This window comes from Lampetra planeri, chromosome 5 (assembly GCF_965212315.1).
Source record: "Lampetra planeri chromosome 5, kcLamPlan1.2.h2, whole genome shotgun sequence".
NCBI classification, from domain to species: domain Eukaryota; kingdom Metazoa; phylum Chordata; class Hyperoartia; order Petromyzontiformes; family Petromyzontidae; genus Lampetra; species Lampetra planeri.
In genome coordinates, this window is record NC_136111.1 from 20,917,950 (window position 1) to 21,045,709 (window position 127,760).

The 127,760-nt window shown below is 46.9% G+C and overlaps 5 protein-coding genes across 6 annotated transcripts; 2 read left to right on the top strand and 3 right to left on the bottom strand.

The window, feature by feature from the left end:
• Positions 1–6,365: 6,365 nt before the first annotated feature.
• LOC144718591 (ectonucleotide pyrophosphatase/phosphodiesterase family member 7-like) lies at positions 6,366–10,307 on the bottom strand. The gene is given in 3 exon segments (XM_078593964.1): positions 6,366–7,804; positions 9,671–9,994; positions 9,996–10,307. Coding segments are annotated over 3 exon segments (846 nt in total). The 5' UTR covers positions 10,263–10,307; the 3' UTR covers positions 6,366–7,549.
• Positions 10,308–16,824: 6,517 nt separating this feature from the next.
• LOC144719125 (ectonucleotide pyrophosphatase/phosphodiesterase family member 7-like) lies at positions 16,825–31,219 on the bottom strand. Of its 2 annotated transcripts, XM_078594982.1 has the most exons (9): positions 31,157–31,219; positions 30,583–30,887; positions 29,333–29,475; positions 27,756–28,001; positions 26,539–26,919; positions 25,747–26,068; positions 18,796–18,922; positions 17,503–17,597; positions 16,825–17,416 (listed from the first exon to the last, which is right to left on the bottom strand). In XM_078594982.1, exons 2-8 carry the CDS (start codon positions 30,851–30,853, stop codon positions 17,552–17,554), a joined length of 1,536 nt encoding a protein of 511 aa, XP_078451108.1. In that variant the 5' UTR covers positions 30,854–30,887; positions 31,157–31,219; the 3' UTR covers positions 16,825–17,416; positions 17,503–17,551. The 2 variants fall into 2 exon arrangements, with proteins under 2 accessions (XP_078451108.1, XP_078451107.1); XM_078594981.1 differs by having other exon boundaries at positions 16,825–17,597.
• Positions 31,220–31,470: 251 nt separating this feature from the next.
• LOC144719126 (rab11 family-interacting protein 4-like) lies at positions 31,471–64,873 on the bottom strand. The gene is made up of 13 exons (XM_078594983.1): positions 64,792–64,873; positions 57,312–57,555; positions 48,905–49,096; positions 44,913–45,047; positions 44,086–44,121; positions 43,375–43,474; positions 42,219–42,322; positions 41,602–41,742; positions 40,372–40,453; positions 36,024–36,161; positions 35,283–35,420; positions 33,461–33,604; positions 31,471–33,049 (listed from the first exon to the last, which is right to left on the bottom strand). The coding sequence occupies exons 2-13, from the start codon at positions 57,488–57,490 to the stop codon at positions 32,933–32,935; spliced, it is 1,506 nt and encodes a 501-aa protein (XP_078451109.1). The 5' UTR covers positions 57,491–57,555; positions 64,792–64,873; the 3' UTR covers positions 31,471–32,932.
• Positions 64,874–71,404: 6,531 nt separating this feature from the next.
• On the top strand, positions 71,405–77,723 carry LOC144719129 (uncharacterized). The gene is made up of 7 exons (XM_078594985.1): positions 71,405–71,492; positions 73,518–73,699; positions 74,562–74,784; positions 75,730–75,810; positions 76,256–76,333; positions 77,066–77,172; positions 77,425–77,723. The coding sequence occupies exons 1-7, from the start codon at positions 71,450–71,452 to the stop codon at positions 77,503–77,505; spliced, it is 795 nt and encodes a 264-aa protein (XP_078451111.1). The 5' UTR covers positions 71,405–71,449; the 3' UTR covers positions 77,506–77,723.
• A 4,878-nt stretch (positions 77,724–82,601) lies between these two features.
• Positions 82,602–87,133, top strand: EIF3F (eukaryotic translation initiation factor 3 subunit F). Its single transcript, XM_078594984.1, has 8 exons — positions 82,602–82,776; positions 84,163–84,233; positions 85,013–85,092; positions 85,193–85,330; positions 85,417–85,508; positions 85,849–85,985; positions 86,124–86,237; positions 86,783–87,133. Exons 1-8 carry the CDS (start codon positions 82,665–82,667, stop codon positions 86,861–86,863), a joined length of 825 nt encoding a protein of 274 aa, XP_078451110.1. The 5' UTR covers positions 82,602–82,664; the 3' UTR covers positions 86,864–87,133.
• Positions 87,134–127,760: the final 40,627 nt, after the last annotated feature.

Consider the following 127,760-nt stretch of genomic DNA (forward strand, 5'->3'; position numbering starts at 1 on the left):
ACTCACTACACCTGACCTCCCATTGTGCTCAATTCACTAAATCTAAGCTCCCATTGAGCTCGTCAACTCACTGAGAACCTGTTTAATCTGGTGGCTGCCAGGATCTTATCGGTTGCCAGACCAACGTTCGTGGCTTTTGAGACACCCGCGCAATCGCAACTGAATGTGTTTCTTTCAAGCGCCGTGTAATTTGCTGTACCTTGCTCTCAATGCTGTACCCTGCTCTATATCAAACAAGTCGACGTTTTGTGACAAGGAAGTGCAGATAACGAGCAACGGAGACGTTGTAACCGTAGCACTGTTTATCGGAATAGACTTTATGGCAAAGTAATACCATTATAGATATTAATGCTAATTGTTTACAATATTAATTACACACAATTGGGACTCATTTTCAGGCGGGTGGTGCGTTGAGAAGTTTGGCAAACAACATTAATGAGCAATTGGCACATGAGCAGGAAACGGCTGTAACCTTAGAAACCCCACGCACAGCTCTCGCACACAGCTTCAATCCACAAGCAGACTTTGATCCAGTGAGTGGACCAAATCTGTGTAGTGGATTAACGCGCGCCAAGAGGGGAAATTAGAAGCACGTGTGGGTTATGGACAGTGGGGTCGCATCAGGGCAAGCAGGTGTTGCGGGGGGATAACGGCCAGAGAGAGACGGCTCGTTAGGTGGTTATGGGATGCAGGGCAGTGATTGGCCGGTTGTTGTTGTCAGGGACAAGGTGGCACCAGCAAGTCTGGGGATGGGAGCAGGTGGCGGAGGGGGCCGCGGGCACGGGGCGTCGGTGGGAACGCCGGTTAATGAATTGGTAATTAATGAGGACGGGGATAAATACAGGAGCGTGAGAGTGAGACGGGGAGTTGTGCTGGGTGCTGGGCGTAGACAGACGGGGAGAAGAAGATATGAGAAAATAGGTTAGCAGTGGAGCAGGAGAAGAAGAAGATATGATAAATGGAATAGGTTAGCAGTGGAGCAGGAGAAGAAGAAGATATGATAAATGGAATAGGTTAGCAGTGGAGCAGGAGAAGAAGATGAGATGAGAGATAGGATAGGCTAGCAGTGAAACGGGAACAGAGAATACACGATGGAGGGAGAGAGACAGTCGGAGTGAGACGGAGAGGCCGAGAGGGAGTGACAGCTGTAGTGAAACAGAGACGAGAGGGAGAGAGACAGCCGGAGTGAGATGGAGACAAGAGGGAGAGAGACAGTCGGAGTGAGACGGAGACGAGAGGGAGAGAGACAGTGGGAGTGAGACGGAGAAGCCGAGAGAGAGTAGTGAGACAGTCGAAGCCGAGACAGGCGAAGCAGAGAGGAGAGTCGGGGAGAGAGAGACGGAGAGAGAGAGGGAGGGAATGGAGCGAGCGAGGCCAGCAGAGCGCGGCGAGCGAGCAGACAACGCGCCGAAGTCTCGGTTGTGGAATGTGAAGAGTTTTGTAAAATAAAGTGACGACGGAAAAAGAATAAGTTGTCTGCGTAAAGATCAGCACTACAACTGTACTGCCACTTGCTGCTGGCAACTCGTGGGCCTTGCAAGCGTCATGCCTACAACACGTGTCAGGCAAGGTGGTCACCCATCCAAGCTCGAACCGGACTCAACTCTGCTTGGCTTGCTAGATCTGATGAGGTCTGGAGCACTTGGTGGGTGCCACAGTGGCGAGATGTTAACTATCTCACCTGGTACGCAGGAAGTCGTGGATTCGATCACGACCCTGACGCCTGTATATTTGGAGTTTGCATGTTGTTGTCATGGTCACGTGGATTTTTCTACGGGTCCTCCAGATTTTCCCTCCACATATAGAAACGTGCGTTTACAATATTTGGCTGTTATAAATATCCACATCATAAGCCACTACATTGAACTAGCTATCAATTGTGGAAAAAATTGCTATATCGCTCAGTGGGCCTTACATGGTAAAAAAACATAAGGGTAATTTGGTTGTATTGTGCATTCATGATGCTGCGCAGTGGTGCCTTGTGATTGGTGCAGCTTTTCTCGTCACATTCTTTCACTGGAGCCAATCAGGAGGCTCGGTGGAAGAGTGAGCGACTCGCAATTGGAAGGTTGTGAGTGAAAATCCCGGCCGGTAGTCGACTCAATCCATCTTTTCGGGGGTCGGTAAAATTAGGACCACTTTGTGGGGAAGTCAATAGTGGTTGTTCTATGGCTCGACTCATCCCGGTAATAGGAATGTGGATTTCCATCACTGGCTCAGGGCTGTGAACTGTAGATGAGCACCACCTAAATGCTTATTTGAACCTAATATAAATTGGACCTGACTATTCTCACATCAAGTGCAAAAAAGCAAAGCGCATGCAAATGTCTCGCCGAACGTTGAAGACATTCCGCAGTATTTATTCCCATCGTGGAGCAACGTACACTTGACTAAATTGCGTACAAAATGTGGTTGCAGAGAGAATTATTGTGCAGCGCGGTGAGCCATTTAAGCTGCAGTGTTTGTGCAGAAGAGGTGTGCCATTCAAGAGATGCGATTCAAGTGGCCGGCAAGACGCTTCTTCACTGTCTAACGTCGCTAGCTGCGCTTGTTTTACTGCAAAACTCGGTCGCTGCGGATGGACACGTTGAATTGATGAGGGCTTACAAAGAGTGCCGTGTGCATATCCACTATTAAAATAGATCCCACTCATTACTGCCAACAGCCCAGCTTCACTGACTAGCACATTGTTTTATGCAGGGGAAAGGGGGGGGGTCGAATCAATATTAAGATATGCTGAACATTTGATCCAGCAAAGACTTAACCCTAGATCAAATTCATTAGTTGGAGACGATTGTAGGAAAATGAGCGGTCATTCTGCGCCAAGGTCACTTTGTTCAATTCGGCTCGAAGCTAGAATCTGGAGAGAAGCTGCCACAGACTAACGACCGACTGTAAATGTGTACTTGAGCCCACAAAATCAGGTACCTGCCTACCCAGGGGAGAATGTTAACGTATCGAATAGGAGGCTACGGTTTTGAACACCTAATGCGTGCGCAGGTCATTGAATTTGTTTCACGCGATACGTGTGAGTCATGCGTGTGCCATCAGGTTCTTAAGCGGCCTCTGAAGGAACACATAAACATGTATAGTTTTAGTAAAATTAATCAGTTACAATTTGCATCTTCATCATTATCAGCAGCATCGAATATTCACCACATTGCATTGGAGACCCACTTTGGGAACTCGAGTGGAAACGGCAGCTCCTATGGGGGCCAAGACATTTCAAAAGTAAAAATAAAAATGTCCTACTCAATTTAGCATTGAGGCGGTGCTCATCTCCTCATTAGAGCGATAAGACAGTGGTGGAAATTCAAGATTCCCATGGTGAGGTCAAGTGTATCTCACAGGAGCACTGTTAACGTCCCCATAAATGTTCTCTTGTTTTATCGACCCTGGAGAAAGGATGAGCCGTGTCAACCCCACAACAAGGATTTGAACCCGAACCTTCCGATTGTGAGCCACACGCTCTACCGCCGAGCCACCCGGCTGGATCACGAACAGTTTAACACGTGACCAAAATTATCCATAATAAAGTTTTTTTTTTACTGAGATCGCGTTTGTTTCACACACGAAATGAAGGACGTGGGCAGGTGCTCCAAATCGACGGCAAACACATTTATTGTGGGAGATCTGTAGGATGGAACAACACGTGGTGTCACACACTGTAATCCTCAACCGAGTCGCCATTAACCACGTGACTGGTGTACAAGTCCGATTCATCAATAACAGTTTATCTTAAACCCAATTCTACTACTGATAAACCATCTTTGTCTTTGACAATAACCTTTGCACTTCACTATTCGAATATTACTTTAATCCTAAGCTGTATGTCCATCTATACCATCCACTTATATCGGTATCTTACACCCATTATCTGTACTGTATGCGTACAGTATACGTACTGTACTAGTCACCATTGTACAACTTACTACTGTACATGTGTTCTATTCTCAATAGCATTGCAAGTAGTCATATTCTGGGGGCATGGTTATAGAATTAACAGTATTAGGGTTAGTGAATTACAAGTATTAAATACAGTACGTCATCCTTTACAGTGGATGACGTCCTAAAACCCCTCCTATTGAATGTATCACAAACTAACAATTCAAAGCCAAGCCTTTGGGTTATTTACCTGGGAGATGCAACAGCACGTGTGTCACACATGTCGTCAGTTATCGCATGCTGGTGTACACACGTGCACACCAGCAAAACCACACTTTACTCCCTTTACTCCATTCCTAATGTTCCACACGTAAATATAAATATGTTGTTAACCCACCACCACCCGACACAGCCAATGAATAAGGTTTGTCACGTAAATAAAACGTGCTAATAATTAGTTACTACTTCAGCACACCAGTGTGTTCGAGAGTAAATCCACAACATTTACAATCGTATGATGAAACTGGTTGTAATTGCCAGCGAAACATCGCACTCAAGTGTAATTTACGTTATCGAACCCAAAAAAAAACCTTTATTATGGGTTATAAAAATTTCAGCAATTAAAATATAGTTCGACTAGATACGTGAAAATGTAACTAATTCTCAAAACATTTTGGCTTTCACTGCCCGTATATCCTTGCATGCACTGCAATATAAATATGCAGCGTACACTTACATTGTGGTGGTGGCTCTTTTGAGGGTTGCATGAGCTGCTGCCACAGTTATAGTGAGGATAAAAGCGTGGTCATTACAAGCAGGGCATTTAATCCTTTTGTCAAGCCAGAGATTAGTCGATTGGAGGATCCGGGAAGTGTTATTTCTGTCGGAGAGCATCCAGAGCAACAAAACAACTTAATATTTGTAATGAGTCCTGACTTAACAAACGTCTCATAGCGTGTTCCTTATATAGAGGCGTATTGGCATGTTCTGTTTACGTGACAACCCTTACTAGTTGGCTGTGTCGGGTGGTGGTGGGTTTAACGACACATCATTTATATATTTACGCGATCTAACCCAAAAAAAACCTCTATTGTGAATATTAGTCGTGAAACCTACGTGTTCAATTTCTCCCCGTTGTCGCGTTGATTTTTCTCCGGGTCCTCAGGGTTTTCCCTCCACATTTAGAATCGTTATTCCCTGTGAAAGTCAACACGAGGTGATCACCCCAACGTGTCCCTACACGACCCTTACACTTGCACCAGGGCCCCATGCCAACCACGCTTCGCCATTTCTGCAGCATTAAACATCACCCCGGGTTTTCTTATTTGCTGCACTCTAATTAATCACCAATCACCTGCTCATGTCACTATTACCCAAGTGGACTTTGCCCTCCACTTGACCTGGAGTCACGTGGCATTCATATACATTCTCTATTTGAACCTTATGGCGGGACCCCGGGGTCCCATAAGCCCCCGGCTCTCGCATAAACTGCGTTGCGACGTCATTTTATGTCTGTTGAAGGCGAACGACACGGCGATCTAATCCTCTCGACGAGCTCTACACGATGTGCTAATCAAAGTTTAAAAGTTGTGTTTATGACTACGTCAATTTTAGCAACGACGGGTGCTTGGTGAAGAACGAGAGGATTGATTTCTGGTGGGTCGCGGCGTTTATGTGCGCGGTGAGACGGAGTTGCCAAAAATAAATTAATCAATTACCATTTTGACTTCCGTTTATTCGGGACCCCGTGATCCCGCCATAAGATTCATTTACAAACTAGTGCATCACCAATCTCCCCGAAGCAATAAATCTGGTTTTTCTGTAACTTAATTTTGACTATGAATGTTTTTTTAAATGAATTTATCCGATCCAAACTTTTGTTATAGGACATGTATTTTCCATAATGTTGATGTATGTGTGTGCGTGTTCACCGTGATTCATGTTTGTTGTAATACGGTTGATTTTGGTCTGATTTCCATGAATAATAATATCAACATGTAACGCACATCATACCCTATCTTATTCTCGTCGAGGGAAAATGACTCCAACGAAGTGGCTTATCATCATCATCATCACGTGCCAATTGATAGCAGCCAATCGCTCTATAAACGCTTGACGTTCATTCTAAACGTGAAGGGAAAAACCGGAGAGAAACATCCACGCGACCACGGGGAGAGAGCGAGAGACACGCAAACTCCAAATCTACAGCAGGCGTCGGTGTCGGGATGGAATCCTGACTCAGTGGACCCTACCTATAAAAAAAAATGAAACCCCACCTGGTAGTAGATCAATATCCGGCAAGCTGGTGGTAGCAGCAGTAGAGTGCATGTGTCATGCCGCCGCCACGAAGCCGTTAAGCAGGCGCCCCACCTACGACCTCGCCACCACCAAGCGACGGAGCCGATCCCGCGTCCCCCTCACCTCACCTCACATGAACACACCCGCACGCATTCCCCCCCCCCCCCCCCATAGAGCTGGAAGGGAAGGTCACCTGATCGACCGGTTTTTATCCGAGAAACCCTTATCGGGATTAACTCTCACGGTTTCCGGCGATCAGGGAATTGGATGACCTCCCCCGTGCTACGTGGCACCGCGGCGCTGCGACCGGCCTTAATATGGTGTGGTCGCGGCGTGGGGCATTCGGCCACCGCGGTTGAGGCGCATTTCCCCCCACACACGCAAGTATCGACGGGGCAGGCAGAGGGAATAAGCATTGTGATGGAGGAGCATCATTAGAAAACACGCAGCGCATCTGAACTGCAATAATAGCGAAGGCGCACGGTGCGTGAGAAAGGGATTGATTGGAATTTGTGCCGTGCAGGTCGCTTATTGATTAGCGGAACAAAGGCACCGCGGAGCCGCCTGGCCCGGGCGAGGGGGGCGCGTGCCATTGTTTGGAGTTTACGGACAGAGGATTAATTAGCATAGCGAAGGCGCACGGTGCGTGGGAAGGGGGTAGGGGCCCGAGTCCGGGAATGAGGATAAATGGAGAGCGCAAAGGGGAAATCGCTCTCTTACTCCAGCGCCAGGCGACCAGACGCAGCTCCAGCCAGCGACCCGGACGTCCGTGCGACGCACCGAGGTACGCTGTTAGCACAAGGATCAGCGGACCGCCGTGGAGACTTAACAGTGAGTAAGAAGGTGAATTAGAATCATAGCAGATAAATCGGGAATAGGTATAGAGGTATCAGCGTAGGCCAGCCTCGTCGACTCACTGATTTAACACCAGTCCCAGGTAGCAGACAATAAATCATTAATAGCTGATCGTGGCCTCGTGTGATCTCGTGTTATAAGTGTGAACGCGTGTGGTACTGTGTATGCGTAAGCTCGCGGCGTGCGTAATCGGCGTACCCCAGGTGCGCGATCATAACGTGAGCAGCGAGCGCGGCGCAAGAGTGGGTATCGCGTGTGGAGCTGTATGTGTGTGTGCGCGCACGTTCACGACGTGTATAATACAGGTGCGCGATCCTAACGTGAGTGGTCAGGGTTGATTGAGTGCCGCGCAGAGCTGTGTGTGGGTGTGCGCGTACGTAATTAACCATGCCTACTACGCGGACCCGCGGGGGAGGGGAATCCTCGAGCGACGGCTCTCACCCCATGGGTGAAGAACCCAGCAGCGGTTCGCCTAGCAGCGAGGGGGCGAGTAATGAGGTTAACCCGGCCATTAGAGGTACCGAGGGAGGGATCTCGGGGGCCAGCGACCCTCACACATGTCCCGGGTGAAGGCGAGGGAGCCGTAGTGCGGCTCCGGCTGCACCCCGAGCAGGTCGCACATGAGCGCGTACACGTGCACGCTGTCGAACGGCTCTGCCACGTAGCCCCCGCGGAAGCGAGGTCCGAAGGCGCGGAAGATGGTCCACATGTCCGCCTCCGCGTTGTCGTAGCCGTGGTCGCCCTTGCTGAACTGGAATACGATCCTCTGTTGGGAGAGCGGGCGGATTTCGAGCGATCAAAACGATGCACTTTGTAAGTGGCGCCCCCCCCCCCCCCATTGGGGCAAAGAGGAGGCGTTTGGACCCCCCCCCCCCCGCCGCGCCTTATCCGCCCTCTCCAAATATTTAGATGGCCCATTGTATGTCGGAGACCAATTGTGAGAATTTTTCATGAACGTAAAATTGATTATACTTTACGCGTATATAAACTAATATTTCATTCTCGATAAGTTACAATTATATAAATGAAAACGTTATTTTCCACATTTAATTTAGTTTCGCAAAATTAGCCATTTAAAAAAAAAATATTATTCCTTATTAAACTGGAAACAATTTGCCCGCTCCAAAATATTTAGCTGGATGCACCACTGATGCCGAGCGATTGCGGGATAAAATGGTTGTGCAGACCACATGGGTGGATTTCAAACCACTACATTTGACACGTACTGTCCTGCCGTTTCAAAATTGTATCAGAATTATACCACGTCCAATACAGGGAAGATGATTGTGACTGTCTGAGCAACTGATGTGCATTCTTATGGTGTTCTAGAAGGGCTAGAAATCTGGAAATTGGCTTTCATTCATAGGGGACTGCATTGCTTTAAGTATCATTTTAAACACTTTAACAACATGAGATCCCCACCCGTTAGTGAACCAATTTATTTGCGTCCCATTGAGTGTGATGCTGATACCAATAGAAACCAGGCGAATCCTGCTGCAGCTTACGAGAACAGGATATAGGCACACCACTTTTATGCATGAACAGCTGTGCTTATATCAGAAGTAACCCATTTCCTTCCCCCCACCATTGTAATTTAAGCATATCAAGCATACATCAGAACTGCTTGTAAAAGGTGTGCTTATATACTTATATAATATAATATTTGTTTATTTATTACTAGGTTGTTGGGGGGCGCCCCCGAACAACCACAGCCTACGGCGGCCCCCAACAGACTGGTCAAGTAAATCCTTACGATCCACTCGCACAGCATGCGGTGGGCCTTCATCCAGCAGTGGATTTAAGCACCAAAAAAACTGCAGTACTAATGTAATGAGAAACGTGTGTATATGTCCGTACGTAATAGATGTGTGTGTAGTGCACGTGTGTTTTACCGTCAAAAGTATTATTGAAAAGTATTATTGGAAAGTGCTGTAAAAATAACGCGAACGGCTTTGCTGTACTTGAGGACTTTCAATAAGTCGAATAAGAGCGGTTTTACGCGGCTTTGACTTAAAACTTTCACTCTAAAAAACCTTTTTTGACGATGTAACTTTAATGTGAATGAATGAAAATATATTTAAACTTTAGTTGTGCTATTTACATTAACTTCTAAGAGCTATGACGTATTAATCACTGAAAGAACTGTTAGGATTATTTTCAAGGTGTTATCTTAAGGGGTCTTTGGAAATGTTGGGGGGGGGGGGGGTCGCCCTCGCCCTAAGCCCCCACCCCTGGGGGCTCTGGGGTGTCAACCTCCGGTCACGGGGGGGGGGGGGGGGGGGTGGAAGGCTCTTATCTTAAGGGGTCTTATGGAGGGGGGGGGGTCCCCTCCCCCTCAGCCCCCACCCCTGTCGGCCCGTGAGCGTGGTGGCAGATCAGCTGCCCACAGCGCCGTACTACGGTGCAACATCACCTGGGGGGCGTACATGTTTGTGAGGGGCGCCCCTCTAGTTGGCTGCTTGCTCTCGGTCACGTGACGCACTTCAACCAATCCATGCCGCGTTAATTACACAATGACAGAGTCACAGAATGACAGAGTGACAGAATGACAGACCTGGATGTTTCTATATATTTATACGGATAACTATGCTGGCGGTTGCGTAAGATGTCGCGTTTGGTGCGAATACTCAACCTTGACCACGTAGCCAGGGTCTCTGTACATCAAGATGGGCAGGATGCGCTCATTGTTGCGGTAGTGAAAGCGCTCTGGGAACTCTTCCTTCTTATAAACATGCAGGTGCGGGTGGGCACCCTTCAGGTTCTGGTACACCGTCTCCTCCTTCCCTTCCTTGGGCAGAAGCATGCCGGACGGTCCGTAGTCCACCAGGTCAAACTTGAGGTCCATTGTGAAGTTGATGTAATTTGACAGCTTTACATTGAGAGTGTCCTTCAGTCCGCTCCTCTCGATGGCCTCCACCAGGAAGCCGATGGTCTCGTCCACCTCTTTTACAATCGCCGCGCCGCTCTTCCGTCTCTGGTCCATACTTGTGGCCCGTAGAGTCCGGCTCGCCGTAGTACAGACCCACGAAGTCGAGGCCGTCCTTGACGAACCAGTCCATGACGATGTCAATGTTGAGGAGCCACTCGGTCACGTTGCTGTTCGGATGATCGTCCACTTCCGCCACGGCCTTGGACGGAGTCTGCCCGGAGTACGTGGCAGCTCCGCCGGGGAAGTGGAACGAGCCGGTCTTCAGGCCTTGCAGGAAGACAACAGAGAGATCCATTACTAACGCGTGGCCTCTAGTTGTGTGTACCGCGGTGAACCTCTGACGAGATTACCTGGAATGTGCCGAACAGAGTTGAGTTTGGATTGTTGTCCACAATGCATAGGCTATTGTGGGGCTAGAGGGCAGCGTAAAAAAAGAAAATCAATTGCCGCGTTGTACGGCATTGGATTATGTAGCACTGAACCCTATGGCGTGCAAGGCCTGGGAAGGCCCTCACCCAGCACTAGATTGAAAAAAAGGCCGTAATTATAATGTACTAAAGCGGGCCCACGTCGCGACGAGGAATGTGGGCCGATGGTGAAGACTAATGATGGGAGTAGCAGCTAAAGGAGATAACCCGCTCAAGTGGTGGAAGTCCACGGCAGGGATGGAATGAGGAATGATTATATCAGCTCGTGCGTAGGTGCTAGCGGGATCGTTCCATCGCAGCCCGGTGAGAGATAGTGACGGCTTAAGGAAGGCCTTCATCCAGCAGTGGATTGATCATGGCCGATGATGATGATGATGAAGAAAACATTCAAGAATCCACATCGGTGTCCGATATATATATATAACTATATAGCTCTTTCTCAGAAGTGACCTGGCCACAAATGATAGCTCAACGAAGTGGCTTGTCACATGGAAATTTATAACAGCAGCCAAATGCTCTAAACGCGTGTTTATTATAAATGTGCAGGGAAAAAACCGGAGGAACTGGAGAAAAATCAATGCGACCACGTGGAGATAGACATACAAACTACAAATATACAGCAGCAGGCGTCACGGTCGGGATCGATCCCACGACCTCAAGTACACCAGGCGAGGTAATTAACATCTCCGAGCCACCGCGGTACCCCTACTACAAACACGCGTGCCCACGGCGTCCAAAGAGGCCTGCTTCTGCGCCGTGATCCAGATGGGGAGGTTCCACCATGGGTGGAAAAAACCCGATTTTTCCAGCGGCAGGCATTGGGTTTTTTCTTTAATACAATTAAACCCGATTTCGGGGAATTAAAACCTGGTTTAATGAATACGAAACTCTGATCCAAGGCTTAGGCTGCTTCCTCGTCGGTGCTGCTATCGTACTCGGGGCCGTCGGGCACGGGGTAGTCGTAGAATGCGGGCAGGTTGGTCTTGATGAACACGAGCTTCTCCACAATCGTGGGCGCCAGTGAGTTCCTTAGCTTGGAATGGATGAAGCCCATCGTTGAGAAGTTGGCGAAGTGCGGTTCTGCAATTAGAACCAATTAAACCGGATTTCTCCCAATCTCAGATGATCGGGTTTAATATAAAAAGACAATTAAACCCGATTGTAAAAACCCGACTGTGCCACCCTTGGGTTCCACCACTCAGAGCGCAGCTGCGTCGCCTGGATGCTGCGTTTTTCTCAGGTTCAACGGATCGAGCAGCAAATTGTGAACGACGCCGTGAGACTCCGGGTGTCTCCATGTACGCGCGGCGCACACAGACAAAGATAAAGCTCCCCCGCATAGCCTGAAAAGATTGTCGGGGCAAGTGCTGTTTTTGCAAGCACCTACGAAGGCCGGCACGGCATACGAAGTGGGTGGGTGGCCAGCACCACGCCGGGCCGCCTTTGTCTCCCCAGTGGCGATATTTACACACCGCACCAGGTACTCATTTGAGGCTGAGTTGACCTAGGGGAGGTCGATGACCGGTTCAGATAATCGTCACTGGCGTTGGCCGTGAGCGGGAATCGAACTCGGGTCTCCAGGTTTACTAGTTCAGCGCGCTAACCGCTACACTACCGTTCCCCAGGCACACACACGTACATGCACGCACACACACACGCATACGTCAACCAGTCATATTCGCGTACTGACGCTTGATAGCGGGAGCATCGTTTACGACAACAGCATCAATTCTTCAGGAACGCGACATCCCGACTTTACATATATAATGCTGTCAGTTCTGCTGCAACGCCGCGTGTTTTCGTGACGCGAACTGGATATAACGCGCTGCATGTATTTGGGAACGAATTTTTTTATAACGCGGATGCGAGCTGGATAGAAGGCGATTGAGTGAACGCAACTACGAGAAGGAACAAGCGGCCGTACAGCTGAATCGGCGTAGCATCACACAAGGCACTGGGATGCTGCTGGATTCTTCTAAAAGTTGTCCATGCGCCTCAGTCTTTGTTCAGCCTGCGTACGCATCTCACGTGTTATCGCCGACTTGCTTTACCCTATATTATACATTTTTTAAAAATATTAACGTGATTTTTCAATAATGCGGTGTTTTTCAGGAACGCAACTACCGCGTTAAAGGACAGACTCTAATAATGGTAATAAAACGTGTTTCTGCGTAACTAGCAAGCACATTGCCCATATATTCGTGGCTCGGAAAGCCAACTAATTCACAGACCAGTATTTATCGAGAGTGCGTTGTTGTGGGTAGTTTTAAAATTGGACTAATTAGAAACGTAAACCTTATCACATATTTGTGTTGCTATGATGAAGAGGAGGATGCTAAATCTTAGTCGGACACGAAGAGTGACAAACGTAGACGTGAGAAAGAGGCTGAACATAGCAGACGACTTGATGCAAGTGGTAATGAGAAGGAAACTGAGCTTAATCTTGATTCGAAGCTTTCGTGACTGCAGGAATCCATACTCTTTGATTCTTTCGGTAAAGTGACGTGGGAAGAATAAATATTAAATACAAATAAAATAAAAATAAATAAAATAATTCTACCTACGTGACTTAACCGAAAGAACCAAAGAGTATGAAACTGAGCGTGTTTAGGCACGTACAATATGCAGGATGGAGAACGATAGGAACACCAACATTGTAATGATGGGAATAATGGTGGGAACTGGAAGAAGAGGAGGAAGAGCCTGGAGCGAATGGCTGGATGGCGTAAGAGATTGGTGCCAGAGAGATGCGGCATAGCCTCAGCATGTTGGCACGGGATAAAGGGGAAGTGGAAACAACTGACACACGTTGCGGTGGACACCTACGGGATTTCTGCCCACGGAGTTTGATGGTGATGATGATGGTGAAGAGCCGTTGGCTAAAAAAAAAAGCCAGCTCGTAATGTTGCCTCGCTCAGGGCAGTGTTATCGACAAAAGTGACGTCTCCATCGCGCCGCGACCCCGATGGTGCGCAGGTGGTCCAGGTTCGGGGTGTCCACGTCCGTGTCGTAGTCCCAGCGGAATCCGTCGAACGAGACGAGCAGCAGCTTCTGCCGCTGCTCTCTGTGCGACGGCAGCGCGCTCGATCCCGACCACGCGACGCAGAGCGCGAGTGCCAGGAGCCAGCGCCCCGATCCCCGCTCTGCTCCCAGCGCCAGCATCGCCCTCGCCCATACCCAACAACTTCTACCTTGCACTGCATGGGAGGAAATCTGCCCTCACTTTTCCCAATAAACGTTTTAGGTGTTTTTGCGGGAACGGCACGGAATATAATATTTTGGTGAACGGGGGAAGTTATAAGCGTCAGTTAGCAAGGTTAGGTCCAAAGTAGTGTTGGAGATAAGATATTTGCATAGAATTTCACTATCGCTGGAATTGGCCTTGAGATTATACTTGGATTGCACAGGAGGTCGTTCCAGATTTCCAATCGCTGTATTTGTGATGCCGATGTACAAAGTCTCGTGCGTGCGTTCGTGTACGTTTTATCTTCCATCTGATATCACCAGACTTTGTGAAAAAAATAACAGAGCTTGTTTAGTCGTTGAGTTAACGGCTATTCCAAAGGGTATTGACCTATGGGACACCACATAACACCTAACTTTTTGGCTACATTGCCTCCTGTCAGACATCGCGTGACAACTTTGACGCAGTCGATGTTACGGCGAAGAACGTGAGAGAAAAGTGAGAGTGCAATGATGAGCGCAGATATCAAGGGAGCTAAAGGAAGTTGAGTTTGTCAAGAATAAGAGGCGGTGATGTCGCCGTTGAGTGAGGAGGCAGTTCAACTAAACTAAACTTTATTTTTTTTTTTTATTTTACCAGGTAAGGCCCACTACCTATTTTGCAGAAGCTACATGGCCACAAATGATAGGTCAACAAAGTTGCTTCTCATCACGTGCAAATTTACAGCAGCCAAATACTCTCAACGCCGTGATGTTGATTGTAAATGTGGCGGAAAAACCCGAAGGACCCGGAGGAAAATCCACGCAAACTTCAAATATACAGCAGTCGTCGTGGTCGGGATCGAATCCACGACCTCCTGTATACCAGGCGAGGTAGTTAACATCTCGCCACTGCAAAGCCTTCAATAGGGCTTTGCAGTGGCGACCCCAAGATACGAAGGGTTGGGGTGGGGGGGAGCGTGAAAAATTTTACGTGTGGCCCCCATTTAAAAATCTTTATTCGAATATTTATTTTAGACTGGAGGAATCCGATGAGCTATGAAGCTATTTTTCACAGATGTCCATGGCTCATGTCAAACATGCCAAAGCCACTGCCAAGCGACTTTGGTTTTCATTTTGTCAGAGGGACACGAATGCAGTTGGCCTCACCGATTACCGCACGGCCCCGATGATGAAGCGTCCACGTAGTTACAGTGACCGGCGAATGGCTTTGGGAGGAGGTGCATGAGCCACTGGCTCAACGTGGCATGTTTTAACTCGCGCGTAGTTTCAAACATCCTCTGGCAACGACGTGATATCTCATAAAGTAATTGTTATATCATGAATCTCATTTGTTTTTAACATTTGTGGAAGAACCACTCTACCCAAGGTGTCTTAGAATAAGCCTATGAATCATTCATCATACCGCACTGGAAATATGATTCAAGGTGCATTCGACCATTTATCGCGTGTCCCCTTCTCATAAGCCTTACAAAAAAATAATCTCCGTCATACATCATCGTGCCAAACTCAAATATCACATGTGGAGCATGATACTGCCTATCACAAATTTTGAGTTAAACCACCTTCCTCGCTTAAAAAAGAGTTATGTTTTTGAGGCCTCTCAACCCAAAGAATGAAATCACCAAAGTTTGTAGCGGGAGTTGGTTGCACGATGTCAGAGCTCATTTGATACAATCTCTCTCCGGGGCTCCAGCGAGACAGCTTGGCGGGACCACCAGGAGGTTGCAGTCTGCGGATCGTCGTGTTGGTGATGACCTGTATGGTATAATGAGCTCCATGAGACAAGCGAGGTGCAAGTTCATCGTCTTAAACATCAGTGTCAAGGTTTTGAAATGGATAGCGTTCTTTCACTGGACGTCTCCCGATATGTGCTACACCATTTAGAAACACGCGTTTAGATTATTTAGATTATTTGGCTGCTATAAATGTCCACATGATAAGCCACTTCGTTGAGCTATCATTTGTGACCAGGTCGCATCTGAAAAAGACGCTAATAGCTTAGTGGGCTTTACCTGCTAAAATTAATGAATTTCGTTTGACTTGCATATTCTTTGAGTGATTTGCCTACCCCTCCTATACTTTGCACTCCTATCGTGTTATGTATTGTTTGTTCTTATAACGCTCTGACCCGCCCCTACTGAACATCTATGAAAGATCGCTTCATAGCTCATCGGATTCCTGCAGTTATAAATGAACATTCTGTGTCTGATAACACGAGCGATCGCCTCGTATTTCCTTTACTCGGCAGATTGGCCGAGGGACTGCTACTCGAACCCCACCCGCAAATGCATGCCGGCCTGAGTGAGGAATGGCATTGCCAGAGTCCAAAATGACCCATTGTTACGACGACGTCTTGACGAACAAAGGAAGCTTTGAGTCGAGCTGCATACTCCCCAGATATTCCTTCAAACGCCGCGTGCACCCTCCACGGTCCACGCAGCCCGCCAACGAGTCGATTGTCGTAAAAACAAGACTGCTTTGAGCCGTTCTCCAAAGGGAAGCGGTGTTAGACAGCGAGCGGGCCTGGGAGATGCAGCCCGATGGCTCGGCGCAATACATCTGGCTTTATTGCCAGCAAACACTGGGAAATAGGAGTCGTTCGTGTTGATATGGAGCCCCCCTGATGCCATCAGCGAACGACTGCTCAGGGCCTCCCCCCCCCCCACCAAAAGCCGTGCTTCTTTCTGCATGCAAATCAGCCCCCGTCTCGCCGCGGGTGGAACGCGTGTGTGCAACGCGTGTGTGTGTGGAACACGCGTGTGGAACACGCGTGTGGAACACGCGTGTGTGTGGAACACGCGTGTGTGTGGAACACGCGTGTGTGTGGAACACGCGTGTGTGTGGAACACGCGTGTGTGTGGAACACGCGTGTGTGTGGAACACTTGCGTGTGGAACACTTGCGTGTGTGTGGAACACTTGCGTGTGTGTGGAACACTTGCGTGTGTGTGGAACACTTGCGTGTGTGTGGAACACTTGCGTGTGTGTGGAACACTTGCGTGTGTGTGGAACACTTGCGTGTGTGTGTGGAACACGTGGACCCCCCTACGCGGCCGCGCGCCCTCCCTCGCAGCGAACAAATCGAGGAGTCTGTGCAACCACGGGTGCTCATTCGTGGCTACATTCGCGGGGGAGATCTCGTGATTTGTTCTCAGGCGTATACCGCCGATGAGCGCCGTTGGCTACGTACGGCGCGAAAGAAGTTCAGCATGCATACATGCGCACGAACGTACCGACATACACACTTATTCATAATCAGTCTTTATTCATCCTGGAGAAATCTGACGAGCTGTGCAGCTCTTTTTCACAGATGACCAATGGTATTAAAACTATACATCAGGTCGTTGCTGCTGCACAAGCAAAATCATGGCACGTCTGTTTTTATTATGCGCTCCGGAGGAAGTACATTTTATTTGCAGAACGAAAAAAAATGCAAATGCTGCATATTTGTACTTTTGTGCAGATAGTAAACTGCTTACAGATGTATTCATACATTTTTAACAAACTGTAACACAAATATTAGCGTTGAATCCGAATCGTTGAATCTCACAACGTGCACGTTTATTTTTTTCCCGTTAGCATATTACTCTTTTATTTGAAAGGCGTGAGCTTAAAGAAAATTGGTCGTTCACATCAGGGCAGAAGCAAGGAAGTGATGGCGAGTTGTGGTGGCAATCGTGGCCTCTGCTGACGTCTTCCAAACATTTCATGAAGCGGGCGTGCGGAGAATAAAGCATCAAGCTTGGTATAGAATTATCCTTATGGGTAATTTCCTAAATCATCGGGGACATCATGTAAATATATATTTACGAACATTTTGACTGTTGAGAGCAGATCCTAAAAAAAAACAAAAAAATCACTGGCAATCGTTCCAATCGAAAACACTTCGTCATGTAAGTGTGCATGATGAACTTCTTTCGCACCATACGTTGCCGACCGTGCTAATCGGAGGTTCGGGGGAATGGCATCCTCCTAGAGTGACACCTCATGTACCGTCTTGGTTGTGTTGTTTTTACTCCTGCCAAGAGAGGGCATAGAGCAAATGTTATTTTATTACAGTAATAGGACAAATGCACATTTCATTGCATCGCAGAGTTGAGAGATGGCAACAGATTGGGGAGGGCTTCATCCAGCAGTGGATGGATCACGGCTGGTGATGTATGTTACATGTTGAACTTCTTTATACCCAATCGTGCTAATCGATGATCAATGGATATTGCTTCCACTGTTTGCTCCACATTTAACATATTTAAAGAGCAGCATTTGCAACCAAAGTTCATCGTGATCATCGTCGTCATTGGCCATGGTCAATCCACTGCCGGATGAAGGCCTCCCAAATTCTGCAGTCATCTCTCACGTTGCAAGGGCCAAGAACATTTACGTGGCGATGACAGTTCTGGATTTCACGAGAAATATCTTACCGAGGTGACACCAGCCGCAGAACCCATTCAAGATGCGGGTATGTGTGAACAATCATCTGTGAGAATGGAGCTCCAGAATGTGTCGGGGTGGAAAACGAGAACAAGCAAGTTCAACGCGTAGGGGGCTTTCGCGATCAATATTATCCATAATTAATTGAGGGGTTTTTTCCATAAATATGTTTCGTTAAACCTGTAATTAAATCCGCCACCACCACTCGACACGGCCGATTAGTAAGGTTTGTCACGTGACCAAAACGTGCCAATTAGTTGCTAGTTCGGCACACCTTTCGTGTCGGAGAGTAAACCCACAACATTTACAAATTCGAGTACTGTGACGTTTTTACCAGTGATTACAACCAGCCTCATCAGGCGGCATTCAAGAATTATGGATAAATCCTCCTGTTTCGGTTCCTAAATAGAGAGGGGGGGGCTGTAAATGTGATGCCATAACTGTTAGCCAAGTTACGAGTTCAGTACACCGGTGTGTTGGAGAGTAAACTCATAAGATTTACAATTCAGATAATTTGCCGGAAATTACAACTAGCCAGTGATTACAGCTAGCATCATCAGGGGTCCGAATTGTAAATGTTGTGAGTTTACTCTCCAACATACTGGTGTGCTGTACTAGTAACGAATTGGCATGTTTTATTTACGTAACAAACCTTTCTAATTATCTGTGTCAGGTGGTGGCGGGTTTAACGACACATTTATATTTACGCGATCTAACCCAAAAAAAAACTCGATTGTGGAGAATAAGCAATATTTTTCTGTTTTCATAAAAAAAAATCATTTTACCTTTTCCCAGCCCGTTTCGACATCGTGAAGACCGTTGCCACGATGAAGGCCAGGAAGAGACATGCGGCGATCGCTGTGAGAGCAATGAGACCTTCCCTGAGCCCAGACCTGGTGGGAGCTTGAGGGTCTGCGTTGGCAGAGTGCAGAAAACGTAACAAACGGAAACGACTTCAATGAGTGTCTCAACGGGACTTGTCAAAGGTAAAGCTGCATATCAGAATAGGCTTCACCCTTTCTGGCAATCAAACAGAAGGTGTCAAGATGTTCAAACACCAATTACAGACCTTTTGCAAGGCGCCAAGTCTGCATTAACCACACGTGCATGTGGCCAAACGTGCAATCAAACATGCTCTGATAATATACGCATTGTGTTTGAAACTTATTGGCCTACACCAGAGACAGCCTTTTTCATGGTTTCGTTTCACCAGTGTTAGACCAGAGTGCCAAAAAACGAACAGTACTAAAGGAAATGCAAGTGTAATAAATCCGCTCCGGACGATATCGTGTCTTTTGTCTTTTCTTTATTCGTTCTTCATTCCACAGCTTCCTCACACGCTGGGTTCCTTTCCCCCCCGTTACTCTCGTTCCCCGAGCGTGGCGTTCGCTCGCTGCCTCGCTCCCTCACACCGCTGGTTGACGGCGTGTGGGAGACAGCCTCCGGCCTGCCACGTGGCCGCTGGCGTGCCCGTGGCACAGACGTGGTCCCTCTTCAGCCCCTCTCCACACTGACCCCGAGCTATCTCTCTCCACCCCTTATTGCGGTTGCACCCGATTCAAGAGCTGACTGGCTCACAGGGCTATACCTAATAAATGAACTTGAACTTGAATAACACCTGGCCCACGTGATACCACGCAGCCAATCATCAGCCTCACCCCCTGGAACCTTCCAGATGTTGCTATGCAGCCACAGGGCTACGCCCTGGCTCGACGTCCCATTGACTGTGGGCTGAGGCCGGCAGAGCCCATCACCATGGCTCAGTTACCCCCCGGGTGCATCCTCATATTACACAAGTGTAATAAAGGATGTTGACGACACACAGCTTGGTCTCCGTCTCTGTCTTTATTCTTGTTATGCCGCTCACATTCCGCCGATCCCGACAGTGGACTGGCTGTTCCGCTTGCGCGCCCCGCGCGCTCTTCCCATCAGTCGCATTCCCCTCTGCTCCCGCACACCGTTGGCTGACGGTGTGCTTGGAGTCGTCTCTAGCCACGTGGCTGATGGCGCAGGAGGTGTCCCACGACCCAACGTGGTCCCACTCCGAGACTACGCCAACTGACCCCGAGTCTCTTCCGGATCCCCCTTATATCCCCCTCACACGTCATCCTGTCCACCATGCCCTTTCCGAACCTTCCAGATTACGCCCTTCGCTTCGCGCCCCTCCGGCTCCGCCCTTAGACTCCGCCCCTGATCTTCCGGGCATCCGATTGGACCGGAGGTGGGCGGCGGACCTTCCCATACGCCCATATTACTGGGCCCCGCCCCCAATACTCCGGGCCGTCTGATTGGCCCAGAGCTGAGCGGCGAAACCTCACTTACGCTCGCATTACACAAGTATCAGAGCATCGGTAGCTCGGGTTGAGCAGTTATATTGTGGTGCCACGACCGCAAGCGCCGTGATTCCCCCCCCCCCCCCTGAGCACTCACACACACGTAGTGTCTCGGTGGGGAATCACCTGGCACAACGGGGTTTCATCCAAAGGGCCCCTAGGTGGGAAGTCCCATGGTTTCCTGGTGCCAGGAGATTGGCCGACCCTCCCAGGACAAATCACATCATTGCAGTGCCCCTAAATTGGCTTAAAATTGTATGGGCGCACAAAGGTTCACCGGTGCCAGTCGCAATGAGTCGCGCGTGACATTGGGGAGAGGGCTGGGGTGAAATATTAAGCGAGCAGGGCAGACGATGAGGGCGGGGGGATCCTAGCGCCACCGACCAAGTACACACTAGCCGGGTGTGTATTCGCCAGCCGGATGCCCTCCCAGATTAAACAGGGTGAGTCAGGGATTAATGAGTACGGGGTAGAGACTATGGGCCGAAAAATAACGTAGAGTAACGCTCCGTGTAAGGGCAGAAAAACGTTTGAAAATCACAGGTAGGCGCACGATTGGTTGCGCAGGATAACGTAACCCCGGATGGTTTTTTTTTAATCAAGGGGATAAAAAGGGGAGCCAGAAACGATTCAAGTGAGATCTCCTCTTCAACAGTTTGGTCGTCAAGGCCCACTCCCTGCCGTCCTGCCTCCTCGAGCTGCTCGCAGCATCCGTGTGATGCCAGCGAGTGCTGCTGCGAGGCAGTGGTAGGCGAGGTTTTTTCATCATCCTCCGACTCTCACAGCGTCCGTGCGACGCTGTGAGTACGGCCGCGAGGTACGTGGTAAGGCGTGCAAGTGTTTGGGGACTTGGGTAGCAGTAGGCGAGGCTCTGCTCGCAGAATATTCCCTCCGGGCAGTGCAGGGTTTGCGCCTTGAATAAACGTTAGCACAGAGCATCGGTGTGGCACGAATGATTTGTGTGCAGAGCGGCTGCGTGGGCGGACGCGCGGTGAGAGTGAAGGCAGAGACGCAGCACGGAACGCTCGTTGAGATAATCGCCTGCAGGTTCATGCAGCCGCTTGGCTGCATGAACGTGCAGTAGCGTATAGCCGCCCGCAGAAGCGCGCGTGTTCACGCCGCCGCTGTAGCGCTAATCCTGGTGCGGACGCGGATTTGGATATTAACTGCCGGCAGGCGTGCATGTTCGCGCAGCCGCTAGCGTTAGCTGCAGTGTGTGTTAAAAGGAAACCGCTCGAAGGTGTGGGTGCGGTCGTACAGCTGTGCGCCGCGTTGGCGTAAGAGTTGGCGTGTGCGCGTGTGTGGATTAACCCCGTGCGGCGGTGAGCCAGCGATTTAACTATGTCCCTCAGAGGGGGCGCTAACGGGGGGGGAGGGGGGTGGCGATTACCCGGTCGGCGGGGGCCTGGTGGGGGGGCCGATCGACGTGGTGGAGGAGGGAGTGGTAGGGGCGGACGTTGCGCCCCACCTGCCCCGCGAGAGCGGTGGGGTGGACGCCGGCCCCCACAATATCTATGCCGCTCATTCTCAAGGAAACGGTGCATGTGTGCAAGCACGTACGTATGTGGGGAGCGGTCGTGTAGAGGTTCGCGCACTACGCTACGAACAGGGCAACCAAAGTTCTATTCCGGCTCATGACCAATAACAGTGGTGAATATTTCAACCGGTCCCGGGCATCCCAAAGGTCGACTCAGCCTTAAATGAGTAGCAGGTATTGTGGTGAAACATCGGCACGTGAGAGCCAAAGGCGGCCAGGCGAGGTATTGACCACCCACCCCCTCGTGTGTGCCGCGCCGGCCTTCAGAGGTGGTCGTTAAGAGGACTTGCCCCAGCAGTATGTTCGAGGCTGTAGGGGGGATTCTTTGTCTTTGTACGTATAAACTATCCCAGGCTGTGGGGTGCAACAAGCGTGACACATGCCCCATAGTGACATCTCCGCCAGGCCATCGTTAACAGTCGACCCAGGAGGCTTGCAAATTAGACGAACAGCGATGGATCAATTCCTTTAATTTGAATAAATTACCCCCCCCCCCCACCAACAACGCATGCATCGTGCGAGATTCGATCGGTTTAAGATTTGTGCAAATTATAGGCAAACGAGACCATTGGTAAGCAATACTTGCACCCAATCACCACCCCGAATCGTGACAATTCATCGGGAAGCTGGGGGTGGGGTGGGGTGAATCAATACATGCTGACTGCATGAAGTAGAAAAAAAATATATAAAGCAAGAATAATATCCATACTCTTCGGTTCTTTCGGTAAAATAAAATAAAAATAAAAAATAAAAATAAAAATATTTTTTCTTTATAATCTAGAAAGAAGAATAAGATCCGTTTACTTAGATGTTCTCAGTTTGCACCGACACTGCCAACATGAAGTCGTTGACTGTGTCAGCACTTTTTCCCCCTGACTTCGTCGCCAGCCCACACCTCCGATTGGCATGGTCGGCGACGTACTGGTGCGAAAGAAGTTCAATGTACATAGATACCCAACTCATGACGAGATTCTACATTGTCACCCTTTTACCATCCCATTGGAAAACTCACTTTGCTCAGAGCTTCAGGCATCTGATGATATTCACTGCTGCGCATAACATTTTAAATATATGTACAGGGTGGCAAATACATTTAAGATACATCGGGTTATTTAAATTATTTGAACACTGGCATGAACATTTATTATTGTTTATTCTTCAAGTTATTATCTATTTGTCTTCTTCCTATGGGGGTCACCTCAAATCCAAAGTTTAAGAAATTCGACCAAAAACCCTGAATTAATTGCGGCAAACAAAACATCATTTGTAGATTTACACTATGATACCACCTATTACTAAAATATAGTAATAGGTTTTTACCCTTTCAAAGGTTAAAAAACCTATTACTATATTTTTCCACTGGTAAAGGAGGTCTCATAGTGTAAATGCTTACCCCGGGCTCTCAATACTCTGATAGTGCGCTGTTTTTGAGTTTTACGCCTTTTGGCGTCTTCTGGTCCAACACCAATGGAGACTAGGCTCGAAGAAAAGCTGTCTCGGGTCTGGACCAATCAACTTCAAGGACAGTGCATATCATTATCATTATCAGAGTTGTTTCGTTTTGTTTGCATTTTGACTGCTTGTGTTGTGGTTATTGCAAACATGATCCCTTGTATAAAGGTGTCAGTTTTTGTACCAGTTGAAAGGGTAAAACCCTATTACTATTATCATATGTAGATGTTGGTGGTTTACTCTACAACACACGGGTGTGCTGAACTAGTAACGAATTGGCACGTCTTGTTTACCGCGACAAACCTTACTCATTGGCTGTGTTAGGTGGTGGCAGGTTTAACTACACATTTATAATTAACATTTATATCTAACCCAAAACATATATTATGGAAAACATAATTGACGAATGTTCAAAGATCACATAGATGTAATCTTACGGAAGTCAGTTTGAACAATTGTTAAGATAAATTAAATAGCCCTACGTGACTTGTTACATTAAATGTAAAAACCGAATGTGACCGTTATAAGGCCAAAGGCAATGTGTTTCTAAATAATGTAATGAGTTACTCGACTAAATAACAACAAACTTAACGCATTCATCAATAGCAACGTTGCCTTAAAAGAAAAACATGTACAGTGTATAAGAGGCCACGCTTTGGGGCAATTATCCTTCTAGAGGCCAGAGAGAAAGAGATCAGAGTGGGTAATACTCTTTGGTACTTTCGGTAAAGTCACGTAGGTAGAAAAATTAAATTAAATTAAAAATAATATATCCCGACGTTTCGATCGCAACACAAGCGGTCGTCCTCAGGCGGAAAAAATAATCCAGCAGTGCAACTGCTGAACCAGCGAGAGAGCTGTTACAACAAGAGGTTATTTATGTGGCGAAGGGCAAGCAAGCGGGGTCTGAGCTGGAAAGGAATTCCATCCCCGCACGCAAGCACGGCAGTTGTGTTAATGAGGACGACCGCTTGTGTTGCGATCGAAACGTCGTGACATTTTTAATTTTGATTTATTTTTCTACCTACGTGACTTTATCGAAAGAACCAAAGAGTATGGATTCCTACAGTCACGAAAGCTTAAAATCAAGATGGGAGTGGGTAATATAAATTGAAGACAGCACCTTACACAATGGGGCCTGATAAGAGTTAAATGAATAAATGCTATTGACGAAGCTGCTTATTGTTTTTTTGTTTGTTGTGCTTGTGCCCCAATGCGACTGAAGCAGCAGTAGCAGCACCACCACCAAATAATTATTATAATCGGTCAATTAAATACATTCGTGCAATCCACAATACAGTCCTGAAAATAACTTAACAGGAAGTGGGAATTACTCAAATAATTGACAATCTAAAAATATCTCCAGAAGATATTGTAATACTTGACAGTCGATGTTCTGTAATTATGTTACGCTGCTTTGTGCTGTAAAATTATTGAATATATGTTTTTTTTGGTCCGTACAAGTTAGGCCTCAAGATTTAAATAGGCACAACGCCCCCTGATGGACAACCCCAGCGTGCACGAGGCCCAACGTGTCAAATTAAAGGATTGTTGAAACAATAACAATAGGTTTTAACCCAATCAAATGATTGTACTGCTCCCATCAGCCACCCATCTATGAATTGGCGTCCGTGTAGCAAGAAATGGATTTGTACCGATATCTGGTTCCGCTATCGCCGTGTTGATCTTCATCACAGGGGACCGCAGAGTTTCGATAACACACTGGCACGGTTGGCTACATACGGTGTGAAAGAAGTTCAACGTACATACATACATACACGCGCGCACACACACACAGGTGCTGCCTGAGACATACCGTAAGTCGGGTTGTTGGTGTCTGCAGTGGACAAGGTGATGAGCCAAACCGTAACTTTACAGAGTTTCAACAAATGTTATTTTTTTTTTGCCGAGCAGCCTTCCCCCCTGCGCTCTTATCATTCCGGCTTTAAATTGCAGTCGTAAACAATGGCTCGCTATCCTCTACCGATGAGTGGACCTTACCTGGTAAAAGAAAATAGTTTGGTTTAGTTTTAGAGTCTTAATAAGGCTGAAATTCGTATACAGTTGCATTAGTGTCATAGTGTTGCCTAAAGAGGTCACGGGGGCATGGCTCTTTCGAGCTCTTGGCCACCGCGGGCTGTGTGCAGGATTTACGCGGGGACGGTGCTGTCATCTTGACATGCAAATCGTGCCGAAACATCCCATTATGCTTTTCGGTCTTGAGAGCACCTTTGCTGTGTACCACCAGGGAACCTTGAGAAAAAAAAATCCATGTGACCACAGGGAGAGAGCGAGAGACACCGCAAATTCCAAATATACAGGAAGGCGTCAAGCCCTGGGATCAAACCCATGACCTCCAGGCGAGGGAGTTAACATCTCCTAGCCACCGTGGGGGGGGGGGGGGGGGAGCGTACCCTCCGCGCCATCTCCGCCGTCGCCGACCGAGTCGGCTTTTGTAGTAGTAGTAGCCGGAGAAGAAGCCCAAGTAGTAACATTAGCAGGAGTCGCGCTCTGCGAATCGACGAGCATGTCCCGGGTGACGTCGAGGGAGCCGTTGTGCGGCTCGGGCTGCACCCCGAGCAGCTCGCACATGAGCGCGTACACGTGCACGCTGGCGAACGGCTCCGCCACGTAGCCCCGACGGAAGCGAGGTCCGAAGGCGCGGAAGATGGTCCACATGTCCGACTCCGCGTTGTCGAAGCCGTGTTCGCCCTTGTTAGGCTGGAATATCATCCTCTGTCCGGAGTGGGGGGGGGGGGTACAGAATTCCCACGGAGCGTTTTCGGTTAATTAACCTCGTCAAGGCGCCCCTCTCCAACACCCACACACCACGTCAATGTCATCGCTGGGCAGAGCTCATCTCTGTTGGCTGCCCTAGGCCGGTGGTGGAGATTGAATACTCCTCAAAGTGGCAACCGCTCGCACGACAGCACGGGCGCTGTCGACGTTCCACCAAGCGGTCCTCATTTTATTGACCTCGAAGGGTTTTTTAACGTAAAACCCGACGATTGCGAGCGTGGCCGCGGCGAGAACTGCTCTCAAAATACATCGAACCAAATATCGTCACGAGATAGTTTTGTTGTTGTTGCCATCTCCAGTTTCACGGCGGTGTCATCAAGGACCGCATGTGCACCACGAGGAGCCCGTGATTACGGCGACGCTCAAATTGATGTCGTTTGGTCTTTTCCGTTGTTGTTGTGGCTTACCCCATTGACCACGTAGCCGAGGTCCCCGTACATCATGATGGGCAGCAGTCGCCTGTGCTCCCGGTAGCGAAAACGTTCCGGGAACTCATCCTTCCTGTAGACGTTCAGCTTCGGGTGGGCGCCCTTCAGGGCCTGGTACACGGCCTCCTCCCTGCCCTGCTTGGGCTGAATCATGGCGAACGGCCCGTAGTCCACTATGGCCAACTTGACGTCCTTCTTGAAGTTGATGAACTTCGACAGCACGATCTCCTCCACGGCCGGCGCCTTCTGCGTGGGCGTCATGCCGTGGTCCGAAGTGATGATGACGTTCATGTTGCCCGTGAGGCCTCTCTCCTCCATGCTGCGCAGCAGGTAGCCCACCGTGCGGTCCACCTGCCTCACCTGCGTCACAATTAAAGGGGCCGTCCATAAATGACGTCACGCGATTTTGGACGATTTTTTTACCTCCCCCAATCCGCCCTTCGTCACACGGCGTCACAAAAAGTCAGACCCCCCCCCCCCTCAAATATGACGTCACAAAGCTCTGCCCCCCCCCCCCCCCAAAAAAAATATAAAACATGCTTCAAATCGCTTAAACTACTGTCATTCTAGTGCGTATTTAATGTGGCACTGGACTTTGATATTGTAGGAGAAAACATTTATTTAAAAAGTCGATTTAATTAAGTAGAACGTGTTGTCTATATTTATTTAAAGTGGCGCATTTTGATGTGACGTTATATTTCTCAAACCCCACCCCCCATCGTCACACATCGTCACAAATGTCTGACCCCCCCCCCCCGCAGGTGCGTGACGTCATTTAAGGACGGCCCCATAGGGGAGGGGGGGGGTTAAGATGGATCACGAGTAACGACATCACATTTACCCCCCCTTCCCCCGCTCTCTATTTAAAAACGGAAAAAGGAAGATTTCGGCACTATTTTGGAATATCGCCTGATGAGGCTGGTTGCAATTACCGGGCGAAACGTCACAGTACTCTAATTGGTAAATGTTGTGGGTTTACTCTCCGAACACAACCGGTGTGCCGAACTAGTATCTAATTAGCGCGTGTTGTTTACGGAACAAACCCTACCAATCGGCCGCGTCGGATGGTGGCGGCGGGTTTATATCGACGGCGATCAAACCCAAACAAACAAAAAACGACCCTCCTCAATGATGGATTAAAATCGGTCGCGAAAGCACCCCGCAAAACTCCTCCTTGCGTGTTAAACTGCCTCAACCTTCTCCTGTCGCTCCTCCGAATCCGGCCCAAACTTGTGGCCCGCCGAGTCGGGCTCGCCGAAGTAGAGCGCTACGAAGTCCAGCTGGTCCAGGACGAACCAGTCCACGACGGTGTCCACGTTGAGCCTCCACTCTGTCTCGTTGCTGTAGTTGTAGCTGGACTCTTCCAGCAGCGACCTGTACACGGTCTGACCCTCGTACGTGGCCGCACCGCCGGGGAAGTGTAGAGAGCCGGTCTTCAAGCCCTGGGTGTTCGGTGTCGGAGGTGGTGGTGGGGGGTGGCGGAGAAGGGATCATTGGGAGTTTCGTGGGAGAAGACACAATGAAGAACAAGGCAAGGTATAGATATTGACTAAAAACTTTCGTGACTACAGGAATTCAAATTCGTTGGTTCTTTCGGTAAAGTCACGTAGATAGAAGAATACAAATAACAATAAAAAATAAAGAGAATTAAAATAAAAGTAATAAAAATAAAATTATAATAAAACACTAATGTAGACTGTAGCCTGGTTCTTAACCTCGGTGAGTGTACTGGGAGTCTATAATGTAGACTGTAGCCTGGTTTTTAAGCTTCGTGAGCGTATTGGCAGTCTACATTCGTTTATTTTTTATGCACTTTATTTTTATTATTATTTTTATATCTACGTGCCTTTACCGAAAGAACCAAAGAATAAGCCGATGTATAAACATTGGCTTAGGGGTAGGTGTAACCGCAGCCAGAACACCGCACTGGGCTTAAAGATCCTGTCTGGAAGTGTCACAAAATTTGTACAAGAAATGCTCCAAACATAAATAAATCAATGGACGTTAACTAAAGCCCCGTTTTGAATGGGGATTTAACAATTTCTAGAATTGTGACATTGTTTGTTGGTTGTGGCCAACGATGCAAGTGTAGGATGACTATGAATCAGCCAGCATTGTTGCTCAACCTCATCAGATCTCGTAAGCTAAGCAGGTTGGAGCCTGGATGACGCTTCCACGGGAGACGATCATGTACACCCCGGCTTGTCACGAGTTCTATCCCCCCACACCTGCCTGCATATCTATACTGCACACCTTCACGAACTAGCGTAGCATGGGTCAAATGTAACTCCCAGGACACGCACAGCTGTGAAGTGGACAAAAGGGCAGTACACGCACACGTTGTTCGCGACGTCTGATGTGGTGCGACCCTTGCACCTGTGCACGGTCAACGCCGATAAACTTCGTTTTACTTTACCAGCTAAGGCCCACCGAGCCGTGTAGCTCTTTCTTTCAGAAGTGACCTGGCTATCACAAATTATAGCTCGACGAAGTGGCTTATTATCACGTGGAAATGTCTCGCAGCAGCCAAACATACTCAAAACGCAGGTTCATTCGAAATGTGTAGGGGGAAAAAAACCAGAGGACCCGGACAAAAATCCACGTGACCGCGGGGAGAGAGAGAGAGAGACATGCAAACTCCAGATATGCAACAGGCGTCAAGGGTCGGGGTCGGGATGGAACCCCACAACCTCCTGTATAGCGGGCAAGGTAGTTAACATCTCGCCACCGCGGCGCCCCTCCAACCACGAGTGCCTTCGGCGTCCACGGAGACCTGTTTCTGAGCGCTGATCCAGATGGGGAGGGTCTCGTTCCACCACTCGGAGCGCTTCTGTGCCTCGTGATAGCCCTGCTTTGCCCAGGGATCCACGTTGTAGAACTGGTTGTGAACCGCGCCGTGCGACTCGATGTGTTTACCTGCGAAAGATCAAAAGCGCGATCGCGTCACGGCCAAAATAGCCGTTGTTGGTGCCACCACAACCTCCACAATGCTTTCCACCCCTCTGCCATCGCCTGCGCAGCTGCTGCACTGGGGGAGCAACGGCAACCACCCAGACCTATCTACCCCCACGGTCTCCCACCACGTGGTCTTTGGTTTCCTCTGGGTCACCGGACCCGTGTAGACCGCTCCAATACCTGCCCGGAATCGCTCCTCCGGTTTGCATGTTCTCTCCGTGGCGGCGTGGATTTTTTTTTCTTTCTCCGGGTCCTCCGTTGTTTTTTTTGTTTGTTACACTACACGTTTAGAAACACGCAAATGATGGGCCCACTTTGTTGAGTTATCATTTGTGGCCAGGTCGCTTCGGAAAAATAAGCTAATACATCAGTGGCATTTGCCTGGTAGGATTGGGGTTGGTTTAGTTGCATTTGTATGCGTTTGGGCGATTTGTTTACCTTTCTTATACTTTGCACGACTATCATGTTTTGTCCTGTTTGCTGTAACCTTCTTAACCGCCCCTACTCGACATCTGCAAAAAATAACTTTATTGCTCAACGGATTCCTCCAGTATACTGTATTCTGATGCTGCACCAAACAAGCATTTTTTTTTGCCGAATCACAACTGCAGTACTTACAGCATTTAACCTAAACTGTTTTTATTTTGCCAGGTAAGGCTCACTGAGATATATAGCTCCTTTTCAGAAGCGACCTGGCAATCACAAATGATATCTCAAGGAAGTGGCTTATAACGTGGAAATTGATAGCAGCCAAATACTCTATGAGCGCACTTTGATTCTAAATGTGGAGGGAAAAACTGGAGATCCCGGAGAAAATTTCACGCGACCACAGGGAGGAACATGTAACCTTAAAATATACAGGCGTCAGGGTTGTAGTTGAATCCACGACCTCCTGCATACCAGGCGTGGCATTTAACATCTCGCCACCGCGCCACGTTCTCTTCTTGACTTCTGCATTGCTTAGTTTAACGGAAACCCAAGTGACAGTCGACACCTAGAAATCAAGGTCAGTCTGTGGGGTCAGCACTGTAACTATCACCTGTAGCGCAAACCGTAAGGTCGCCGTACCAGTGACGAGGGTGTAGTGCGACGGAGAGGTTATCGTGACGAAAGGCGGCACCATGTGTCGAGCCGCGACCCCGATGGTGCGCAGGTGGTCCAGGTTCGGGGTGTCCACGTCCTGGTCGTAGTTCCAGCGGAATCCGTCGAACGAGACGAGCAGCAGCTTCTGCCGCTGCTCTCTGTGCGACGGCAGCGCGCTCGATCCCGCGCATGCGACCCAGAGCACGAGCGCCAGGATCCAGCGCCCCGATCCCCGCTCTCCTCCCAGCACCAGCATCGCCCTCGCCGGTACCCAACAACGTCTCCTAGAACTGCAAGGGAGGAAAGCTTGTTTTTTTTATCGATGTCATAGTCCGCGTGGATATATATTCGAGCAATAGACTGGCGCAAAGTCTTACGGAAGGAAGATAAGGGACACGACGCACTTAATGAGCTGCCGGTCATTGATAATGTCAAGGACATACTGCATTTTACCTACGTGACTTTACCGAAAAAACCAGTCACGAAAACTTCAAATCTAGATTGTGAAGGACGTGAGCATAAAGATCCCGCTCTTTCTCTGCGGCATCATCCCCCTCACCGTCGTTCCCAGGAAGGGCTGTGATGTTCGACTTCTTCTTCCGAGACGGCGCAGAATGGAATGTTTGGTGCGCAGGGATTTTAAGTGGCTGAAAGTGGTACAGAGAAAATCGCACTCTGGGGTGCAAAGTCTTCAGTTTCAGAGATGAGATAAGATAAGTACAGCTTAGAACAAAAAGAAAGTGGCAATAATTGTTTATCACTGTGGAATATAACCCGTTGTCCTCTGCAGTCGTTTCATCACCACAAAGATGAACCATTGCAACGTCAACATTTTCAACACGACTCCAAGACAGTTATAACCAGACACCACTGGAAGTTTGCAATGTTTTATTTTTGTTTCTATAATCAAAAACTCTTAAAACATGATAAAAACCAGCATTTCTTTTTGACTACAAAGAATGAGATGTGCATGATATGCAGTTCGTAGTTGACTAAATTTACAAGGCAGGGCCACAAAAGAAACATTTTTCCTTTTTGTGTATTACTTTTAGAGCCCTTAAAAACACACACATTCTCACCAAATCACCCATTGCATGTGTTCTATGTACATTGCACGTGTAAAAACTTTAAAATCCACCTGCTTTGCTTTTACATTTCATCATGTATCTTGTTTGCCAGTTACGCAGGCAACACGATACCCATTATCGCATACCGAGGCACGACGCGTCCTATTAGTTAAATTCTTAAAAGTAGCCTTCAGTGCATTCATGCAATTCAGCATGATTTCAGTAGCACTTTTTTTCAACAGTCACGAATAAAGAGTTACAGAGCATAGCCAAACGGGCCCGAAATTTGTCGCGCGCGTTAATGCCACCCCCTGTCGCCAAGTGAAACCGGTTTCCGATATATTTCAGATGAACATACCACGTTCAAAACAAGGCAAACTGTTTACAGATTTAAATAAACTGTATTATATGTAAACACAACTGCGACATTGTTGACGGGTTGCGCCGTCTTGAATAGTTTACGCCTCGCAAACTTTTCCTCGTAACTGCGAGCACGCCATAAAAGCTGCTTTTATATTTTACAACACCTACGCTCGTAATATTAAAGTTGACAGAAACTGGAGTTCTTCGTGAGCCAAGCACACTCATGGTTTCCTAAAATTTAGAGTACTTAGTTTTTCATCGCAGAATATTCAATTAGGCAAGAATTTCCTTTAAAAAAAAGACTTTTATAATTTGTAAATGTCTGGATTTGGGAGTTTCCATTCACCAGCCAGGGAGGTAGCTATCTTTTCCAGTATAATAACATCCAAAGCCAGATGGGTGTTGATCCAAAAACAATTGCATCAGTGTAACTCGTTACAAAATCATAAATAGGTGTAACAGTCCATCTCACTTAAAAGATTATCTACGTGAGAATTCCTTGCTGCAAGGCGTCTCCTGGTGGCCTTTAGTGCGGTCCCCCCCCACAATACACAAATTGTGAAACCATCCCCCTCGCCCCCCCATCATCATCATCGTTCTGCTGTCAAGCATACAATGGTTTCAAAAGTGTGGCAGCCCTCACACTGATGATGTCTTATTGGCAAAAAGTGCCCCCCCTCTGAAAATTAAGGGAATAACACTGATCCACGTGATAACCCTGTTGATTTTCTTATTCATTTACAATCCAAAATGTACCAACACTTGGTTTCTCTAAGAAAATATGAAGCGTGTGGAGCGGGTGGGGGTGGTTTTGTGAGGAGTGTGACGCCAGTGAATGTTCTCTCTCATGCGGGGAAAAATCTTCCTTGTTCACAGGCGTAGGGGAGATGAGGGGCCTCTCTTGCTCACGTCTTGATCTCCAGGATGGAAGGGTTTGTGTCGAGGATGGCCAGGATTATCTTGTCCATGTACTGCCTCAACCGGAAGTTGATCTCTTCCTGCTCACGTAGCGCCTCCATGACCTGCAACAGTCGACCCACCAAATAAATAAATAACCAAAGAAAGAGGAAAATGGCTAAAAAATATATAGAGAACGCATGAACAGTGTCAGATAAAAAAAAGGACACATGCGCACGCACACGTTTACGAATTAGTAAATCCACAATAGCAAGGTCCCCCCCACCCTTCTCGAATGTAGACTTATTCAATCACTTTACAAAAATATCGGTCACTTAAAAAAAGTTCCCAAAACATCCCCTGCTCTACACGTTTTCTGTTTGAAGGTATTGTTGACAAATGTGCAGTCTTTGTTTTATTGTATGTGCATTATATGTGCTCGTGCACCACCCGCAATGCAGCATGACCAAAATCGTTTGTTTAAATTTTTCAAATCAGCGTACATCGATCTTAAACTCGGCGTAACCATGCGGTACCTCGTCTTTACTGGCAGAGTCAATCTCAGCCGCCAGCGACTGAAACTTGGGTGTAGCCAGGCAGAGGTTTTTGGCTTCTTGAATGCTCAAGCTGATTATCTGGGCATTGAGATCCTCATTCTGCTCCTTGAGCCTTTGAACGTCCTGCAAAACAAGTGTAGTGCGCACGACGTAAGCACATTGATATCTGTGCCAAGGTCTGATGATGAGTCCGATGGTTTCGTATGTATAGGCTGCTTTGAGGCATGCGCACATGAGCAGTAGGGTAACACAGGAGTGGGGAAGTTGACAATTATTTTATGTACAAACAAGTCACAGGCTTCTGATACGTGCATTACTTACTCACGTTACTGACACAAGAAACAACAGCAAAATGCTAGACCTTAATTTGAAGACCCTGCTCTTACAAACGTATGATAGAGGGCAGAGCAAGGGCAAAGTAGTTGTCATGCCGTGCTATGAATCTGGCAACCCCGAGTCCAATTCCTGGCCAAGGCTGTACCGTCAGTGGTGGGCGACATCCGAAGCAATCCTAGTTCACCCCACTGGGTGCCACTTTTATGAGATGTTAACTCCCTCGCCTGGCATGCAGGAGTTCGTGGGTTCGATGCAAACCCTGATGCCTGTATATTTGGAGTTTGCATGTTCTTCCCGTGGTTCGTGTATTTTTTTTCTCCGGGTGCTCCGGTTTTTCCTACCAGATTTAGAATCAACATATGTTTAAAAGTATTTGGCTGCTATACATTTCCACGCGATAATACGCCACTTAGTTGAGCTATCATTTGTGGCCAGATGAAGTATGAAAAAGAGCCAGCTATATACCTCAGTTGGCTTCACCAGCTAAAATAAAAAATAGTAATAGAACTAGTGTCACCCAGCACGGTCAAAATTACGGTAATAAACAACCCCCCATGGGCGGCACAACATGGGCAGAGCCCTCATCCAGCAGTGACTGTAAGTGTTTGCGACTGTAAAACTCGTATCATTCATATAACATAACCAGTACATTTATATTGGTGGCAATAATATGTCGCGATAAAGTACAAAGTGTAGATATGGATACCTTCTCCCCCATCACGACTTGCTAACTTCTCATAGGGTTAGCACATTTTTTTCCGCCATGCTATTTATTATTAAAATAATTATTGAGATTTTGGTAAAGAATTGGGATGGGTTGAATTAGTTGCAAAGCTTTTCAAATAGTTTTCGTGTGGTCATTGGTGAGAAGGCTGAGACCACGATGATTGTCAACGTTAGAGGGTGATTTTTTTTTTTATCCATCTCCTGCAGAAACCTGGGGCCAGTAGCATAACATTCTTCGGTTATATTCTTTGAGTCCACACGGACTCAACGTTCCAAACAAAGGAATAATATTTCCTTAAGATATGTTACGTAACGGACCACTGGTGTCTTGATAGAGGGAGGAGTTCAATCATGAAACGCACGGGGGCACATGTGGACAAATTGACATGACAGTTGCATGCATGTGCTAAATAAATCCGAATTGCATTGTTAGACAAAGCAGTGGTGGAAGGAGAATGTGATTTACACGCAAGATAGGTGGAGTGGATGGAAAGAGCAACTGGGTCTGGGCCACCCCGAGGTCGACTCAGCCTTAAAATTAGTATGTGGTGTGATGTGTAAACATCACCACTGGGGAGACAAAGGCAGTCAGGCGTCGAGCTGGCCACCCACCCCATTGTGTACCGTGCCGGCCTTCACAGGTGCGACTTCGCTAACAAGCACTTGTCCCAACAGTCTGTGCCGGCTATACAGGAGATCTTTGTCTTTGTGTGCGTGCGTGCGCGTAACCGCCGCGCACCTGGCGCAGGCGTCGTGCCTCCTGCTCCATGTCGCTGCTGATGGTGCTGACGCTGGGTGTGCGGCGGCGCCCCCCGCGGTCTGCGTCCAGCTTGTATACCTGCAGCACCTCCAGCTCGCGACGGAGACCCTCGATCATCTGCTCCGACGAGCGGGCAGCAACAACAGCGGCAACAACGATGACGACGACGCCGTGCAACGCGGCGAACGTTGCGGCATCCAAGCGCGTGACGGGAGGGGGACCCCGGTCACGGTTGAGAAATCTAAACTAACACGGGGTTTAAACTTGTCATGTGCCACACAGTGGTCCGCTCGCTTCTTGAAGACTCGGAAGGTGCGAGGGGACCACAGATGAGCGAGAAAGCAGCTACGCGGTGAGCCGGTACCAACAATCAGCGATCATGATTATAACATAACTGGTGTAGCGGTCAGCGAGCTGCGCTACGAACCCATAGTCCCGAGTAGCGATTCTCAATCATGGCCAACACCTGTGACGATTATCTGAACCAGTCCAAGGTCTCCCCTAGGTCGACTCGGCCTTAAATGAATACCTGGCATGATGTGGGGAGACACAGGCGGCCGGGGCATGGTGCTGACCACCCATCCCTCGTGTGCCACAGTGCCGGCGTTCATAGGCGCTCCTCGCTAACGGCACTTGCCCCAACAGTCTGTTACAGGTTATACTGGGGATCTTTGTTTGCATTATTATTATTATCATCAGTACTACCACTACGAGCCATACCTCCTGTGTGGTGTCTCGCTCGACGTTGTGTTCCTGCTGGGTTCGGTGAAGCCGGTCTGCCAGCTCCTTGCTGTGGCGAGCCTCCTCGCGCAGTCGCATGCTGCCATCATCCAGGCCCTCAGTCAGCTCCCGGTTCGTCTGAAGAGGAGAAAAAAAGGAAAAAATAAAATGCGAGAGCGGCTCTCTTAGGGGCGGCGACCAAACCCGGCTCAGCACGCCTCCCGGGGTTCTCGATGGAACGCGGCGGCCGATTCGCGAAATGTGTGCGTGCGCGCGTTTATTAATTGTCCTCGTTATTAAACTTGTGTCGCCAGACATTAAAGCTCTGCCTTATAACAGGGAAATGTACTCAGCCGGCTGATGTTTTTATAACCACTCTCTTCCCCTACCACTGCACTAAGTGGCCAAAATAGATAAAAGTTTCCCCCCCCCACTGCCAATGCAAGACCAACACTTTTTTGATGAATTTGTTGTGCAACAGCTAAGTTGCATGGCCTGAAGACACACCAATATTACTACTGACAATAGATACAGCAGCTCTTTTTACAAGTGCAATCGATCGATGGGTTGAGTGAATCTGGCCGGTTAAGCTTGTGGCTACATTTCGTATCTGCCTGCCGCTTGTCCGCAAACAAAAGTTAAGAGCCACATGAATATTAGAAAGCTTGGCCGATGAACGCAACTAAAATCACGCAGATAAAACAATCTTATCTGTGCCTCAATGATGATTTGTTCAGTTAAACTAATACGAGGCCTGAAACTAATCTGTTATTATTGTCGAGGTCCAAGCCAATCACTCTCAGTGTTAATGTAAACAATTACACCTGCAAATCTGTAGTTTTCTGGGATAAAATATTAACGATTACAAATAGAATCCATTGCATTCCAATAAGCTAATGAGTAGATTTGACTGTTTTGTGTAATCTAGCGTTGAAAAAAAATCTATGGCCATTTTATAAAAAAAAAATTACTCTTTGAAAAACTAATCAGCAGTCAACAAACAAAACGTACACTTTGCAGCCTTGGTTATCCAACCGTTATTATTTTCTTGACAAAAAAGCCACCCTCCAATAAAAACCACGAGGTTGGCACTGCCATGACGAGGGCACGCGGTCCAACGAGCGCATAAACCTTACGTCAACAGATCCGCAACACCCACCACCATCCCAAGCTCACCCACCACCACCACGCCGCCGCCGCCGGCAAGCAGATGCGTGAATGAAAGAGGCTTTAAAACAGTGCAGCGTAATTGAACGCAAGCCGAGAGAGGTCCGGGGGCAAGCCTTACAAAAAGGGGCCAACGGTGTGGAGTGGCTGGCACACTTGATCTAATGATTGATGGCATCCCATGCAAATTCACGTTAAATCGTTTGACTTCTCGCGGCCTCCCTGGAAGCCGCAAGAATATGGATTGGCTTTCATTAACCTTCCAGGCTTCTTCCAGTCTCAGCACACACACACACAATCGATGCTGCGTGGAGGGTGTGGAGGGTGTGGTGGGTTGGGGTGTGGAGGTTTTATAAAAAAAAAAGTAGGGCGGTCCAGGAGAATATTAATAGAGCTATTAAATTAGTGCCGGCGCTTGGCAATAAGAAGTGGGCTGTGAGAAAGCTGATGCTCAGCGTGCGAGGTTCCGCAAAACGGACGAGCCGCGGGGCCAAGCAGGGAAAGTTTGGTTGCCGGGCTTGCAGCAAGAGGCTGTGTGGGGGGGAAGAGGAAATACGGGGGGGGGGGTGGGGGCTGCTGATGAAATCCGAGACGAAGTTACAGCCGGTCTAGCCTATAGTGCCAGTGGATTGTAGTCAAGAGAGCGCAATGGGGTGGGGGGTGGCAAGAGCAGCTGTAGGAATAACAATCCAACACACGCATGGGCTAAGAATAATTTCGGCTCTTACAAGATTCTAAATATCAACCGTGCACATGTATTAATATACCTCGGACAACCCGCATTGGCCAGACTGGCGAGATCAGGTCAAACGACTGCCATGACTGACTCGGTGTGGCGAGGCCCACTTCGGCAGTGCTTTTTAAAAAGTCCTGCACATTATTATATACTACAGTAAAACCTTGGATTGTGAGTAACTTGGTCTGCGAGTGTTTTGCAAGACGAGCAACATTTTTTAAGTAAATATTAATTTGATAAACGAACGAGGTCTTGCAATACGAGTACTGTAGTACGTACAGTATACGCTTTGTCTGCCGAGCGTCACATGATCACAACTGAGCCGATGGTTCTTCTCTCTCTCTCGCTACGGGATTGTGGGTAATCATCTCCCATGCTCGGTCTCAGTCGGCATGCCTCACTCGTATAGTCAACATCCGTGCGAGCGTATACCGTTTATTATAGTGTTGTGACCAAGTGTGTGTGCGTAAAGCATTTTTTTATTTTGTGTCCAAGTGTAGTGACTGTTCTTTAGTAACTGTACTGCAAGTGAAAGTCATCCTACACAACAACCCTCCTCTCCTCTCTCTCGTCTCCCTCACACCAGCCACGATTAAATTTAATTAATAAATTTGATTACTTTATATTAAATTTAAATAATAAAAATATAAAAAGGTATTTTGTATTAAACATTTTTATATGAATACAGTATTTTTGCGTTGTGGAACAAATCATCTGAGTTTCCATGATTTCTTATGGGGAAATTCGCTTTGATATACAAGTGCTTTGGATTACGAACACGTTTTCGGAACGAATTATGCTCGCAATCCAAGGTTTTACTGCATATAGATGTATGTATGTTGAAGTTTTTTCGCACCGTACGTAGCCAACCATGCTAATCGTACGTGCGGGTTGAAGATGTGGTGCAGTCGTGAGCTCACTACCCTGTGAACCCCGTTACCCGGGTTCAATATCCGACCACGGCTAACATCGGTTAAAAGTGATATTTGAACCAATTCTGAGACAGCATGGTGAAGAATCAACCAGCGGGGAGTAGATTGCCAAAGGGCTGCACATTAATGTTTATATAAAAAAAAAGCAGAATTGATACCTAATTATAGGCAAATGTGTATAAACAGTTTGAGCTCACTTCTAACCCAATACATTCAAATAAAAAGTGTATATAAGTATTTCAATGAATTATATATTTTATGTTGGAATAAGTGAAACCGTGCGTCGTACGAGGCATAAACGTGAAAATGGAGATAACAAAAAACCACAGGTCAATTAACAATAAATTAGCGTATAAAACGAATCAATTTTCACAAAGCAAGCACTACAAAACAGTACTCTCATCAAACTAATTAAAAGCAAGGGTGACAGGGCAAAAACAAAAGGGTGGGACAAAAGGAAACGCATCTCTAGCCTACAATTACCACTTACATCTCCAAATTGTAGGGACAAGCGTTATATTACTGCGTATTAAATTACGTTGTGCTTAAACAGATTGCATGGAACAAGATTACTGAGGTCAGAGCATCTGATTACCAGGTGGCCACCAGGTGGCGTGATTGACCACCAGGTGGCAGATTGACCAGCAGATGGCGCGATTGACCACCAGGTGGTATCATTTACTAAATAACCACCAGGTGGCGCCCTAGACCACCAGGTAGTGCGATTGACCACCAGCAATGGCGGAACCAGGATTTTCAGGTCGGTGAGGGCAAACCCTCGAGCAATGAAAAATGATAGGAATTGTTTGTAAGTAAGGACTTGTCCCTTGCTTTTTATTCGATGCGTGTGCGGCGATGACGCAGCCATCGATCGAGGGTCGAATTCGAACCGCGTTGTGTGATCGGCATCGCGCTCGCTGAAGGCGTTGATGCCTTCAGGAAAGTCGTGGACTGTATACGCAACTGCGCACAATTCTGCGAGTCACTTATAACTGCTTTGCCGTTACTTATTGCCAATTATGGACTCAGACTATTGTCTTATCATCTCATAGAGTCCCTGGCACGTAATAATATGCTACACAGTGGCAGTGGGGGTCGCAAAATGCCTATTTATTACTAATAAACCCAAATGATCCGATCTAAATTAGGGATTTCGATCGGATCATTGGGGGGGGGGCACGTGCCACCCGACCCCCCCACTGGCTCTGCCAGTGACCACCAGGAATCACGCATGTCTGATCGGATCATTTAAAATACATGGAAATTGTACGCAAATGCTTCTTAAGTTACATTTGTTTTGATTGGCTGACTGTAGCCGGACGGGGGAAATATATGAAACAATACAAACAAGACGGTAAAAATCACAATAAAAAATGGATCCTGGAATTGAAACCACGACTACTTTGACGACTGATTGGATAGCTGGGGGAGGGTGCGGAACATCAGGTGACTTCAATCAGATGCATTTAACTGAAACAGCCCTTCCGGAGAACGTCCGGCACTCGGCACTTACGGTCTCCAGCTTCTGTGTTTGGGCCTTCAGGTAAACGACGGCTGCTTTTATCTCCTTATTCTCTTCTTCCAGCTGCTGCAACCTGCAGTGGGGCAAATTGGCGACAAAGACGACATCCGTGACGGAGCTCTGCTAAACGAACGCATACGTCTACACGCCGCTTCCAAGATGACACACGAACTTTACATCGGACACTATTTCATTCATCGATGTCAATTTAACTCTTCTTCTTCCTACATTACAAAGTTATAATTATATTGATAGGTTCTTGGGGACTAATGCTTTTATGTAGTTGGGCAGCTGTGTGGCCAGACTAGATGGTTCATCCACCACGGTTGGGTTGCATCATCGCACGCTCGAGTGGTTCGGCTCTACAATTTGAAGTTTGTCCTTCCTCCCCACACCACCGATTAGCACGGTCGGCTACGTACGGTGAGAAATAAGTTCAACATACATACAGTATATACAAGTGGCTGGTTATAATGGTTCAAGTGGTGTGGTTGAATTTCTCTATGGCCGAGTAGCAGCTGTGCCCGAGGTGGGGGTTTGCTGCAGGACTTGGCAAATACAGCTAACGTGGTTTAGAAGCGGCCATGTCATGTTGGCGTGGCCACGCGGGGGTTAGGGCCTGTTAAGGAAATCACGTGATGTTCCTTTGAACTATCGATTTGTGACGTTGCTTTGAACTGTTAATTTGTTCTTTGAAAAAAAAATTGTCCGGTGTTATTTAGTGGCTGTTTGAATCGTTGTTTGAATTCAAATTGTTCCCCTGCTATTATTTGAAAAGGGGATATGTTAAAGGAAGTTGCGTGACATGTGCATTACATCATTGCTTTACAGCAGCAGTTGGCCGACTGGCGTCTGCCGAGCCGCATGCAGCTCTTCAATCCAACACATACGGCTCTATCGAAGGAGCATAACTTTAGAAAATACTATTACAGGAGTAGAAGAGAATAATTAATGTATTCCGTGCTGTGCCGAAAACTGTCAAAATATACACACACCATTACATATACCCTTGACTCTTTGCAGAAATCACGGCCACCTTTGGCTCTTGGTGTGTGCATTACAGCATGACATCATTGTACTGCGTGACATCATTGTCTCTGTACATGGCTGCTGATCTCAAGACATGAGTCTGCTGATCAAGACACGACGAGTCAGCTAACGTTATTCTTTGAATCGAGAACATGGCCGAGCGTTGGCAGCAGCGGCGGCGGCGGTACTTGCCTGGTGGTGAGCGCCTCCGTCTGCTCGCCCTTGTCACGCTCGAGACGCGCCAGCGCGTCGCGATGGCGCCGCGCGTCCTCCCGTGCGCTCTGCTCAGAGCGTGACTCCTCGTCGCGCAGGCGCTCCTCCAGCTCGTGCACCCTGGGGGGTGGGGTCACGTCATGCGTGTGAGCGTCAAAAGGGTTACGTCGGAGGACGCGCGACTGCCAACCACCCGTGAGCAAAGAATCATCGGTGGCACACACAGCTCAAGGGACCATGGAAGAAATCCCGGCTGGTGATTGACCGCGACATCTGGAAGCCTCAGATCAGTAATGTAGTACGTATTTCTGTTGAACTTCTTTCGCACCGTGCACAGCCAAACGTGCTAATATTGGCTTTCGCGGACAATATTACAATAGATTTTTTGGGGTCAGATCACTGCCAATTAATACATTTGTCACGTGAACAAACATGCCAACTTATTACTGCTTCACCAGCAGCACCTCTCCAACACACCGGTGTGCTGAACTGGTAACTAAATTGGCACGTTTTGTTTATGTTACAAACCTTACTAATTGGCCATGTCGGGTGGTATATGATCGAACCCAAAAATGGCCGAAGCTGCCTGTAATTACCGGAGGGTGAGCTGCTTGTTCTCCTGCCGGAGCTTCGTGTGCAGGTCCCCACTCTCGGTGGAGTCGTTCTCCATCTCGCACACCTTTCGCTCCAGAGCATTCAGCTGCTCACAAAGGGACGGCGACACGCGGCCGCCAACGACGAGAGGAGACGCAGTTCGTTTAGCAAAAACCACTTGTTTAGCAAAAAAGTGCAATCAAACAGTACGTCAGTTTAACGCGTTGTAATCACCAGCGAAAGGTCGTACTCAAATTGTAAATGTTGTGGGTTTATGCTCCCAAACATACCAATGTGCTGAAGTAGCAACTAACTGGCATTTTGATTATGTGACAAACCATACTAATTGGCTGTATCGGGTTTATGACACATTCATATTAACGCGATCTAACCCAAAACACATTTATTACAGACAGTAGGTGTTCTTTTACAAGCACAGCAAGCTTGTTATCATTTTAAGTTGTGTACCCCAACACTTGAAAACACCTTAAATACCTGTTGAAAGTGATTTTTTTATACATTACATTTTGGCTATTTCTTTTGTATCTAGTTCGAGCTAATATGTACCACTTGGCATGATTATCTGTAGACAAACCGTGCCCTTGGGTTAGATTGTGTAGCCTGAGCCGTGGTATATTACGGTTGACCCTGGATCCACCACTGACCACCTCCTGAAACCCATTGCGAGTGAGATTTCAAACCTCGTGCTGACAGCAATCTCCTAGCTGCAGCGAAATATCTTGAAATTGTATCACTCTGTCAACAAAGAGTCTGGGAAGCCCCAGCTTTGTTGTCAAAAGTGTATTCAGGTTTCCAGCTTGCCAAACCCGTATTCACCTAAAACTTGTTAGGCTTGTTTTGAAACTACTGCACACATGCGCTGCTCAGAGCAGTTTGTATGGAAATATATTGGTGGAAGTGGATAGCTTGTGAAATAAAGCAACAGGTTTAATTTGCGGTTCTCAATGACGTTTTGAATTAACATGGCCGGCATGCGAGCTTCAAGGCCCGCAACAATTTTTATGGACGTATGTTGACCTTTCGCGCCATACGTGTCATCGGAGGCACGAGGGAAAGACAACAAACCAAACACAAAAAGCGGTTCCAAATGAGTGAATTAATCACAAACATTTGCAGGAAAACGTGGGAGGCCCTCACTTTGTCTGCAATGTCGTTCTCGGCAGGATCTCTGGACTCCACCTCCAGGTTTTCCGTACTGCCGTTGGTGCTGCTCAGGTTGCTGGTTTGCAGCAGGTGCCTGGTGTGGCGTGCCGGGTGAGAACAACGCACCTCAATGGCACCAGCATCGTGAACGTTACTGCGTTCAAAGCGTAAGACACGTCCCATGACCTTTGACTCGGGAAAACCCGATCAGCGTACCCTAGGGCTGGTGGACTTTATTCACTGCGTGTGACACTAGTTTTATTTATTTATTTACGACGTTCACAATGACACACATGTACATGCTAGTAAAGACAGTTGAGTAATTGCGGGGCCCAATTGTTTTGATAATAAAAGTAAAGTCCAAGCGTTGACATTGTCAACTGTAAGGAATTATACTGCACTGAGGTTGGAAACTGCGGAAGCAAACACCAAGTCAACACCATGGGCGGTGGGATGTAATCAGGAATTGGGTGTTTTTTAAATGTTTTTGTACCACTACATAAATAAGATTTTATCTAGGTCTGTAAAACCCTTCTTCACCAACACTGATGACGACACTTTTTAACATCTCTCTTCACAATTTGAAACGAAAAAAATCTTCCATCAATAACACTATGTGGCCTTACAAAAAAAGTAGATAATCGACAATGTTTCTTCACAGCACATAGAAGAGACCAGCCGAGTCTTGAAAAGCCATTTGCTTACCTGGCATAGGCTTTCGACGAGATTCTCCTGTTAGGACTGAAAAACAAAACAGGAAACACGTAAATTTACAACGCAGGTGTCCTCTAGCGCGTGGTGAAGGGTTTTATTTTGGGGCAAAACTGACAGTAAGGAACAAAACCACAAATGACTACCGCTTGCTGCACACGCACACACACAAGTCCAGAGACCATAAAAAGCGAACCTACGATACTTAGACCAAGGTCAGTGATAGATGGCAGGTGGCAGGGAGCTGATAAGGAAGCGGACGGACCCCATTGTTCATTCTTCAACTACCAGTTTGGCAATTGTGAACAATTGGGCCGGTAAACCAACATTTGCCGAATAAGAGAATCTCACATTCTCTGACCAGACAAAAACCAGCACACGTCATAAGGTGTCAGTTTATCGGCTGATTGTTGCCCTCGGGCAGCGCCAAACTGTCTCCAGAGAGATCCGCGAGGGCACATCCACATAACGCCACCCCGAGGCACAAGGCAGCATGAGGCAATGGTGGCTACACTGTACCGATGATTCCTAACGAGGGTGAAGACCGCACACATTCGTCGCATGAGCATCCTGCCACCGATGTCTAAAATAAACATCGACTCTTCCGAGTTGTGGCTCTAAAACCAAGGAACGCGTGCATGCATTGCATGCAAAGGACCCGGGGGTCATGAATTAACGTGAAATGCATAATGGGAAAACAGATGAAATGGTCAAAACTGTGGCTTTTTCTCTCCCGAGAAATGGCCTTTTGATTGTAATATTATCATCATCATTATTACTCTTAGCCAGACTGGTGCTACCAGTGTGGGTGGGTGGCAGACCTGTTGACTTCCAGCTTGCGCAGTCGAGTGTCCAGGCTGTTCAGCTGATCCATCTTGCGCGCACAGCTCAGGCAGTAGTTATGGAGCGCTTCCTGGGTCAGCAGATGGGGATATTTCTTTGGAGTGTTGTTTGCGCTGTAGGGGGGGGGGGGGGGGGCAAAGGTAAATGTTGGTTCCCACGGTGGTGAGATGTTAACTACCTCACCTGGTATGCAGGAGGTCGTGGGTTCGATCCTGACCCCGACACCTGTATATTTGGAGTTTACATGTTATATCCGTGGTCGTGTGGATTATTTTCCAGGTCCTCTGGTTTTTCCCTCCACATTTATAATGAACTTGCATTCATTATTAATTTGTCTGCTATAAAATGTCCACGTGATGATATGCCCCTTTGTTGAGCTATCATTTGTGGCCAGGTCGCTTCTGAAAAAGAGTGGGCCTTACCGGGTAAAAATAGTTGAGTTTAAGTTAAATAATTTGTCGAAAGCCGAGGTTGGCGCAGTGTAAGCACTCGCAACTCACAGCATGGCTTGGTTAGATTCCCGACTAGGGTTGTTTTTATGTTCTCCCTCCTGTTCTGCACGGGTTTTGTCAGAGCTCTCTGGTTTACCTCGAACACCCCAATTGGGACAAACATTTTGAAAAAATACCGGAGATTTTACTCAATTGAGATGACATGTCGGAACATCGCCCCCCCCCCCACCCTACTACACAAAAAACATGTCAGGACCCTACTCGGGAAGAGTCGACACTCTGCTAGGCTTTCCTGGGTAAACTAGCGTAGGAGTAAGAGTAACAAACAATAAATAAAACCATGTACTATCACCAATGGTTCACTGCACAAAGTAGAAGCCTTATCAGCAGCATATCACAAGTGCAATGGTTAAACGTTCGCGTGCGTGCGAGTGCATAAACTGGATGCCCGTTGCCCGTGACATTTTGGAAAAAAAGGACTTCTGCAGAAGAAAATTATCAGATGCTCATTCAACCAAACTGGGAAACTGAATGCGTTACGATAATGTTTTTTTTACGGCTCATACAAAATGTACTTAATTTCGAAGATTAATTTAAATGCGCTTTAAACACGCTAAAACACAACTTGCTTCGACGAAAATAGTTTTTTTTTGCTAAATTTCACAGGCAGCAGGGCATCGTCCAGTTGACAACACTCACACACCACACAAACCATTTAACCATTGTGCACAATGCTTTTGTGGGGTAATGCTTGATGTATCCAGAGGTAGATTATTGCGTTGGTTTCCACTAGCGGATTTGTTCACAATTCTTAGTTAAGATTCATTGAGTTTGAAGACGTTTATTCTTACTGCATACTGTACATCTTTAAACTTTCCATTAACATAAATTCAAAAACTGTGCCCGAAACTTTACCCAATTGAAGAATCAGAATTACGATCCTTAAAATTCTAGATTTGAACTTTTCGTGACTGCAATGATCCATACTCTTTGGTTCTTTCGATAAAGTCACGTAGGTGAAAAAAAAAAATTTACTTTACTTTATTTTTCCACTTACGTGACTTTACCGAAAGAACCAAAGGTTATGTATCCTTAAAATGTCCTTCTCCGTTCCTTAGCCACCTCCAGTTCGTCTGTCGAGCATTCCTCCTGTCTCCGTGCCCCCGTCTCCCAGTCCCCCTGCCTCACAGTCGCCTTGTCCCTCAGTGCCCCCTTCTTCCTGCCCCATCTCCCAGTCCCCATCACCTTTCCCAGCTCCCCCCGTCCCTCATTGCCCGACCTCCCTCCCCACCCCACTTCTCTCGGTCCTACTTTCTCGCCGTCCCACTGTCCCAAGACGGCCCCGTCGTGCGCAAATCCATCTACAGATGGTCGCCATGGCAGCAACCCCGTTCAAATGCGCACCCGTGCCAACGTGGGTGGCGCGGAGGCCGCTCCATCAGGGACGCCCTCGAGGGCACGGAGAGAGCGACAGTCGGGCGGGCGGGAGGGAGCGACGAGCCGAGAGACTAGCGCCGAGACGACAGGGCGAGATGGGGCCACGTGGACACAGCAGGGACAAAATATTGAAGAAGAGGAGCGGCAAGAGCGGAGCGAGGAAGCAGGCGAACGTTTCTCCCATTGTGCAGCATGGACCCGGGGTCATGAAATTATCAATGGCAACACTGTGGGCGTGTCACAGTGCGGTCTCTTTCCGTGTGCAAGTCGGGGGGGAGGACGAACCCCGGTCGTGTCTCTATTTAATCTGCTCTTTGTTTAGTGCGGAGGAACGCACCACTCTTTGACAATGCACGCGATATTGTGAGTTGTTCTAAAATCGTTTAATTGTTGTTGGCAAGTGCATTTGGTACGACGCTTTGATAAAGTAAATCGTCTTGTGATTCTGCGCAGACTTGCACTTCAACATCTGCTAAGTGTTCATTTTGATCAGTAAACCATAACATGAATTTACCTTTAGAAAGCATGTAGTCATATATGTTATTGTTTTTATGTGGCTAAACAGATATATGAATGGTACACGTCAGATTATTTATTTTGATACTAGATTCACCACAACAACGCTTATTATATTGTTGTGTATTTTTTTTATCAACTAATTTAGAAATATGCTTCGACCAATTCAGCGAATTTTCATTCTACGAACCTGATTCTTTACACGTCTCATACATTCACGTCAAGTCTCAGAACTAGGAGTTCTTGTGAAAGAAATGAATGAAAAACAGAAAACACTTAAACAAAAATCTTCTTGTAAACAAACAACATGTGCTTATAATTAGCACTTGGAAAAACAGAGCATTCTACCTTAGCAGATCAACTCCGCAAAAAAGATTAGGCTCAACAATGTAAACGAAAACTGCGAGCCAGCGTATGATTTACATATGAATGTCCCTTTTCTCCTATTCTTAACAAGACGTCCATGCTCTGTAACAGTCTTTCTCCCCCACATCAAGGCTAGATTACAGGATTCCAAGCTCTAGCCCAACCAATCGAATAATTAACGCCAATTATAAGCGCAAATGCTACTTTGGTAATGATGTAATGGACAAAAAGCGTGAAGGCAATTCGCTAATTGGTCAAGATAATCATTAGAATCCAGGAAAGATCGCTAACATTTGCAATCCCTGCTGATAAAGTTGCAGCCCATTAGGTCAATTTACTCTCCTACTGTTCCACGTGGTGTAAACAGTAGCTCCTCAAACCAATCAAACACAGTGTGATGCTAAGATGGACAAACACATCACGGATAAGGATTAGTTTTTCATTAACGGGTTACCAACAATCCGAAATCATTGCCCTCATCTTTGAAATCGGTAAATTCCCACAAGTGAGAGCAAAAGTAAAACCTTGTTGGCTTCTCATCTTCATTCAAACAAAAATGTGTCTGTGTTTAGCCTAAATGCAACGACAGCTCAATTGCAAACAATGGGCACACATTGCTAAATCCATGCGTCGCAGTTGTTTTGTCCACACACCCATTGTTCTACCACAAGGCAGTGCTCATCAACATCACCACCTCTCACAGTCAGCGATGGAAACTCCAAATGGCTTTTTAAATACAGGATGGGACATGCTATTCTGCATGGTATGTTACAAGCAACATTTACAACGTTATGAATATGAAATGTTGAAGCCCTTAATCCACTGCTGGTGGATGAGGTGCAGGGGAAGAACAACAAACTAAAAATTAAAAAGCAGTTCTAAAAGGAATGAGTTTCCAATGTTTATTTAAGTGCATAGCTCCAGTACGCTTCCTAATATCCAAAGGAAGAGCGCTCCAGATGGCCGCAGAAGCACATCTGAAAGCGCGCGATGCCGTATTATGTATTACGTAGCCAACCGTGCGGTGAACCCGTCTTTGTTCGACGGCTATCCAAAAGTCGCCGCTGCCGCGAGGATGCCCGGAGTCTCGTGCGATGATGGTTCATGCTCCCTGACGAGACCGGCAAGGTAACTGCGGTTCTCTTGTGGCGAGAGTTTCGTGCGCGTGCAAATGAGCGCGACCCCTCATCGTGCAATACCTGGACGGCAGCGAGGAAGCGCTGTTCTGCGCGGCTTCCCCCGGCAGCTCGCCGGCGCTCCCCTCCGTCAGGTCGGTCAGGTCGGTCTCGTCGCCCTCGCCGTAATCCTCAAACTCCTCCTCGGCACTCATGAGGGAGAGTGCCGACAGCGTCGACACGTTCGACACCAGCGACAGGTTGTGCTGGTGCGTCCTGCGGGCGGTGCGGATTTTACAATGCATCAGCTGTGGAGCTCACACCAGTCTCTGTGCGCAAGCGCGGGGGGGCTTCATTAATTGCCCGTGACAAAACAATGTCTGCATATGGATGTACGTTGAACTTTTTTCGCACCGTACCTAGCCATCTGTGCTAATCGGGAGGTTCGGGGTGGGGGGGGGGATAACAAACTAAACAAAAAATGCACACCGAACTGTACTTTGGGTAACACTTTCTCTACCTCACAGAGAGAAGGGGCCTAGGTTTGATTCCTGACCGTCTTTGTGGGGGTGTATGTTCCCCCCCCCAGTTCTGCATGGGTTTCCTCCCATAGCTAAAACACCATACAACGTAACAACAGGCATCGGCCAAAGATCAATTTGCTGAAAAATTACCTGAAAATTACTCAATTTGGATTACACATTGGGACATCGCCTCCTAGTGAAAAAAAAACTTGCCAGGAACCTCCTGAAAAAATTGTTTTGAGACTTAGTGAGGTCTTCCTGGGCTAAACAAGCATAATCATTACGCATTATAACGGTCTTCATCAAACTGGTGATGAGGACAATAATCCCCTTGTAGTTAAAACTACTCGGTTATTAACTCATAGACTGCTATGCCCCCAACTTTCTGTCATGAGCGTCCATACTCCCACCAGATGGTCCAATTTGGGTCAATGAGCTTAATGAGCAATGCAAGCCGAATTTTGGAAAATTAGTACAACATCTTGAGATGCAGTTGGGTACAGATATCATGTACATTTTAGCCGCTTTGTAACTGCAATCCACACATTGTCAGTAGGGCCCAAACTCAACCAATAACACAAAATGTGGTGATGCTGCAAGGACAGAAAACAAAAATGAACCTCAGCAAACCTGTCAATGACACTACCCTAAAATGAAAACTATATATAATAGGTTATGTTTCAGGCAATGAGCTATTGCCCGAGATATATATATATATATATTTTCTTTTAGGGCAGTGTGATCAACTGATACAAGTGAGCAAAGATGCAGCGCTTTATGGCAAGGATCGAGAAAAAAAATTGGACGCGAGAATCAGGTTAGAATATTCGGTTACAATCTGTGTTGCCGACATGAAATCTGGAGTCGGAGAAAATCCTGCCCAAGCACTTTGTGTTGTTGAATCACCCATTGAAGAGCCACAATTTTCAACACGTTGAATTTCTATCACGCAATTATGAAATACAATACCTGGCTATAATAATGCAAGGTTTGACAGCATCATATAAAAAGAAACACAACACCCATTAAGCCTCACAGTAGATTGTAAGCCTATACAATACATACGGAAGACAGTAACATAGCCAAAAGTAATTCAAGTGGATGATTGCGCAAAGTATATTAAAATTACATTACTGGAGTAATGTACTACAGATTAAAAACAACAAAACAATCTACAAATTAGCAATTACTTTGAGGTGTGCATTTTACAAATTACAAATGTAGTGCAATTACACGTTTAAATGACATGCAATTTAGATAACGTTCATCTGTGCAGTGCGCACCCACCCACTACTTTTGAAATGATGGACCTGTGTTCAGCAAAAAACTGAAATACGTCTATAAAAATGTGTGGTTTCTCCATTCACTGGCAGAAGCCACAGCCGTCACGGGGGTGGGGAATATGGAGGAGAAACATAATGGTCAAATTCTGAGCTCAGTGGCAAATCTCCCACCATCAGTGTGACCGCAACAGGTAAGTCAGTCACAAAGGAGACTAATATTACCCCCCCTCCCCCCGCAGGGAGTATACGATCTTAAAATACCTGGTTTATTCTTTTTCCATGATAGATACGTGGAAAATGTTCAAAGCCAAATCTCTGTGGCACGCCACTCTCTACAACAACAGGAAGTCATGCCAGCAAACACAGGAGACACTCCAGCCCAACCACAACAGTGACTGCAACGACAAACAAACGTAGGCCATCGCAACCAATGCAATGGTCCATGTAAGTTTTTGGATTGGGCCACACGGTATGTTTGTGCCAACAACTTTACCACGTCGCATCCTGCCTTCTATCACCCAAGAGACTGCCGCGTTCACAAAGATATTGTTTGCACATTGCCAATGTACCTGGCATATTCTGACCAATTAAAATTCTCCCTCGCCGAAGGCTTACGACTTTTCGAGACCGCATTCCAAATGAACAGGTCATTTAAACTGCTTTTTGAGCATCCAGAGTTTGATCAACACATGGGCACGTGTCAATAATAGCTTTGTGAACGTGATCATACTCTTGTGGCGGTGGTGAAGGATACATAAGGAATTTGCAATGAAACTACCACCACCGTGGCCTCACCCGAAAACCAATAATGATTAAGTGGTACACGAGTTAAAACTGTGGATGCCAAAGCCATCCACGCTCATGTCAGTATTGGAGAGGGGGGGGGGTGCAACAATGCATCGATGAATATCGATTTATCGAGCTCACAACACTGGCATCGTCGAATCGCGCACGTAACAATAGAGGATTTTTCATTCGTGTAGAGTATGTTGAAATGAGTTCAAGGACCCAACTAGGCACTGGAGGCCGCATACAGTCACCACAAATTTGGACGATTTGCGAGGGGCGGGGTCGTTGCAAGCATTTAACTTGCCACCCCCCACTGATGCATGCATTTAAAAGCTCTCCCACAAGCGGTGCTGATAATTGTTTATATTAAGTAAAAAAAACAAATTACTCGAGCTCTCAGATCTTCCGAGCTCTGTGATTATACTAACTAACAAGGCCATCAATATCCCACCACGAGGGCCAATTATATATGTTCTTTTAGGAGAATGACGAGACCATTTTTTAAATGTCCATTAGAAGGCAAACTTTTTTCATTGACAGCGCATGACTACCTAGGAGGAGGAGGAGCGCGCTAATGGGTGGGAGGAGAAGTATGGGATGGGAAAAATGCTGGAAAATTCTAGTCAGAAGCACAAGCAATTGTTTTACCTTTCATTTTGAATAACTCATTAAAAAGGCTCACAAAATAATTTCCTTCCAGTAACAGGCAACCTATTCACATTGACATGTAGGTAATCATCCGCACGACTGCACATTCAAATTAGAAGAGATTAAATGAGACGGTTCAAGTTTATTTTGTATAACGAAGAAAGAGCTCAAAAGACCAGGAAGTCTCAGGTGAACATGGGGTGGGAAATGACCATCAACAATTGATAGCCAGGGCGCCACGGTGGTGAGATGCAAACTCCCTTGTCTGGAAACAAGAGGTCGGGGGTTCAATCCTGACCCTAACGATGCCTATATATTTGGAGTTTGCATATTCTCCCTGCGATCGCGTAGATTTTTCTCCGGATCCTCCAGTTGTTACATCCACATTTAGAATCAACATGCGTTTACAGTATTTGGCTACTATAAATGTCCACGTGATAACCAACTTCGATGAGCTATCATTTGTGGCCAGATCGCTTCTGAAAAAGAGCTATATATCTCAGTGGGTCTTACCTGGTAAAATAAAAAAAAGTTTTTAGTTTACAAGTTAAGTACGATTTAATCCGCGTGTGTGTAACTTCACCCTTTAACGTCTAAATAAATGTGAGAGTTTTCATGTTTAGCTTTAAACTCCACCAAACAACTTACAGAATGTCTCATAACAAGTTGCATTTGATCTGGATTTGAAGCTTTCGTGACTGCAGGAATCCATATTCTTTGGTTCCTTCGGTAAAGTGACGTAGGTATAAAATAAAATAAATCACGACGTTTCGGGCACAACACAAGCGTGTCTGCCTCAGCAGCAGACTGTGCTTTCCCACCTGATGACGGACACTTGTGTTGCGCCCGAAACGTCGCGATTTATTTATACCTACGTGACTTTACCGAAAGAACCAACGAGTTTGCTTTTGCTGTAGTTTATGTAATTTTGGGGTTTTTTTGGCTTTCGTAATATTTGTTGAATCTGGTTACTCTTGTAGACAGAGACGATCCTTTGACTCTCGATTTCTCACCTGATGAAATAGAATAAAGGTAACTTGGTACAAAGAGATACTGTATCAAGGGAATAGGAGGTGGAGTATTAATAACAATTGGGGAAACCCCCTTGCTTTGCAATGTCTGTTAACAATTAAGGGCTTACATGCTAATCTACAATCCTCAGGAATGTTTTTGTTTGTTTGCAATGCTTTCTAAAGCGCTTATGCACACGTGTATGGAACCTGATTGACTTAAGTTTAAAACAACTTGGCTAGCTTTGGTACACTTTTGCAGTGATTTCATCATTACTGATGGCATCATTACTGATGGCATCATTACTGCGCAATTGATTGTGTCACAGATTGCTCATCCATTACATAAGGATGTCAATTACTGTTGAAAGGGCTCAGATGTACCGGTTTTAAACTGTGTTTAAATGAGGCAGTGTTCATCACTCAGCCAAAGTACACTGTATGCTCTAAAGAGAACATTAAAGACTCAATGACATGACTTATCACAGCAGACTACTGTCCCAATGTCAACTCTGAAAACTACCCACAATGATGAAATTTGAAAACACAAAACACTTCCCCAATGTGAGAGCTGAGCTTCTCCAAAAAACACACGATGCATGATCCCAATAAAACTACCAACAACTTTAAAATAAAAATCACACCTCGGATGTTACGCAAGCCATTGTAAGGAGCGCTCGCATTGTCGCTGCTAAGCGTTTCGTCTTTTTGCAACAATAACTGTGGGGTTGAGCAGTGGCATTCGTGGTTGGCGCACACACGGTGCTATAAACCCAAGCAGGGGAGATTTCACTACAGTGGAGAGCAATATCTGAACCCGTTCCGGGTCTATCCTTCACCGACGCAAACCGAGCCAGCGCGGTGAAGCATGGTCAAAGCACCCCAATGACCGACACAGCATCTCGGCATGATGGGGGAGGGGGGAGACCTTCATCCAACAGTGGATTGACCGTGGCCGGCAATGACAGTGACGATGACGGGTGCCTGGCATGTTAAACCCGCTAATCCTTTGCCAAACCGTGAGGTGCAGCAGCACCATTCATGGGCAAGTTGCAGCAGCTCTGATGTAAAATTCCGAGGAACGAATTTCAGGGAAAACCCCAAGGGGGACAAAATCTCTCAACTGGTTGGGGGAGGTGGGGGGGGGGCGACACACTCGTGTGTGCTACCGCAAAAAGGGAGAAAGAGCGCAGGGAGAGATCAAGAGCTCAGGCAATCCCAAGCCACCGCACCGCAAAAACCCAATCGGAATGCGTGTGCCGGCAGCAAAAGAGCGAACTGGGTGAAAGTACTGTACGGCGTTATCTCTCTGAAAAGAAATTTCCCCTTCAGCAACAAAAACAAGCGGAAGTGAAATAACTTATTCGTCGCACGTCTTTTTTGTTTTCAAAGAGTTCTTATTTTTAAATCGCGTGTTTTCTCGAACGAAAATATGTATACGTCCGATGTAATAAAATCTCTGAAAGGTAAATATGCGTTCGTCTTTTTTGTTGTTCTTGTTACAAATATATGTGCGCAGGCAGCCAGCCAGCCAGCTGGGTAGGGGCATATTCTGTAAAATAATCAGGGAAAGCGTGAGAGCCACTCGGGAAAAAAAACACAATCGTGCACACCTGCTCAAGCGTAGCCAAGTGGCGTCGGAACAGCGCCTACCCCCTCTCTACAAGATCCTAGCGTTAAGCGGGAGGGAGGGGGGTCAATGTGAGATGAGCTGTACACAGCTGGAAACATTTAATCCAGAAGTGTGTGAAAGCACAGTCCCGCACAAAATCCAGCTTCGATGACACATTCACAACCGATTCATTTCCTCCGGCTGGCTCTAAGACGCTTCCGTGCGAGACTTACACGACGTTTCTCGATGTGCGAGCACTCTTCTAAGCTATGCTAAACTTCTGTAAAGTCATCATCGAGGCTCCTCTATGAAGCTCCTCGTATGGATGATGAGGTTTCCGTATGAAACTCTGCAACGTGGATCCTCTATGAAGCTTATGGATGAGATGTGCATAAGGGTTCTCAAAGCCTTTAAACACGATTAAGACTTCTGCATGATATTCATCACCGTGGCTGCTCTCTTACACTTCTGTATGTGGCTTCCTAACGAAACTCTTCAATGTAAATCCTCTGAGGCTTCTCTAAGTTATACTCATATTTCCCTATGAAAGTCATCATTCAAGCTCCTGTTATAAATATTGTGTACGTGGCTTCCTTACAAGACTATTCCGTGTGGAACCTCTGAAGCTTCTGCTTAAAGCTCCACCATTAAGTTTCTTCTTGAGACTTCAAAGTGGAGCAATGATTATTCTATTCGACTAAGCATTGCATCCGTAAAATCAGTTGTCTGCACGCAGAGTTAAAATGCTTCCACCAAATGGGTCGGTGGCATTGTCACGTAGAGATTACGTAACTTAACTGTACCACTCTGGTTATCCACATGAGACCAATGATGCACCACAGGTATGGTTGTGTGTGTTTTTTGCGTCAAGGGTCTATTGCACAACACAAGGCACAATGACAGGAGGTTGAGATGGCATTTGAAACGAATTGTGCCTTTAGCAGGTAGGGTGTGGCCAGCTACCATGCAGCGTTGTACTTCATAACTTGAGAAACAATCGCCTAAAACACGTTTGGGCACCTGAATCACATTACCCACAATCGGGTCCACCTTTTCCGGCCTCACGACCCCAATGGCATCCACATCAGCCCAACTGATAAGGCTAACAAGAAAGCTGTAGATATTTTCCCTGCAAAATAAATTCGTTCCTGGCCCAACCAAAATAATATACGCCCTAAAAAGCTTCCATATACAGCACACACACACACACCCCCAATGATCTTAAGCAAGCAGCTGCTTTTGTAAAAGATAATGACGAGGGACAACTATCAGCTGTAGGGATCACACCCACAATCAGCATCTTATTTGAAACCTCGCCCTTGCTTTTAAAAATAACATTGTTGTCAGCTGTCTGAATAATGTATACCAATAGAAGCACGGAATGGAACTTATGTTTTAAGAAATATATTTTGAAGAGGCCAGCTGATACAACTTGGACTTTTTCCTACATCTGCTTGGAGAGAAAACACATATCCTATTCATCCTATACACTGTCATCTCTAGGATAAATATCCCAAAAATCATCTTGAGAAGCTTTTTAAGTGACCGGTTGGCTCATAGTATTTGTTTGAAGTGATAGGACGTCTGGATATTTTAAGCATTCGTTTCACAAATGTGTGACAGCATGACTCGGGCCCATTAAAATGACATGGAGCAACCAACTGTAGATTTATCCTGGGCGTGTACACAGAGAGGCCTTAGCCATTGGATAAAGTCCAAATAAGTGGAATGGGTTTATTGTTGCTGTTTGCACTCATGCTATATCGAGCTTCTTGTTGTTTTTGGCCTCTACTAGATAATACAGGCAAACAATAAAATACAACGAAGGAAATAATGCATGTTTGCATACTTTTGTTAACATCTACCACTGGTTGGTAGATGAACATGTTACACCAGTTATGACACACACGAGCAATCATAAAGTTTTTATGTTCATGGAAACTATACCTCAATGACCGTCGCTTTTCATGATAAAATTATGCTCCGCTTCACTTGTTTCTATACCGTGCATGTTTATGTACAACAACTATTTTGTCAACCCACTGCTGGATGAGGGCCTCCCATTGGTGTGCGGGTCATGGGGGTTATTTGACCCTACTTAACCACGCTAGTCAGTGCGGGTTGAATGTGAACAGCATAGACGCTGGAGCATAGCGACGTAGTCCCACAGTCTATAGCGCCCGTTACGCATGTTGGTGACACGTCAAAGCACTATCTTGTGTCAATGCCACATAGCTGTTGGGATCCGATGACATCTGGAGCATTCCAGATTATTTGGTGGCAGGCATGGTGTTGTGAGAAAATTATTTAACTAGTACAAAGTATATTCTTGGTTCTTTCGGTAAAGTCACATAGAAGGAAAATAATAAAAAATAGAACATAATAAATGTCAAATTTTTATTTTTATTACTTTATTATTTCCCTTCTACGTGACTTTACCGAAAGAAACAAGAATATGAATCCCTGCAGTCACAAAAGCTTTAAATAAAAAAATAGTACAAAGTACAGACATTTCCTTGGCATTGCTCTACACTACCATCTCCAAACTCCCGACTTAGTTGCTGGCTAGGGCCCAGGTGAAAGCCAGAGGTTATGGAAGTAGAGACCGCAAACCCAGGTGCTCACTTCTTGCGCCCGTCGGGCAGGAACATGCTGCTGTTCCTGGCGTCCTCGGGCGCCGCGGCCTCCGAACTGCCCATGGTGTCGATGGCACTGTCGCTCTCTCCCTCGTCCTGCGTGTCGGCAGTGAGTAGCAGCAGAGGGCCTGCTCCCCAGGTCGGACGCGTCTCCATCTCCCCGTACATGATGGCGCTGCCGTTGTTGGCGGGAGGGCGACCAGGACGTATGTGACGCTGCCGCAGAGCTACGGCTGCACGTGGGAAGGCACAGGGGAAGAAGAGAACAGAGGAGGCATGGGCATCAGTATCCGGTTACCGACGCAGCAAACGTGGCAGAGAAACCCAGAGCAAGAGCCTCCCGATGATACCTGGAATCTACGCGCTCGTGCACACACACACATGCTCCTCTCTGAGTAGATGTGTATGTAAATGTGTATTACGTATGTGCCACTGCTTCATGTGATAAAACTGAACGAGTGGAAAAATAGACTCGGATATGAGAGTACATCCGAAAATAGATCGTGCCTGGACCGACCAAATGAGCCAGCCCAATGAAAATAAAAAAGCGTCTTGTTATTACACGCTTTTATTTAACTCACTCTGTCAGTTGTTGTTGTTGTCGTCTCCTCAAATCTTGTAACTCAATTATTACCCAATTCCCAATGTGCTATCGACTGCAAACTTGGAATAATTATGTCATACTGATGACAATACTATATTCTATCATTAAAAATATATTTTTAAACCATCTTTTTTACATGTTATGTTTCGGCTTGGATCTAATTGTCCACGTTCAACTCACGTTGGCTGTAAATCACCACGGCCCCTTACATTATGGCAAGCCTCGGGGCCACTTTCTGGAGTCGTGGATATCTGCCATTACCAGTACGGTACATTTCATTAAAGCGTGTTTAAAAAAAGTATTTTTAAATATGACTCATATTTTGTTTACTGTTGTACCCGCTGCAGGAGTCCCACTATGGGTGTGCGTGTGCCCAGGAGCGGGGACCGACGGCACAGTGGCGACATTGTGTGCGTCTCGCTCCTATCCACCCCCCCACCCTGAGTAGGGGGCCCGTTGTTCTATGCACGCGTTGACACAGAGGACAGGTGAAACGGCGAGCGCCAGCCAGTCGCTTTCCGCAGTCGTTGCGAGGGGGGCGTCTCGCATTACGGTGTCCCCATGACGAGGTTCGGTTTCGAGGATGAGATCACCTTGGTTACAACACCACACCATGCACAAGCGTGCAAAAGACCTCGTACAGTTTTCAACAAGACGCCCATGGGGAAAAAGGACATCACTGTGCTCGAATTAATCTCACCGCAATTCGTTTTTACGAGTTGTTATGAACGCATAGGTTTACACATCGTTAATATAAGCCAGGCCAAATCGCAAATATACTCCGGTAGTTAGCTTTAATTTTTAGACTACCTTTGAAGACTGAATAAAACCGGGTGACTCCACTGGCTTGACAGCTTTGATGGAATGTAAGGCACACCTTATAGCAAGGGCCAGGCTGGCTCACACTGAACCTCGAAAAAACACCCACACCACCACATTCACCACTGGCATCAAGTAGGGACGGACGGCTGTGGGCAGCACTCTGGGTAGCACTCGACGAGTTATGCGCTGACTCATCCACTCTGGATTAACGATGGTGGGGAGCTGGGAAATATGCGAAAGCAAACTAAAGCTGCCAAAAAGTTGCACCATCAAACATTTATGTGTGCCCAAACGACTCGCTGTATAAGTCGGGTTTGCCGTACCTGCGTTTCAACGTATGCAAAGCGTGATCCAAAAATAGCACAGAGGTCATTGTCACAGTGGTCTTTGCTGCTCTTATTGGGAATGGTATCAAGAAACTTACGACAGCTGTTCCACAGTCAGACGTAAAAACACGGGCATGGCCAATGTCAGATTCTAAACACAGAACCGAGACCACGAGATCGCTGAGAGACATTTATAATTAGCAGTACTTTGTTAAATCCTGCCTGGCATGACGGTTTCAGATGAGGGAGTCATTTTCTGTAATATCAAACCACAGCATCACCAAAGCTTACGTTATGAATAGCCAATAATTTTAATGTGGTCTGCACCACAGGCGATATGCAAATATTTACCACTGAAAGTTTTTTTTTTAAGTATCATTTGTTACTGCTTTTTTTAGCCTAAGCAAGACTGTTGCAAACAAGGTATGAGAGTTTATCCAGAGCTCGTTCATAAAAGAGGAATAATAAAAAAGTTAACGTAACAGTAACTATTTACCCAGGAAGGTCTCTCAAGTGAGTATCAATATAGGGCAGTGATCTTTTTCAGGAGAATCCTGCTTGAAATGTTTGACCAATTCTCACTCAATATATTTGTACCATGGGAGGAAACTGAAGTATCCAGAAAGAAAGAAAAATCAGTGAGACAGAAAAAAATCTGAAATCTATAGAGACAAATTAAAAGGGAGTTTTACTTTAACCAGTCTATTTTGTCCTGCTTCCTTAGGAGTTGGCTCCTGGCAAAAAAAAATAAAGGCAAGCAACAAACAAAAGACTTAACAGAAATGATCTGACACGTCAAAATGAGTTTTAAAAATAATTTGCTTGTGCAAAACAGCCAAGGTTTTTGCAGCACAAAAGATGAATTTGACAAGATACTTGTTTTTGTGTTTTAAGGGACTCGGGGTTGTGGTGAATGCACAAATCGTGTCAACAGGTAGAGTCAGTCTCCCCCCCCCCCTTCGGTTTTATGATATGTGCACGTTCGCGTGTGTGCAGCCAGAAAAAAAACGCTGAGACTTTGAGAATAGTTAAGGTTGTTTGGACAGGCTTTCTGATAGTCAGGAAATATCTGAAGGCAGGGTACAACCCGAGCATTATCAGCCAGCCACCAGTTTCCTGCCACTTACTGCCATTCCAGTTCGAGCCAACTTTAGTTTGACACAGCCCAAACATAAACATTCCCTTCTGGGCCCTGCCTTTTCACTTGTATCTTTGCCCAATGTTAGCTAAAGGTCACGATGCATTTGATTCAATGTTGATGCTTTTAAACAACTTAATTCAAACTGGATGTTTTTTTTTCAAGCCGGTATACTCTGCAATCACACTACTCTTCAATCACAACACACATCCTCACGCAAAAAAGCAAATCAGTACAACGCAGGCTTAATTGAAAAACACAGTTCTTTAGAGAAAAGTGACAGCGTTTGAATTAATCAGCCAGAAACCACATTGCAGTGTTGGAACAGAAACAGAGCGTGCATGTCTTTCAAACTTTTTTTGTCCACATTACCTCTTAAAACTCCCGCAGTCGCACAAGGGCCTATGAAAGCAGGCACCATGCGAACAATCCTTACCCAGCTGAGACCCCCCCCCATCAACCGAGACGTGTGGGTAAACAGACGCCCTTGGCAAGCCATGGCAATTACTGAACATAGACTGCACGATGGGTCGCCCTTACCCCTGGCTCTCTCTCTCTTTCCCTGGCTTGCTTTATATTACACCAGCCTCAAAGAGCGAAGCTGTTTTTTAAAGAGCCCGCGTTCTGTTTTTTTAAATATCCAATGCTGTGAGAGTGAGGCATTGGCTTAATGTCTCGGCATGTATGACTCACCAAGATACATATATCTAAACGTCATGAAGTTATCCATTTAGTCCTTTGTTTATAAACAACGGTCATCAATTATGCATGCGTCATTTACACAGCAGCACAACTATGCAAAATGGCTCATACCACTGTGTCTTCACCACCAACATCCAAAAAGTGATTATCTTGATAAGACATCTGACATCAACACAAGAGGGTTCAACTTACAGTTTTTGCTGTGACATTGTGTCTGACATTGGTTTTAAAGGTCAAACCAGTTACTCAAATCAACTGGGCAAAATATATAATCATAATTTACAACCATTTTGTCAATACTGTACAGGGTGGTTCAGATGTCGTGACCCACATTTAATTATGTTAAACGTCTTTTTTAAAATGAAGGTTTCTTTAAAATAGAAATGAATATGCAGAGGGAAAAACCCGTCAGGGGTCAATAAATTGGGGGGGGGGGGGGGGTCACAATACATCTTGACTGCCCTATACACCGATGGATGGTAGCCTTCCCACACCGTGTCGGTCATGGGGGTTTTTTGACCATACTTGACCATGCTGGTCAGTACAGGTTCGTGGCAGGGCGGGGGTGGCAGGACCAGTTTAAATATCGCTCGCCGCTGATGTTAGCCATGGCCAAGAGTCAAGCCGAGGTCACTTGGTTTCATCGCGCCTAGTGAGCTAACAACCACTACAACACGGTTCCACCACATCCTTATGGTACTGTACTCGCCATGCAACTGGAATATGTTGTGCACGACGGTGGTTGAGGTGGAAAAAGGACAGCCACCCACCCTCGATTTTTGCCACGCAACTGTAAAGCGACGCTATTAACTTTGGTCAGCGATTGGCAGCAGTGAGCTAGACCTTCACGCATGCCTTAACTCCACCCCGACACATTAAACCCTGGGGAAATAGCTTGCCAGTATGTAAAAAAAATTAAACTTTACAACTGAAGGTGGGGTGTGCATATACATTGATGCACGAATTCCCACTGCAGCCTGTGTAACACGACTCCTCTAAACTGGGATGTCCTGTTCTAAGGCTCAAGAGTTGCACTGCGGGGAAGAGTACAATGGTGCTTTGAATTGCATGCGTCTTCCTGTGTTTGCAATTCGGAGTTAAATATTTTATACACACACACATGCAGGCACATTGTAAAGGTAATTGCAGTGCTTAATTAGTTTCTTTGGTGGAAATGTGATGTTTGCGTAACCTTGCATATTATTACAAGGAACTGGTTTCGCAGGGTTTTATAAGCACAAATCAGGGTGGGAGCAAACTGGTTAGTTAAGTTTGTTATTAACATTGCAGTCGACGTACACAATAGGCAAAGGTCATGGGGCAAGGGCCATCCTTAAGCGGCTCTGAAGTAGGTCCATTGACTGAAACGTTAGCCGACTCAAATATATATTTATGTTATGAAGGCAGTTGTCATAAACGCGGTTTGTTTTTAGCATACGTACTCAGCAGTAACATAAGTGCTCCGGTGGGAAAAGGAACCTTCCATAACGATGGAAAATGTATCAGTTGAATCATCACTTCTTATGGCTCACTGAACAATTATTTCACGTTCGTTTTTTTTACTAAACTACTTACAGGAAATGAAGCGGTAAAATGTGAAACCGTGTACACTCGGCCAACACATTTGAGTAATTACTGTGTATAATTAAAGTTTGTATCACTCATCAAGTTTGTATAACTCATCTATTAATGCAGAATAACCAATTGTTTCAACACGCAATGCCGCCGTTAATTATTCCATTGGTATTTAAGTATCCCATTGATTACAACAGAATGTGTCCACAGAGTGCACAGTAGTTAGGAGTCGTTTGGGAAGTATTGCAGCTTGTTCTGGATAGTATAAAGAAAACTCAACCTTGTGTTTTCTCTTCGCAAGCTATCACGTATCACGGCCCCCCTTTTATGTCTAATGCTGCCTTTAGCCATCAGAGACTCGGGGTCACCCGGGATCATAGCTGGGGATTACATTAGCATGTGTCCTGGAGGGCAGGATACTTTTAAAAAAGGGTACTTTGAGGATGAGGGTGATGATAAGCCAAAGCAATTAGCACATATACATTGATGTAAACACAAGACACTCAGTCACTAGGTCAAGGCGTGGGTAAATTGGGTTAATTCCCCCTCCGTCTAGGTCTGGGAGAGGGGAAAATGTTGTTCTGTCTTTAGTTACAGCCCATGAAGGCTGGTGGTGGAAACTGGACCAAATGGCCAACTCTTCCAAGCATAACTAGATGAACTGAAATGACCAAACGACCTTCATGACCAAAGCGGCCAAAACTGAAATCATTATTTAATGCAGTACTGCGTTTATAACATTGTACGTACATGGTCCATCACTTTTTGGGTACAATAGTGTAAATTCCATCACTAACGTGCACTGACCACAGTGGTGAAGTATGGTCAAAAAACACCCACGAATGGCACGGCGTGGGGGGATGGAGGGAGGCCCTCATCCAAGCAGTGGATTGACGAAATCAATGGCATTGTAATTGAGGGCACTTTAAAATAAAGGAAATATCATTTGTGGAAACTATCAAGGTGAGATTGGAATTCGGTAATGTTATTTGCCTAAACGAGATGATCACACGCCATTGTGATATCACACTCAAGCAATAACAATTGCTGTATAAAAGTCAAAACAATAGTCATAACAATAATACATCACTATAATAGGGCCCCCAATATTGTTTCTTTTTGGAACACACCAGAAAGATATATTACCCATCAGAATGGGACCACAAAACTCCGTGGGTAGAAGAAAAAATAATGATAAATTATCATCTTTCATCGCCTGCCATTCTCTCTCCACTGCTGGCTTCTCACTCTTCTCCCCATTCGGATGATGATGCCATCACAGCAGCAGCACCGGCTACTACAGGCTGGTCCAGATATCTTGTAACCCCCATTTAATTATCTAAAACGTTAAAGTTCATTTAAAACGTATATAAATATGCAAAGGAAAAAATACATGGGGGTCAATTAATTGGGGGGGGGGTCACAAGATATCTGGACCCCCCTGGTACAGTACGAGTTAATCCTCTGCGCTGTCAACTTTTACCCAAGTTTAAACACAACACAGCACATTCACTCTCTCGTTTAGCTTTAAATTATTATACATTTTTATTTTAACAAACTACAGTACTACAAGCACTGTCGTGCAACAGGAGGGTCAAATCCCCCCCCCCCATCAATCAGCGCAAACATCGTCACCCCAGGAGCCGCATTCACAACACAGCGACATGTTAACAACCGTAGGTAGCCACACGACAATGAAACACATCATCACCACCATCACCACCACCAACGATAGTCGTGAGCCGTGCTCAATCCACTGCTCGATGAAGCCCACTTTTCCAAGCCGTCTCCATCCCTCCCGAGCCTACGATGCAACATCATCATCACAATCGAGCCACTGCTGGATGATTAGAGACGGTCTCACGCTCCTGCCGTCGTGAGCCATCGTTACTCCCAATGAAATATCCCACGCGAACACTCACCTCAATCAAGCAGCGACGTCTCCTTCTCAGCCGTGTTAAGCGATCTACTTGTGGAACCTCCGTCTCCACCCACGCCACCTCTCTCGTCGTGTCTCTCCACCACCAATAATCGATGGGTAGAACACCTCGAATCGGGTCGACACGCGCGCCGCCGCCACCAACAACAACACAACAGGGAGCGCAATCGCTTCCTCCTTCCCTCCTGGCCTCCACCCCCCCAACCCGGCTACTCTTGCCCGAGTGAGTAAGAAAAAAAAGTGAAACTTTACGCAAGGTGGGAGAGGCCAGGTGATTGTTGTACCCACCCCCTGTAGCTGGTCGTGTTAAACCACGACACTTCAACTCGCTGGCGGCTCCTGAGTTGTACGACGATCACTCACTCTCTGCTCCGTCCGCCGTTCTCTTCCCTCCTTCCTTCCTTCTCACTCCACCCCCTCCGCAAACAACGCCACCTCCTCCCGCGTTATGCTGCACAACTTGCCCGCAGCAACGTCTCAACGTGAATAAAACACGATCCTCCTCGTCTTGGCGGGACGGGGAGGAGCCTCGGGGAAACCCGAGTCCGTGCGACGGACCCCGCCACCGCGTGGCTCAACTCCCGCTAGAGGGCGCTCTAACGTGGGGCACAAACTCGAATCATCTTGGTTCTAGATTTGAAGCTTTCGTGACTGCAAGGATTCATATTCTTAGGTTTTTTCGGTAAAGTCACGTAGGTAGATTTCGGTCTTAAAATGTGTTATTTATGGCTCGCCAGCTCTGTCAGAATAAATACATCATAAAACTCATGGAAATTTAAGGTATTCTATACAGTTTGTTCAATGTTATCTGACTGAATGAAAGGCAGAATTGCGTTTTTAGAGTTGTTCCCGTCTGCCTGAGTGGCTTTTGTTTGGTTACATTGTCATTTGAAAAATAAAGGTAATTGTGACAATGAATTTTTTTTATAACAGTGTGTATTTCCACGTAACTTTTGTGGTAAAAACAATGTCAAAAGGAACTATTGGCCCCCGGGCATCTTCACTTTATCAAATGTGGCCCTCTTTGCAAAAAGTTTGGACACCCCTGTCTTACACCATTGGAACCTCATTTGCCAGTCCAACACCATGTGAGACTAGGCTCTAAGGAAAGCTGTCTCGAGTGTGGACCAATCAACTTCAAGGACAGTGCATACATTATCAGAGTTATATTTTTTGTTTGCATTACGACTGCAGGTATTGTGGTCTATGGCTTTATGCAAACATGACTCCTTGTATAAAAGGTGTCAGTTTTGTTGCCAGATAAAAGGGTAAAAAAAACAATTATCGAATCATCTTCTTGGTTTATTCGGTAAATTCACCACGTAGAAGGGAAATAATAAAATAATAAAAATAAAACATAATAAAATACAATTCTCACGACGTTTCGGCCATAACGCAAGCAGCCGTCCTCAGGTGAAGAACAGGGCTGTCGGAAAGACAGCGTCCGAATGAACACCGTTGTGGCCGAAACGTCGTGAAAATTGTATTTTATTATGTTTATTTTTATTATTTTATTATTTCCCTTCTACGTGACTTTACCGAAAGAACCAAGAAGATGAATCCCTGCAGTCACGAAAGCTTTAAATCGAAACAAACTCGAATGTCAGCGTCAAGCAGCGGCACACGTGCCAGAGAAACGAGCGCCCCTTTCGAGACCCAGACATCTCCACATTCTATCTCTGGCTTTTCACATTGCCTCCTCCTTGAAGACGCTGGGGCAACCCATCGACCGCATCAGCACATCAGTGGGCGCATCTCCTGTTTTGATGGGGCATTAAAGACAAGCCACAGCAGTGGCAGTGTGGCCATGAAACCCCAAACTATTGACCCCATGTAGTACACCATTGGAGTAAGTGCCCTCTTTCACCGGACTGAGGGAGTAGAAAAAACTACACGAACTCTCTCCTGAAGCCCTCTCGTGGCTAGCAGATCTCAACATTGGTATTAAGTTTCTGTTCTAGATTTTAAGCTTTCGTGACTGCAAGGATTCATATTCTTAGGGTTACCTACGTGACTTTACCGAAAAAACCTAAGAATATTAAGTTTCTGAACATATTGGCAGATGCAAGAATAGAATACATGGGCAAACCCAATATGATCGTCAATGACATCATGTCGTGGTCTATCCGCTGATGGGTCAAGGCCTTCTTCACCTTGCAGCCACGACTACCACACGAATCACGATCCCGCGATTCAACACTCCATTCAGATTCTCCTACACACAAGCTGATTGAATAGCCCCATATCAGAATTTGAACTTCCTCTCAAGGCATGCTTCCTTCTTTGGCTGCCGGATGTTAGCAATCATGTAAGTAAACTGATAACTGTTATGTAGCTAAGTTAATAACTTACCGCGTCTGACCCATGGGATTACAGTATTTACTGTAATAATACAAGAGTTTGTTTTACTGATACTTTTGAACAAGAGATAACATATTCCTACGTACGTGGCATTGACACCCCCGTTAAATAAATAACCTACTTTTCAAAATGCATCTTTGGGTCAGGTCGCAAGAATAAAATGCCAATGTGTGTCGTGTACCCTCCTCCATCCGACACAGACAAAGAAATAAAAGTGTCACGTGAACAACGGACCCTAATTATGTTTTTACAACTTCAGCACACCCGGGGAGCAATCCACAACATTTAACAATTTAGTTACCCGATCTGACCCGAACTTCAATGGACTCAGAATACTGGTCGCGAAAGCCTACGTGTCAAATATATCGATTACATACAGACATCGACGTGTAGGATAAAGCCGGTGCATTACTAACTCAGTGTAATGGGGTTGAACTGAGTGAAAAAACACGTGGTTCTGTCTGTTCATGCAGTTGGTGCCCATTAAAGCGACGATTTTAGCTCAGCAAACAGATATGCAGCAGCTGTAAAAGCCTTCTACTTCTCTCAGTAATTAATCATCGAAGACACGTTTGTGACTTTGTCTCCTGCATTTCTGCTCTCGGCGAGATAACCCGAAACGACACACACACACTCGGTTGACCGTGCTACATTTCTCTATGCTCCCATAATGGATCGGTGTTGTGTGGCACAGATCCCATTAAATAAATGACGGGGAGGAAACGAAGCGGCGAAACAATAACAAAGCGTTGCTATGGTGCCCTGTGTTTCACCAGCGAACACCGCAAAGCAGACGATACATAAACAAGGAGATGGTTCCATCTTCTGTGTCCATCCATTGCTCAACTCGTGGCATCTGCAGCAGCCAGATGAATGCCAGTAAAACGACAGTGATGGTGATGCTGCTGGACCTTTAAATATATATATTTTAATGCACTGCATTTTTTAAAATACAGTATAAGGGAACTTCAGGAGGAGGATATCCTCGCAAACAGGATACACGGTCACTAAAAGCGGTCTCTGATTTAAACGTAAATTAACCATGTACAACCCTCCAGCCCCAAGGCTGATCTTCTCCAGCTGATATAGGCTGTACCATGCCCTGCTGAGTTCCCTGTCGGAGCACCTTCGGGCATTCACATGTCACCGCCTTCAGCTCTTTGGTATTTCTTTGTCTGGCGCAACGGGTGGTGTGGAACGGGTCTGTGTGGTTGCGAGCTAAAGTCAAACGTGCCACCCACCATCCGTTTGATTTAGCACTCCCCTCAGCCCCCTCTCTGTGATTAACGTTTTCCCAGGATCTTTGCACGAGCCCTTTGCGGTCTGGTTGACTCAACATTTTCCGTGCAGTTCATTTTCTCGTGCTCAGCAATCCAACGTGTGAATTTTTGTTGCGGTGAAAATTAAACCCCGCAAAGGGCCCCCTTACTTCACGATGGTCAGCATTGAAAAATGACGCATTGACAATTGCGCTTTCCTGGCCAATACACGGACAAAAGCATTCGAGATCAAAACCAGTGGAGAGGTTTGTTGTTCAGACAAAATCTGCTGGAAAATGTTAGTCTGCAAAGCCCGGAGGCTGATGGACTGACAAGTACAGTATTTCATTTTATGTGGAAACAGGCCAATTTACTTATTTCAATGTCTATCCAATTCACTATTTTGTTCGAATTGAATGCAATTTGCAGTCCTTTGGAATTGCAGATTGCTACCTATACCTTTTAATCTAATCATTTATCATTTGCATTACCAAAAATTCGTTCATCTTAATTAGCATCCTGTCTATGTGATAGCAATTTCTGGAACTTGTAACATCATACTAAATTCTGCAAATGCAACATTATGACAATACTCTTTGGTTCTTTCGGAAAAGTCACGTTGGTATAAAAAAAAAAATCACGACGTTTCGGGCGCAACACAAGCGTCCATCATCAGGTGGGAAAGCTGATTTATTTTATTTTATACCTACGTCACTTTACCGAAATAACAAAAGAGCATGGATTTCTGCAGTCACGAAAGCTTCAAATGCAACATTATGACGATTGCATCAGTAAGACATGTCTCGAGGAGTACTATGACGACGTGACGTCATGCGCGCTGTGAGGCACGATGACGTCATGTCACGGGAGCTATTTAAAGGGGACCCCTGTGACGGATGCAGGGTCGTTGTGGGAGCCCGTGGGATGGTGAGGGCCTGAAGGAGGTCTCGCCTGCTCGCGACCGGGTGGTGTTGGCTGATCCCCCCGTCCGGGTTCTAGGAGTAGGAGAGCTAAAGATATAGCCAGGGGTAGGGCTTGTAGAAGTCTACAAGAGCCGGCTAGGGTTACAGTGAGGGAAAAAGTATTTGATCCCCTGATGATTTTGTACGTTTGCCCACTGACAAAGAAATGATCAGTCTATAATTGTAATGGTAGGTTTATTTGAACAGTGAGAGACAGAATAACAACAACACACTCCAGAAAAACGCATGTCAAAAATGTTATGAATTGATTTGCATTTTAATGAGGGAAATAAGTATTTGACCCCTCTGCAAAACATGACTTAGTACTTGGTGGCAAAACCCTTGTTGGCAATCACATAGGTCAGACGTTTCTTGTTGTTGGCCACCAGGTTTGCACACATCTCAGGAGGGATTTTGTCCCACTCCTCTTTGCAGATCTTCTCCAAGTCATTAAGGTTTCGAGGCTGACGTTTGGCAACTCGAACCTTCAGCTCCCTCCACAGATTTTCTATGGGATTAAGGTCTAGAGATTGGCTAGGCCACTCCAGGACCTTAATGTGCTTCTTCTTGAGCCACTCCTTTGTTGCCTTGGCCGTGTGTTTTGGATCATTGTCATGCTGGAATACCCATCCACGACCCATTTTCAATGCCCTGGCTGAGGGAAGGAGGTTCTCACCCAAGATTTGACGGTACATGGCCCCGTCCATCGTCCCTTTGATGCGGTGAAGTTGTCCTGTCCCCTTAGCAGAAAAACACCCCCAAAGCATAATGTTTCCACCTCCATGTTTGACGGTGGGGATGGTGTTCTTGGGGTCATAGGCAGCATTCTTCCTCCAAACACGGCGAGTTGAGTTGATGCCAAAGAGCTCCATTTTGGTCTCATCTGACCACAACACTTTCACCCAGTTGTCCTCTGAATCATTCAGATGTTCATTGGCAAACTTCAGACATGCATGTATATGTGCTTTCTTGAGCAGGGGGACCTTGCGGGCGCTGCAGGATTTCAGCCCTTCACGGCGTCGTGTGTTACCAACTGTTTTCTTGGTGACTATGGTCCCAGCTGCCTTGAGATCATTGACAAGATCCTCTCGTGTAATTCTGGGCTGATTCCTCACCGTTCTCATGATCATTGCAACTCCACGAGGTGAGATCTTGCATAGAGCCCCAGGCCGAGGGAGATTGACAGTTCTTTTGTTTTCTTCCATTTGCGAATAATCGCACCAACTGTTGTCACCTTCTCACCAAGCTGCTTGGCGATGGTCTTGTAGCCCATTCCAGGCTTGTGTAGGTCTACAATCTTGTCCCTGACATCCTTGGAGAGTTCTTTGGTCTTGGCCATGATGGAGAGTTTGGAATCTGATTGATTGCTTCTGTGAACAGGTGTCTTTTATACAGGTAACAAGCTGAGATTAGGAGCACTCCCTTTAAGAGTGTGCTCCTAATCTCAGCTCGTTACCTGTATAAAAGACACCTGGGAGCCAGAAATCTTTCTGATTGAGAGGGGGTCAAATACTTATTTCCCTCATTAAAATGCAAATGAATTTATAACATTTTTGACATGCGTTTTTCTGGATTTGTTTGTTGTTATTCTGTCTCTCACTGCTCAAATAAACCTACCATTAAAATTATAGGCTGAGCATTTCTTTGTCAGTGGGCAAACAAAATCAGCAGGGGATCAAATACTTTTTTCCCTCACTGTACATGGAGGGCTGCTCTCCTCGGTCGGGCAGTGTTGGTTGAGCCCCCCGTCCCGACTCGAGTGAGAGAGCCAAGGCTAGCAGTAGATAGAGCCTGAGGTCCGCGTGAAGGACCGAGTGTAGGGACACCTACCTCTGGTATAGTTGTTACTTCCTTGTGTTATTAAACCGGCTCAAGCCCTTACCTGGAATCTGCCTCCGAGTCGTCATTCACCACTCAACACATGTAATGGATTCATCAATTAAAATCAATCAATTACACAAAATAGTTTGTCTCTTTCTCGATGAATGTACACATACAATACCGTACAGTACCGTACACACTATACTCAAAGCAAATGTATTCGTATAACAAACTTTTATTATCATTGTAAAATGCATGTACAGCATGTGCTGCTACTACCTATGTGATGCATTGCTGTTATATCAGTTGTAAACTATTGAGCATAAATAATGGAGCTCATGAAGAATGATACCTATATACAGTGTATATATATACCAGCAACCTGTACAACCAAATTACCCACATTTTTCTGGATGTTTTCCATATGACAAAGATGGTTTATTTTAAGAGTCTTTCAGGAAATGCAAACCTGACATTGTTAACATCACAAGTATATTTATATATTTAATCTGGAGGTCTACACGTGTGTACATTTTTTCTCCTCCCCCAAAATAAGTTTGTGCCGAACTTAAAAGTTCCATCACTGCAACTGAGACTGCCTCTGGGTAACGACCAAACATGTTCGTTTACAAGCACCAAGCTTATGCGTGTATCTATGCAGGTAAGAGGAACATTTTCATACCTGTCGAATAATCAAATGGTATATGACAGTGTAAATAAAGTACTGTACTGTAGTCATGTTAACGTTATTGTTCAATAAGTTAATATAATCGTGGTGACGTGTTATTTTTAAGTTGTTTGCATATCTTCTTGGTTATTTCGGTAAAGTCACATAGAAGGGAAATAATATAATAATAAAAATAAAACATTATAAAATGCTTGCATTGTGGCCGAAACGTCGTGAGAATTTATTTTATTATGTTAAATTTGTATTATTTTATTCTTCAACGTGACTTTACCGCAAGAACCAAGAAGATGAATCCCTGCAGTCACGAAAGCTTTAAATCGAAATTTAGTTTGCTCATGTTTCAATTTTATCAGCATCACCCCTCGACGGCATTGTGTAACATGCCGATGACTAAATCACACCGAATGCCTACGTTGTAGGCAGCAATGGACAAAGTGCATAAAAAATCCATTATGTACAGTACTTATAATGCTATGCTCACTCATATATGCTCGTCATCTTCATCGACCCACGCTGACCAGCAGTGGAAAGCATGGCCAAGTAAACCTCCATGGCTCGCATGGAGTGGGGTTGAACCTCATCCTCGTGGAGTGACCAATGGGCGATACGCGTACAACAATACATGATTACTGTGCATCATAACTGCTGTTTGCATTTCACTGCAATTTAAACAAAATGCGCTGATTGCTGGGATGTGTACGGTGGTGGGTGAGTTGCAATTCATGAATGCATGTTCACAATGAGTTCGAGTGCGGCATTGTTGACGATCACAAATCATTCTGAAAGTGTTCTCCTCGCCAATCAATTTGTGTTTATAGTTGAGCTTGTCCATGATTTCAGCCACATTTCAAATAACCGTAGAGGAGCGAATGAATGAATCCGTTTTTCATCTCGAACCAGATGTAAAGCCAGCGGAGACAAACGCCACGTATGCAAAGTATAATAACAAAATGCTGAAAAACGCGTTGGTGGAAAGCAAAAGGCCGTGAACATATATTGTGCACATGTGTGGATACATCAATTGAGGAATCGATAGAGACATCGATTCTTAAGTTCACAATAGAATCGTGCACTTCATCATCAGGCAAAGCCCACGCAGTTCAGATATGATATAGCTACTATTGGATGAAGGTCACTAAATCTACTTATACGTCTTTAAATATTTTCATCCCTTTGGAAACCTGCATATTTGGTTTGCATACGTTATATGTTGAAAATAATTGGTTTACAATGACCCCGGTAACCCCATTCACCACAGTTGAGGAAAATAATTGATTATTTAATCGAAATTTAAACGTCAAATTGTGATAATTGATCGAATCGCGAGGAGGTGATTCGTAGCCTGGTTATCAAATACCTATACGTTGGATGACATTCTTTGGCTACTACCTCTCATGTAGTGGACACCCTGCAAAAGGCACGTTCACTCCCAACTCCCGTTATTTGATTCATGTGTCTGTATAAATTATGCAAAGTCTGTGTTGCCTGCAATGTTTTATTCCTTTATTACGTCTCATTTCATACTAGTTGTCTTGTTCTGTGTTGTTTGCCTACATGCAAATCACCATGAATTGTGACCAATCTCACGAAATATAGGAAGCTAAGCAGCCTTAAGTCAGCTTAGTATGTGTACATGAGACTGGGAATGCCTCGTGTTGTAAACCTGTTCGGCTATCATATGACCCGGAAATGATGGTGTAATACGACTCTTGCATTTATCTGTGCAGAGTTTTGAGTGTTACCCCATCACATGCATGGCTTTCCCCAGCCTACTCCGGTTTCCCCTTGCATGCCAAACACCTATCGAACCGATATTGGCCAAACTTCCATGTGCAGAATGACCATCTTGAAATGAGTCTTGAGTCTCGGTGAGAATTTACTGGGCAAACGAAAGATATTCTTCTCCTCGCCCATTGTTTGTACTGCCCGTCTCATCCTGTTCATTCTCCTACCCAGTTGCATTAATAAAAACAAATATTGCATGCTGATTGCGCGCAGTGGCAGTACTGATGCATTGCGCAGTGCGAGTTGCAATGGGCAGCACACTCCGCGGGAGTCCGGCTGGCGTGGGGCGATCAAGCAGCGGCACCATGACCGTGTCGGTGACGGAGGGGCAACTCGCCGTGTTGCAGTGTGGCTCCGACTCCACCGAGCCTCTCAGATACCTCTACTGGTACAAGGTATGGGGAGGCATTGATCCCAACGTGGCGAGACATTTATCACTCATCTATAAGGTTCTTATATTACTCAGCAACTCAAAGCACTCGTCTCTTGAAAACTGCTTTTTGTTTTTAGTTTGTTGTCTTTCCCCCACTCCTCCGATTAGCACGGTTGGCTAAGTACAGTATGAAATAAGTTCAACATACATACCTTACACCGCATCCCATCTTAAACATTCTAAGGAGACCCCGAGTGGTAGCTGTTTCTGCGTGGTACAATGTAGGGGGCGATAATGTGTATCCCTGTTTAGTAATTTATTGTTGATTATTTTTCAAATTTGGCAAATCTGTACCCAATGTGCAGCAAATGGCATACGCAGTTTATGGTTCGGATGTATGTATGTTGAACTTCGTTCACACACAAACTGGATAACAAACAGCAGTTAGAAATAAATTAGTTTTCAGTTTAAGTGTATACACCCCAGGCATTAACCCAAGCGGCCTGCTGGATTCGAACCTCTGCAAACAAGCGATGAATGTGCTGACGCCAGTCAATGGCACCCGCCCAGGGGGTCTAATGTTTAAGCCGACAATTTTTGGCACATAGAAGGTCACGGTGGTGATGGAAATCGTGAATTTGAATAAAGACGTGTGAAATGTGAGTTAGCTGTGCAAACACCTCAGATTGTGGGCGCTTCCGTTATTTCCTTTCAAAAATGCGATATGCAGCAGATGGGTGCCAGAGGAGGGTTACCCGTTCCATATTCTGTGACATTTTATAAATTACATTTGTCGTGAAATTGACAAAAAAAATTACTGCGTATATATCGTAGCCTTAATAATGATCAACCGATATGATGCTGATTTCGTGTTCCTTTCATAGGGAAGGGCGCCGCCTCAGAAAACGCTAGTTGCCTTCCTGAACAGCGAGACGCACGCGAACGGCACGGGCCATGGTGAACCGGGCCAGAGGGCCTCCATCCGGGGCCGCTCCACGCTGCATCTCGGCCGGGCAAGACGATCCGACTCGGGCACGTACCGCTGTGAAGCCCTGCCCGTGCGCTCACGAAAAGTGTTTCCTCACGAGGTGCAGCTCATCGTCACAGGTGCGGCATGTTGCGCAGACATCATCCAGTGATGTTCCTGCAGAGTAAGCCAGGTTATTGGCTCACGCAATTATTACAATTGGCTAACACACTTATCTGGCTCAGCCACTTCAACGATGCGAGTTCAACCCCGATGCATCTTGGAGAGCTGAGAAAAGTTCAAAATAACTCACAGACAAACACCTTGTGAAATACCCAACGCAGAAGAGTGTTGGGATTGATCTTCCACGAAGCTCATGTTCCACCCTAAAACACATCCACACAACAAATGACATTTGCAGATACCTGATGCACAAATGGAAACACTAAATATATCCAGTGTGCGTCTGTGGTCATCCAGAACAGACCATACAACACAAAACGATGCAATGCCCGATCCACAAATACGAAGGAGACATCACAGCGATACACTCCGCTGCTCCTGACCCAGTTGTCTGGCTAGACCACCTGAATGTGAAACTGTAATTGTTGCTCTGCATCTACATCAGCCATAACGAAGAAAATGAATTATGATACAGTCGAACACACAAGCACAAGTAATATATAATAGGTGCAGTTTCAGACATTGGCCGTTCTTCATTGCAGTATTAATACTACTAACGCACAGTACTGGCTTCAATAATTAGCTGCTACTCCCTCATTTTGATTCAAGGACTCTTTGCCCGCACACGTTCATAATGTGCCCAAACAGATTAATAAACGATAAACACGGACGACATTTGTTTTCTTTTCACCCCCATGCTGCGTAGGCGAACAACAAATATATTGCTTTAACTTAATTTGCATACGTTTTGTGTTGTGTTTTTATCTCTGCTACCCCTATCACCCCACATTTGTGACAGCTGACCGGAACAGAAGTGTTCATCATATACACTGTGTACGTCCAGTTTGTTCGTCTTGTCGGTTGCAATTTGGCGTTCGTGAATTTGTTTTTTTTCTCCTCAGAGAGGAGAATTGTTGTTGCAAGCGCAGTTAACGACAAGACACACACACCAATTACATCAGTCAGCTCTTTTGTGACACCAGGTAAAACATCGATGATTTAAATGCCAAACAGTTTTGTTTTTCTCCATTAAAATTACATGCCCCTTTTCTGTACATATTTGTTTTTATATTTCAGAATGTCTGGGCATTAGTTTTATTGTTTTTGATGACCGAAATCTTAAAGTTATTTGACAAATTCACATTTAAATAGACCTGAAAAATTGCACCAGCAGAGAATTTGAAACCTCCATATATTTTATTATGAAAATTATTATTTACAGGATATAAAAACTATACACGGACAGTTGTTAGTGGCATGCATAAATTGCACATACATATCAATTGCTGAATTCATTTAGGATTTTCATTTGCTGTCTGTTCTCACTATGTGCTTATGTTAATGTAAATACTAGAATGTTCATGTTGCTCCAGTCAACACTGTTTATTGAAAAAAATTAATGTCACATTGTTTTGCTCGCAATTACAGAACAAACAAGTTCAACAACGATAAAGGGCAACAACGTTACAGACTTGCGCAGGGAATTTCACAAAGACCTACTCAGAAGTAAGACCACACGTCAAAATCTTAATGAATGCCAGATGTAAAGAAAAACAGTTTACACTCATATTTCAGTATTTTAGACATTTGTCCGACATACAGAATTTTGATCCGCACACTGTAGCAAAATGTAAGAATATGCATGAGAAAAGAATCTCTATTACAATGACGTGGCCCACATTTCCACAACCACTGAGAAGTGAGCTGGACTGATCCGTGCACTGGGCAAAGTGAACTCATCTCAGATTTTCATGGTCGCCTGACTGAATCAAGCCCGCACCAAACCAGCCTGCATGTCGCTTGCTTATGCGAGCTGCGTGGCCTTTTTGTGTGAGTGAGACACTTGCTTAGGTGCGGGGGCCATGCTCGAAAACGGTCGTGACATCACAAACCAAAGCACCACCACTCCACCCAACTTGGGATGGCATAACCTTAACCAAGTGTATGCTCAGGCTTGTTACAAAATTAATCGTCACTTCCTCCCAACCTCGGATAAGTTTATGTCCACAGAGCCTTGCAGCTCTGCTGGGACAATAAATCAGCGTGGTTAGACCTTTCTTGGAATCGCCCAGTATGGCTTAGAGCTGCTTCCCAGTGGTTGTGGAAACGTAGCATTCGGTTATTTCTGATCACATTACCTCACGTATAAATGTCCACATGGTGAATTTCATACAAATACATAAATCGCGTAGTCTCGTGTTGCGCTCTAATTTTTGCATCGTATATTTTATGTTTCAGATTTGTTTCCAGACGGCACCATAAAATCTGAAGACATTTTGTTGGTGGTTATAGTAGTCCTCATGTTGTTGGCATCATTTCTCCTTGTTGTCGTCATCCTTAAAATTGTAAGTATTGAATGTAATGCTGATTATATTTTTACAGGATGACCTAGACAATGGCACATTGTGTGCACAGCTAACAAAAACAGGATTATGCAAGCAGATTAAACTTTATTTTGCTACGATTAAAAGCGATGCAAATAACACACCGACAATTCAAATCTTGCAACGTTTGAATCAAGGATGTTACCATGTAATAGATATATGTAATGTCAGTGATATGCGTATTTACTGTTATTTTCAATTGTATTTTGTTAGCTGTGCAAGAAGACAAAGACACAGGAAGAAGGAAGGACACATACAAATAAAGATGAGAAAAACCCATGCCTTGCAACGTAGTACATTTCCTCATTCCAGCATCAATCACATGGCTTGTGAAAAACCCCAAAGTTGCTTTACATATATTTACGATGTCACGTTAAATATAAATATATATCAAAGCTGTATGATCTTTTAACACAGACGCATCACTAATTATTTTTTACACTAACGTATGTATCATATGCTGTACAGTATACAGGGATATTGTTTTTAAATAAAGTTTTATTAAAACCGTATCTCGCCGGACTCGGCCTCTCTTTCATTCATCTTGCTAGCCGGCGTTTTACTACACTTCAAATACGCGTAGAAACTTGACGGCAATTCGGTGTGAACTAAATGTTTACATTTTTTGGGAGCACTGCATACATTATATCAAACAAAGTGAATAGAATTGTGGATTTTGTAATTGATTGAATTTGTATTGTTCTTCATTCAATTGCGTCGTCATCATCATGCATAACATATCCACTACTCTTCTTGGTTCTTTCGGTAAAGTCACGTAGAATGGAAATAATAAAATAATAAAAATAAAACATAATAAAATAATTCTCACGACGTTTCGGCCACAACGCAAGCAGCCGTCCTCAGGTGAAGAACAGGTCTGTCGACAGACCTGTTCTACCGAAAGAACCAAGAAGATGAATCCCTGCAGTCACGAAAGCTTCAAATCGAAAAATATCCACTACTATATGAAGTCATTCCTCCATAATCTGTTGTCATATCAATCTTGATTTGAAGTTTTCGTGACTGCAGGAATTCATACTCTTTGGTTCTTTCGGCACGTAGGTAGAAAAAATAATAGAGCACGACGTTTCGATCGCAACACAAGCGATCGTCATCAGGTGGGACAAACACAGCAAGAAAAAACTGCTGAAGTTTTTTCTACTGAAGTTTTTTCTTGACGGTTGTCATATCTCATTGTCTTGCGATGGAACCATCCATCTGGCTCTTACAAATGGGATTATCTCTTTGGTATCTATACAAACGGGGTGGTTCCTTTCTTTGGTTGCCCACTCCATAGTTGGTCTCGACCACCAGCTAGAATTCGTTCTAGCTCCTCAACGTATGTGCAATTATATGGCAAGATGATGAAGAAGCTCATGCCCTTAGAAGAGTACACAACCAGCATTGATAAGTTCCTAGATCAAGCTGCATGCAGCACCACAATATTAATAGTCTCAGCTTATTCAATGATTGCGTAAAAAAAGAATTCAGCTGCCAAATATGTACCTGGCATACATTTGTAAACCGCAGCACAGTCATAACGTTCGGCTGTCAAGTACGAAGTGTGCGTTTTACGTAAAATACCGGACTTCAACCACATGTTCACAGTACAAGTGAAGAGGAGACTTGAGATGGTCTAAGCAGGATCTTTATTCTCAAGGCAACTCACACCGTACTTCCACTCACCATCGAAAACCAACCTCGATCCCTCCAAATCGTCTCTCTAATATGGTCCATCTCCCGCCCTTTGTTAACACATTCCCTTAAATCTTGACTTAAAGCTTTCGTGACTGCAGACATTCATATTCTTTGAGTCTTTTGGTAAAACGTGGATTTACTGAAAGACCCAAAGAATACTCATTCCCTTCTCGGGCGTACCGTTCTACTGCTAATCCTCCTGGGGGCCAATACAATCGGAGTGTCCTCCACTCAATAATCGGAATGGGTGGCGTACACGACAGCGCCCCGGTGACACATAACCCGCGCTCCCGTGACCCTTAACCCGTCGTTGTGTGGTGTTTGTGTGTGAGGATGTCCCGAACATCCTCTAAACAAAGTATGCAATCTACTTGTGACGTAGAATCTTTTTTTTAAGTATTCTGGGCGAAAACACGTGAAGTCACTCTCTGGGTAATTCCGCCTTGAAAGATATGCGGAAAAACCGTCTTTTGCTCTGCACGTGCTGTACATGACAAACCATGCCAGATGCCGAGAGAGCCTACGGGTCAATGTTTTTTTTTCTCAGTGTCCCTACCGATGCAATGAAATTCTTTTTGAGATTAACTTTTTTCACGTGGCTTAGCTCCTCTCTGACACCATCAGGAGAGCTGCTGTAATCAACTGATCATATTATTGGGCACGGTTGACCACCCATGTTAACAACAACAATCGTAAACATCGACGTGGCATTCCCCTTTTCACATTTCTGGGTCTGAAGGGGAACATGACAGGAGATAAAAGGCCAATTTGGCTCAACATCGAATTCAAAGTTGCTGCATTAGGTTGTGGGGGCTTGGTTGAACATAAGTTAACCATATCGGTCAGTGTGGGTTGGTGGGATACGTGATTATTAAAGTTTTCTCCAGAGTAATTTATATTTCGATTTAAAGCTTTCGTGACTGCAGGGATTCATCTTCTTGGTTCTTTCGGTAAAGTCACGTAGAAGGGAAATAATAAAAATAAAACATAATAAAATAATTCTCACGACGTTTCGGCCACGACGCAAGCAGCCGTCCTCAGGTTATTTTTATTATTTCCCTTCTACGTGACTTTACCGAAATAACCAAGATGAATCCCTGCAGTCACGAAAGCTTTAAATCGAAATTTAACTGCCACTACGGGGTGGGATTCCACGAAACTTTAAGATCCTTCAACAAACTCCGGGATAAGAAGGCTCAGCTAATCGAGTCTCTCACCTTTCTGAAGAGATGCCGCGACTCTACGGCGCTCTTCCCCCTCCAACCCAGCTTAAATATACGCTCCAAGCCTGGGGTGTTTCATTCAGACGCTGTCTTCCCGACAGACCTGTTCTTCACCTGAGGACGGCTGCTTGCGTTGTGGCCGAAACGTCGTGAGAATTATTTTATTATGTTTTATTTTTATTATTTTATTATTTCCCTTCTACGTGACTTTACCGAAAGAACCAATAAAAAGTAAATTATATGTTCATCAAAAATGTGATATATTGCATTAACTTGGCTGTCAAAACACACCTGTAACAATTGTGTATTGACTCACAATTCAGGAATATAGATGTTTTTGTTAGAACTGTTTATTGTAAAAAAAAATATACTACTATTCTGTCATAGGAATACAAAATGGCAACAAAAATTACTTTACACAATAAGTATAATCACGTAGGTTTGGGCTGTATAGACACGTGGTAGCCCAGAGCTCGATTGCCACCCAGTGGCCACACATTGAATAAATTCACAGCATCTAAATTTTGACTTACAACTTTCGTGACTGCAGAAATTAATATTCTATGGTTATTTCGGTAAAGTCAAGCAGATAGAAGGAATAATAGTAAGAATTGAGTGATTTAAAATAACACGACGTGTCGATCGCAATACAAGCGGTCGTCATCAGGAACTGATATAATCGGCAGATCCTAATGACGACCGCTTGTGTTGCGATCGAAACGTCGTGATATTTTTAATCACTTTGTTTATTTTTTATTTTTTATATCTACGTGACTTTACCGAAAGAACTATAGAATATTCACGGCATCGATACGGCTAAACTTTTATCTGCAAATGTGTCCAATCTTTAGGGCCGTTTGTAGTAGCGGTGCAGGCCCGTTGCAAATCCCACATCTGACACCGTGACGTCGAAGCACGGGGCTCCCCAAAGCGCGGGGCCTTGGGCGGTCGCCCCGATTCGCCGAACCTAGGGACGGCTCTGCCAATCGTTAACTTCTTTAAATACACTCTGTTGGAGCAAATCGATCTGAAGAGTCTAAAGATTGATAAGCTGTGATTATTGTCATGTGAAGAGGCGAACTAAGGTCTGTTTATTGTATTACAGTGCAGTACAATATTCAGATTAGGGTTCATGGAATTCGCCACATCTCAGAAGATAAGCGGATTTGAGTCTAGTTAGGGTTTGAATGGGTGACCATCATTCATAACAGGTGTTATCGAATGCGAGCCATGTTATGGACAGCATGTATTATAAATAAAAATAAGAATAAACATAATTACAGTATAACAATGGACATATCGGCTCACCTCGACGTTTCTATATACATATAAAATATGCACCCTAGCTGGACTAATTGGGTGCTAGAGGGAACCATCACACTGATTTTAGTAGCACGAGTTCAGTCACTTCTGCCACTGCGTCGTGAATTGACAGCAGTGACTGAGATGCCTGCTAATGCGTGCCCCAGATAGAGATCTGTGACTGCGTGAACAATTTGAACGTCCTATTTGGGCCCTCTGTAAAATGATCTCCACCATGGGGCCGTCCATAAATGACGTCACGCACCTGGGGGGGGGGGAGTTTGTTACGATGTGTGACGAGGAGGGGGGGGGGGAGAAATGTGACGTCACATAAAAATGCACAACTTTAAATAAATATAGACAACACGTTCTACTTAATTAAATATACTTTTTAATACAACATTAGTGCAGCGCCACATTAAATACGCACTACAATGACAATAGTTTAAAGCGATTTGGAGCATGTTTTATTTTTTGGGGGGGGGGGGCAGAGCTTTGTGACGTCATATTTGAGGGGGATCTGACTTTTTATGACGCCGTGTGACGAAGGGGGGGGGGGGGTCAAATATCGTCCAATATCGCGTGACGTCATTTATGGACGGCTCCCATATAAAAATTAATCGGCACACAAAACGCCTCCTTTATGTATCCGTTCCTCCACATCCAAGTTTTGTTTACATTTACCGTCAGCCACACGGAGAGTGACAGTTCGAGGTTCAATCAAGTCCGACTCTACCGATGAGACACTGAAAGTCGAAACCGGTCGGTCCAGAGCGTTGTTCGTGTTGAATGCTGATGACATTACACAGAAGCAGGGCGTATGTGTGGGATGGGATATGTATAAAAAAAAATACGTGGGGGGGGGGGGCAGATATACGAAGGAGTATTATCCGTAGATTTGAAGCTTTCGTGACTGCAAGGATTCATACTTTTAGGTTTTTTCGGTAAAGTCACGTAGGTAAAAATAAACAATAAAAATTAAAATAATAGAAATAATAATTATTATCCGCTTGTGTATTTTGTTGCAGCGCCCATTATAAATGATTGATGATCATTTCATGAAGTTCCATTCACAGTGGAGAGTGGAGCGCTGAGCATTTCTAGAACTCCGATCACGCTCTCCCCGACATCCGGTCTCGCGAGACCAAAGAGGGCGGGGCTCGCGGTGCCCCGAAGTTCTCGCGCGATGTCCGCTCTCGCGAGAGTTCCCTCTTCCTTTGGGCGGCCAGCATGGCGGTGTTCGGACCCGTGGTGCGGATTCACCCCGTGGTGCTCTTCAGCGTCGTGGACAGCTACGAACGGCGCAATGAAGACGCCAAGCGGGTCATCGGCACGCTGCTCGGTGAGGGGAAGCGGCCCGCCGAGGTTGTCGCCACAACGGCGGTGGGGGGTTCGGAGCGGTGGCGCCGTGTTGTGTTTGGTGAACCCTCCCTAGGCCCAAGGCTTTTGAGGCCTAGTTTTGGCCCCGGCCCGGTGGACGCTCGCCGAACTGAGCTGTGGTCGATGAATTACGCGACGGCTTAACAGCGTCAAGGTGTTCAACGTGAACGTCGTCGTGTGTAATGGTGTTGAATGGCTGAGGTAATGGGCGGTGGGAGAAAGGGCGTTCTCCGTTTTCGCCCCTCTCGTCAATCCGCGGCGATCGAGTAGACGTTTCGATCCCCCCCCCTCCCCCTAGAGAAACGAAGAGGTAACAAACTCGCGATTGTAATTGTTTTGATGAAAGCATGTTGCGTCTCTCGTGCAGTCTGTACCGTCTTGCACGTGTTGCACCGTGCTGCAGACGACGATTTTCTGAAGCGGTCCTGGGCCTTCCCCTTGATCGACTCGGCATCGAATGAGTAGTGCGGTGTGGTAAACATCGCCACTTGGGGAGACAAAGGCGGCCCGGCGTAGTGCTGGCCACACACCCCCTCGTGTCGTTCAATGATGCTCGCTTACTGCACTTGAATGCTATACGGGTTTCTTCAATATACAGTAATAGAAGTGCGATTTCCGAATCTACGTCTCAACCACATTCAATCTTTCGTCGTTCACATTTCTATCGCCTTTGTACTGTATCGTGTCTGTCGGCGTGCATTCTAGCACTCTTGACTTACTACTCTTACTGCATAGTTTGTCAAGTTTTGATTGTGCAATAGCTATCTAGCATTACTGCCTTTAAAAATCGATTTCTCGTCTTAAACGTCTGTTTCACGCGTTTGTACTGTGCGTTGTATTGTGTAGTAAGTACTCGTTTAACGCGGTAGATGCGGTCCTGAAAATGTAAGTGAACGTGTGACACCAAAGCGGGCGCGTTATGCGAAAAGTGTTCCCGATCGAAGAACCGCGTTAAAGCGAAAACTCATTGTGGGAACATGCGTTAAGCGAGGGATTGCCTGTGCTTCAGAATCATAAAGCACTTTTTAAATACATCTAAAACCCTACTTTATTAAACTTGCTTTTAATTAGGATTATCTTAATGTGTTGTTTTATGCCTTTGCTAGAAATTTGTTACAATATGAATTTATTTTGCCTACAATTTCAATCTTATTGTTCATGCCTGTAAAGCACTATATATTGCATTTTTTTGCAGGAATTGTGCTGTATGAATAAGTTTGATTGATTGAGTGTCATACTTTATAATGCCTCCCTCTGGAGTACAAACGATAGCGCAGGCATCAAATTTGTAATGTTACAACACCTGAAATGTAAGGCGGTCATGATTGCTTCCTTTGTCGCGGTGTAGGAACGGTGGATAAACAGAATGTGGAAGTGACCAACTGCTTTTCTGTGCCGCACAATGAATCTGAGGATGAGGTAAGTAGAAAGTGCTCGATGAGATGTCCTGTCTGCACGGCATTCAGTTTGACATTTTTCCTTAAACATACTATAGTAAGGTGTAGCTTAAAAAAATATAATTACAGTGAGAGTATTTTTTTTAGCGAAATTCGATTGTTCGCGATTTTTGTTGTATAGCAGTTCGAGTTTCGTGCCTTTTTTTTCCTCATTCAACTATTGGCGATTTGGCAACTTGCACATTGGTGGATTGTGGGCCCCCCGTGTGCGCACCCAGGCCATTGTGTAACACGTAATCGACGCACTCAGGCGAAACTCACGCATCTAGCTGTTGACTCGTTGAGGGCATGCCATAGGGACGCCTAGATGTATCATTAACTTTCAAGTGACCAGGACGTGTTGAGGTAAATTAAAGTTCCACATTTACGTGTTATTATTTCATCCATTATTTTGTTATTATTTGTATTATAGCTGTTTATTATTGTACGATTTAATTATGTGGATGCTATTTGTGTTCAGCACAGGATTAATGTTTTCTCCCATATGTTCAGTCAAACATGAGAACCTTAACCCCCCCCCATTTTCCCATATAACTATAGTATCTACATTAGCAAATTCTACTTTCGCACAGATTTTCAAGAACGAAACCCTTAGGAATGTAGAGTCCTTACTGTGTAGTAACATTTATATATTATGTAGGCTTCATTGCATATGTGGGCTTTGTCAGGGTGTGCATTATGCAATCTTGCATTACATCTATGTCGACTCTGTAGTAAACATTTTTTTAATTTTCATCACAGGTTGCTGTCGACATGGAATTTGCAAAGAATATGTACGAGTTGCACAAGAAGGTTACACCAAATGAACAGATAGTCGGCTGGTAGGTGTCTGCATTTTCGATTATGGCATGCTCAGTTAATGTGTCTTATTCATTTGACAGTCACGCAAATGCTTTGATTTACATGAAATCTGTTACACAGGTATGCCACGGGCTACGACATCACGGAGCATTCCGTACTCATTCATGAGTACTACAGTCGGGAGACCCAGAACCCCATTCATCTTACAATTGATACAACCCTACGTGGAGGGAATATGTCCATCAAGGCCTACGTCAGGTAATCTACATACTTGTACATTAAGACCTATAATACGTGCTTACTTCATCAAGATGCTTATATTGGGGTCTTTGTTTTGTCTGCAGTGCTTCCATGGGTGCCCCTGGCAAAACGATGGGTGTCATGTTTACGCCTCTCTCCGTGAAGTACGAGTACTACGATCCGGAACGGATTGGAGGTGACCTAAAACAGATAATCTACTTATTTTAAAACGCATTGTTTTTACATACTTTAATATATATACGTCAATCTAAAGCTAACCTACCTACAGAAGATAGATGTGTCCATTTTCATTATTTAAGACAGCACGTTTTTGCCCATCCTTGTGGCAGCAGCACAAGTGAAATGCACTGGAAGAGGTCTTTCATCGGAACACACAAATCATATGTATCTTATTGGTTCAGTAGTTGGGAGTGGCACGAAAGCGCAAATGCAATTTGTCCCACTGAATCTGCTTTGAGTGCAAGTTGTTGCTACCCGTCCTTAAAGATCTTTCCGTTCCCTGCTCACATTTACAGTGGAAATAATCCAGAGGACGCGCAGTAACAACAAGCGCACCGTGAGTATGACGTCGGAGCTGACGCAGGTGGGCGCCGCCGCAGCGCAAATCCAGGACATGCTGACCCTTGTTCTGCAGTACGTGGAGGATGTTCTAGTAAGCTCCGCGCTCCACGAGAAACCGCAAAAAACATTCACTATCATGGAAACCCGCAAGTGTTTCAATTGAACAAATGTTTTACATGTAATGCTTGAAACACCACGTTCAAGTTTGTGCGGTTTTTGTTTCCTGTAGTCTGGGAAGGTTGTTCCCGACAACACCGTGGGACGTTTTTTGATGGACCTGGTTAACAAGGTGCCCAAGCTTGCACCGGAGGACTTTGAAGCTATGATCAACAGCAACATTAACGTAAGGATATTTGTCTCGTGCTATTAACATTTCAGTGACAGAATACATGGATCTAAACGAAGTTGCCAGTGATTTCAATTAAAATATCCTGGATTTCTCGAGGATAAAGATTCTCATTTTGATATATTAAGCAATCGCATGCTGTATTGGAAGAGCCACTAGAGGGCAGTCCTGCCTTACAATGTCAAACATTTGGCAGTTAATTTGTCTGGCGTAAAGCAGTTATTTTCCCTTTCCATCCCTGCTAAAACTAGAAAAAAACTGCTGATGAAATGCTTTTCGAGGATGAGTTTAACACGTGGTTAAAGTGACTTTCCATGCTTGAAGAATAGTGCTTGTTTTATTGACTTAACGACTATCTATCCATTTGTGTGCCGAGTTGTCAATGTACTTGATAGTAGTGATTGCTGGACATAATGTTGATTTGTGCATCTGCCGTCCCCACAAGACTGATGATGGAACAAGGCTTTTTGTTTTTGTATCAGTATCGTTAATGAGATGTTGAAGTGCCATCTCCTCACAAACTGTTCTTGCTTGTATTTCAGGACCTGCTGATGGTGACATACCTTTCAAACCTGACTAAGGCACAGCTGGCTCTCAATGAGAAACTGGTGGCCTTAGCCTAGGTACATGAGTTGTCTCCTGGCGCGCACCCCCTGATACATACTCTGGTGGAGCTCACATTTATGCAGAGGATTCCGAAAACCGTATCTGCTACACGTGCACCTTTACTGTTTGACAAACATCTTGAGTTGCAGTGAAGTTTGTAAGGTTGTTTGTGGAATTTTACCTGTCAAATTGCATCACATTTATGTGGCTGTATTATCTATTTTGTAAACATCTGTAACATGGTTGTACCCAAGTAATATTGCCTGAATAAATTACAAGAAAAGGTACCTGTGTGGTTACTAATTTGATTGCAACTGGAAAACATTAATCTTTACATCAAGTCTCTATCACGCTGACATTTACATTTCATTTCAATTATGATTTCTTATTTAAAACTTGTCCAAGGTTTGGTTTTATTGTACAAGCATACAACGGTTTTCCTGCTGTAAGAAGTTACTCCTGCTTTAAATCTACTTGCAAGTTCCATCCCTGGGGAACTTGCTCACATCATTTTAGGAATGTACATTTTTCATACCTGAACTCTGTTTGGACCAAGTCCAAGCAATGAGTCTATGTATGGCTATTGATTGAGCCAGTCATACAATTCCCCAGATGTGCTGAGCTAAATTTGCACCAACATTTCTCGTTTATATGGGGGAGAGATGTTGGGGAGGGGTGGCTGTGTTTAGTTCTAACCAGCGACTCATTGCTGCCATACCCTGGGGGGAAAAGTCTGAAATGCCTCGTGGCCATTTCTACAACATCTGTTGTAAAAAAAAATCGGGGGGGACAAGGCCTGCTTGAAAGAAAAACATGTAAATAGTGTTAAGGAATTTTTTAAAATTTGTGTAACCTTGTCTTGTCAGTTTTGCCATGCTCTAATATAAGCTTACTTTTTTCTCACTTTGGGGGGGGGGGGAAGTGAATCTGAAAAATCCCATGGGACACTAGGCTTTGTTTTAATGTTTTAAATCTAATTGTTCGTCGACTTGTGTCTGGAAACGCCGAAGCGCATTGCCCAATACCTGTCCGTCAAAGAGAGCGTTGTAATTCTTCATCACATTTTCCGCCACAAAAAAGGCCGGTGCAACCTGCGCAAAAAAAGTATAGGTTGGCTCGTGCCACGCCATCCCTCGGCGAATCGGGCTGGCTGCACACGTATTAGTCCCGGCCGTTACAATAGGGCCAGTATTTCTGTGCAGCTTCTCCACCCGAGGGATTGGTGGGTAGCCAGCCCACACATATGTGCACTCAATCGCGAGAGGCAGATGAGGTGCTTGGCGGTAGCCAGCCGGCGGTCGTCTGCCCACTCCAGTCGCCCAGACAGCACGAAGGGAAAAGGAATTTGGCAGGAAATGAGTGCACCACTTTTTTTTTGGGGCTCGTTCCCTCCGTTGTACCCCTCAACCACCCCCACCCACCCATCCAACCAGCCTTCCACCACTCACTCTTAGGCTGTCTGTTCTCGTTTTATTTCAAACAGATGGGACTGCATCTCAACCCTTCTCTGCAACGGCAGCGGCGCTTGCCGTTAGCTGCGAAGGAGTAAGTGGGCAAAACACCAGACGTGCAAGGAAAGTTTAGCAGTTTAGTTTGCCAAGTGTCCTTAATGCACATATTGTACTCTGTGTTTTGGGCGATTTGGACAGAAATGCATTAAATGTGTCGGGTTTGAGAAGCAATGCGATTTTCTTCATAGCTTTTGTCATTTTTTCTACACATTGCCAAGCATTTGATGTGTCCCCACCAATTGTGAGCACCTGTCGTTTCTCCATTCAAATGCGCAGGAAATTAAATACACTTTTCTCTTTAAGGAAGCCTTTTCTCTAACAATACTGATGTTAATATAGGAAGAATATCGTCTAAGGTGGTAACAGTTATTGGTCGTGCAAATTAAAAACTTTGATAACCACATGTAAAAAATGTATAGTTACGTATGCGTCGATGGGAATACTTGACTGGGATTTTTTATACAGGTTGTTTGAAAAAGATGGACCCGATTTGAAATCGCTATATCTCTGCAACCACGAACCGCCCATGAATGAAACTCTTACCACTTGAAAGGGTGGGACATAGAGTTTCAAATGATTACTGCTAGATGCCTCTCCCAGTGCAGAAACAGCCCCTAGCCTCAGTCATTCGCAAGCCACACTGCCTCAACGTTGGATAGGTCGCACGTGACCCCAAGACTTGGCGCTACACTATTGGCCCCCAAGATCCCCAGACATCACACCCTGCGATTTTTTTTTGTGGGGATACGTCAAAGACCGTCGTGTTTTTGTGCCACCTTTAGCGACTAATCTGGATGACCTCAAAAACAGAATCACGGCAGCGGTGACTTCAGTGGAAGAAGACACTGAGGGGTGTTTGGGACGAATTCAACTATCGTCTCGATGTCCGTACAGCAGGTGGAGGGCACATAGAGCATTTATAAAAAAATTTGTAAAACTTGATAACTCATTAAACCGTTTGTAACTTTTTGTGTAATTGTAACTTTTCGAGTAATTGAAATATGTTGCCATCGTGAAATATACTGCTTTGAAATTGGGTCAATCTTTTTGGAACACCCTGTATACTCACTTGGTAAAGTTTGCATTATTACTTAGTGTGGAGTCACATTATCTGAGGCTATTACAAGGCTTGTCTGGTGGTAGACTTGCACAATTCACGCACATGAAATTTCCACCATTGGCTTAAGAGCCACCCAGGGAGATGACACAGCCTCAAAAATCGTTTGAGCAATGGGACACTGATTACAAACAAGATGAGCTCTTACCACTGACATCGTGTGTTAAACTGTCAAAAGTTTAATATTGTTTTCCTAAATATACTTCTTGAGAGTGCAATTAATGTTACATTAGTCAACAAATTGATGAGCTTATGACATTGTAGAGAAAATTTATTCAAAACACGTTGGGATGAAATGGCATACGAAGAAATGTCACAATGACCTAAGGTTAGGCTGATCACCAAGTCCCATCTTTTATCCGAACACTGATCATTATTCATAGTGATGATGGAAGTGTGCAGAGAATTAATGCATATCATTTTAAACCATCATTCTTCGTCGCGTTTTAATTTAAATGTCACTCCGCCAGGAGCTTGCTCCGAGTGCATCTGTTCTTTTTGTCCCCCTAGAAGGGTAATTATTGCTTTAAATTCACAAATAAAATAAAAAGATTTGTTCGTTAATTTGGTTAGTTATCACAACCCATTGGGCTATTTAAACACTTCGATTCCATTGTCTTAATATATTTGTTTTGTATCCTTTGTAGATTTTTTTGGTAACTAAGTGTAAAAAAAACACATTTCTGCCATAAACCTTTTTTCGGGCATAACCTATCATATACATAGTTGTCTCTTGCACCTTATGTGATGTCGGAAATTAAACTCGTGGTCATGCACACCACTTTCAAGTGGGGATTTCAGCCAGGTCTGTTTGGGTCAAGGACCCGGAATATATTTCCACACACGGCACACCACATCCAGTATACCGCTCACATGTGGCTGAGACTATCCAGACACGTTCCTCCAGTCGACCAGCGACCCAGAAAATATTCAGCGAGAAATTAAGCCCCCCAATGCACGGGCGAGGAGTTGAATACTCCCGTATGCAAGTTCTTCGCTAATTTTCTGACAGCTCAAATACATGTTATTTAAAGCTGACATTTTCGAGCGCAATGGGGAACACCTTGACATAGCCTTTATACTTTCCCTCCCCAATAACATTTAAATAGCGCAATCGTGACTTTTACAGTCTGCAGGAAATTGTGTAATTTTTTAAGTGATACCAAAACGATTCATGGCTGCATTTGCATCATCTGCAGCATCATAATTATCGTGTTGCCAAAAGCCACAAGTTAGTGCCACAAGCCATAGCATCCAACTAAGCCACGTGAATTAGCCTCTCCCTGATGTTTGGGCATGTCATCTGCAGCTGGTTCAGAGTACATTTTAAATAAAAATGCAAATTGCACTTTCGACAGCTCGCAGGGGAGGGGAAAACGCAGCCTAAGGGAGCTGCCAAATTAATAAACAGATCACTCGGGGCCCAGGCGTGACACCCTGACCCAGCCGTGTTTGCCTGATAAGGGTCATGTGACCCCCCCCCGCTCCAACGTGCCAACTTTGCTGGTTCTCAGAGTATTAGCGAAGCAAAAAAAAAATACAACCTACACCATTAATCTTTAGCTCTGGGGCTAAATTGCTCTTTATCACCGACCTGAGAGCGGCGTGCATACATAGCGAACGTTGTGTGATTTGCCACAGTGCATTCCAGCACTTTCCATAATATTGCACCTATGAGCTGAAAATTGCTTTTAACTTACTTGGTAAAGTCACGTAGGTGAAAATAATAAAAAAGTAAAAACAACTCAATTTAGTTTTTTTAACTTTTTTATTTTCTTTTCGTATTATTTTCACCTACGTGACTTACCAAAATAACCAAAGAGTATGGATCCTTGCAGTCACGAAAACTTCAAATCTAGAATTGCTCTTAACTTGTTTCACCGGTGCAGTGAGGAGCAGTGCAAAACTAGTATATTTTATAGCGTTACACCGAATGCGTTAAAAAAACAAAATAGAACAATATTGTTTTGTTATATCAACGTACTGAATGTGCTCACACCACGTGTCGCTCGACTATGGATTTAATTGCCGATTTTGTCTCTGGATTAGCTCTTGTTTTGTTGGCTGTTGTCTTGAGCGTTATAAGCAAGAATTTATCTGGACGTGAAAAAACGAAAACGTCGATGTTAGCAAACCACACCACGACGAACGGCGCAATGCCTCCTCAGAAAACAAACAAACTCTGGAACTCATTCAAATTGTCCTCTCGAGTGAGTCTCGCACTGAAACCCGCCCTCCGCCAACCCACGCAACCTCCCCACCCTTGACTCTCGCCGCACAAACTCGGAGGGGCCGTCCAGTGGAGACGTTTTCCCATCAAACCCAAACGCAATACCCCAAGGGCCTTTGAAATAAAACACCCCGGGCTCCAATGCCATTGGCACAAGACATGACCCCGTGCACATCAATCTTAGCTTGAGCTGCCTCAGACAGTGGTTTACCCTGTGGTCAGGCCACCTAACGCCTTACACCCACCAACCCATCACACACCTCCCCCACCTCAGCCCATACCTCAACCTCCGAGCTCCATTCGGGTTTGAGTGAGAGTGGCAACTCCACGTTCTTGCCATATACAGCACGGTGCCTCGCGCATAAAGCCCTTTCAGTGGCTGGTGCAGTGGCGTAGTTGTTATTTTATTTTCTTTGTTTACCCAGGAAAGTATTACTGAGTATCATGCCTGCTTTTTTTTCAGAGAGGGTTCTGCCAAGTTTTCTCAGGAGGGAGCGATGATCGCTACGCACATTCCAATTGAGTAATTTGTGGATAATTCTTCAAATGTGAACTCTGACGATGGCACACAATGTCCTACGCTTGCAAATGACATCACCTCGTCTTTTACGTCCACTTTGAAGCAGACGGCGCAAAGTACTTTTTTATGGTCATTACACCGCGCAGTATTAATCAGGGTGGCCGCTTGAGTCGAACCGTGAACATCTGCGACAAGCGGCGAACGCGCTGCAGTGAAGGCCACGTCAACGGCTCAGTTCACTACGAATCCTGTGATCCGAGTTAGATCCCCAGTCGAACATCTGTGGCAAGTGAAATCTCAAACGGCCCTTGTTTCTCCATGCACCTCCACCAGGCTGTTGTTGACCATCTTGGTGAAGTATGGTGGAAAAACTCCGTGATAGGGACGGTGCGCGGAGGCCGTCATCCAGCAGTGGAATGTTGAAGGGGTGTAAAGTAATACAATATGATATTACTCGTACGTGACGACATAAAGCAAATCGACAAAGAGTCAGTCCAACAGCTGGCGTGGTCGACACGGTTGTGACGAACGGTAGGAGTAGCATTGTCAGGATCACACAATCGCCAAAAGGAAATGACTTGAGTGTTGCACATTTTTCGCACAAATCTGGCGGTTGCAGATTTGGATTCCTTTCAGGAAGGGGGGCGGTCGAGAGCAACAAACCACCCCCCCCCCACAATCAAGCCAAGATTTCTGTGAAGCTCCCATGTCAGGTATGTATGTTGAACTTCTTTCGCACCGTACGTAGCCAGGTACAAGCTCACGGTGACGCTTTGCGGTGGCATTTAACCACCACGAAGCGCGATGAGAATCTACCAGCGACCACATCTGATCTTGAGGTTGTTCTCAGAACAACCTCAAGATGGATTCGGTTGCAACGGAGCTGCCACCCAAACCGACTTGTCTTTCCCCACCCGTCTCGCCAACCCAACAACCCGTCTCCCCTTTCTCCGCTCTCGCCTCCTCTATCCCCTCAGTTCTTGGCTGCAACAACAACCCAAAAAAACGGACCCGGGTCCTTTAACTGACGCCTGGAAAAAATTCAGCCGGGCAGAATGAAAGATTGTGTACAGTGCGCAGAGGGCCCTTTTATCATTATCTTGATGCGGCATCTCATCATGTCATGCCCGAAGCACTGTGTTTATTCTCCACGGAACTTCAAGCGAAAGTCATCCACTGTTTCTTCTTTAAATGGACAAAAAATATTTAAGGGGTAAAAAAAAACACCACGATGCAAATGTTTCAATTTGATAAACCGCTCCTTAATCTGCGCCCGCTCGCTTTGTTTACAGAGTCAAAAACCACAACGCAAGGAATGTTACGGCCTCGTATGCGCCTCAATACCCCAAATTACAATGTAATTATGAGCAGTACTTACTGTGAGTAAACAAACAATTACAGCTCATTACTTGGAGTCCTTTATGAGAGTGTTCTGTTTTAACTCCGTTCCCAATTGATGGCTCCTTGCACAGTAAGAGTCCGTTTGTATATTTTGCAGTAATGGTTAGCCCCATTTCCAACGATCCGCTCGATTACAACCAAAGGCAACATAACACAACAAGTAGGGTGCCCGCCTATGGCGCGGATTGATGGTTACAAGCATAATTCCAACCGCCTGTGCGCCTTACATAAGGTGCGTCCCCTGTAGGTATTCTGGCAAGTGACTGCGTTCCTACTGAAGACTGGGATCTACCGAGGGCAGCTTCTGTGCATGGGAAGGTTGCAGACCAAGAGGCCCGAAAAAACGAAAATTGGATTCCTTCGGATTTTCCATGACAATGATATGATCTTCCAGTAGAGGGCGCAACCGACCTGTTTGTATCTACACTGACCCTTTTGGCAGTATCGAAAATGATGAAAAATAAGAATAGGTTTTTACCCTTTATTGGTGCCTTGCAAAAAATATATGTATGTGGTGTTGGAACATCTTAACGACCCGTTTGCGTTGACGCGTTTAAACAGCAGTCCCCCTGTGAGAGTAAAGCATTCATTTACAAGAGTCCAATTATGACTAAACACTGACTGCCCATCGCATTCGAATGTAAATGAAGAATTGTAAAATAGATCCCTCGCCCACCCACAACACCCTCCCCCCCCCCCCCGTATTGTTCAGTGGTACACGTTGGTTCCCATCCACACTTGGGGCATGAGTAAAAACATGTTTTTTTTTCAATTTACAAAAAGTCAAGAAATTATGTTTTTATTGGAAGCCACGTTTTGTAGGCATATCTTAAAATCAAGATGCATCTCATGCGTGGTGGGAGCCACTGCCACCCACTAAGCCACTGACTCTATGGGTCGTGTAGTCGGGGTTCAGTCCACACGGCCGAAGACAGATGGACATTCCTCCAAACTGTTTATCGTCACCAATTAACTAAATTATTATAATTCGCAGCCCCTTTGTTAATTCACAACTGAATAGAGCCCCCCCACCTCTCCCCCAAGTCTGTCATGGTGTTTGTTTTACCATACTTCACCATCATGGACAGCAGACTGGTGAAAGTGGAACTCATGAGCTGTTTTACATATATGTGTAAAACTGGCCGCTGATCTCACTCGATGCCATTCGGGTTCGCATCGCAGTGCGCTAACCACTGTGCCACCACTCCACCCCTTATTGCGTACCAAATAAACGTGGCCTTTATTATGTTCACGTAAACCGTACAGATCTTTGTCTGGTTGCGTAATTTGTCTCTTTCTCTCACACAGCCCTGCCTCATTATTTTCAACTTGGCTGAATAACTCCCCTCAGGAATATCGATGCACGTAGGACACACAACCATCCTCTGTATGAAGTTCACTTTCTGTAGCCTCGACTTAGTTACTTGGGTTGCATAGGACTATTGTGTGTGCGTGTGTTGGGTTGTTGAGTAGCGGTAGTGCAGCGTTTGGTGCGCTGCGCTACGAACTCCACAACTCGAGTTTGATTCCCGCTTATGGCCACCACCGGTGACGATCATCTGAACCGGTCCTGACCCTTCCCTAGGTCGACTCAGCCTTAAAAGATGAGTACCTTGTGCGATGTGTAAATATCGTCACTAGGGAGGCAAAGGCGTCGGGCGTAGTGCTGGCCACTCACCCCCCTCGTGTGGCGTGCCGGCCTTCATAGGTCCTCGCTGACAGCACTTGGCCCAACAGCATGTTAAGGCTATACGGGCGATCTTTGTCTTTGGGTTGTTGGGTAGGGAGGTGTTGGCGTGCGTGTCCCTTGTGTGTCAGAGTCCGATTTCTGGAATGAGCCCAATATAAAGCACCTGCCAAATCGGACACGTGGCCGTGATGTTTTGGCTCATCCCTCTGGTGGCGACGCGCCAGCGAGGCAGACCGTTCCGTTTGCTTTAAGGTTCACGCAGTCACCGGGCTGACAAATAGATCCCAGCCTGTTGTTATTCCGTCTTCGCCGCGCGCCGTTCTAATTCGTGGCAAAAGAAACGCGCAGTAAGCGGCTGGTTTCTTTGGGCAGGCGGGCGGGGGGGGGGATGGCGCAGGTCACTCGGGACATGTTGCGCCTAGAGGGAGTCGAGGTGGACATATGATCATTAGCGGTAATTTATATATATGCAAATTTAGAAATAATTACAACACAAACACCATCGCAGGACGCCCATGATAGAAAGCCAAAAAGTTCATTGGGCCCTTCCGTTTGACAATAAATTAAACCCAATCTGACAAATAGGCTTTGGATCGTGCAGAATATTGTAAAGTTAAGCTAAAGTGGTGTGTCCTGCATAGGATATTTGTTAGGCGACTTGTCTGGTAAGCAATAAAGTGGTGAGCGTCTAATGAAGGGGGGGGGGGGCATGGTAAGTGTTGGGTTTGAATATCACTGTATCCGTGGGATGTGTTGCCATCTCGTAGCCGTGTGTGAGTACACGAAGATCTTTGTGTAGGCCAGGGGTCGGAGAAACAGAAAAAAAAAATATCATGGTTATTTTGGTTGTCGACCTCGCGTAGTTAGCGAGTGCCTATTGAGGCAGGCTCAGCGATTGGGACAATAGTGGAGCCTGTATCCACACACACACTCGAGACACAGTTGTCGTCTTTTGACTCTACAATTATTGATGTTGTTGCAGCGCCGCAATTATAATCAAATGTCAAATATTTATCCGGAAAAGCTTTACTCAGCCTTAAAAAAAACTCGTTTTTAAGAGCATCGCGATGATTGGTCTTATTCCGCTGATGAGTGTTGGTCACGGGGGAGGAAAACCGAATACCCAGACAAAACCCGCACGTAAATCTCGCACAGATAGATTCAAGAATCCATTGCTGTATTGTCATCTTGCTGGCCAACTGGAAACTCAAGCCTACAGCATCTAATATTTCTAGGCAAGTACCTTATCCAAGTACGAGTCAGACTCAAGCCTGCTAAGCATCTGATATCTAAAGAGATTAAACACTTTCAGGATGATTTTCTTCGACTGTATAAGAGAGGTTCGGGCGACACACAGATACACACTCCAACCATTGGGCATGAGCAGGAGTTGAACCCGCAATTCTGGGGTCATAGGTGAAGTATTGCATATGATAGCGCAATGCCACACATCTTTCGCTCTCTCGCGCTCTCTCTCACACACATGCAGGAATACAAACACACACTCTTTTCACAAACTTTTCAACCAGCTGGCTGGCTGGCTGGCTGTCTGGCTGGTTAGTTAGATGGTTGCCTATGTTGGCTGGCTGCCTTTGCATACAGTCATTTGCTTAGGGGGAACAGATTTAAGTCGAGATGAATGGTAAAAAAAAGAAAAACTTTAGTATGAGCCCCTACCGTTGAGCTTCGCCTGTGTGACCCCACTGGGCGTCTCAGAATGAGAATCATGATTTAGCCTGGAGGAATCCGATGAGCTATAACGCTCTGTTTCACAGATGCCCAGTATGGGCTGATCAGCAAGCATCTACCCAGGTGATGTCTGCACGGAGAAAGGAGATAGACACACACACACTTGAAATCCTCACGCCGCCGCTCCAACTTTCATAAATAACCCAATAAATGTCATCAAAATATAGTGACTTTATTAATCCCAGCTTGCGGACAGGATACTTAGGGTATGCGGAGTGTCAGCAATGTCAGATTTCACTTCCTGCCAGTAATACGTTCAGCATGGGTCTGGCTGCGGGAGAAAAACATTGGCAGTGCGCTCAGAGCTCGGGGCATCCCCCCTCCCATCCCTCCCCCCCCACCACCACAACCCTCACCCTGCCCCCCACCTCTGCTGCACCACCCCCCCCGTGCGCATGCCCAGCCAAGAGATTGGACTACCTCCTTGCCACATGCCTTACTCACAAAAACGAGAGAGAGAGAGCGCGTACATCGTATCTTTACATTATTTAACGGACGCAGAATTTGTCGCGCACGTTGATATTGACAACGAGTGAAAGACAAAACACAAACACGCAACAACAAACATTATGTACACTCTGCCACCAGCAGCAACAGCCGCCACTGCGTGTGTGCTTGCGAGTAGGGAGAGAGTGGGGAGCGGAGTGTAGCGGTAAGAGCGCTGCGCTACGGACCCGGCGACCCGAGTTCGATTCCCGCTCATGGCCAACACCCAGTGACGATTATCTGGGCCTCCCCTAGATCGCTTGAGCCTCAAATGAGTACCTGGTGCGGTGTGTAAACATCACCACTCGGGGAGACAAAGGCGACCGGGCGTGGTGCTGGCCACCCACCCCCTCGTGTGCCGTGCCGGCCTTCATAGGTGCTCGCTAACAGCACTTGCCCAAACCGCCTGTCAAGGCTACACGGGGGACCTTTGTCTTTTGAGGGGGGAGAGAGAGAATTGACAGCATGACTTCATAGTCTGACTATTAAGGGGGGGGGGAGGCTGCCCGAGAAAATATGAGGCAGGTTGAATGAATGAGTTGCCAATAGGTGGAGGCAGGCAGGCCACTCGCTTGGGTTATTTAAGGAGTTGTTGGGGTTGGTTGGTGAGAGCCGGAGAGAATGGTGGGCGGCGGTTCATGTGCGAGTGTTGGAAGGAGATGATGATGATGGTCGTGGTGGATGGAGGTTGGGACGCGGGCGGGGGGGGGATAAATATTGAGGCTGTGTGGGCAGTGGAGGAGCTGGGCGCGGGGAGGGAGGGAGCGGGGCGCAGCGGCGGCTGGGCGGGGAGGGGGGCACGGTGGATTTCGGTGCTGAGGTGCAGAGGTCATTGCGAACTGAAAGAGCCCTTCTTCTCGGCACACAGAGCGGCGCTTATAAACAGGGCGGCGCGGCGCGCGTAAGGGGAATTGAGGCACGTACGTCCAAGGCCCCCCCCCACTCGTCCACCCTCCCCCCCCCTACCACGACTACTCCGCCCGCTGGCAATGCGCCACTCTTATTCTGGGCCCCTGCGAAAAAACTTAATTCGAGGGAAGGCTAACAGTTCACTTGCCGCACGGCACACGGCCACCCCCACCACCTACCCCCCCCCCCAGGGGCACGCGCCATTCCACTGCTCTCTTGTTCGCTTGCCAAGTGAGGTGGTGGTTGGTGGTGGTGGTGGACCGAGATGGAACAGTGGTGAAAATAGCAGTGCGCTCGGTGAGTTAAATTGGTGTCAAATGCTGGAGTATTTTTTTTTATATATCTACAGTATTGCCAAATATGTACCGAGCGCTTTTGCTTATTTGGTCCTGAGTGACAGACTATTAGGCGCGTAACGACATGTCCACGTGTTGATTAACATTAATCGAGGCTTCCGCTCGTGATGCGTGGCATCGAACCGCGCCTGTAAGAATGCAGTATTTCAGACTCATATATTGGACGTCAGCCGCACAGATGTCGCAATAAAATCAGCTCGCGCGCAGGTGCCGAATGTATTGTCGAGGTAGCAGGGCCAATGGAAACGGCACCGGTGTGGAGAGGCCTTCATCCAGCAGTGGATATATAATGGACGTCGACGATGATGATATGCTGTCTGTGACCGTGTTGCATGAACCATCAGAGATTCAATTCGCATCACAAAGCGAGAAAACGAATTCGGCGATTGTTGAGTTGAATTGTGGACTCAGATTTGTGACAATTCAATTCATCAGGAGGGGCTCCTACGTCTTAGAGTCATTGTAAGGTGTTTTACTAAGCCCCACCCTATGGGAAGTCAGTGGTATACCTATGGATCTCCTGGTCTCTGTCATAGCAATGGGTAATTGTCACCACTGAGTCTCCTGGCTCAGGGCTCCCCTACCCACAATTCCACAGAACGACGCTCATTTGAACGTGGAAGCATCTTGACGCTGTATAAACGTGTGATTGTTGGCCTGTATGCGTTTCGCTAGTCCTGGATTTCTACCTAAAGGAAGCGTTCAAGAGCAAATAACGTCCATGGTGCTCAAGTAACGAATTCAACTACATGTTACAAATATATAAATAAAAAACCTGACTGGGAAGGAATGGTTTTTAAATTTAAGGGAGATGTTATTCCATGTTCCGAGATCATCGTGGTGAAAATATCAACACAGCATGGGATAATGAGAGTTTCCCATACACCCTAACAATTTGTCAAAGAGCGCATGTACAATTTTTTTTTACCAGAACATTAGCCTCCCAGAGTGCGCGTGTGTTATGCTCTGAGCTATTGTGGCCAGATGCAACTGTGAGTCGTGAGCAGCTGAACCATAGACCGCTCACAGCACCAACATCATCATCAGCAGCAGCAATAACAGCAGTGGGAGCCTTTGGTGTTTAACCACAAAACAAGCCTCCACATCCCCTTCAGTGCCCTGAGTATCCGACCACCCAACCCCTCTCTCTCTCCATTCCCCGTTTCCTCCTTTCAGCCACCCAAACGGCAGCCCCCCCCCCCGCTTCAAACGGAGCCGAAAGGAAGCAAAAGGTGCAAAGATTTGGGCAAAATTTCAGCTGAAGCGGGGCGGCGGAGGAAACAGCGAGGAAATGCCACTGGCAGAGGCGACCCACCACCGGAGCAGCGCAGGCAGGATGCAGCGGCTTTCTGCGGCGCGTTGCGAGAAAGCCCCCCCACACACACGCGCACGCGCTCACGCGCCCGCACTCATGCGCGCGCGCGAACTCACGCGCACGCATGCAAGCACGCGGTCAGAGCAACAACAGCAACCGCCGCCGTTCACAACTCAGTGGCGGTGACGTCACCGCGTCGCTTGTGCCATGCTAGGTGCACGCGCACGCGCCGTCAACATTCCACATCATTCGCGGTCGGGGCAGCGCGGCTGTTCGATGCGTTTTCGAGTCGTTGGCGCGTGTCGTTTGTGCGCGGCACGATCCCTTCACTCGACGTTTTTGGCTCCACGTGCTTGGGAGCAGCTGCTGCTGTTTCTTCGTCTTCATCATCAACGGCGACTTGGCTTTAGTAGAAGGTGCACGAGCGGTGAAACGACGGGGGGACATCGCGCCGAACAGCGCGCGGCGCAAATCCGAAAACGAATCGGAGGTTACGTTCGAGCGTAAATTCAACCGAATGGATGGACCTTCCTATTGCCCCGTGGCGCTATAAGCCACCAAATCCAGCACCCGGGGTGCACGCATCCACTGCGTAGAGTTTAAAGGGGCCATCATCGTTCACTCGTGGAAAATTTTCGGGGAAATGTCTGGCACTCTTCACCAGCGACGGTCGTGGCACCATTCGTGTTGGAACAAACAGAACCAGTTGACCAAACCTGGACAAATCGGATTTCTGCTCCCCTCCCTCCCCCCACCCCAAATAGAGAACTGCGATGGTAACTTCCAATGAGATCGCAAACAGAGGTCACCCGATTACCCGAGGTTGCGTGCTTTATTAGACTAATCATTGTTCACCAACACACACTTTTTAACCAACTCCGTTTCCCTTGGCGAGACACAACACCATCGCTCCATTCCGCTGTCGTTCCCAGGTGCTCCAGATCGCTCGTTGTAATTGTATTGTCAGGGAAAATTGGCAGCAATAAGTTCCATAACATTTCTCACAATGTATCATGGCCATGAGGGACAATGTGCGCTAAGCGACCGCCTTGGACAGCAGGTGTCAGCATTCACACTCCATGTTCACAGCCGCCACCACTCAAATATCGTTGACGCACATGACATGGGTTTGCTTCTAGCACGAGTTGGCTCACTCCCTACAGCTCACTCGCTTCCCTGCAGGCACAATGCAAAGTCCTAGACATGTTTTGGGAGTGTTCGTGTTTGTAATAATTTCACGTACATTTCTATTCTATAAATGTGACAATGCACGTCAATTCACAGCGGGATGAAGGCCTCCTCAAGACGTGTCGGTCATGGGGATTGTTTGATCATACTACACCACGCTGTTGAGTGAGGGGCCCATGGACTGGTTTATTGTTCACTCATCATCGATGTTGGGCACGGCTGGGAATTCAACTCACGTCGCCGGGTTAATCATCACGAATTGAAACGACTGCACCTTCCCACTTCCCCATTGATTGAGAATAGTTTTTTTATATACTCATTTTGAAACCTCGTCATCATTAGCCACGGTCAATCCACGGCTGGATGGATTCCACCCCAAGCTACCACTATCTCTCATGATCCTGCTATGCTATATTTCACCCTGCACACAAACTGACTTAATCGCTCCATCTCCTCGATACACGACTCTCTAACGAATCTGTTCGTATTGTAATGTCCCCGTATTGTCTTAACGTTGTACAAATAAAAATCGCAATATAATAAAGACAACGTTCCCCCGTATAGCATTGGCAGACTGTAGGGGCAAGTGCTGTTAGCGAGTAGCACCTCTGAAGGCCAGACCGCCACACGAGGGGGTGGTTGGCCAGCACCACACCAGGTCGCCTTTGTCTCCCCAGTGACAATGTCTATTACACACCGCACCAGCTACTCATCGGTTAAGAAAATTATCACTGGTGTTGTTGGCCGTGTGCGGGAATCTAACTCGCGTCGCCGGCTTCCTCCGCCGCAGCGTGCTAACCGCTGCGCCACAGCTCCCCAAATTAAAACTGCAACGTAACAGCACCACACGCGCGCACGCAGGAGACCGTGTAGGACCCCCCCCCCCCCCCGTGTACGTGTGTCAGGCGGTCTGTGCCCCCCGCCATCCACGCACCCTAAGAGATTCCCGCTAAGAGGGGCAATGGGGAGGGGGGGGGTCCAAGCCATGAGCGACATACCCACACAGCCCCTGGCAAAGCAAACACCCAGAGCAATTAGCCCAGCGTAACCCGTCCCACACACGCAGTAATGCTGCACACATCGTTAAATGCCCAGGGGTGGCATGTGCCAAGGCATGAATGTGCTCTGAGCTTTTCTTCGCATGCTTGCTACTCAGTTTTTGCAGCGAGCTAATGGGGGGCGGGGGGCTCGGGAGGAACCGCTCGTATATTCACTCAAAAATGTTCGTCGTATTAACGTTATTGAAAATGAGTTGATGGCGATAATGTCGACGTTAGCCTTCTACATAACACATTGTGTTTCTGTTGTTACCAGTGGCGTGGTGACGACAATATCAGCTCAGGGGGTGGGTGCGGGAATCGGGTTAGGTGGGGGGCCCCAACTATTTGATTTGTTTCGCACGTTGCTTATCAAGGGGGGCCCCGACTCGTAGCTTTGGCCACCAGGGGGGGGGGGCTGGGGCGCCATGGCAGGGTATTGAACTCGGGTCGCTGGGTGTATTAACGCCGCGCGCCACACAGCTCGCTCCCCCCCCCCCAACGTTGGAAATGTCCCCCCCCCCCCCCGACTGAAACGGGGCACCTGCTGATCAAACTTAAAACGTTGGGCACGATCAGATCTGAACGCGCACACATCCATGATGCGTGCAGTTCGCGCGCTGAGAAAATAGATGCACATCATGCACAGATGATGTGCGATTAAAGGCGCTGTTCCATTTAATTTCGTGATTGATATCTGAGGCACACACACATACAGACAAAGACCACACGTGTAGACTGTCGGGGGCGAGTGCTGTTAGCGAGCACCTATGAAGGCCGACACGGTACACGAGGGGGCGAGTGGCCAGAAGCCACTCCCGAACCACCTTTGCCTCACCCATTGGCGGTGTTTACACACCGTCCCAGGTGCTCGAATGAGATCGAGTCGACCTAGGGGGAGTATCGATTCACATAATCGTCAAACAGGCAAAGCGCGCACGGGAATGGAACTCGGGTCGCCGGCTTCGTAGCGCAGCGCGAAAACCGTTGCACTGCCGCTCCCCAAGCACACACAAAGATCCCCCGTATAGCCTTAACAGACTGTAGGGGCAAGTGCTGTTAGCGAGCACCTATGAAGGCCAGAACGGTACACGAGGGGGTGGGTGGCCAGCACCACGCCCGACCGCCTTTGTCTCCCCAGTGGCGATGTTTACACACCGCACCAGGTACTCATTTAAGGCTGAGTCGACCTAGGGGAGGCCCAGGACCGGTTCAGATAATCGTCACTGGTGTTAGCCGTGAACGGGAATCGAACCCGGGTCGCCAGGTTCATAGCGCAGCGCGCTAACCGCTACACTACCGCACACACAGACACACAAAGGTGTCCCGTGTAGCCTTAACAGACTTTTGGGGGCAAGTGCTGTTAACTAGCACCTATGAAGGCCGGAGCGGTACACGGGGGTGGGTGGCCAGTACCACGCCCGACCGCCTTTGTCTCCCGAGTGCCGATGGTTACACACCGCACCAGGTACTCATGTGAGGCTGAGTCGACCTCGGGAAGGCCCGTGACAGGTTCGGATGATCGTCACCGGTTGTTGGCGGCCGTGAGCGGGAATCGAACTCGGGTCGCCTGGTTCACAGCGCAACGCGCTAGCCGCTACACTACCGCCCCCTCCACACGCACGCAGTCACACACGCGCAGTCACACACACGCAGTCACACACGCGCAGTCACACACGCGCAGTCACACACACACACACGCTCTTTCACTTAGCGCGCGTCGGCGAGCGCACTTGACCACGGCATTGGGCGCGTTGTCGCATGAGCTTCTTCGCACGCTTCCACCCGAGCCGTCTCGCCGAGCTCCGAGGGACACTCAGCCGCTAACACGAAGCTCCCCCCCCCAAATCCCTCCCGACGCCAACGTCAAGACCACGTCGCTGGCATTGTTCTGACGCAAAAACAAGTAATCACACGATCCCAATCACCATACTGGCCACGTCTCCACCGTCTCGCGCGTAGGCACCCCCCCCCCCTCCATCTCACTGACATCTGTGAAAACTACCTCTATAGCTCATCGGATTTCTGCAGTATATATATTAAAAAAATCATTCTGATTAGGCGATTGAGACGAACCGACCTCCCCGCACGGCAAAAAGTGGCGACCACAAACGAGGGACGCTTCGCGTCGCGTGTTTATAGAATCCTGACACAAGTTGGCAGCATCGGAGGATATCTGTGCTTCACGACACCTGACCCCGCAGTGGACAGCGCTAACCCCCCTCCACCGCCCCCCCCCCACTTCTTAACAACTCAAATAGCCCCCCCCACCCACATCCCCCACCACCCCCAAGAGGGGCGTGGGGGGGCCCAGGGACAAAATAAAAAGTTTCAGACGCGAGGTGGGGGCCACCGTTTGCAAGACAATGGCAGGAAGGAGACAGTGGGTGTTGTGTGGGAGAGAGAATGGAGAGGAGAGGGAGAGGGCGGGGGGGTGTGGGAGAGATTGCAAGGACCGTTCAAAACAACGTCGCAACCTTAAGCCGTCACCTGGGCCCCCCCTCGCTCCCAAACAAACTAGCACGAGCACGAGAGTGCGAAGGGCAATCCATTCCTCAACCACCGCAAGTATGCGGGGAGGCAGGGCAGGCCTCAATTCGATTCTCAACGGGCACCCTCTGTGAATAGCGAACGCCGAAGGCCGAGTCCCCGTTCGGTGGGGTTTTCTGAGAGTGATTTGTTGATCCGCTCGCTCGATCTCAGCAGCAATAGTTCCCCCCCCCCCCCCCCCCCCGATTAACGATCTCCACCTTCTAAACACCAAGCGCTATCTCCGCATCCATCCAGTCGTGTCTGCTGCAGATGCCACGTCGCAGTGTGGCGATTACCACCGGTGGAAAATGAAGACCGCGCGGGGTTTGTCCAAACCGTCAAATCGCCGCTTTCAACGCAGCTCTGTTTGGTTGATCATGGTCTCGCTCCGGCGTGGGAGGTTTGAGAGCAACGCGTAACTTTGGATTACGGTGTTTGTTTGTTGAACTTCTTTCGCCCCATGCGTAGCCACAGCCGTGCCAATCGAAGGGTGCGGGAAGGTGCCGATATCAGCGAACAGAGAGAGCCAAATCCCGCGTGCGGTGTCTTTTGCTGAACTTCGTCGCTGCGCACACAAACACAGGCAACTTCGAATTCTTAAAATTCCCACCTGGAAAAACCGACCCGTTGCCACGAAGGGGGAAAAGTTAATCTTGGCTGCGAAGGTTACAGAACGTGGGAAGGTGTGTACGCGTTCGGACGCGTTCCGGATGATCTTGGAAAGTCAAGCGGGACTGAGTCTGTTTAACACGTAGGCTTTCTCGACCAATATCATCCATAATATAGGTTTTTTGGGTTAGATCGCGTAACGACAGTTTTTAGTTATTCATAATCAACGTTTTTGGGTTAGATCGCGTTATTTATAAATATGTCGTAACCCTCCACCACCTGACACGGCCAATCAGCAAAAAAGTGTCACGTTGACAAAAGACAAATAGTTCACTACTTTAGCCCACCGGTGTGTTGAAGCGTGAAACCACAACATTTACAGTTTTTGAGTACGACGTTTCGCTGGTAATTGCATCCAGCATCATCGGGCAATTCGTCAAAATGGTGAGGCTCTGCTCTGCTCCCGGTCTTAAATAGAGCAGCAGCAGAGTGACATAATACTTTTTTGTGATATATATCAGGGATTGAGTCTGTCTGATCGTGCTTGGGACGGTGGGTAGCAGAGGGCAGTGCACCAAGGTGACTTGTTGTCCTGTACTTCTATGCTCTCTCATCTATTTTTCCTGCCTGTACCATCCCACACTGACCAGTGTGGTGAAGTATGGTCAACAAAACATCCACGGCCCACACGCTATTTATCGGAAGGCGTTTATCATCCAGCAGTGGATTAACTAAGATATGTACAGTGCATGTACCGTATATATTCATGTTCGCTAAGTTTGGAGAGATAAAAAAATTGATTGGATTATTTGTCCTTAATGATTTATAGATTATCTACTCTGGGCTTGATGGGGTTTTTTTCTCCCTCTTCTGTGGTCAACAAAAACATTGCCATTTTGTGTGATCGCAGATCAACAAAAAAAACAACCCCATTTGGAGTCTCACGTTGCAAAGTGTGGGGCCAGTCGTCACATCTCGATCGACGATTTGCACGTGGGAGTAGTTACCTCGTTTATGACCTTGCCAACAAAGGCAGTCGTCACGGTTCGCTCCGCAGTCCAACCGAGAGCAGGAGGGACTCTCCTGTAATCGATGAATCGATCAATCGCAAAGCAAACACATCTTGGATTACGGATAAATGTCCAGGCGCCTGTGAAGTGCGGCAACTTTCATTTCAGACACAGCGAGAGACAGAGAGAAAGAAGGAAAGTGCGAGAGCGGTAGAATGAAATGAGACAAGCGGAGTAAACTGGAACCGAATAATGCTTACATTGGCACAGAGGCAGAAATGATTTACCAAACGTGGTCGCGTGAATTTTTATTGGTGTCCTCCACATTTAGAATCAACATCGCGCGTTTAGAGAATTTGGCTGCTATGAAGTTCCATAAGATAAGCCACTTGGTTGAGCTATCATTTGTGGCCAGGTCGCTTCTGAAAAGGAGCTATATAGCTCAGTGGGCCTTACCTGGTATAATAAAAAAAAAGAGTTTAGTTTAGTTTAATCGATTATCACAGTGCGAACCATCGCAGGAGCGTGATAAATGGCGGCTTGGGCGGAGGCCTTCATCCGGCAGTGGATTAATCATGGCTTTTGATGACAACATATGCTGTGGCATCATATGACAGCCAGGATGTCCTACTCTTTGTTTGTTTCGGTAAAGTCACGGAACAATTGCCTGATTACTAATCTAGTATTTAATTACAATAACCCCCCCCCCCCCTTCCGCCTCAAATCGTTGCACCTGATGAGTTAAATGATGACGTCACCCTGCTGCTGCTCTATTTAAGACCGGGAGCAAGAGCAGAGCCTCACCATTCTGGCGAATTGCCCGATAATACTGGATGCAATTACTAGCGAAACGTCGTACTCAAAACATTGTAAATGTTGTGGTTTCACGCTTCAACACACCGGTGGGCTAAAGCAGTGAACTATTTGTATTTTGTCGACGTGACACTTTTTTGCTGATTGGCCGTGTCGGGTGGTGGAGGGTTACGACACATTTATAAATAATGCGATCTAACCCAAAAACTTGATTATGAAAGTCACGTAGGTAAAAAATAAAATACAAATAAATTAAATCACGACGTTTCGGAGGCAACACAAGCTTCCGTCTTCAGGTGGCACCGTCACGGTGCCAAAAAGTATGGACCCTTGCAGTCACGAAAACATCAAATCTAGAATTAAGGATATGTCCTGCCTTCTGTTCCACGCTCTTGGGTACCCGGCGGTGAAGCTCCATGTGAAAGCGAGCGGCAAGTCACCACCCAAGCCCCCTGGACAATGGTGAGGAACGTCGCCACCAGCAGCAGCAGCAGCAGCGGGAGTCACTAGAATCTTGACCACGTCCGAAGTGCCATGCCCACTCGATCAAGTCCAACTACGTGGGGGGAGGGGGAGAGTAGGGAGAAACCCTCCCCCCCCACCACAACCACGGCAAACGAAGCTTTACATTGCACACGCGGTGGCTGCCGTTACTCTGGTATATTTCAACAAGCACATACATTAAACAAGAAAGAATTAGTTCTGGACCACTTAACGAGTCTTACCCACCCACCCCCACCTACCCCCCGCCACCGCTCCCTTCCCCCGCACACAAAAGCCCAATAGGTTATTTCTTTTTTAAAATTATTCTCTTAAACGCGCACCTGCAACGTGAGTAAGCCTGCTGCCAGCCTAGCACCAAGATTTGTGTGGCCCCTGGGAGAAGTGGATTGTTGCCCTGATTGAAACTAATTGCAGTCTCGTGTTGCTCTCTCCGGCACACCCCCCCCACCACCCCAGCCCCCCACCCCCTCGACTAAAGGTAAGAAAACTCGGTTGGGAATTGGGAATTTGGAACATTGCAGCCGGTCCTGAAGCACTGCTCGCAAAGTTGCGCTGTGGAACACGCACCCCCGTGCCAGGTGCTCTGCAAGTGAAGACAACAACAACAACAACCACCCACGCGAGAACATTTACGCCAACAATTTTCGGCCAAATGCCCCAATGCAGGTGGCCCTTGGACCCCCAAATCACGTGCGTGTGTGTGTGTGCGGTTAGCGCTACGCTGCGCTATGAACCCAGCGACACGGGTTCGATTCCCGCTCACGGCCAACACCAGTGACGATTATCTGAACCGGTCCTGGGCCTCCCCTAGGTCGACTCAGCCTCAAATGAGTACCTGGTGCGGTGTGTAAACATCGCCACTAGGGAGACAAAGGCGGTCGGGCGTGGTGCTGGCCACCCACCCCCTCGTGTACCGTTGCGGCCTACATAGGTGCTCGCTAAAAGCACTTGCCCCTACAGTCTGTTTAGGCTATATGGGGATCTTTGTCTTTGTATGTATGTATGTATGTGCGTTGAACTTCTTTCGCACCGTACATAGCCAACCATGCTCATCGGAGGTGCGGCTGCGTGCGACCGCCCAAATCCAATGCGCCCCCTTTTCAAGCGACGATTCTTGCTCTCCATCGCAACTTTTTGCGCGCGTGTGTTTTTTTTAGCAAATAAAATAAACAACCGCGAGAATTTGGCGCGGAATCTAGAAGGTTAACGTACAACGATGATTTTCGTTCTTGTTACTTCTGATAGGTCTTGGCCTTTTTGACAACTCCCCGCCCCAACCAACCCTCCCAAAGGAAGTTTAGCAACGAGGCGTTGTTTAGTAACGGGAGGCCCGTGTATCGTTCCAAACGCAGCACAGCACAGCCTCGCCCTCCCGCCCGTTCCCCTCTCTCAGCTCTCTCGCATCGCGATGGGCAGGGCGCATGTCCCAGACACACTCTGTCTGGGCCCCCGTTGATATCGACAAAGAAAAACAAAGCCACCACCTCCGACCCCCTTCTCCGCACCGCTCCCCCCCCCTTACAAAAAAATCCGACACGAAGGCCCTGGGTACGTAGCGTTACTCGTGCGCCTGGGAGCATTCACTCGAAGTCTGGGTGGGAGTGCAGGTCCGGGACTGTAGGGGTCGGATGGATTTTGGTGGGAGTGAGCAGGAGCACATGCAGACACACACACACGAAATGGAAACAGCCAACTCTGATGAAAGAGCTTCTACCCCCTCCCCCCCCCCCTTTCTGCCGTAGTCATAACACAGACCCCCAGCGTCACAGTGCAAACACAGAGGTCCTCGGCCAAGTGGTGGTACCCCCCTCTGCACGCCGCCTACCCCTCACGCCCCGGGAATCCCCCCGAGGGCCTTCCGCCCACACACGGCCACCGTCGCCGATGGCCACTGCGTCTGCTCACGTTTGACCACAGCCAGAATGGAGAGAAATAAAAAAAAACACATAGAGAGGGCGAGCGGGCTTGGTGTTGGACGCACGGAGACATCGTACTACGTTTCCTGCGTCGATCTGCCGTGCTGTGCTCCTTGTCCAGTAGACTCTAAGTAGGGTCCTGTTGCCCGTCTCGGTGGCGAGATGTTAACTACCTCGCCTGGTACACAGGAGGTCGCGGGTTCGATCCCGACCCCGACGCCTGCTGCTGTATATTTGGAGTTTGCGTGTCTCTCTCATCACCATCAGAGTGGCTATGAGATGTTAATTACCTCGCCTGGTATGCAGGAGGTCACGGGTTCGATCCCGACGCCTGCTGCTGTATATTTGGAGTTTGCGTGTCTCTCCCCGTGGTCGCGTGGATTTTTCTCCGGGTCCTCCGGGTTTTTCTCTCCACATTTAGAATCAACATCACGCATTTCGAGTATTTGGCTGCTATAAATTCTACGTGATAAGCCACTTCGTTGGGCTATCGTTTGTGATAGCCATCAGGTCGCTTCCAAAAAAAGAGCTACATAGCTCAGCGGGCCTTTCCTGGCGAAACACGAAAATATATTATAGCTTTTAGTCACGCACTGCTACGCCGTGGACGGAACGTATACATATGTATGTTGAACTTCTGTCTCACCTAACGTACGGAACAGGCAAAGCACTCAGGACGCGCGTTCTCCTTAGCAGAATCAAAGAGCCAACAAATGCAGCTTTTTTGGTTTTTAAACGATAGGGCAAGGAGCGCAAGATTAATCATTTTTCGCTCCTGTTGTTTTAGTATTGGGAAGGAGGTAAGAGGGGGGAAATGCAGAAATAGGAGGAGAGGCGGGGTGGGGTGGGAGGGTCGGTTTCTCGCAAAAGTAACCGCTGCTTTTAAAAATTCCACAAAGGGGTGGCTGCGAAGTTGTGGCAGCACATCATAGAAAATGCCCTGCGCCTTTGCTGCAAAAATATAGAAACTTTATCATCGTGCGCTCTCTTTTCCACATTTCGTGGGATTATTTGTTGCTATGGGCAAGAGCAGATGGAAAAAGTAGGATTCGAAAGCCAATTAAAAAAAAAACATTGGCTGGCTAAAGCCAACGGTTCAATTTTTTCTCCCAGTATTTTTCTTCGTTTTTAACAAGCGCTGCTAAGACCCCGGGCTTGCCGTCGTCTAGACTATCAAATCTAGACTCCAGACTATGAGCAACATTGGAGTTAAGCAGCGATAGAGAGGACTTGGACCATGGATTTAGGTCTGGCGTGTGCTGCCGCCGCTGCTGCTACTCTTGATGGCTGACGCTGGGGCAAACTCGGGGTAGGGTGAGGGCGGAGCAGCGACTGCATGGGAGAGGCATGGGGGCGGGCAGGAGGGGGCGGTGGCTTTTAGGTCTAGCAGGGCCTGGAAATGAGTGGGTAACTAGTAATTGGCTCGGATTACAGGAGATTTATCACTGTCAGCCCATGGCTGGACCACGCGGGCCGCCGGGAGAGATGGGAAGCGATCGGGAGGGCGTATTTCCGCACTTTAAAACGGAGGACGACTTAAACACAGCACGCCAAGCACTAATGGGAGAGACCGGCAACATTGACAGCATGCATGTGTTGGGTGCCGCGTTACAGCAGACGCAAACACGGAGCTGTGCATGCTGGGAATAGCACAGAGACGGGAAGAGGAACACACGGATGAGAGAGAGAGAGCGCGTGCGCAAGTTAAAAACATCATATGTCTGTAACAAATAAAAGTGGGCTTGGTCAGGATAAGGTTCGAGAGGTAATAATGGACCAGTGATTGAAACTATGTATGGAATGGCAGCCGATGGAGGGAACATGCCCGATGAGACATCCACCATGGAGAGGGGGCAACGAGATTCTGAATCAGAATCTGTATTTATTACTGGAGGAATCCGATGAGCTATGCAGCTCTTTTTCACAGACTTTTTAAAGGAGATTAAAGAGGGATTTGTTGCGTTCCAAGACTTCGAGAGATGAATCATTTAGGGAGGCCTTCATCCAGTCGTAGATATATCATTGCTGCTGCTGATGATGACAATGCTGCTGGCGAGCGCTGATCCATCATCAAGCTGAGCAGACGTGATCTGACTGAACGGGAGAGGCCGATTATTGAACCCCATTTCTCGATAACTGGAACCTGAATTATCCATCCCTACCGTCAACCCCAAACGTGCATATCTGTCCTCAAAACGCCACTACACAACCACTCGTAGTGATACACAAACCCTGCGTGTGATCGTGGCAAGGGGTTCCCGTCACAACTGCGCACTCCGCACCGCGCCTCCTCTGCGTCTGAGACACGGAATTCGAGCGCGTGGCGGCTCGGCAACGGATTCAAATCACGTGGGCGTGCGTGTGCACGTGTGCACGTGTGGGCGTGCGTGTGCACGTGTGTGTGTGCGCGCGCGTGCATGTGGGTAGCGGTGGCGCAGTGGTTAGCACACTGCGCTACGAATCCCTGCGAGCAGAGTTCGATACCCGCAGACGTCCTACACCAGTGCCGATTATCTTAACAGGTCATGCCCGCCCCCACCCCATAGATTTACTCAGCCTCAAAGGAGTACCCGGTGTGGTGTGTAAATATCACCACTGGGGAGGTGCTGGCCGCCCACCCCCTCGTGTGCCGTGTCGGCCTTCATAGGTGCTGCGACTCGATGACACCACTTGCCCCAACAGTCTTTCAAGGCTACACGGGTGTGGGGGGCATCTTTATCTTTGTGTGCATGAGGAGCAACGGCACACGCGGTGGCTGGGGTGACAATGAGCGCGCTGGGCTCACACTCATAGAGACGATAACAAGTTGGGGGGGGGGTCTGACCCTATTCGCCGAAATGACGCCAAAACGGCTTCACGTTCCCTTTGATGTCGCCGCTCCACACCGCGACCGTGGACGCCGGAGCGCTTCTGTGCCTCCTTTGTTTGCCCCGAGCTCGGCTCGTTGGGTTCTTCCCCGCGGGGTATACAAAAATATTTCCCCCCCACCCCTTCTCCCCCCGGCCAAACCCCCACTACTACCCCTGATGTACATTCAGCTCCGGTTCGGTTAATCAACGCATATTATTCAGAGCAAGTCAGAGAGGCAAGCACCGGCTTATGAAATGAAGGTCCCGTCTGTTATGTTGCGGCGTTGAAATACACACGCGCGCACACACGCGGCTCACATGTATCATATGGCTACGTTCTGTATTGTCCGTTTAAATACGTTGTGAATATATTAGGCGTCACCCAGATTTACCCTCCCATGAATTCTCAAATGGGTGCCTCGGTTGTGGTAAAAGAAGGCTCCTTGTGTGTTGATACATTGGCAACAACTAAAAATCGTGGGGAGAAAAAAACATTGTGGATGATGCAAAACTTCGTATTCGTCACTCATATCCACAGTCTTATAATGTCTTGTGCATCTTTCTCAAACCACTGCCACTCTCGCTTACGAATCCCAGCAGTTATGGTCCCACGGCGGCGAGATGTTAACTACCCCGCCTGGTATACAGGAGGTCGTGAGTTCGATCCCGACCCTGACGCCTGCTGTATATTTGGGGTCTGCGTGTCTCTCTCGCTGTGGTCGTGTGGATTTTTCTCCGGGTCTCTCTACATGTATGATCAACATGCGTTTAGAATATTTGCCTGCAATACATTTCCACGTGATAAGCCACTTTGTTGAGCTATTATTTGTGGCCAGGTCGCTTCTGGAAATGAACTAATAGCTCAATGGGCTTTACAGTGGTGTCCATTTTCGTTGCAGTAAAAACATTGGTGGTTATCGGTCTGCTTCAAACATCGTCAAGATTACAAGATTATAATTTACAATATCTTAGCGAATTCTCTCACGCTAATAAATGCGTGTCGGTAGCCTCATCTAATTTTATTTTCATACAGAGAGCGCCTTTACTCAATGCGCTTGACGTAGCATACACACCGATGACAATTGAATGATGCAGTTGACAAGGGCGTACAAGAATTGAGGAATGAGTGACAGCGATAGAGGGGTACTTATGGATCAGGAAAGGGACGAGAAGGAGTGGAGGCGTTAGGGAAGAGGAAGGGAATGAGCAATAGAAACGAGGTGAGGCTTTAAGGATTTCTCTCCGGGCCCTCCGGTTCTCCCCTCCACATTTAGAAACATGCCTTTAAAGTAGACTTTGGTTCTTTCGGTAAAGTGACGTAGGTATAAAATAAAATACATCACGACGTTTCGGGCGCAACACAAGCGTCCGTCATCAGGTGGGAAAGCATGGTCTGCTGCTGATGCAGACTGTTTTAAAAAGGTTTGAAATGTGTGTAGCCCAAGGGTCATAAAGAAGTGGCCGGGGCTAGTGATGTTAATGTGAGAAATGAGCATGTAACTGTAAGATAGGAGAGCGGCCTCCTCGACGAGGGCACGGAAGTGGCTATGTTAATGTGAGGGATTAGCATGATTTATTTTGTTTTCTACCTACGTGACTTTACCGAAAGAAGCACAGAGTATGGATTCCTGCAGTCACGAAAGCTTCAAATCAAGATTGCCTTTCAAGTATTTGTCTGCTGAAACAAATGTCCACAGATGAAGCCGCCTCGTTGAGCGATCATTTGTGACAGCCAGGTCACTTCTGAAAAAGAGCTACATAGCTCAGTGGACCTTACCTGGTAAAAAAATTAAAAAATAAAAATTGCTGAATAGTTTAAAAAAACAAATAGTTATTTTAATCTCATGATACAAAAGCGGAATTGGATCCATAGAAAATAGAGCCACGTGTTTGAAGTGTCTGTAGAGCAAGTCATTCATCGGTTGAACTTATCCGAAATGGCAAAACATTGTTTACCTCCTCAGAAAAAGTGGACTTGATTGTAGTTTAAGTGGGCGAGTGAGAGAGCACGTGTTGTGAAACGCAATATTATTATAATTATGATACGTTTCTCTACGCACTCATGAAACGCAATAAACACTCTTTCTCACTTAAACAATGCTTGCGAATGTTTCCTAAAATATTTTAAATATTTGAAGAGGTGCCAATTTTAGTTTTTTGGGGTGGGGGGGCGGGGGGCAGAGCTCGCAGTGAAAAAAATATAACGAGGGATGTCACATGAACTTTATTCGTATATGAATAACGGTTACATTTTTTATGGTTGTATACATGAATTGGTTGTTGTTATTGTTGTTTGGAGGAACCATGGCAAAACGCCGTATGAAATCAACGAGTTGACTTCACCTGTGAATCATTTTAACTTTTAGTGGAATCGTTTTTTTGGGGACAGTTATATTGAATTCCAGAGAGCGCCTTTGCCATTTCACACTCGCCAGTGTGGTGAAGTATGGTCAAATAATCCTTCCACAGTGTGTGGAGGTCCTCATCCAGCAGTGGGTCGACAAAACGGCCTCTACATCCACGGGAAACCGGTAGTTAACTGGATTACCTCGCTCTACATCATCGTCAGCGTCACGTTCTATAGAAACTCACCCGAGGAACCGAGTTCATAAAAAAAATTGGATATCACATTAGGACTTGCCACCCTCCGAAACATCCAGATGCTCATGTTCACGTTCGTAGGCCGAGGTTGAAAGGCAAAACACACATTCCAGATTCAACCTCGGCGAGTTAGTCACTAACCACTGGTGCCACCGCTCCACACAAATACACGCGCACACAGTAACAGCAAGAAATGTGTGGGGCTGTAGTCGCCGTTTTAAAACATTGTATGGACGGATAAAAAAAAACACGTTTTACTGGACATCTGTGAAAAAGGAGCTTAATATCCATAGCTCGTCGGATTCTTCCTACAGTCTAAACAAAGATTCTGATTCTGTTTTGAATGCCACGTGTGAACACAAGTTGCAGGGCCTACACTTGAAGGTTGTTTGGACGTGCGCAACATCGGTGGCCCACAACCCGCATGGAATAACTTCAACGCGTAGCTACTTCGTCGAAGGTTCATAGAGCCAACACGGCACCTTCGCTTGAGCGTGCAATACATTTTAGGATATCCGCTGCTTTTTACTTTCTCTCTCTCTCTCTCTCCACCTTTTTTTTCTTATAACAAGAACTCGCAGTGTGGAAATCGAATATCCTTTCGGACGCTTTTTTTTCGTGGGGAGGTGTGCTCTTCTGGGAGGTCATAATATCACGGAGTTTTAAAGGCCGGACACGTCAAATTAATTGCAATCAGATTCCTATGTTTTTGGCGAAGTCAAAAAATGCGAACTCTCGTTGGGGGAGAAGCATCATCATAGGCCGTGGACTTCATGCCTCCTCCCTGCTCCTCCCACAGAGCCCAGGTAATCCACCCCCTCGCTCACCGCAGGTTAATGCGTTATTTCCTCTTCACCCCCCCCCCTCCCTTAGAGAGCCCCCACCTCTTGCATGGGGAGAGAAACCTCGACTCAGATCCAGCAGAAGTGGGCGGTAGGGTGTCATCAGCATCCCCACTCCAGGCTTCTCCACACCGGGTCGCAGCGGCTATCACTCTGCACCGTGGGGGGCTCGGAGCCCCCCCCCCCGCACCCACGCCCTCCCAATGGGCAGGAAGGGGTGATACGATAGAGGGAAAAGGGCGGGGGAGAGGGGCGGTTTACAATGATAGATCCACGCGTTGTAAGGTTCTGTTAACCAAATCATCTCAGTCGGAAGGCGGAGCGACAGACGGAGCGATGTGGGAAAGGGCAACTGCAAGGAGACATCGTTGAGGGAAACCACGATGGCCCAAACGGGCCAAGCGAATCTGAACCGACCAGTGTGGGTGAAGTATGGTCACACAACAACTGACACGGCGTGTGAGCTGAAGCCTTCATACAATCGAGTACTGCATTGTATTGCTAAAGGACTGTTGGTGATGACGCAATTCACAAACGTGCTGCTGACAGAGTGCAGAGGGCGCCAGAAAGAGATGCCGTGACACAGGTGACGTCTGCGGGCTATTCACCATTGACCATCACGCATCTGTGCGGCTTCCCATTGATCTCAAGTGGTTGGCTCTTAGCGAGCAGTGGATTTGGAAGTGCCTCTCCACTGCGCCTGACGTGTGGTTTTTATTTATTTATATTTGAGCTAACACGCTGTCACTCTCGACCTGAGCAACGACCCCAGAAGCGCAGAACACGTTACTCACGCAACTACGACTCCCATTCAGACACGTAACTTCACACCGCTTTCTGAATCTATTGCTGGATGAACGCCTTCTCATTCGGTGGCGAGTCGTGGGGGTTGTTTGACCATACTTTTTGTGCTTAGTGTTCTTGTCCTTCCCCACACGTCCGATTAGCATGGTAGGCTACGCACGGTGCGAAAGTTTAAAGTACATTCATCCTTACTTCACCATTCACCGACCAGTGTTGACTGGTCAACGAGGTGGTCGGTCGAACCGATTCAGATGTAAATTTCCACCAACATTTCTCAGCGGCCAAGAGCGAGGAATCTGGTCTCTGCGGATTCATCGGCGCGATGCTGCTAAGCACAGCGCCACCCCTCCCCTCGCAACTGTCATGATATATGACTGTCAAAACACAGGCCCTTTCCCCTCTCTTTCTCCGTTTCATAGAGATCGCACGAGTTTCCAAGGGCACCGCCGTAAGCGCGCCACACCTCTGAGCAAATCCGTCCTGTGCAGTCTGCCTCCCAGTAGCCGGCAAGTCAATTAATCCAGCAGCTGATCGAGAAATGGCAGTGATTTGTTTTGTTTACCGAATCCATGCAAACACACACGAGCACATGGACACGCCAGCGTTGCACACATCACTATGTCTGTCCCCCCCAACCACCCCGTATGTTTATTATAATTATTAATACTTGGCGTTTACAAAATACGGACACGCTCACTTTGATGTAGCTGGTGGTGTTCCGTAGATGAATTCGGATCGGCTCACTTACAAAGAGCTCAGAGCCTTACGATCGCGGACGGGCTCGAGTTAACTCATAATTGAGCTCAACTTAAAACCCCACTCCATCCCGGCTCGCGCCAGCCACGGCAGAGAGAGAGAGGGAGACACCCAGCAATGGAAATGTTACCTGGGGCACTTAGCCATTTTAATTTGCATCGGAAAACCATTTTTCACCAAAGGTGATAAATAACGCTGCTATTTTCGGGCTGCGGGGAGGCAAACTGCCACCAGATGTTGCCGAGGAAGCTTCGTGTTTCCAATTAACAAATTGCGGCAGCAGACCCAAGTCACCCCAGAGAGAGAGAGAGCGAGCGAGAGAGAGAGGAGGAGGAGAAGGAATGAGCACAGCAAGAGACCCACTTATTGTATGGTTCATTTTTTTTTCTTCCTAGGGCCGGTCAGGTTGTCCTCCCGCAAACTCCAGCCTTAATTGCCGGGAGGAAGTCACTTATTAGCGTTCCGTGTTCAGGTGAAAGCATTTACTGTGCAGGTTCATTTTTTGTGCGTGCGTGTGCGTGTGTGTTGTTTTGGTACGGTGGCACGAAGAGGTGCGTGTGCGCTGCGGTGGTTGAGGGTTGTGAAGAGGGGAAGAAGCGAGGGGGTCTATATCGCAGCGTTCGCGGGCTCGATCCGAACGCTTGTCAGCCGCGCACGCTGACGGCTCCGGACGCGGCGGCGCGTGAAAAGAACGCGAGGTGCCCGCTGCTGCTCTGTATATCTGATATCGGTCCTGAGTTTCCTGTAGGTCGACTCAGTCATGGGAGTGTAGAATGTCAGCACCTGGGAGACAAAGGCGACCGGGCGTGGTGTTGGCCACCCAGCATTAGAATCAGAATTTCTATTGATACTGGATAAATCAGATGAGCTATGAAGATTTTGTTTCACGGATGTCCAGTAGGGGCGAGTCAGAACGTTACAACAACGAACAGTACAAAAACACGACAGGATAAAACACGAATGCGTGCCACGCCGACCTTCATAGGTGCTCGCTAACAGCACTTGCCCCAACAACCTGTGTCGGCTACACGGGGATCTTTGCATTTTTTGCGTCGCTTAACGGTCCATGGAATATCGTACACGTGAATCTGAGGTTGGGAGCGGGGGGGGGGGAATCTTCCCAGCATATTTTGTGGCGAGACCCGTGTGACACCGCTGAGTGGCGTGAGCTTGCACATCCCGCATGCCCACTGCACGAATCGTATTGCAAGCTTTTACAATTTCAACAAATACTAAAAGGCGGAGTTCGTATTCTAGCCCAAATTTCTGCGGTTGCCTCTGTGGAAAATAATGGGTTGTCTTGCATAGCTTTTAAAATGCATATTTTTCCCAATGTACAAACGCATATACGTCATTTGAAAAATGATGATTATGAAAGTATGAAAAATGTACGGCCCTTAGTCAATCCAGTGCTCGACAAAGACCTCTCAATGCCACGTCAGTGGCGGGGCGTTGTTTGACCATACTTCACCAGGCTGGTCAGTGCGAGTTTGAGCAAGGGGCGGTTCAGAACTGGTACAGATATCACTCGCCACTGATGGTAGCCGTGGCAGGGAATCCAACTCACGCCGGCGGTTGATAGCACAGCGCGCTAACAACTACGCCACCACTCCCACCCACCGACGGTAAATACACCGCAGGGAAATTCGTTGACATTTGTTACAAAATAAGCTTCCGACTAAGTAACCGCCTCGCACTCGCCAACAGAGCCCCCTTATAAAGACGCCGCGTCCATGCGCCCAGCCAGTTGACGAGCAAACTTTGCACGCACAATCCGAAATCCCCGCTGATATTAAGAGTTTAAAAACAAAGGAGCCTTCTTCCGTTCCCTTCACTCGAAGAACACCACCCCCCTCATCCCTCCCTCTCTCCATCCCTCGCCTCTCGTGAAATCGCACACTTTAGATGGTGCGCGAGGCAGTAAATAAAACAGCTGAGCCAGACTCGAGGATGTGAAAAACCTGGGCGGAGACTGACAGCAGTGGGGGGGGGGGGTTTGCTGCCAGCCCGAGGGCTCACATCAAAGCCGGGTGATGTCATCGCATCCCCAACGAGGCACCCCGTGCGTCATTAAAAGACAAAAGGCGATTCGCGGCCATCCCAGGGCGATTCAGAATCAACGAGTACAAGCAGCAAAAAAAAACTCAACAACAAGCAAAAACATTATAAAATTTCTCCCCCCCCCCTCCGCTGATTCGCTTACGGATGGATATCTACGGAGTTTTTGGTGGGTTTTTTTCGCTTAAATGTGTTGCCAACGTTTTCTTTTTTTTTTAAGTGTGGCTCTAAGCGATTGTTTACGGAACAAAAAAATTACTCGCGTTAAACAGCGTGGAGAGAATCGCTTCAATTTTCATCCTCGGCCTTTTTGAACGTTGAGGGACGTAATTAAATGCGCACTTCTGGGACAACGCCCCCCGCCCCCTCCTGACTCTCTTCACCGCCGGCCCCCATAACTCCCTCCACCACCCTCCCTTGTTTTTTTACGTTTCCAATGCCATCTGCTTTCGCTGTCGATTGGGGAAGAGAAGCAGGCAAAGTGTGTTGGGCTTGAGCGATGGCCCATTTCGGCAGGATGCGAGGGGCGGATAATCCTTTTCACTTCTGACGTCTATCTCTACTCCCCTACCGAACGTGGACACCCAAAACCACCTCCTTACAAGCGCTCACCGCTCAACCCCACGCTGCTGCTCACAGCTGATGCGCGTGTTGATAAGAGCCAGGAGCGCCCCAAACCACCCCCCCACCCCCCCACACGCGTTACTCTTCACAAGAATTGCAGACCACGCAGTTTCGCTCAAGAGCGTTGGAGGCTACTGTGTTCCATCTTCAACCGACACCCCCCCCCCCAACAAAAAAATATTCGGCTTAAAAATCTTTCGTCGGTTCAAAGCCGAGAGAGTAGCTGGCAATTACCTTGCTCTGGCAATCACGGCCTGTCCCGTCTGACAAGGTCGGTGCAACGCGGCGTTTGTGTCATCGCTGCTCTGGTGCATACCTCTGACCAAAATTTGCGTCGTGAGTGGGAGATTACAAAATAAATAGCGGACGAGCAAAAACAAAAGCAACTCGCTTAAACCGCGAGAGGCAATGGGGGCAGAGTGAGCGTGCGTGTGCGTGGCTGCACTGGGGTTTTTGTAGGAATTGTAGGCGATTAACGTTGGTGATGAAGGGTTTCAAATGCGCGGTATTTATTGTTACTCGATGCTGCCGGGGTTAGCACCGCGACGCTTGCGATCCAGAGAAATGCGGCCCGTTTGCTCTCCGCAGCGGTCGAAAAAATTGGGCGAGTTTATAAAAAAAAATCACTCTCGCGGTTTAGAACTAAACGAAACTAAAACTAATCCTTTATTTCTACCAGGTGAAGCCCACTGAGCTGCTAATATAGTTGTTTTCCAGAAGTAACCTGGTCACAAATGACAGCTCGATCAAGCGACGAATCGTGTAGAACATACAGCAGCAAAATGCTCATTATTTTATTTTTATTAATTTTAATTTCAAATTTTTACCTACGTGACTTTACCGAAAAAACTAAGAGTATGAATCCTTGCAGTCACGAAAGCTTCAAATCTAGAATAAATTCTCAGCAGTTCGCATGTGGTGGGGTAAAGTGTGTGGCTACTCCCACCAAGTTGTCAGTACAGCGCGGAAGAGGAGACCACAATACAACACGAGTAGTGGAGGCCTTTCTGCCAGCAGCGGCGCGAGTCGGGAAATTGCAGGGGCTGCGCCTTCAGCTGTGTATTACTGTTCAAGGTCCCATTTGGCACACGCCGCTCTTCAGACAACGCGAGAGAGAGACCCTGCATTGGGAAATATCTGCAGCGATCACTCAGCAGGGGCTCTGCAAGTTTTTCCACAGACACGCGAGCACGCGCGCACGCACACGCGCGCCGGGCTCTCAAGTGGTGATCGCACTCAGCTGAAAGACGAGAGAGCGAGAGTGAGCGGAATTTAATAGAATGGATGGGCGAGAAGAAGAAAAAGAAAACAACAGAGAACAAGAGTGTTAAGAGAGATAAAGATGACGCTTGATATTTAAATCAAGATACAGGGAGACCGGAGGTAGGGAGAGAGATAGACTGCAGTGGAGGGTTCGATGCGTGGGATGGAAAGCACACAAAATCCGAATCTTTATTTATCCTGGAGAAATCAGATGAGCTATGAAGCTCTTTTGCACAGATGTCCAGTAGGACGGACGAATGCACATATCACACCTGCACTCCGCATCACCTAGCCAGGACGTGCTGCCTGTTGTCAGCATATCTGGTTTCGTCAAACTATTAATATCGTGTTCTCCACATTATTAGACGTTCCGAAAAATCAAACGCAGCCCATACCAAAGTAAAACCAATGTAAAGCCCCACCAGATTATAAGACGCACACCCAATTCTTTATTTAAAATACAGATGGCAGCAACTGTGGCCACAATTGGTATAGTGATTAGACCAGGTAAACCTGATGGTATTTTACAATTTGAGCATGGGGTTGTGATCATTATGAGCTATTGACAGCATGCACACTTGTGTCAACACGTAAGCCGACTCTGTGGCGCTGCGTGACAGCAGATAACAATAACAATAACTCGTTTCGATTTAAAGCTTTCGTGACTGCAGGGATTCATATTCTTGGATCTTTCGGTAAAGTCACGTAGAAGGGAAATAATAAAATAATAAAAATAAAACCATAATAAAATTCTCACGACGTTTGTAACTTGTTTACCCAGGAAAGCCACACTGAGACCCTAAGCCTCACTTTCAGGGGGTTTCTGCCTGAGGGTATTTGACCAACACCGATGACATTGTGTGGTTGTGTGTTTAGCTACGAGAAAACCAGCGAATCTGGAGAAAAAACCCAGGGGGAGAACATATAAACTCAACGAAGAAATGTGCCCGGAGTCAGGAATCAAACACAGATGGTTATTGCTGAGAGACACGGGAGTTTTTATCGGTGCCGAAGTACGTTGCGATTCCATGCACTGCTCTGGGCGCAATTCCTCTTCAGGGCAATTCAGTCAGACATTCCCACGAACAATTACAGGGCCATTAAAGCCTTACATAACAGCTATATTATGAATCCGCACCGGAGGATTAATAACATAGTAATTAATCTATGAAGTCGATCATACTTTAGATTGTTATTTTTGTTTTTAAATGGTGTTTGCCAAATTATGAATAAATAAAACTGTGGCCACAATTGGAATACTGTTCCTCCACCAGGAGAACCTCATTATATATTCTCATTTGACCGGTAGGGATGTGATCTGTGTGTGCTAATTACGAAGATGATTATGATTTTATTCTGGCAATTAAGTGGCAAACAATGCAAAGCAGTAGCAGGCCGAGGCAGTAGCAGATTGCGGATATAACGGAGAAGTATGTTCAAAGCGGCAGGCAGAAAGTTTAGTAAAGTTGCGGTGTCTGGAGTGCAGTGTTCTTTGAATGGCCACGTGTCACTCTCAGCCCAATTGAATCATTCGCAAAGGCAACTGACACCTTCTAATCGATCAGCGTGTGCATGCGTGAGTGTGTGTGCGTGTGTACTGTAGGGGTGCCGGCAGTGTAGTAGTTAGTGCGCAGCGTTACGAACCCGGAGACCCGTAATACATTGTCGCTCACGGCCAACATCGGTGACGATCATCTGAACCAGTTACGGGCCTCCCTTCGATCGACTCAGCCTTAAATGTGCACCCGGGTGCAGCGTGTGCAATTAGCAGCATTCGGGAGACAGAAGCACTGCAGCTGGGCCTGGCGCTTGCCACTGCCCCCGCGCCGTGCGCCGTGCGGGCCTTCATAGGTGCTCGCTAACACCACCTGCACCCCACGGTCCGTTAGGGGCTCTTTGCTGGAGGATCGCTGTCTTCGTGTATGAGCACGTGTGCGTGCGCATGCGTGTGCACGTGTGCGTGTGCACGTGTGTACATACACGTGCGCACGTGTGTACGTATACGTGTGCGTGTGAGGCAGTGGAATGAGCAACGTGGCAGAAAAATATCCATCTGTGTGGGGGTGTGTGTGGGTGGGGGCTCGAGTGTCAAAAGGAGAAGAGGGGGGTTCTCGGATCTCGTGCACAGCACACGACGACCCGTGCTGCCAATTGACGTTGTTTCCCCGTCGTTAATGTAGAAATAACTGTTTATAAAACAAACCCCCGTGACCTTCCTGTAGCATGCGGGTCCAGATCCCCACGACGCTTCAATTTTCACCCGAGCGCCGCAACCCGATTGAGAAGCGGATTACCATTAAAACACCCAGACGCGCCGCGATGATGACACCGTGGGAGGCGTGAGCCAGCGCTCCTCATCTTCACCTGGTTCGCATTAAGACCCCCGAGACCCGCGCTGCTCCAAAGCTGTCTCCGTCCTTGTTTCGTTCACCGTCACCGTCAGCGCCAGCGGCAGCGGCAGTAGCATCAGCGGCACCGTCGATATCGACCAACATCAGTGAAACTGCCGGATGGAGGCCTTCCCGAAGCCACGGCCACCTCTCGTTGTCCTGCGATGTAACAATGTGTGTACGTTGAACTTCTTTCGCACCGTGCGTAGCCAACCGCGCCAATCGGAGGTGCGGGGGGGGGGGAAGACAACAGACTTAACACAACAAGAAGTCGTAAAGAAATTAGTTTTAAATTTACGTGATTTAAAGGTGAACAGCTCCAGTGGCTTCCTGATATCGTGAAGGAAGAGCGTTCCAGACGGCCACAGAAGAGCATCTGAAAGCGCGTGATGCGGTGATCGCCTTTGTTCGGTGGCGAGCCGAAAGCCGCTGCGAGGATGATCCAACTAGCGCCAGGAAACGAGCGGATTTCATCCCTCCATCTCCGGTTGTAGCTGTAAGGCGCGTTCGCTCCTTCGGCTGACACTCCATTGTTACTCTCACCCATGTTTATTGTTGTTGTGTGCCCCTGTTGAACTTTTGTTCAATGTTGTCTTCATTGTCCATGTTCCTGATCCGTGCACTGCAACGTGGAATACGCACTGATTAGATACTTTCTTCTTTGAGGCAGACTGGCATGTTTTATGTTTTATTTATTTGACCAGGTAAGGCCCACTGAGCTATACAGCTCTTTTTCAGAAGCTACCTGGCCACAATTGATAGCTGAAACGAAATAATTCACAGCAGCCAAATACTCTAAACGCGTGTTTCTAAATGTGGAGGGGAAAACCGGAGGACCCGGAGAAAAATCCACGCCACCACATGGAGAGCGTGCAAACTCCACATATACAGAAGGCGTCAGCGTCGGGATCGAACCCACAACCTCCTGCAAACCAGCAGATGTAGTTAACGTCTCACCACCGTGGCGACCCGTTGCATGTTGCTTTGTGCATTGAGGAGACACACCAGAAGGGTGGAATATAAAATGTGCCAGTTGGCTCCGCGATGCTCCCTGTTTCTCAATCAACCGTAGTTTTTTTTGACAGCTACATACACCCTCGTGTACATCATGTTGGCGTCTTACACACGCAAAACACACGTCGTTTTTGGCAACACTTTATTGCGTTATTCTTTCTGAGGGTTCCGAGTGCGTACATAGTTGATTTGTAAGTTTTTAGAGGCTCTGCGGGAGATGCGCCTTTTGCAAAATCCTGTAGCTTTGTTCATCGCGAGAGATGGACGATAATGGCAGAGCTTCGAGCCGTCAGTGAATCGGGGACGTGATGAAACTAAACTAAACTGTGAAGTATTCGTTTTTATTTTACCAGGTAAGGTCCACTGAGCGATATCGCGACCCGGCTATCACAAATAATAGCTCAATGAAGTGGCTTATCGCGTGGAAATTTAAAGCAGCCAAATAAGTCTAAATGAATGTTTAAATATGTGGAGGGCAAAACACGACCACGGGCGCGAGAGACGCGCAAACTCCAAATATACAACAGGCATCGGGGTCTGGATGGAACCCGCGACCTCCTGAATACCAGGCGAGGTGGTTCACATCTCGCCGCCGTGGCGCCCCAAACCCCGAAACGGCCGTCAACGACGATCATTTCCCACGATTGTGGTGGCCGTGGCAATCGGCTCGAACCGAAACAGCGAGAGCGCAATTATGTAAAATAAAAATAAAACCCCCCTAAGAGAGCGCTTCAAAGGGCTGACCACCCCCCCCCCCCTTGCCAAACCAAAAAAATTATCCTCGCGGCATTTTTATGGCGAGCTGCAGATTACAAGGGGCCCTCACGGAAGATTGTGATTGGCCAGGGAGAGGCAATCGATCATATTTTTTGAAATTGAAAAGATCTGGGGCCGGCGTGCAATTTTATGGCGGCTGGGAGAGAGAAGTGGGAGAGGTGGGGACGGGGCAAGGGGAGGGTTGTGTGTGTGTATGGGGGGGGGTGAAGCGTTTTTTTTTGTTTTAGCGGGGGAGGTGGCTGATGAGGACATTGAGGGGTAGATCTGGGATGAGGTGTGGGAGGGGTGGGTGGGTGGGTGGGAGGCTGCCGGGAAAGGCGAGCAGGAGGGAGAGAGAGGCAGTTGGTCCGAGATTGAAGGCGCTTTCTTAAGCGACAGATTAGATATGGTTTTCCAAAGCCTCTATTAATACAAGCCAAACGTGCAGCAGGGCCCGAGGCAGCCTTTGATTGCAATAGAAACCAGCTTTTCCCGCGGCCCTCTCGCCTATTTCGGGGGGGGGGCGGACGACGGTGGACTTTTCGTCACCTTTATTTTTTTTTCGTATTTTAAAACGGCGAACTCATCTTGTCACAGTTCCGGCTCGTTATACGCACACGAGGGGAATGGATGGCCAGCTGATCAATAGCACATGAGCTCCACCGGAGGTGTTTTATGTGCCACGTTATACGCGCGCGTGTAGGGCCTCCTGCGCCGTGGATGCACGCCGCTGCTGCATCGACGCGATTCGCAGCTGAGTCGCGTGCAGGTCACGTGTGGTTGGGGTGAAGTGTGGGTAACTCGCACCTATTCCCACACGTCTGGTCAGCATGGACGAGTAGACCAAATACACTTTATCATGCTGACCCGCCCCTACTGGACATTTGTATAGCTCATCGGATTCCTCCAGTCTGAATAAAGATTCTTCTGCTATAAGGGCTCGCTCCCTCTAATGGATGTTATTACGTCAACAGCGACATGATCAAGCAATTGCAGGGCCGCGCCTTTAAACAATCCACCCCTAGAGTGGACATCTGCAACAAACAAACAAACGCTTTTGTAGCTCATCGGATTCCTCCAGTCTAAACACACATTCCCAATTGAGAATGTTGTTACCGATTCAAGAAAGACCGCGGCCTTGCATGTCTTACGATGCCCACTTCGTGCGTTTTGCGCTCGCTCCCCGGGAGTTTCAAGTCCGTGGACACGTGGATGTCACGTGGCTCATCTGCTGCGCGTAACGCGACCGCTCGGTGTCAACACGTGGGCACGCTCAGTGTAATTGTGGCCCATTCTTGTCTTTGCGCTGTACACCTTTTGTGGCGTCCTCTGGTCTAACACCGTTTTGAGACTAGGCTCAAAAGAAAGCTGTCTCTGGTGTGGACCAATCAGTTTCAAAGACAATGCATATATTATCAGAGTACGTTTTATGTTTGCATTCTGAGCACAAGTATTATGGTTAATGCAGACATGATTCCTTGTAAAAGGTTTCAGTTTGGTGTTTTAACATCTTAACATCTGTTTTGTTTCCAGAAAAAAGGGGAAAACCTATTCTCATTCTTGTCTTGTCGACATATTTTTTTTTCTTTTCCGCGATGAGTTTGAAATGTTGTTTTGTTGATTAATAGCTGCGAGCCAAGAGCTCCCACTTAAGACGTCCAGTTTGTGTTTAAATATGGATAATATAAATACAGACCCTTTTCGTTTAACGTCTGCTCCAAAAGAAACCGTGAGAGAGAAAAAAAAGCGCGACTTCAGATACGCAGAGGTGGGTCGTACGAGGTTGTTGTGATCTGTGCCTAATGGTTGTCGTTTCTCTTTTGTGTGACTAAATGTGAGTTGGGTGTTGTGCCACAAGAGAGCTGGCAGACAGCATCCTGTCTCATTAGGGCTACAGTACGTAAGAGTCCAGGGCACTTAACCCAATACAGTCCCTATTTATGGGAAGGAGCTAAAATCCATTTGTCAAACTCAACTCCCCCCCCCCCCCCCCCACTTGTTATCTTGCAGGAGAAACAAAAAACAAATCTTGGCTTTTTTTTAACACCAGAAATCAGAGTGACT

Bases quoted from the DNA above. Each gene is read 5' to 3' on its own strand.
- EIF3F (XM_078594984.1), top strand. From the start codon at position 82,665: ATGGCGGTGTTCGGACCCGTGGTGCGGATTCACCCCGTGGTGCTCTTC. The intron at 82,777-84,162 runs GTGAGGGGAAGC...GTCGCGGTGTAG, and splicing joins GGTCATCGGCACGCTGCTCG to GAACGGTGGATAAACAGAAT. The intron at 86,238-86,782 runs GTAAGGATATTT...CTTGTATTTCAG, and splicing joins TGATCAACAGCAACATTAAC to GACCTGCTGATGGTGACATA.
- LOC144719126 (XM_078594983.1), bottom strand. From the start codon at position 57,490: ATGTACGGGGAGATGGAGACGCGTCCGACCTGGGGAGCAGGCCCTCTG. The intron at 49,097-57,311 runs GTGAGCACCTGG...CACCGCCCGCAG, and splicing joins CTGCCCGACGGGCGCAAGAA to GACGCACCAGCACAACCTGT. The intron at 43,475-44,085 runs GTAAGCAAATGG...ACGCCACACCAG, and splicing joins TCGTCGAAAGCCTATGCCAG to GCACCTGCTGCAAACCAGCA.
- LOC144719129 (XM_078594985.1), top strand. From the start codon at position 71,450: ATGTTCGTTTACAAGCACCAAGCTTATGCGTGTATCTATGCAG. The intron at 73,700-74,561 runs GTATGGGGAGGC...TTCCTTTCATAG, and splicing joins GATACCTCTACTGGTACAAG to GGAAGGGCGCCGCCTCAGAA. The intron at 76,334-77,065 runs GTAAGACCACAC...TTTATGTTTCAG, and splicing joins TCACAAAGACCTACTCAGAA to ATTTGTTTCCAGACGGCACC.
- LOC144719125 (XM_078594982.1), bottom strand. From the start codon at position 30,853: ATGCTGGTGCTGGGAGGAGAGCGGGGATCGGGGCGCTGGATCCTGGCG. The intron at 28,002-29,332 runs GTCTCCGTGGAC...CCGAACACCCAG, and splicing joins GGATCAGCGCTCAGAAACAG to GGCTTGAAGACCGGCTCTCT. The intron at 18,923-25,746 runs GTACGCTCCCCC...CTGCCAACGCAG, and splicing joins CGGCGGAGATGGCGCGGAGG to ACCCTCAAGCTCCCACCAGG.